Source organism: Homarus americanus, unplaced genomic scaffold (genome assembly GCF_018991925.1).
Source record: "Homarus americanus isolate GMGI-L3 unplaced genomic scaffold, GMGI_Hamer_2.0 scaffold39675, whole genome shotgun sequence".
NCBI classification, from domain to species: domain Eukaryota; kingdom Metazoa; phylum Arthropoda; class Malacostraca; order Decapoda; family Nephropidae; genus Homarus; species Homarus americanus.
Window position 1 is genome coordinate 9,961,388 of NW_024736071.1, and position 135,585 is coordinate 10,096,972.

General features: G+C 43.0%; 2 protein-coding genes across 5 annotated transcripts; one reads left to right on the top strand and one right to left on the bottom strand.

Annotated features, from left to right (window-relative positions):
- Positions 1-1,821: 1,821 nt before the first annotated feature.
- Positions 1,822-112,637, top strand: LOC121871780. Of its 2 annotated transcripts, none has more exons than XM_042374256.1 (9): positions 1,822-1,998; positions 65,697-65,915; positions 66,300-66,443; positions 67,984-68,154; positions 68,363-68,491; positions 76,904-77,046; positions 77,556-77,669; positions 88,168-88,426; positions 111,306-112,637. In XM_042374256.1, the coding sequence occupies exons 1-9, from the start codon at positions 1,981-1,983 to the stop codon at positions 111,411-111,413; spliced, it is 1,305 nt and encodes a 434-aa protein (XP_042230190.1). In that variant the 5' UTR covers positions 1,822-1,980; the 3' UTR covers positions 111,414-112,637. The 2 variants fall into 2 exon arrangements, with proteins under 2 accessions (XP_042230190.1, XP_042230189.1); XM_042374255.1 differs by lacking the exon at positions 1,822-1,998 and adding an exon at positions 55,006-55,895.
- A 106-nt stretch (positions 112,638-112,743) lies between these two features.
- LOC121871781 (C-reactive protein 1.4-like) lies at positions 112,744-115,685 on the bottom strand. Of its 3 annotated transcripts, XM_042374260.1 has the most exons (7): positions 115,572-115,673; positions 115,247-115,256; positions 115,111-115,165; positions 114,571-114,689; positions 114,113-114,248; positions 113,527-113,747; positions 112,744-113,312 (listed from the first exon to the last, which is right to left on the bottom strand). In XM_042374260.1, exons 3-7 carry the CDS (start codon positions 115,124-115,126, stop codon positions 113,013-113,015), a joined length of 792 nt encoding a protein of 263 aa, XP_042230194.1. In that variant the 5' UTR covers positions 115,127-115,165; positions 115,247-115,256; positions 115,572-115,673; the 3' UTR covers positions 112,744-113,012. The 3 variants fall into 3 exon arrangements, with proteins under 3 accessions (XP_042230194.1, XP_042230191.1, XP_042230192.1); XM_042374257.1 differs by lacking the exon at positions 115,247-115,256 and having other exon boundaries at positions 115,111-115,132; positions 115,572-115,685; XM_042374258.1 differs by lacking the exon at positions 115,247-115,256 and having other exon boundaries at positions 115,111-115,158; positions 115,572-115,671.
- Between the last annotated feature and the right edge of the window lie 19,900 nt (positions 115,686-135,585).

Genomic DNA, 135,585 nt, shown 5'->3' on the forward strand with positions numbered 1-135,585 from the left:
CTCTTATTACTATGACTTCTAGATATAAAACCCAATACTCTGTTTGCCTTATTTCGAACATTAACGCACTGTTTTCTAGGCCGTAGGTCCGGGCTTACAAGTACCCCTAGGTCTCTTTCACAAGTCGACTTCTCTAGGTTGATGTTGTTAAGGCTGTGTACATTGACAGTATTTGTTCTTCCAATATTAAGTACGCTGCACTTGCTGGTGTTGAATTTCATTTGCCATTTTTCAGACAACCCCTGCAGTTTATTTAGATCCTCCCGTAATGTATTTGCATTCTGCCCTGAATTAATCTGCCGCCCTATTTTGGTGTCATCCGCAAACTTGCGGTACCTCCCAGTACCTCCACCACCACACCAGTACCTCCACCATCACAGCTGTACCTCCACCAATACAACCTTCACCCCTCACCACCACAATCAACAACCCCCACCCCACCACCACAATCAACAACCCCACCACCACAACCACAACCATCATCCAAGACCACCACAACCATCACCCCCACCACCTTCACCCCTCACCATCACAACCATCAACTCCACCACCACAGTCATCACCCCCACCAACAGCACAACCATTACTCCTCACTATCACCCCCACAACAATCAACACCGCTATATCCACTACCATCACCCCCCACCACCACAACTATCACCCCCACAACCACAACCATCACCCACCCCATCACCACCGTCAGCAATCAACAACCCCAACCTCCATCACCCCCACCACCTCAACTATTACCCCACAACCACAATCATCACCTTCACCACCACAATCAACACCCTACCACCATCAGAATCAACAACCTCCGCCACCACACTCAACTCCCCCACTACCACAAACATCACCCCACTACCACCATATACACCCCATCACCACAATCACTACCCCACCACCACAATCAACACCCCACCACCACAACCATCATCCCTGCAATCAACACCCCCTACCACCGCAACCATCATCCCCACCACCACAATCAACAACCTCAACCTCCACCACCGCTACCATCACCCCCACCACCTCAACTATTACTCCAAGAACCACAATCATCACCCCTACAGCCACAATCAACACCCCGACCACCACAATCAACACCCCCACCAGAACCAACACCCCCTATCATCACAATCAGCAACTCTACCAACACAACCATCATCTCCGCCACAATCAACACCCACACCACCACAAACACCATTACAAGCATCCCCCACACTTACACCCTCCCCTTTACTCCCACCACACAATGTCTCGTGCATAAGACATGTAACCACCCATCCCCCACCCGTCCTCCCCCGCTTGGCTGAATCAAATAGTGGCCGATCAATTTTTCGATCCATGAAGAAAGTGTCGTGGTGCGCAGTTCTGGTGTACGATACAAAGGTTACTCATGAATTTAACAGAGCAAACGCCAGTCCCCTTAGCTCCCCACTCCTTCCACGGTGACCCCCACCAACCCCCGTCTCCCCTTCCCTGGAGTTTGTCCAGCTATGGATTTATACTTCCAGCTGAGTGACGTCACATGGTTTTAACTGCTCAAATGTGATATTTTAGACATCTTGATTCGTGTTTTTTATAGTCTTTGATATGCTGGATATTAGATGGAGTCGTTTAACGCCCGTCTTTTTTCCATTTCGAGCGAGAAACGACTGTTGTATACGAATATATAACGACTCCGCCTTCCATCGTCGTAAAATCAATGTCTTTTGTTGGATCTAATCAGGTAATTACTTATATTAAAGAAATTGAAAACCGCTTGTAAACATCCGATAAAGGTGCAGTAAAGTGAGAACTCCGGGAGGTGGAGGTGAGTAGCGCCGGGGAGGAGGAGGCAGTGGAAGAGCGCCTGCGTGGGCATCCGGGAGGCGGAGGTAGAGGTGGAGTGGCCGTCATCTCGGGGATTGGCTGGTCGACCAGTTGCCTCCGACCGTCTGTGGCCACGCGTACAGTGCACTTACCACGTCACCAACCATGGGGATCGACGCAATGGTGAGTATGTTGCACGCTACCTTCTCTCAGGTTACCCCAACTCACGCTACCCTCTCTTACACTACCCCAGTTAACGCTCTCTCTTTTTCCTCCTGACATGTCACCCCTTCTTCCGGTATAGACTGTAAATGTTACCCCTTTTCTTGTTATTCTATCCCACGCCTTTCCTTTCTTACACCCCTCACAATTTACAATTTTGTGCCCTTCACATTAACTCTACTCCCTGCCCCTAACCTTCTGTCACCTTATATTGCACTACTCACAATCTTATAAAAGAACAAGATTCCAGCAAAACTAACCTATTGTGAAGCAGTATTACGGACTGAAGAAACTAAAGCTGTCCTCATTATTAGTCTTGCGCTGGGATAATGGTTAGTGGGGACATTTGTCTGATTGGAATTTGTCTGTACCTTACATAGACCCTCCAGGGTAGCTGGGCGCAAGACTGGCGTTGAGTTGAGAAAGACTGCGACTGTTACCCATGCAACACGGCAATGAGCAGCGTTTGACGGTCTCTTTCACTCTCTGTATAACTCATAATGCAATAATCGTATACCTACTGCACCTTCGCTTACCTTTTGCCAGTACTAACGTTGTGTGTTGGTACGATCCTGTGCTTTCAGCCTGACAGTGTAACCAGGGCATTGATAAGTTTACTTTTTTTTTTATAAGACGGAACAGGGTTAAGACACACACACACACGGAAGCGGAAAGGAGCTCACACGCGCGTTTATGTTTGTCTGTTTTTTATTCACGTAAGATCGTGTGTGTGTGTGTGTGTGTGTGTGTGTGTGTGTGTGTGTGTGTGTGTGTAGTCGTCTCTGACAGTAAAGTTTTCATTGTTGGTATTTACAGCAAAACAATAAACAAAAAAATAGCAATCCCAGAAAGACCTTATCACCGTCATCAATGAATAATTTTAAGTGAAAATCCCAAACTATTGGGTGTATTTGTTTGTAGTTCATTATAACCTTACTAAGCCCAAAGTACAAGTTACCTGAAAACTTCCTCGTAGACCATAAATACACCTTCAAGGTTAACTGATAACAATTTACTAATATTACGTTAATCTATGTTTTTATCAGTAATTCATCAAAGGGTCATACCAATATTTCTTGATATTATAGAACATGACCGGACACGTTGTAAACCTGCCACCAATTTCTACTTTCATCATAACCTTACTGTATTTACATGTTTTTGGCAGTTTCAAATACTAGTGGCACTATCTTTCTGCCTGTTTTCATTGTATGTCATAATGTATGTACTAACTTTAATTTTCTATATGCTCAATAAGTTTATTTTATTTGTTCAGTGTTACCTACTTTTTGGAGTTCAGCGGCTGAGTGGATATAACACTCGCTTCCTATCGTTCGCGCTCAGCAGGGAATGGGTACCTAATTTTGCACCTGGGAAAATGGAAGCTGCGCCCGTGTACTGAAGCCTGATGGACCAGAAGACCAATGGGACCCACTTTTCATATTTGATTATTTTTTATTTGTGTATTTTCTATTTGTTAAAAAAATAATATATATATATATATATATATATATATATATATATATATATATATATATATATATATATATATATATATATATATATATATATATATATATATATATATGTGTGTGTGTGTGTGTGTGTGTTAATGTACAATCGCGGACAAAATTCCGCTCTCCGTGGTGAAACTGAATCGCGGGAATGAGTCTCCGAACTTTACTTACCATAACTGTTATCCCATGCGGGTGTGCTTTTTTATCTCACTTGGGCTCGATACTGCTTCATTTTGGGAGGGAGAAATTTTTTTACCCCGACTGTACGTAAATCGGCTTACTTATTTCATCAACAAGTATTTGTTCGAGATCAATTCACACAAAAAAACGTAATGTCTGCCACCAATCAGCGTCGTCCTTTAAGAAGCTGTTGACATAATTATCCGCTCTGGTGACTTAATTTTCATTTTTTTGGGTTAAATGTAGAGGTGATTATTGGTTCCTTTTTGTCAGTGCGAGGCTAACGTTGAATCAGTACATTTACTGGTTCTAGAGTCTAGCACGACCCCATCCAGTGTTGTCAACTATCCAGTGCGACCACAAATCATTTCACTGGCAGACCCAAAGGACCCCACCGACCCCATGACCTCTTTGCGACCCTACCTAATGAGCCTTTCGACCCCATTTGGGGTCGCGACCCCAGGTTTGGGAACCCCCGGTTTAGACAAAGGTGTGGTCATACACAACTGAATTACCAAACTTGCGATTCTAATATTTAATTTTGTATTAAATTTTTTTAGATCAATATACTTAAAACTTTCTTAATCTACTTATATATATATATATATATATATATATATATATATATATATATATATATATATATATATATATATATATATATATATATATATATATATATATATATACACACGTGTGTGTGTGTGTGTGTGTCCTCTAATAATAAGATTTAATGAATGATCTTAAATAAATAAAATTGGTGGCATCTTTTCACTGTACAAAATAAATGTTCGCTTGCAAAAAATTTCGTTAAAAATATCGTAAGTTCTCGCGACTATATTTAATGATATTACTGTACTTTATAAAAATGCTTGAAACTATGGTTTCAGACTATGAAGTTGCAACTAAAGTTTAATAAAAATAAATAATTACAAAAGCATGTAAGCAATACCTGAGGCATTAATCATGCCCCACTCGTGGTGACAGCCCAAGGTTGAAGAAGCTACAAGTTCAGAAAATTGTCAGGACAAACTTTCGGAGTGAGGATTGTGAACTCTTAGAATAATCTACCAGAAAGCGTTGTGACGGCGCCGAGTCTGATCTCATTCAAGACCAGACTCCACCAACACTGGCACAAGTACAGAAAACATTCTGGAACAAATACGTGCATGTGCAGTAATGTTCAAATGCTGCCCCCCAAAATGAAGCAGCATAGACCCCAAACGAGATACAACTGTCAGGGTAGGGGGTGCTGGTGGTAGAGTGGTATCGCTCTTGCCTTCGCAAGCGAGATGTCACGGGTTCGATTCCCGGGCCGGTGGAAGTTGTTTGGACATACTTCCTAGCCCCCATTAGTCCCTGTTCACCTAGCAGTAAAGTAGGTACCTGTTGTAAATCGAAAGTTGCGAATTCGTATTCAGGGACAAGTTGTTGGAGCTTCCAATAACTTGATGACATAAACCATTGACTCTTCAGGCTTCTATGCCCTTGACTCTTCAGGCTTCTACGCCCTTAACTCATGAGACATAAAGGCAAGCATGAACTTAGCATGCTTCCCTGTTGGGTACTGTAAACGCTTCTGCGTTTCACCTTACACAAGGATGTAGGGGCGTGCCCAATAAAAAAGAAAAAAAAAACTGTCAGGGTAAGTTAGTTCGGAGATTCATTCCCGCGACTCAGTTTCACCTTGAGGAGTGAACTTATGTCCCCGACTGGACATGCTCAGTACTTGCCAACAATGTCAAACAGAGACGTGACCGACCGCCCAAGCAGCTAACAAGCCGATCAGTGGCGAAGAGGATAAAGTAAAAGAAAGTGAAATATAAAATGATAACATGCACGTTTGAAATTACATCCAATTAGAAAACAATAATATTATCAAACAATTTAAGTTTGGTAAAGGTTGAGGAGACGGTTAGCACCAGAAATAACTTATGGAATTTAAAAACAAAACAAAATCTGAATACTATTTGCATGATACTGAACACGAAAATGGAAGCGAGAAAACACAGAACCTATTAGAACCTGACCTAACCTATCCAACTCACCTAACTTCCTAACCTGTGCAATGTCGTTTCAATTCTTTTACTATCATCCAAACAACATCTCTAGAAATGAACGCTTTCAATCCAATATAAATGATAATAAACACTTCCGATGAGATCGTCATTCATTTCTTCACATGTAAACCAAGGTTTATTAGCAGACGATGTGAACCAAAACATGGTCGCCATAATTGCGGTAAATATTCAATTTTTTCGCTCACTAACAAGTAATTATATGATGGAAGTATACACTAAAAAGAAAAACAAATATTACATTGATGTCGCTTCGATTGTATTACTCAGTATAATCAAAGCAACATCTGCAAATTTGTTGTAATTCCATAAAGGCCTTCTGGTGCTAATGATCTCCCCCCACCGCTACCTTAGATCTCCAAATTGAGCTAAGTAAGTAAGAAATTACATATCATAAAAACAATTTTGAATATCCCGCCGACGATATTATCTTACTGTTTCGCAATCTGGTCAATTTGTAGTTTTGACCAACCACGGCTATCGAGTTGAGTAAAGTGTTTTTCCGATAGTTTAGACAATTTTAAGACACTTTTCATCTATTACGCTTCCCTCGCATATGACTTAAACATAACGTGGACGGTTAGGAGGTTGGCTTAGGTAATTTTAGAACATTTGGGGGGAACTTCATAGAAGAAAATTGTCTTGAAATTGTCTAAACTATCGGAAAAACACATTAATCAACTTGATAGCCGTAGTTGGTAGAAACTACAAACTGACCCGCAATATTGTACAAAATAACAATATTGTTACAATATTATATGGTTTATTAAGATTGCACTTTATATTCATTTCCGCATGTTTAAATGCATAATAAAGAAATTATATTAAAAAAAAAATCTTATTTTTACAAGACAATATTGAACGTCCGTAGAGAAAACCAGAGTTATGGCGTTAAACTACTGCAACAACTTGTATTTACAGTTATACTCACCTGTTTACAACACCTAAATGTGTACAGGAAGTTAATTTGTAAGTCACTAGTCAGTTCCTCTTGTTGAGGTCAACGAGCGTGGGAGAGATGTGCTGAACGAAGCGTTTGTGTGTGCTCAAGACTGGCCAACAGATGGTGTAAAATTCATCCTTGAACAACACCTTCATTTCGTCAATATTGTCTTCGTCGTTATTGTTATTGAGAAAAATAACTCATTTATGGTAGCCATCACACTCACTGCATAATAGTCTAAAGTAATTTGTTTGATAAAATGATCGACTGTGTCTGCCTGCCTCGAAATTAATTTACCACAGGGCCTCACACCCGCCACACAGATTTCTCAAACGAATACTGTATCGCGAACAAAATTCCCCCCCCCCCCATCCCCAGACAATCGTCTTCTGCGGGTGTATTGTTTTAACTCATGTGGGGTCGATACTGTTTCAGTTTGGAAGGCTCAGGTTAAACGTGACAACACTAAGATCAGTATTGTGATTGGTTGAGGCGTTTTGCTCTGAAGGAGAAAAAGAAAATAGACAAACGCACAACAAACAAGTCGATGGTCTCCTCACCCCCTGCTCCTAATCTGCCCTAATGTGGTGATTATATCGACCCACGGCGCATCTTGGAGGAACAATAGGGATTTTCTTGGTAAACTCGAGTGCTTATATCAAGTTGTGAGTCAAACTGTTTGAAAGTAAAGTACACGTTACGACCTGAAGGTCGAAATGAGGACTTAATAATGTGGAGAAATGCGAAAGACTTGTATAGCTTTTCTTTCATTTATATTGCGTTAAGATGAACTGAAATAAAAGTTAAGTATGAGTTTGTGGTAGAGTGAACCGGTGAAAAAGATTAAAGTGAGACTATCAAGGTGTGATGATTTGTCCTCCTATGTTACTTGTTTGGGAACCTTAGTTGTATCTGTGACGACTTCTATAGAAGATCTAACCTATTTACTGCCGCAGTTCATTTACGAAATTCATTACAAGCAGCCATCCTATTCATGCAGATTTCCCATTTAGTAAGTCCTGAATTGTGAACTCAGTGTTAATGAACTCTTTTTGTCCGTCAGTAACAAACCCAAGTTCTGCCTGAACGAAAGACCAATAAATTGAAAATGTTTTCAGGCAAAACCCAAACACTGGCGTGTAAGGTTGTCATGGTGACATAATATGGAGATTAGGCAAACGGTCAGTCATTTAACAAAGCTCTATTGATAAAATATATTATTAAAGTAACCACTCAATCAGAAATAAGTCAATCAGATTTATGATCAGAAAACCACATCATGAGAGTCAGACAAGACGATACAACCACCAATAAAACAAAATATGTCATTGTTAAAAGAGACGAGGAATTTTATGGTGATATATAACAAGATAACAAAGATGTGGTTGAGGAAGAGAGAAGGACTAAGGACGCCTCTAAAGCATACCCTTATGTCCTTATAGGAGATTAAATCCTTCCATCAAACACTTGAAGAATGAAAAAGTACAGACGGAAATTGAGTTTCGATACAACTGTTTTTGTTGTATTTCTGTATCAAGAGAAACAACAAAGACAACTTAAGAAGCAACGGACTAATTATTTATCTATATCTTTTTACGAAAATATTTGCAGTTAAATTTAAAAAAAAAATCGTTTCAAGCAGCCGAGAGAAGAAGCGGAGTTAAGCAGCTTCAGAACAAATATCATGTGCACGCTTTTAAGGAAATATTTTAGAGAAGTAAGAAGATGAATGATACTCTCTTAGTCATATTCCACAATACACAGACAACGAAATATATCAAAGAAAAGAAGGATTATAAATTAACTTGACTAGAGCTTAAAGTAACATTCACCAAATTCACAAATTCCCAGCTTAGAGGGATCAACAATATATAGTTAAAATAGTCATGGCACACAAACATTTAGCACAACTGGTAGTAAGTAATAAAAGTCGGAAAAGTCGGCTGAGCGAAATTAAATAGGGAGTTAAAATGTCGGGAAAGCTACCAATAAGTCATACAGAAATAGAATATTTGACCAAGACATTACGAATTATTGCTTATGGATATCAAACATAGCCAGTGTATGGAAAAATAACATAGAAACTCCAACCTACTCGTGGAAGCACGAAAAACTGTCTGCTAGCTACAACACGAAGATATAGGAAGAGAAATGAATGATAGAGGTTTCTAACCAACGTACGTTATTGCAAGGGCTAAGGTGATGGGCAAATTGTAGTGCAATAAGAATGGACCAGTGAGATCGTGGATTGGGTCCCACGAGCGAAGAAAAAGACTCTTCCCATCTTTCCCCTCTAAAAAAACAAAACAAACTAATATTACCTGGAAAATGAAACTAGATGTTGCGTGTACTATACATTCTCCTAAAGTTAAACAATATAAATAACGATCCAGGACTGTTTCCTAAGTCAACATCTAACCGAACCCACATGGGGTAATAATATACTCGATTTAGTTCTATCAAACAGAGAAAACCTCATTAGCAATGTCGAGGTAGAGAACGAACTTGCAAACAGCGATCACAAAGAAATTCGATTCCAGTTAGATTTTCAGGGCAGATGTAAGGAAAATTCCACTAAAGTACCAGATTTCAGAAGGGCAAACCTTGACAGTTTAAAGAGGCAGCTGAGAGAGGGGGTGTCGCGCTTGGCCGTGAATCTGACAGATGACACGGACCTGATAACGAGATCTGAGATTGCCGAGTTCCACGACAATTTAAATAGTGAGTTACTTAATGCACAAAGGCAGAACATACCATACAAAAAACTCAGATCAGACAACAATGACCCTAAATGGATAAATAATTATTTAAAGAACATCATTGGCCAAAGGAAGGCTATAGGTAGAAGGATAAATCGTGGCGAAATTCACCTCCGGGACTACTATAGGGTATTGGCGCCAGGGGTTAAAACCGAGATAAGGAAAGCAAAGAGGAATAATGAGGTAAGGATAGCAAGGGAGGCGAAGACAAACCCCAAAGGATTCTACCAAATGTATCAAACTAAAACACGAGAAAAGATTGGACCATTACTGTCAGACTCCGGCGAGCTCACTGATAACGACGGAGAAATGAGCAATAATTTGAATAAATATTTTTCAACAGTTTTCACCACCGAAAATTTAAACATGATACCCGAGGCACCAACCCTATTCAGAGATAGTGAAGAAAACAAATTAAGTGAGATAGTAGTGACTAGTAACGATGTTAGTATGCAAATAGGCAAACTAAAGCCTAATAAGTCACCTGGTCCCGATGAGATATTTGCCAGAGTATTAAAGGAATGTAAGGAAGAGCTTATTATGCCCTAAGCAAAGTTGTTTAACATGTCCTTAAAAACAAGTGTAGTACCAGAGTCCTGGAGGATAGCGAATGTAATACGGATTTTCAAGAAGGGGGATAGATCACTATCCTCTAACTACCGCCCAATCAGTCTAACATCAATAGTAGGCAAATTACTGGAAGCAATCATTTCAAAATCTATTCGAAATCACCTGGAGAAGCACGGATTGATCAATGATTCCCAGCATGGCTTCACAAGCGGACGTTATTGCCAATTTAATCTATTAACATTCTTTTCATCAGTTTTCGAATCGGTGGACGAGGGGCACAATTATGATGTGGTATATCTCGACTTTAGCAAAGCCTTCGACAGAGTCCCCCACGAAAGACTAATTAGAAAGGTAGAAGCTCATGGCATCAAAGGTGACATCCTTAAATGGATTAAGGCGTGGTTACAGGAGCAACGTCACAAGTGGAGTTCCCCAAGGCTCAGTACTTGGACCATTATTATTTATTATATACATAAACGACACAGATATCGGCATAGACAGCAACATAAGTAAATTTGCTGATGACACTAAAATAAGACGTGTTATTAAATTTGACGAGGACTCGGCAAAACTACAGGATGATCTAAACAAATTTTTCGAATGGTCTGAAAAATGGCAGATGAAATTCAACGTCGACAAATGTAAAGTACTCAGTATAGGAGATGTAAACAGGGAAACCAGATACCAGATGAACAACGATGCCATAGAGAAATCCGACTGAGAGAGAGATTTAGGAGTAATGATAAGTAGGAACCTTTAGCCAAGTAAACAATGTGTTTTTGCTCGTAACAAGGCTAATAAAGTACTTGGGTTCATACAAAGGAGTGTTAGTTACAAGACTAGCGAGGTCATCCTAAAACTGTATCTTGCTCTTGTGAGACCACACCTGGATTACACAGTTCAGTTCTGGTCACCGTATTACAGAATGGATATAGAATCCTTGGAAAGAATTCAGAGGAGAATGACAAGACTAATCCCGGGCATTAGGAACCTTGAGTATAGAGACAGGTTAAAGCATCTTAATTTGCACTCCCTCGAGAGACGTAGAGCAAGGGGCGACCTGATAGAGGTGTATAAGTGGAAGGCAGGGCTAAACAAAGGGGACATTACAAAGGTACTCAACCTATCCAACCAGGAGCGAACTCGTAACAATGGTTTTTATTAGACAAATTTAGATTTAGGCGTGAAATAGGTAAACACTGGTTTGGAAACAGAGTAGTGGATGAATGGAACAAGTTACCAAATATCATCATTAACTCGAATACGCTGAATAGCTTCAAACATAGGTTGGATGCTTATATGAGCAATAGGGGTTGGGTGTAAACGGGACTGCCCACTATGGGTCAATAGGCCCGCTGCAGTTTCCTCCATTCTTATGTTCTTATGTTCTTATCTTATTCTGAAGTAATCAGGTTCTGCCTCTTATCCAATGTTTTCGGGAAAATAATGACTATGAAACTCAAAGGAAATTTCTCCAACCCTTATCATATTATTCATTGTTACTAAAGATACATTATGGACACAGACTCGGTGTTGCTAGTGATACCATAACAGTCCACGCTCAGTGGGTAAGATGGCTGTGTTGTGCGAGAGTATACGTGGGAGGCCTTCACCCAGTAGTGGACACACACACACACACATTTACTCTGAGATACTGGGATATGTTTTGTTTGAATCATTAGTTTATGAAAGTTAAGGGAGAATGGTAATCAAATTACAGTTATTACGATAAAAAATACAGAACAGATACAAAGAAAATACATACAATTTTGAATAACTAACAAATAAATTATTTGGATAAATATTTTGAACTTATAAAAGAGGAAAATGATTCTTAAATGTCTTGGTACAATTGCAAAGCGATACTGATAAATTGAATATAAACCAAAATATTGAATACACAAAAATCTAGGTTATCAAGTTAAAGTTGGAATATTAGCCAAATATATTAGAATGGCTTATGTTTCTTATGATGCACAGGCTGAGACATGGTGTATACTGTGTACTGTACGCCAGACTCACCTCACCGCCAGGACGCAATAGAGAATATTAGAGAACAAAAGTGTCAATACAAATAACAGTATAATTCATATCAATATTAGGTGTTATAAACTATGTTATTGTTATGTTTATATAAATTTGTCATTCTAATTTTTTATATCTTGTTCTAGTACATTATTGTGATTTAGAGAAAGGAACGGCAACAGGATAAAAGTAATATGGTAATATTTTGCAGAAGAATCCGTTTACGATAAATTTATCAAATAATAAATAAAATATATTGATATATTGTACAGCACATGTGTAATAGAACCATAAAGGCACCGAAAGTAACATTCACATCTTGCATGAACGGTTAACGGGATTAGACATTCTCGCCTTGACACTCTTCACTTCAAGTTCCCACCTTTAAACTGTTTACAAAACCCCAAAATTGGTATGATGTTTACCTGAACAGTGTGTCCTTGAAGCAATAACACTTGGTCTTCGCAATACCGAGGACTAATGCGAAGTTTTGCTGAGAGGTGCGTTTTGTGGTAAGGAGTTCTAGGACAACCGCCCTCTGTACAATTGTGTACAATTGCCCCCCTGGACAATTACTCCCCGACAACTGCCCCCCCCCCCAATGGGACAATTGCCCCCTCCCCCATTGCCCGAGTGAATCTTATGTACAGTTACCAGCTCTGGCATTCATCCCACAAGATGAAGTGGTTAACGTATTTGAGACACTGCATAGAGTACCTCGAAAATTCATGCATTGGCAGACAACGTCGACATAACAGGCGAGCTCCACGTTTCCCTGTCAGCATGTGGAATATTTATGATCGTGTAGCCGAAGATTTACCTCGTACCAACAACTCCTTAGTAGGATGGTATAACCATATGCAAGCTAACATTACTTCAGTCCATCCAAATATCTGGAAGTTTCTTGAAGTGTTGAAGAGGAAGCAGGTACTGACCAGCATCACCATCAACCAGGTGATAGTCGGAGATCCAGCACCACCTAGAGGAAACATTAACAAGATTCAACAGCCACAATAGCAACCGTCGTACAAGACTTTGAGAACCGCCGTGTGTTGGACTGTTTGAGAGGAATAGCCCACAACTTGCAATTTTAATATGTGATATATGACTGATCCACAATTTTTTTTTCACTTAACCACAATTTTGTATCAGTGTTTTTCTAATTACAGATTTGTAGTGTTAAAAAATGTATGAGTTGTGCATTTTGCTCTCTATTCAACTAGTTTCATGTTTTGTGCCAGTTATTCACTGGCAATGGAATAATGTCCCACGGGGCAGTTGTCCAGGTGGCAGTTGTCGGGGGGCAATTGTCCAGGGATACCGACTTGTGTAAACGCTTGACTTAATCTATATAGTGCCGCTATAGTTTATATAAGAAGCGTTTGGAGTTTAAATTTTGTTTTTCTAAATTAAACCAACAAATACAATGATCACTCAACCCTTAGTCAGCTTTGGTTGGCAGGGAATTGTTGTCACAATGGCCGTTATCGGAATTAGATTTTTGGTTTCCTAATCGTTCCATGAGTTTCCATGCATCGATGATCATGGTATAGCGAAGTGATCTTGTTCTTAGGGAGAGAACGCTCCCTATTGGAAATTAGGGACACTGGATCCTGGTTAAGGAGATCTGCTTACCAAAGAGTCCTCCAAGAATCGCCTTTACACTCTATTACTTATTATATTTTATTTTAGATTTTAATACCGAATTTGAGGTTCTTGAAATATCTGCACTTCTTGTCTGCAACTTTTTTCTTTTAGAAGAACATCAAATTATAATTACATATCATGAAAAATAAAAAATCCCCTTCTTTTTACATAATAACAAAAAATATAAGTAGACGAAATTCCAACCCTATTGACAAATTTGGGCTGTAGAGCTGTCATGCCATCTTTTACCAGCTATTTAAGATACTGTCTTTCTGTCACGAAGCATAACATGCATATCAATAGGGAATGTTGCAGAGACGAGTTGTTTCCGATTTTGATTTGGTTGAGTAACTCACATGAGAGAACCCACCATCCAATAGGCTCAATCCAGCCTACATTGAACACAGTCCCGGCCAAGGTTTAACACAGCCAAATTTAAACCAACTGTAGCTCACCTTCAACCTGCTTTAGGTACTCAATAATTCTTAGCCTAATATTGCCCCGATCACATTTGCTCACCTTTGCATCGTAACTGAAGTGAGCCAGTCATAATTCTCAACCTCAGTTCCTTCACCCCACAACCATCCCTCCTCCACCCAAAAATCACCCCTCCTCCACCCCACAACCATCCCTCCTCCACCCCACAACCACCCTCCTCCACCCCACAACCGTCCCTCCTCCACCCCACAAAAACCCCTCTCTATTCCCACAACCACCCCTCCTCCACCCAACAACCACCCCTCCTCCACTACAGTGCTCAATCAAGGGAGATGGTTAATGTGGGGACAAGAATGCCAATGTTACCAACACTGTCCATTAAAATAACGAAAATGGTGACCGTGTTCTTTTAGGAGTATAGAGTAGAACACGCGATTATCAAAGCCTACGATCTCACTACACACACACACACACACACACACACACACACACACACACACACACACACATTCAAAACCTGACCACGAGTCTGGGAACTAAAACTTCAAGTATACAGTAGGTAGGTTAGGTTATATGTAGGGTAAGTGAAGTGAGATTAGGAGAAGTACACACACCAACTGACGGACACACACCAACTGACGGACACACACCAACTGACGGACACACACCAACTGACGGACACACACCAACTGATGGACACACACCAACTGATGGACACACACCAACCGAGACACACACCAACTGATGGACACACAACTGATGGAACACACACCAACTGACGGACACACACACAACGGACGGACACACACCACCGATGGACACACACCAACTGATGGACACACCACGACGGACACACACACACCACGACGGACACACACCAACTGATGGACACACACCAACTGATGGACACCTGACGGACACACACACACCAACTGACGGACACACACCAACTGATGGACACACACCAACTGGACGGACACCAACTGATGGACACACATCAACTGACGGACACACACCAACTGACGGACACACACCAACCAGCGGACACACACCAACTGATGGACACACATCAACCCAGCGGACACACACCAACTGAACGGACACACACACACACACCAACGACGGACACACACCAACTGGACGGACACACCAACTGACGGACACACACCAACTGATGGACACACACCACCAACTGACGGAACACCAACTGACGGACACACACCAACTGACGGACACACACCAACTGGCGGACACACATCAACTGATGGACACACACACCAACTGATGGACACACACACAACTGACGGACACACACCAACTGACGGACACACACCAACTGACGGACACACACCAACTGATGGACACACACCAACTGACGGACACACACACACAACTGTGGACACACACCAACTGACGGACACACACCAACTGATGGACACACACACCAACTGATGGACACACACCAACTGATGGACACACACCAACTGATGGACACACACCAACTGACGGACACACACACCAGCCAGTGGACACACACCAACTGATGGACACACACCAACTGATGGACACACACCAACTGATGGACACACACCAACTGACGACACCAACTGACGGACACACACCAACTGACGGACCACCACGATGGACACACACCAGCGACGGACACACACCAACTGACGGACACACACCAACTGACGGACACACACCAACTGACGGACACACACCAACTGATGGACACACACCAACTGATGGACACACACCAACTGACGGACACACACCAACTGACGGACACACACCAACTGACGGACACACACCAACTGACGGACACACACCAACTGATGGACACACATCAACTGATGGACACACACCAACTGATGGACACACATCAACTGACGGACACACACCAACTGACGGACACACACCAACTGATGGACACACCAACTGACGGACACACACCAACTGACGGACACACACCAAGGACACACACGACGGACACACCAACTGATGGACACACACCAACTGATGGACACACACCAACTGATGGACACACACCAACTGATGGACACACCAACTGACGGACACACACCAACTGATGGACACACACCAACTGATGGACACACACCAACTGATGGACACACACCAACTGATGGACACACACCAACTGACGGACACACACCAACTGACGGACACACACCAACTGATGGACACACACCAACTGATGGACACACACCAACTGATGGACACACCAACTGACGGACACACACCAACTGATGGACACACACCACCACTGATGGACACACACCAACTGATGGACACACACCAACTGATGGACACACACCAACTGGGACACACACACCAACTGAGGACACACACCAACCGATGGACACACCAACTGATGGACACACCAACTGACGGACACACACACAACTGGACGGACACACCAACTGATGGACACACATCAACTGACGGACACACACCAACTGATGGACACACACCAACTGATGGACACACACCAACTGATGGACACACACCAACTGATGGACACACACCAACTGACGGACACACACCAACTGATGGACACACACCAACTGATGGACACACACCAACGACGGACACACACCAACTGATGGACACACACACCAACTGATGGACACACACCAACTGATGGACACACACCAACTGATGGACACACACCAACCTGATGGACACACACCAACTGATGGACACACACCAACTGATGGACACACACACCAACTGATGGACACACACACACACCGACGGACACACACCAACTGATGGACACACACACAACTGACGGACACACACCAACTGATGGACACACACCAACTGATGGACACACACATCAACTGGCGGACACACACCAACTGATGGCAACACACACCAACTGACGGACACACACCAACTGACGGACACACACCAACTGACGGACACACACAACTGATGGACACACACCAACGCGGACACACCAACTGACGGACACACACCAGCAGTGGACACACACCAACTGACGGACACACCAACTGACGGACACACCAACTGAGACACACCAACTGACGGACACACACCAACTGATGGACACACACCAACTGACGGACACACACCAACCCAGCGGACACACACCAACTGACGGACACACACCACTGACGGACACACACCAACTGACGGAACACACACCAACTGACGGACACACATCAACTGACGGACACACACACCAACGCGGACACACCAACTGATGGACACACACCAAGGACACACCAACTGACGGACACACACCAACTGACGGACACACACCAACTGATGGACACACACCAACCGGATGGACACACACCAACTGACGGACACACACCAACTGACGGACACACACCAACTGACGGACACACCAACTGACGGACACACACACCAACTGACGGACACACACCAACTGATGGACACACACCAACTGATGGACACACACCAACTGACGGACACACACCACACTGATGGACACACACACCAACTGATGGACACACACCAACTGACGGACACACACCAACTGATGGACACACAACTGACGGACACACACCAACTGACGGACACACACCAACTGACGGACACACACACAACTGATGGACACACATCAACGACGGACACACACCAACTGACGGACACACACCAACTGACGGACACACACAACTACGGACACACACATCAACTGACGGACACACACCAACTGACGGACACACACCACCACGGACACACACCAACTAATGGACACACACCAACTGACGGACACACATCAACTGATGGACACACACCAACTGGACGGACACACCAACACGGACACCACACATCACATGGACACACATCAACTCCGGACACACACCAACTGACGGACACACACCAACCGACGGACACACATCAACTGATGGACACACACCAACTGACGGACACACACCAACTGACGGACACACACCAACTGACGGACACACACCAACTGACGGACACACATCAACTGATGGACACACACCAACTGACGGACACACACCAACTGACGGACACACACCAACTGACGGACACACACATCAACTGACGGACACACACCAACTGGCGGACACACATCAACTGATGGACACACACACACACACCAGCACGGACACACACACCAACTGACGGACACACACCAACTGATGGACACACACCAACTGACGGACACACACACCAACTGACGGACACACATCAACTGACGGACACACACCAACTGGCGGACACACACCAACTGGCGGACACACCAACGACGGACACACACCAACCCACTGGACACACACACCAACTGACGGACACACACCAACGGATGGACACACCAACTGACGGACACACACCAACTGACGGAACACACACCAACGACGGACACACACCAACTGGACGGACACACACCAGCGCGGACACACACCAACTGACGGACACACACCAACTGATGGACACACACCAACTGATGGACACACACCAACTGACGGACACACACACAACTGACGGACACACCCAACTGATGGACACACATCAACTGACGGACACACACCAACGGATGGACACACACACCAACTGATGGACACACATCAACTGACGGACACACACCAACTGATGGACACACCAACTGATGGACACACACACACAACTGGCGGACACCGAGACACACACCAACTGACGGAACACACACCAACTGATGGACACACACCAACTGACGGACACACACCACACACCACTGACGGAACACACACCAACCCGGACACACACCAACTGAGGACCCACCCACCAGCTGACGGACACACACCAACTGACGGACACACACCAACTGACGGACACACACCAACTGACGGACACACACCAACTGGCCGGAACACACACCAACTGATGGACACACACCAACTGACGGACACACACACCAACTGACGGACACACACCAACTGACGGACACACATCAACTGATGGACCACATCAACTGACGGACACACACCACGCGGACACACACCCCCATGGACACACACCAACTGACGGACACACACCAACTGACGGACACACACCAACTGATGGACACACCAACTGACGGACACACACCAACTGATGGACACACACCAACTGGACGGACACACACCAACTGGACGGACACACACACCACACGGACCACACACACCAACTGACGGACAACACCAACTGAGACACACACCAACTGACGGACACACATCAACTGGCGGACACACACCAACTGACGGACACACACCAACTGATGGACACACTCAACTGATGGACAAAACACACCAACTGCGGACACACACCAACTGACGGACACACACCACCAACTGATGGACACACACCACCTGCGGACACACACACACCAACTGACGGACACACACACCAACTGACGGACACACCAACTGACGGACACACACCAACTGATGGAACACACACCAACTGATGGACACACACCAACTGACGGACACACACCAACTGATGGACACACACACCAACTGATGGACACACACACCAACTGGCGGACACACACCAACTGATGGACACACACCAACTGACGGACACCCCCAACTGGACGGACACACACCAACTGGCGGACACACATCAACTGATGGAACACACCAACTGACGGCACACACACACACCAACTGACGGACACACACCAACTGACGGACACACCAACTGACGGACACACACACAACTGACGGACACACACCAACTGACGGACACACACACACCAACTCGGACACACACCAACTGACGGACACCAACTGGCGGACACACATCAACTGATGGACAACACACACCAACTGACGGACACACACCAACTGACGGACACACATCAACTGACGGACACACATCAACTGACGGACACACACCAACTCGGACACACATCAACTGATGGACACACACCAACTGATGGACACACACCAACGGCGGACACACACACCGACGGACACACACACCAACTGACGGACACACATCAACTCAGGACACACACACCAACTGACGGACACACACCAACTGACGGACACACACCAACTGACGGACACACACATCAACTGTGGACACACACCAACTGACGGACACACATCAACCGATGGACACACACCAACTGACGGACACACACCAACTGACGGACACACACCAACTGACGGACACATCCACTGACGGAACACACACCAACTGGCGGACACACACCAACGACGGACACACACCAACTAGACGGACACACCAACTGCGGACACACACCAACTGACGGACACACACCAGCGACGGACACATCAACTGACGGACACACACCAACTGACGGACACACACACACCAACTGACGGACACACACCAACCCCAGACGGACACACATCAACTGACGGACACACACCAACTGACGGACACACACCAACTGATGGACACACACACCAACTGACGGACACACAACAACTGATGGACACACACCAACTGACGGACACACACACCAACTGACGGACACACACACCAACTGACGGACACACACCAACGGACGGACACACACACCAATGGACGGACACACACCCAACGGACGGACACACCAATGGACGGACACACACAACAACGGACGGACACACACCAACTGATGCACACACACACACCAACTGACGGACACACACCAACGGACGGACACACCAATGGACGGACACACACACCACAACGGACGGACACACCAATGGACGGACACACCAACGGACGGACACACCAATGGACGGACACACACACACCAACGGACGGACACACTAATGGACGGACACACACACCAACGGACGGACACACCAATGGACGGACACACACACCAACGGACGGACACACCAATGGACGGACACACACACCAACGGACGGACATACATTACCAAGTACCCTTCAGCTTCAAAGATAAGCTTCCATGTCTTCTTAGTTTGGTGGTTTTACACAGTCCGTGTTGCTAGGCGAGTACAGCGTCACTCTACACTCAACCAATGATGATGCCAAAGGAGAATAAACATTAATGAAATAATTAAATATTAAAAAAATGAATATGAAAATAACGTTGGATAATTGTACAGTATTTGTCTATAAGTGAATGTCTAAGTAAGTTTTATTAATTATAAGATATAATAATATGAATGGGAGTCAGTAAATGAACATAATGATTAGTGAATGGATAATAAAAAATAAAATAAATAATAATAATAATAATAATAATAATAATAATAATTATAATTAAGGGTTTATTGAAAACGTTCTGCATCCGAAGGCTGAAAATATACATTGGACATAAATGACTTATTACATAAATTGGTGGTTTAACAAAAGCCTTCATTAGAGAGAGGTAAAGGAACATACAGTGAACATACAGATTAATGTTTACAGTGGAGGTCACGTAGATTGTGTACGCTGAAGTGTTGAGCAGCAGACACGTAGTGTAGTAACTCCCTTACAGATGGTGTTATGAGGGGCATCACGTGGTGTAGTAACTCCCTCACAGATGGTGTTATGAGGGGCTTGACTTGGTGAAGTAATTCCCTCACATATGGTGTTATAAGGGACTTGACGTGGTGTAGTAATTCCCTCACACATGGTGTTATGAGGGGCTTGACGTGGTGTAGTAATTCCCTCACAGATGGTGTTATGAGGGGTAATCACGTGGTGTAGTAATTCCCTCACAGATGGTGTTATGAGGGGCATCACGTGGTGTAGTAATTCCCTCGCAGATGGTGTTATGAGGGGCATCACGTGTGTAGTAATTCCCTCGCAGATGGTGTTATGTCACGTGGTGTAGTATTTCCCTCACACATGGTGTTATGCGGGGCTTATTGTGGTGTAGTAATTGCTTCACAGGTGGTGTTATGAGGGGCATCACGTGGTTTAGTAATTCCCTCGCAGATGGTGTTATGAGGGGCATCACGTGGTTTAGTAATTCCCTCGCAAATGGTGTTATGAGGGTATCACGTGGTGTAGTAATTCCTCGCAGATGGCAGATGGTGTTATGAGGGGCATCACGTGGTGTAGTAATTCCATCACAGATGGTGTTATGAGGGGCATCACGTGGTGTAGTATTTCCCTCACAGGTGATGTTATGAGGGACCTGACGTGGTGTAGTAATTCCTCCACTGATGGTGTTATGAGGGGCATCACTTGGTGTAGTAATTCCCTCACAGGTGGTGTTATGAGGAACCTCACATGATGCTGTAGCAAGTCATTCACTACGTGGTGTCGTAGCAGCATGGGGACACCACATGGTCTGGTGTCACAGGACCTCACTCACTCAAGTGAGTGTCGTGTTATGGTGGGTGAGATGTTGTGGTGGTGAGGTGTTGTGGTGGATGAGGTGTTTGTGGTGGGTGAGATGTTGTGGGGGTGAGGTGTTGTGGTGAGTGAGGTATTGTGGTGGGTGAGATGTTGTGGTGGGTGAGGTGTTGTGGTGGGTGAGGTGTTGTGGTGGGTAAGGTGTTGTTGTGAATGAGGTGTAGACATTGTGGCGCCTGGATAGAAAGAGGGAAGGAGATAGGGTCTTAGGATACTCGAGGGGGCCAAGGAGGAATTTAAAGAACAAGACTGGAAAAAAAAAGTTAAAGGAGAATAATTATAGATATACACACAACACACTTGATCTCTTGCCGTCTAAATTGTAAATTACGATATGACTTGTAAAACGCACGAGCTAAATTTTCTTTATATTTTCTAATACACACAATAAATAAATAAAGATTTAATTCGCTGTAGCATTGATTCCACTGACGCTGATACTGACGGCCCCGACATTTTATAACGCCAGCAGAAACACTTAACAGCATCTGGCGTTCACCTTCACTATACAATATCATGAACCTACGCCACAAGAACCTTCAAGAACCTTATACTTGTACTGACACTCTCCCATAGGAGTAGCAATACCATTCAACTTCTTTTCACGATGATACGCTTTTAGAAGTTACGCCAGACGAACGATCTCTCGTCCTCTTTAAGTGGTACTTGTGTAGGGACTCGGTAACCTGGCGCCGCTCCCTGGCTTGCCGTCACCAGATATTGACGTAGCATTAATCGACAAAATGCTTCCACATCCACCGCCTCGCTCACTGGCTTAAAGATGCAGCAGCAAAACCCAGCCCGCCAGGGAGGTCCTGACGCAGTCCCTCACCTCACCTTCAGCCCGCCGCACTTCTGTTGTTGCCATTAATGTATTACAGGACCTGGTGAGCCGTCTTGGCCCGCTGCTACACTTCGTTGTGGGTGAAATATTAACCGAGTTAGTTATTAAGCAGATGCTGACTTGAGCTACTTCCCCCCGTTCAAGAATATTTATATTAAATAAAAATGCATTGATGAACGTTTCTGGATTTTCTTAAAAAAAATGTTACTTAGATCTATTAATACTTTCTCTGTTGTGAAGAAACTTTTGGTTGATATAATTATGAATAGTTGATGCTGAAACGTGTTGATGCGCATGTTGAGAATTTTATAATTTTTAGTGTTAAATCTTCTTTGCCCCTCTCAAGATTTTTGTGATTAAATAATTTTTCATACAGATATTTGTAGTTGTTCTTGGTTAAACATTTATCTTACTAGAGTATATCCTGTTCCTTCACGAAGGACGTATGGGGCCCCACCCGCGGGTCAGTCCACAGTTTTAAGATTTAGCTGAAATATAATAAAGAAGTACGGGTGGCCTATAATGGTTGCCCCTCGTGTAACGAGGATGGCCGGCCCTAGGGCCACCTAGGCGTGAATTTGTTTAAGGTGTAGAAGCTGTCATCAACACAACAAACACACCCAAGTTAACGAGCTGCATGATCCAGTATCAAGGAATAGTTCGAGAAGACCGGACAACTCGCCAACTGCACTGGCTAACCATTACTCCGAACACGATCCGCAAATCGATTAACATCCAAGTTCCCAATTACTGCTGGGTAGACAGAGTCAAATGGCGTAAAGAAACTTGTCTATAGTTTCACGCTGTCCTGGAGATCGAACCCTGGTCCGCTTGTTTGCGAGGCGAGCATATTGACCATTACTATACAACACAGGTTGCCACGGGTGGCCGAGGGGTGTGGTCGTGCACTATCTCTTGTCCTTCAAACCGGGCAAAGCTGGGTAACTCAAGTAGATGATCATACACGAAGAATATAAGGAAACACTTATTTACACAGAGGGTGGTACAGACCTATAAAATAGTCTACCAACTCAAGGTGTGGAATCGAGAACAGTATTGGGCTTGAAAAGAGCCACTGACAAGACTAACAAGAACAATGGAGGGATCCTACAAAGGTCATCGGCCTTCTTCCCTCGGCCTGGCCACCTCTGGTTTGGGTGACTATAAGATATATAAGGTAAAGGTAAGGTAAAAATAATCCATAATACTTATTGTCACATGGCCCCTGTGACAAGAAGTAGCATCTGGCATAAGTTACCTCGAATCATTTATTTTATTTTATCAATATCAGTAAAAACACTTACCATATTTTATTAATAAAAAATAATATAGATAACGGCAATCATGGTATTGGACCATTTATTCACCCAGGCAATAATTAATTATCAACTCTATACTTCCTTATTTCTACAACTGTAACGACTCACTAGAAGTTTCTTGAACGTCAACAAACCCATTTACAATACTTCGGTTTCTTAAAGGAACTCTCAACTTCTAAACAGACTCTATATTATGTATTGTATTTTTGTTTTATTTAAGGCATGCATGCAACGATATTTTCTTAATTTTGTTATTTATGAAATGAAACATTCAACTGAGCTCGTGTGTGTGTGTGTAAGCAAAATTTGACTTAGCAGGGGTGGTTGTGAGTAATTGGTTGAAGAAGGTGGGAATATTTATTGGCTCAGACTGTCTTCCCAGCAACCTCTCGTGTACAGTGCGTCGAGCCAGTTCACGTTGTGGTGTCGGTGACACCACTAATGGAGGCGATGCTATGAGTTACAGTCCCACTGACTTTACATTGGTGATTATCCTCATTATATACCGGAAGCATTTATGTTGCAGTTTCTATTCGGAACAGAAGTCAATTTGCAGTTATTCGTGCATGCAGGCAGTTGTTCTTGCGTTATTTGAGATTGTTATCATAACTATCATGAAGGTATAATAGTAACTCTATTACACAGTCACTAATTCAGTACTTGGTAAGAGCAGGTACAGTATAGCACAAGCCATCAGTCACCACAGGCTAGCAATAAAAGGTATTTTTGAGCTGAAATTATTATGATATTGAATGTCGATACCGACCGTAATGTAACGTGTGTTAGCTTCTGAGTGAGGAATGTGAGCGCAGCCGCCTCACGTGCTCAATGCCTCGATCAGTCCAAATCAGGAATATTGAAAGATATACTTTCTAAAATTTTCATAACATTGCACCATTATAGACGATTTAGCAGTTGGCATGGAGCAGGTCTGGTGCCAGAGTATTAGGCACTCTGGGCGAATCTTCAGCCCCCATTGTGTATTGAGAGGCTCTCGATTAGTCAGTCACTCCCTCCACTCCTGAGCTATTATTTGAACAGTGACGCCAACACTCATAAGTATAGATGTCAGTGATATATATATATATATATATATATATATATATATATATATATATATATATATATATATATATATATATATATATATATATGTATATAAGTAGATCTAGACCTTTCATTTCCAAGTGCTGAGGTTTTGTTTACTTCTGCAGTTCAAAAATATGTCATTCCGTTTCTTACCGCCCTCAGATTATGCCACTTTAGGCGACCACCTAGCTTACTTAATGGCTGCAAAGGCGGGAGCTGGAAGACCCAGACAGCTATGAACATATGTACTTCAATCCATTCGATTTTTGTATTTTATTATGATTATTGTTTGATAGCTCTGTGTCATAAACAAAAATACTACTCCACAGCTGGTTGAAAGAAACAATGGATTATAAAGCTGTCAGTAAAACACTACTTAATATTCTACAGAAGTATCTGAAAATGTATTGAAATCTAATTGGGAGTTCAAAATATTAACAAAACAGTGATCGTTTGAACAGTTATATTACTAAACGATTATATCGAAGTTTGCCTGTATTGAAATTGCGTAAACATAAAGAGGACCCCACCAAGCCAGGCCTGAACGGGGAAAATAATACAGGAATAGTCTCAGTTGTTTATCATATGGTGAAAGAATTACTTTTTAATGAGCGACAGGTCATAGATGACTGGAGAACGCGAGAATTTTCCAAAGTTTAGCAGTAGAAGAGAAGATGCAGCTCACAATACACCTTCAAGTGGCGGATCCATCTACTGCTAAAGCATAGGGGAGGCAGAGTCAGCTAAAACGTAGAAGGTAGGCGGATCCATCTAAAGCACACTATCACACATGACTATACGCTACACTCTAGTGACCAAGGAAAATATATATGGAATAATGCGTATATTTACACGGCGTATAAGTATACTGCATATGCTAAGATTGGATCTGAGACTGTACTACATGTACTGTACTGCCATAGGCACAGCTGCACTGATAATATATTAATACCCACGGTAGGATGGGAGTTAAGTGTTTTTTTTTTTTTTTTCAAATTGAAAACTGTGCAATAATATTAAAAGTGTTCGCATATTGGAAAACCACTGTCTACTCTAGAGGAGTGACAGACTGTGACAAAATTTGTCTCAGGAATATCACATTCAGTTTTGTGGTATCAAACATTGGTGAATTAATTTTCGGTAAATATTCAGTAAAGTACAACCACGGAACTGATTTGCAATTTTGTATATAGGGAGATAGAGCTAAAAATTTTTTTTACTGTATCGCATTTCCGTGGCAAATTTCTATTTTTGTACTAAGAATTCTATTATAATTTTTAAGATTGTTGGACTAGTTTATAACTTACCTTGCTACGCGCTTAAAGACCTTCGTCGTTGAAGTGCAACAAACACCAACAACTATATAATTATTTATACAAAGTTTTATCTCTCATAATTGTTAAATGTTTGCTTTAATTACCTAATGGCCACCCACTAGAGGCGGCCATGCTAAAGGAAGGAGGCCAGTGACCTGTGCAGGATCCCTCCATTGTTCTTAATAATTTTGTCAAGGGCTATTTTGAAGCCCAGTACTGTCCTTAATTCCACAGCTTGGGCTGGTGGACCGTTCCACAAGTCTACCAGCCTCCGTGTGAAAAAGTATTTCCTTATATTCTTTCTGCATGATAAAGCTTGGCGAACTTGTAGTTATGTCCCCTCATTTTGGTGGTGCGTGACGTCGTAAAGAAATGTTCCGGGTTCACGTCTTACATCCCTTTCAGGGTTTTGAATGTTTCAATGAGATCTGTCCTATTGTGCCTTGTCTGAAGGGTTGTTAGTCCTTAGGCCCTCAAATCTATTTGGATTCTTTGATAACCAAGATGACAGTTTGGAATAATCTTAGTCGCTCTGTGTTGCACCTTTTTTAGGGATGTTAGATCTTTCTGGAGGTCGGGTTTCTATGCCTGTTTACAGTAATCAAGACTAGGACGAACTTGAGATTTGTACAGTTGAAGGAGCATTTTCCTATCTTTGTATTCAAAGGTACGCTTAATAACTCCCAAATCTCGATTTGCTTTCCTCACTGCAACCTCTACTTGTTGCTCCGTCTTCAGTGGTGGAACACCGGTAACGCGCGTATCTTCACCAATATGTCAAGGGTTCAAGCCTGGACACACATGAGAAGGGTGTTATCCAGTGTGACGCTGCCAAACATCACAGGTTTCCTGGCCTCCGGTTTCTTCTTATCAACAGTATCCAGGGAAACGTAATGTCACGTATTGAGACAATAACGCCATAGAAAATTCCTGAAGACGTGAACTTACAGGTGAGCAAAACCCTGGCGCCAGCTATGTCGCTGCCGCTCCTACCCCCCCTTCCGCCGGGTGTTACGTGGCGCGAAATTATCAGTCATTCATCAATCAGAATCGAAAAGTGACGTCACCACAGCCATACCCCATTACGAGATGATATAAAGCCAAGCACATGCGTCATCAAATTGAACCTTTCTTCCCTAAATCTACATTATATTCTGGACTTGGCAGAAATACCCCAGACATAGTCATCACATACACATTACATATCAGCCCTTCAATTTGAACACTACATTTCACCAGGCCCCCTGTGAGGCTCAGATCACATATCCATTACACTACAACTCTCCAACAATCCTATCCTGATCCCAACACCTGCACCACAGTATCAATACCAAGACGCAGACTGGGACACTTTCAAATCCACACTAGCCGAACAACACTACACACTCAACTTCAAACACCAACCCACAAGGGAAATAGAGACATGGACACAACTATTTAACACAATAACCAACATAGTAGACGCCAAACCGTTCTCAGAAGAAAATATCCTTCAAACCCTCCATCAGATCACAACGACTGCTACAATGCTACAGACGACTATTCACAAAACCAACACAACCTCGCACCAGTACAAAGAGACAACACCACACTAAGAAGACACGTTATCAAAAGCCTCCTCCACGACCACAATGTGCACTGGACAAGTCTCGTAGCAGCCGTCCAGGAGCACAGGACACATAACCCCCAGGAATTCTGGCAAATAATTGCCAAGCTCAGGGGGACAGCCAGGCCCCCCTTCGATTTTCTGTTATTAAACGGCAGACGGGTCAGAGAGCCAGCTGAAGTAGCACGGACATTAAAACAACACTGGGAACATTTTGTACCACCAAAACCAGTATTTCATAAATTGTCATGGAGATAGATATAAATTACCATTGCAATAATTATATTTGCCGACTAAACATGACACTGACAGCTCTGTCCTTTTATTTCACCCAGACGTCCATAATATCATGTATTAGCTGGAGAGAGGCGTGACTCTGCCTCTGACTTGGGTTCGTAGCTTTTAAGATGTTATCTGTTCTTCTCCCATTATTCTCACTTGGTCAGTGGCTCGTGAGTTTATACTTTAGTTAGCAGTTTCAGAATGGACTCTCTCTCTCTCTCTCTCTCTCTCTCTCTCTCTCTCTCTGTAAATCGAATTTCAGGACGCTTCTAACTTAAGATAAATCAATAGATTAATATGCCTCCCTAACGAGTCGCCCCGTAATTTGTTTCTTTCCCTCTGTGTTTACCCAGGCTCTCTCCTCCCTTCATTATCCTCCCAAATGTTACCTTCTGCAGGATTATGCTAAGTTATGACAGTAAAGTGCGGTCTGATGAAAAAATATATAAGCAAACTTACTTTGTGTTGCACTTAGGTAAATTATTAAAAAAGATCAAAATGCTGCAAGATTTAACACTCAGATTTTAGTTTCTTAAGCTTTGGTCCATAACTAAAACTCTATATAAAATTAATTTGAAGAGTTAAGCTGTTTTTGCGCTAACATATTAAGAGACAAAATAATGAACAGGAATTATGATTGCTTCAGAAAATATCGAGAAAAAGCCCACTATCATATGTTGGGGCCTTTTACGATACTATCTTCAATGAAAAGGTGAAGGGAAGAGTGAGAAAGTGTCACCTGCAAGTCCTTCATCACAACATCACAAATTTAAATGAGATTAAAATAGTTAGGGTTCTAACACAGCCACACACCCACACCCTGAATATTACTGTAAGGGCGGAAACGATCTTCCTGCTGGTTACCGCTGCTAACTCGCTCGTTTGTTTGCTGGTGTGGACGACACTTGGGGCGGTTGGACAGAGGTGAGAACGGCATCGACTATCTGGGTCACCGAGAGATTCAACCCAGCCGCCATACAGTCACTATCTAGCTACCCCGCTGTTCGTCAAATTCTGGCTGTGATCTCATCATAGGTCCTGGACTCGTGGGCTGTGTTCCCAGACCTTCACCTATCGACTGTCAATCCTCTGGTCATCTACCACTACCATACCACGACCGTCAGTTCATCTCATTCCGTCTGTGCCCAGGTGTTTTGCCATTTCAAGAAGTCGCTCGAGTGTGGAGTTGAATGGACGCTTCCCTACCCTGAGTGTGGATCACAGTGTTCCAGAACCTTACCCCAGGGGCAACTGCCGTAGGAAATATCTGTTCATTGTTTGATTCTTTCAGTTGTTGACTCCCATTAATTGTTTGATTCTATTAATTGCTGACTCCCATTAATTGTTTGCTCCCTTTAATTGTTTGCTTCCATTAATTGTTTGACTCCATTAAATGTTGACTGCCTTAATTGTTTGACTCCCGTTGTTATTTGATGTTTGTTGAGTGGTGTCAGAGTTTTGTGTTATATTTTTTATAGTAAAGAGATGTCAATCTCAAACGGTTGTTTGTTATTCCTCAGAAATTCATGGTTCATGACTTTCCTTAATTATGAACCTGATTAGTCTGGTAAGGGATTTCTATCCCTAAGTCCCAGGCCTTTACAATTACACGTCCCTCGCGAGGGGAGGCGGGGGGTGGTGGGGGTGGGGGAGGTAAGAAAAGTCAGAGTTCTCTCGTTCTCACTACTGAAAGAAACTAAAGTCTTGACCAGGTAATTTGTTATATCCACTTTTCAACAGATTTAGTGGGGGCGGGGAGGGGAAAAGAAAGGGTCGGTTCCCCTCCCTCACATACATAAGAGCATAAGAACATAAGAATTGAGGAAACTGCAGCGGGCCTATTGGACCATTCTAGGCAGTCCCGTTTACACCCAACCCCTTCAGCTCATATATCCGTCCAAACTGTATTTGAAGCTACCCAGCGTGTTCGAGTTAATGATGAAGTTCGGCAACTTGTTCCACCCATTCACTTCTCTATTTCAAAACCAGTGTTTTCCTATTTCGCGCCTAAATCTAAATGTGTCTAATTTAAAATCATTACTACGAGTTCGCTCTTGGTTGGATAGTTTCAGTACCTTTGTTTTATCACCTTTGCTTTACCCTGACTACCATTTATGCACCTCGATCACAGTACTCTTCATATTACGTCTCTCGAAGGAGTGCGAATTCAGATGCTTTAACCTGTCTCTGTACTCAGGGTTCCTGATGCCCGGGATTAGTTTTGTCATTCTCCTCTGAATGCTTTCTATGGATTTTATATCCATTCTGTAGTACGGTGACCAGAACTGAACCACGTAATCCAAGCGAGGTCTCACAAGATAATGACGATAGTAATGATAAAAACAAAAAGCTGTTTGGTATATTCAATAGGATACCCATGTCATTAACGTCATACCTGTGTAATTTGCACATGTTAGAATTTTCATTTTTATATCTTTTTTGTTACTGGTGATACTGCTATAATTTAACCTTCCTGTAAACTTGATGGATACTTTCACACAGAATGACATTGCTCTCTTCCTCGAACTCTGTATACCGACACATAAATGGCTTTTTTTAAGCAACAGCCAAATAACATTTCAAAGTGGTGTCGAAAATGTAGTGGCTCTACTTGTCTCATTCCTAGCTAGGAGGAAGACCTTTACCTACTAACCCATGAGAATCCGAGTACAGGTTAGCTGCTTATTATTCACAAAGAAACTTAAGAACTCGAGTTAAAACTCAAGGTATTTTTCCTTATTTACCTAATGGTCACTCAAACTAGAGGTGGCCATACCGAGGGAAAAAGGTCAATGGCTTGTGTCTTTAATAGTCTTGTCAGGGGCTATTTTCAAGACCAGTATAACAAGCCATACTGCTTTTTTAAGTTTTCGCCAAAAAATGAAAACACTTTACATCCTCAAACGACCCCATCATCAGTTAACAACTCGACTTCCGCTTCTGTTGCTTTTTATGGATATTTTAAGATATTACAAATTACCCTCAAATTGTTATGTCATCTAATCTTGTTTATTTTCAAACAAATCAGTGCTTTTATGGGGATCGTTTCCCTGGCAAGTTTCAAGAAAATCTATAAACTTCTTGAAGAATTACCACATTTACACGAAAGATAGGATGCGGACACGAGGTATTCAGTATTAACTATAGTAAACTCCCCAATGAGCTGTACTGAAAGATTAATTACTCCATGACATGAGGCTCGTGTGTCAGGTATACTGGTGTTGCTCCAAGGTGGTGACCGGCTCTACACGCTGATGCTGTATATTGCTATAAGTACATGTTTGTATTGGAACACACACACACACACTACTACTACTACTACTACTATTACTTTGCTGTCACTCAGAATCGAGTATGACGATCATCCAGCTATGAGTCAATGATATGAGTTATTGAGGATGTCACCTTCGCTGATGAGCTCCGATGTGACTAGATAGGCCGATGCGGGACCGGTAGTGTCGTCCACAGATGTTGCACGTGTGGAGGGGTACATCTAGTGTGGAAGGGGCGGCGGCAGCGTCTTTCCGGCGTTGGCTCTTGTCTGCCTCGGTATGCAGTCGGGCTAACTCAAAAATATTGACACCTTCTCGTGTAGTGCTCCTCCAAGCGTTACGGTGTGGAGTTATCATCTCCCAGGTGAGGGGGTCGATTTGGCACTTCTTCAGGTTTGTCTTAAGACTATCCTTATACCCTTTCTGTTGCCCGCCAGCGTTACGTTTACTATTCGCAAGGTGACTGTAAAGTAGTTGCTTTGCCAGTCTACTGTCGTCCATGTGGGTAGCGTGGCCAGTCCAATGCAGTTATTCATGGATAATGGTAGTCTCGATGCTCCTACATTTGGTGCCAGCGAGAATACTGGCATTGTTCTCTTGTCTTCCCAGTGAACTCGGAGTATGGGATGTAGACTACGTTGGTGAAAGTTTTCAAGTGCCTTGAGGTGCCTCCTGTACAGTATGTGACCCATGTCTCGCTGCCATATAGCAGGGTGGGGAGGAGCACTGCTCGATATACGTGCAACTTTGTAGATAATTTCAGCTCCCTACACGGGTACGGAGTCTGCCAAAGGCTCGAGATGCACATCTGATCCGATATTGTCTTTTCATCGATGTCCGCGGTGGTGGACAGCTGGGAGCCGAGATTCTGAAAGTGGGTAACATTAGAGGGGGCAGTACCTTTAAGCTGGATGGATGGTGGAGGTGTGGCTGAACCAGGGGCATGCTGAAAGAGAATTTGAGGCTTGTGTACATTCACCTCAAGGCCAAAGTGTGCATAAGCATCTGCGTAGGCGTTCATGGTCTCCTGTAGGTCGCGTTCATTGTGAGCGACAAGGGCGAGGTTGTCTGCATAATGAAGTTCAGTAATGAAAGCTGCCTACCTTTGTTCCTGCCTAAAGGCGTCTTATGTTGAAAAGACCCTTCATCCGGTATTCGATGTCCACCCAGCTGGCTAAATTGGCATTGGCACGAGTAAGGAAGGCAGCAACGAAAATGGAAAAGAGAGTTGGTGCTAGTACACATGCTTGTTTTACCCCTGTTTGAATGGGGAAAACTCAGACTAGGTGTCATTGTGTAGGACACTGCCGTTCATACCATTATGGTGTTGCCTCACAATGGCAATGAATTTTGGTGGGCAGCCAAAACGGCTGAGGGCCCTCCAGAGGGCTTCACTGCTGACCGAGTCAGAGGCCTTTGTTAGGTTGATGAAGGCCACGTACAGGTCACGATGCTGTTCTCTGCACTTTTCCTGTATCTGGCAGACTGCAAAGATCATGTCAGTGGTGCTATGTGATGGTCTAAAGGCACATTGAGATTCTGGGAGGAAGTTTTCTGTCTCAGGAAGAAGTCTGTTTAGGAGGACTCGGGTGATAATCTTGCCAGCTACGGACAGCAGCGAGATCACGCGGTAGTTGCCACAATCTTACCGGTTTCCCTTGTTCTTATAAATATTAATGATGGAGCGTCTTTAAGAGCTTAAGGAATTCTTCCTTTTCCCATATATTTTCCAGGAGAGAGTGAAGGTCCTCTTGCTTTATACACCTCGGCTGCGATTCCATCAGGCCCTGAGGCTTTATTATTTTTCATCTATTTGATGGCAGTAGCTACCTCATCCAGGGATGGAGGATAACTGAAGTGGATCAGCTCTGGATGCTGAGGGACCTGCTGGGTAGTCAGGACATCCACATCGGTGTTTCGATTGAGCAGCGAATGTTAGTGCTCTTTCCAGCACTGAAGGATGCCTTCTTCGTCTTTAATTAGGGAGTTATCGTCGGATGAGCAGAGGGGGGCTGCGCCATGAGTGATTGGCCCATAAAATGTTTTAGTAGAAATGAAAAATTCGCGCATCTTGTGTTGCTCTGCAAGATTTTGCATTTCACTTGCTATATTTTCAAACCAGTCATTCTTTAAGCTACGCTTACACCTGCGAGAAAATTGTCACAATTTCTCTGTCAGACAGCAAACTCGCCAATGTAAACGCCTCTGCAAGGACTGTCGCGAGTCCTGTAGCAAGTGTTTGGGAAGTGCTCGCAGGTGATCTAGACGTGGTAGATTTTTTTTTTAAAGTTAGTGCGAGCTAAGCTTTCCTACTGCCAGGATGTCTTCCGGCATTGAAGGTAATGAGAACGAAGTTTTCATGGCGAAGAAATGGTCTAACACAGACACTAAAACGTTAATCTCCCTGTGTGAGGAAAATTTATTTTGCATCACTTCATACAGTGCTGAACATATATCTTGGATAAAAATACTCATTGTAGACACTGGTAATCTGAAGAGATGCACGAGAGAGTGATATGAGTCGCCTGGACAAAAAGTGAATATTATTAGAATAACGCAATATTCCTAATACAAGTAGAGTAGCGTGATTAATTATTAACAACCTTAGGTACACTAGTAGAATTTTTTAGGTGCACTTCTCACATTAATTGGTGAATAATCGTGTGTGTATGAAGAAATTGGGCAAAACATCTATTTTAACGACACACACACACACATACATACATATATATGTATTTATTTATATAACTGGCATTGTGTTTTCTGTCAACCCAGTTGGTAAGATAAATATGGTTGTATGTATTCTTGGCCTAACCAGGGACAAAAGTTCTTCGAGATTCATAGCAGATATACGGATAAAATTTCTGAACTATTGAGCATCTTCAATTCTGAGCTTATTGATTAAATTGTTGTAGGCACCCCTTTTCTTCCCTTCTCAAAATCCAGTCTTTAACCCAATATTTCCTGTTTCTTTTTTACCCTTACTGGCACGGTGCAAGACAAGTAGTGCAGCAGCACATCTCACAGCTCTGCACGGTGGCATGCTTACTAGACTGGTGAAAGAAAATTCCCAAACCAGAACTTGCAACACTACTCAGACAATGTAAACAAATCTGCAAAATCTTGCGCGCATCTAGCCGACAGTAACTTGCACGACAGTACTTGCAACATTTTTCGTGATTTTAGTGTAAACAGCCACCGACAGGGCTCGCGCAAGATCTGTCACAAGTCACTTACTTCCAGGTGTAAACGCAGCTTTAGATTGTGAAGTATGTGCTGGGCCGCTTATTTCTTCTTGCGAAAGGTATCAGCTTTGGTTCGAGCACATTTATCATTGATGAGTACATTGATTTCTGGGTCATTTTCATCAAACCAGTCCTGGTGTATTCCTTAGACCTGGTCGAGGATCTCTCTGCAGGTTTTTGTCATGATAGTGTCGAGAATACCCCATTCGGCATTTGGGTTGTTTGTTGTCGTGTTGTTAATTAGCCCATGGTCGAGGTACTCTCTGAAGATGCTTAGAGTTAAAACCTCTTCTGGAGGCTTGTTGCCTTCGCCGTTTTGGGGCGACGTAAAGTGAGACTTGGCTCTGACGAGCCGATGATCAAGATGATCAGTGTCGCAGTGGTCTGAGCCATGCACGCATGGAATGGGTGAAGAGGACATCTCGGCGATCTCTTTCTCTGACAATAATATAGCTAATGAGATGGCAGTGTTTGGATTGTGGGTGTTGCCACGAACCCTTGAATTTGTCGGCCTGCCTAAACAAGGTATTGATGATAGTGAGGTTTTGTGCAGCACACACACACACACACACACACACACACACACACACACACACACACACACATATATTACTTATAATTCGAAACCCATTCCCCAAATATGTAACTGTATATTTTCAGCCTTCTGGCTGCCAAGCTCTTTCAATAAACCGTTAATTATTATTATTATTATTATTATTAAAGTCTGCGAAGCAGTTCTCAATCGATGTTAATGCACAATAACTACCTCCCCACATTATATCCCTCCTCCCCCGCCATCCCTCCTCCTTCCCTTACTTCCATTCCTGCCTACTCCTATCTTCCTCCCTCCCTCCTCCTCCGTTAACCCCAACTCCACCTTCAATCCCCCTTCCTCCCCGTCTCCTCCTCTTCCTTCTTTCACGCTCCCTCATTCCCTAGCTTCACGCCTCCTCCATACATCTTCCTCCCCTTCTTCTGTTCCTTCTCCACTTATTCCTATCTGCTCTCTCTCTCCCGTCCTCCTTACCAAATCTCCTTCTCTTCCCTTACTTCCTTCTTTCCAAGTGGCCATTGTTAGACGAATAAAATCTTAAAAAGTGGTAGTGAAGGGCCTGCTGTTTTACCGTGTTATCTGGTGATGATATGTCTTAATGTGTAGTATGGTTGTTGTGATTGATATGGTAAGGTGAATTAATCCTCCTAGGACGGTGGCTTAACCCTCCAAGACTCAAAGGGTTGGGTTAGGTTAGGTTAGGTTAGGTAAGGTAAGATTAGGGTTGAAGTACTGTCGTTACGTCGAGGCAAGTTGGCGCAACGTACTTTAGGTGTACGGTGGTGACGGTGACAGTGTTTATGTGGTGAAGGTAATAGTGGTAATGGTAATAATATTAGTGGTGGTGGTAGTGGTGGTGGTTGTGGTAGTAATAGTAGTGGTGGTGATGGTAGTAATGATGGTCTTAGTATCAGTGACGGTGATACAGTGGTGATGGTAGTAATAGTGATGGTGGTGGTAGTAATGGTAGTGGTGGTAATGGAAGTGGAGTTAATAGTAGTGATGGTAATAGAAGTGGAGTTAATAGTAGTGATGGTAATAGTAATGGAAGTAATAATAGGGGTGATAATAGTAGTGGTGGTGACAATAGCGGTGATTGTGGTAATACTGGTAGTTATGCTGGCAATAGTTGGGTTGGTGTGGGTAACAGTGGTGGTGGTGGTAACAGTGGTGATGGGAACAGTGGTTGTGGTAACAGTGGTGGTGGTAGTAGTGTTGGTGATAACAGCGGTGGTGGCAACAGTGGTGGTGGCAACAGTGGTGGTGGCAACAGTGGTGGTGGTAAGATTGGCAGTGGTAACAGTGGTGGTGGGAACAGTGGTGGTGGTGAGATTGGCAGTGGTAACAGTGGTGGTGGTGGGAACAGTGGTGGTGGTAGCAGTGGTGGTGGTAAAAGTGGTGGTGGTGGGAACAGTGGTGGTGGTAAAAGTGGTGGTGGTGGGAACAGTGAGGAGGTGGTGTGGCACAGTGGTGGTGGTAGCAGTGTGGTGGTAAGAAGTGGTGGTGGTAAGATTGGCGTGTGGTAACAGTGAGATTGGTTGGGAACAGTGGTGGTGGGAACAGTGGTGGGTGGAACAATGGTGGTGGCAGCTATAGTGGTGGTGACAGTGGTGGTGGTAACTATAGTGGTGGTAACAGTAACAGTGGTGGTGATAACAGTGGTGGTGGTAACAGTGGTGGTGGCAACTATAGTGGTGGTAACAGTGAGGTGAGTAACAGTGGTGGTGGCAACTATAGTGGTGGTGAATTGGTGACAGTGGTGGTGGCAACTATAGCTATAGTGGTGGTAACAGTGGTGTGGCAACTATGGTGGTGGTAAAGTGGTGGTGGTAACAGTGTGGTGGTGTGCAAAATTGGTGGTAGCTGAGGTGGTGGTGGGTAAGTGGTGGTGGTGGTGGTGGTGCAAGACAATGGTGGTGAGCAGGGTGGTGGTTGAACGGTGGTGAACACAGTGGTGGTGGTGGCGGTGGTGGTGAGTAGAATGGTGGTGGTGGGATTTGGCAGTGGTAACAGTGGTGGTGGGGTAGGGTGGTGGGAACAATGGTGTGGTGAAACGGCAACTATAGTGGTGTGACATAGTGGTGGTAACAGTGGTGGGTAACAGTGAGGGTGGGGTGGTGAGGCCAACAGTGATGGTGGTGGCAAATTGGTGGGGTGGCTATGAGTGGTGGTGACAGTGTGGTGGTGGCAACTTAATTGGTAACAGTGGTGGTGGTAACAGTGGTGGTGGTAACGGTGGTGGGTGGCAGCTATAATTAATTGGTAGTGGTGGTGAATTGTTAACAGTGGTGGTGGCAACTATAGTGGTGGTGACAGTGGTGAGGTGGCAGCTATAGTGGTGGTAACAGTGGTGGTGTGGTAACAGTGGTGGTGGCAACTGGTGGTTAATTGGTAACAGTGGTGGTGGCAGGTGGTGGTAGCTATAATTAATGGTAACGGTGGTGTGGTGGGGCAGTGGATAAGGTGGTGGTATATGAGTGGTGGTAACAGTGGTGGTAGCAACTATAATTAATTGGCAACAGTTGTGGTGTGTAGCAGTGGTGGTGGCAACTGTGAAGTGGGTGGCTAACAGTGGTGGTGACAACTATAATTGGTGGAAACAGTGGTGGTGATAAGGTGGTGGTGGCAATTATGAGTGGGGTGGTAACAGTGTTGGTGGCAACTATAGTGGTGGTAACAGTGGTGGTGGTGAAGGGTGGCACAGTGGTGGTGGTAACAGTGGTGGTGGCAGTGGTGAGGGTGGGTGTTGGCAGTGGTAAGGTAACAGTGGTGGTGGTAACAGTGGTGGTAACAGTGGTGGTGTGGTGGTGACAGTATAATTGAGTGGAAACAGTGGTGGTGATAAAGGTGGTGGTGGCAGCTATAGTGGTGTGTAACAGTGTTGGTGGCTTGAAAGCTATAGTGGTGGTAACAGTGGTGGTGGTAACAGTGGTGGTGGCAACTATAGTGAGGTAACAACTATATAGTGGTGGTTACAGTGGTGGTGGGAACAATGGTGGTGGTGGCAACTATAGAGATGGTAACTACAGTGGTGTGGTAACAGTGGTGGTGGCAAGGGTGGCAGCTGGGTGGCTCAAGGTGGTGGTGGGTGGCTTTGAAAGCAGGTGGTGGGCGGCTATGGGTGGGGTGGCGTGGCTATGGTGGTGTAACAGTGGTGGTGGCAGCTATGAGGTGGGTGGTAACTGGTCTTAAGTGTGTGTGGTGGGGTGGTGGCAACTACAGTGAGGTGTGGTGGTGTGGCTGTGACAGTGGTGGTGGTAACAACAGTGGTGGTGGCGCGGCTATTGGGGCAAAGTAAGGTGTGGGGTGCAGTGGTGGTGGAGTATAGCAGTGGGTGGGTGACTGCGGTGGTGGTGCTATAGTGGTAACAGTGGTGGTGGCTTGAGCTGGGGTTGGGTGGTGGTCACGGTGGTGGTGGCAACTATGGTGGGTGTGGCTTGTGGGTAAAATTAATGGTGGTAACAGTGGTGAGTGGCAGCTATAGTGGTGGTGGGGGTGAGTGGCAACTGGAATTAATTGTTGACGGTGGTGAATTGTTAACGGTGTTGGTGGTATGAATTGGTGAACAGTGGTGGAGTGGCAGCTATAGTGTGGTGGTGTGGTGGCGTAGCAATTGGTGGTGGTGGCAACTATAGTGGTGGTAACAGTGGTGGTGTGACTATGAAATTAATTGCAATTGAATTGGTGGCTATAGTGAGTGGTAACAGTGGTGGTGGTAACAGTGGTGGTACAACTATAGTGGTGGTAACAGTGGTGGGTGGTAGCAGTGGTGGTGGCAACTATAATTAATTAGTAACAGTGGTGGTGGTAACAGTGGTGGTGGCAGCTATAGTGGTGGTAACTGTGGTGGTGTAGTAATTGAGTGGCAACTAAGGTGGTGGTGGCAAAATGTAATTGGTGGTAACTATAGTGGTGGTAACAGTGGTGGTGGCAACTATAGTGGTGGGAACAGTGGTGGTGGTAGCAGTGGGAGTAGCAGTGGCAGCTATAGTGGTGGTAACAGTGGTGGTGGCAACTTGGTGGAACAGTAATTGGTGGTAACAGTGGTGGTGGCAACTATAGTGGGTAAAGTAACAGTGGTGGTACAGCAACTATAGTGAGTAGTAACAGTGGTGGTGGTAACAGTGGGAAACAGTGGTGAGTAAGCTCAGTATGAGTGGTGGTAATAGTGGTGAGGTAACAGTGGTGGTGGCAGTGGTGGTATAGTGGTGGGAACAGTGGTGGTGGTAACAGTGGTGAGGGTGGTAACAGTGGTGGTGGCAACTATAATTAATTGATAACAGTGGTGGTGGTAACAGTGATGGTAACAGCTAGTGGTGGTAACGGTAGTGTGGTGGTGACAGTGGTGGTGGTGGCAGTGGTCGTGCAGGAACAGTGGTGGTGGCAGCAGTGGTGGTGGTAACAGTGGTGGTGGGAACAATTAGTGGCATTTGGTAACAGTGGTGAGGTGGTAGCAGTGGTGGTGGGAACAGTGGTGAGGTGGTAACAGTGGTGGTGGGAGACAGTGGTGGTGGCAGCTATAGTGGTGATAACAAGTAATTAATTAGTGTGGCACAGTGGTGGTGGGAAAAGTGGTGGTGGTAAGAGTGGTGGTGGGAACAGTGGTGGCGGCAACATTATTGGTGGTAACAGTGGTGGTTGTTACACGGGAAAGCATTTATAATTTCAGTGACTCAGAGAACGGATGCTAAAGGTTACAGTAGCCTGTGAAAACACATTAAATCAGTCAATCATTACAGATATATTCGTAAATATGGTGGAAAATGGTGTTGTACGTGTGAGGTCCTCTGAGATTCTAAGAAGGGGTAGTATTTTCAACAAATGACGTCATGAAATAAACACTTCACAAAGGTTGCGTGTCTATCATTGAAATTGGTGGGGAGAGGGGGCAGAGAACATTTATATGATTTTGGAAAAAAAAACGTAACACTCACATTGTTAACTCTTACTTACTTCACGTTCTTCATTGTCTCGGACGTTAATACTCTCCTTGCGGTTAATCCAAGTATGAGTTAATGTTATTATACGTCACCCAATAGGTAACATTGACTGTATTCATGCACAGAGTAAACAACATTTAAAAAAAAAGGAATAAATCAACTTTAGAAAAGTTATGTTAAGAAGGGGTACTGTACTCAGAATATTGCGGACATACACTGATACATGCATCTCGCTGGAAACCTATAACTTGGCGCCTGATGCAATATTTACGTTCTAGTGTGCGCAGTGGCCTTTCCTTCCTCAGTCATTGTCTGCAAAAGATAGATGTTCCACGACTTTGGCAACAGTTAAGGACGCCAATGGCGCTATGGTTTTTGAGAACCGCTGCTAAAGAATGTAATAATTGCCAAAATAAAGAATTATATTTAAACGATAACATTTTCACGTGCATACTTCTGGAGTAAAAAAGTCGTTATTTATGATATTTTAAGAAAAAATATCGAACATTTTTTTAGTTATAGCTCCACATTCTTACTACTACTACTACTACTACTACTACTACTTTTTTTTTTAAAACGTGGCCTCCAGCCTCCCCCAATAGCCACACCTTCGCCACCATTTTATTACCTTAATATTAAATATCCTAATACATAAGTAGCTATCCTATCTGTGTTGAATTAGTTGAGCCGCAGATCTATGCGGCATTCAGTGACTGTAGTAGCCTCATAGTCAATATCTGCAGCAGTTGTCGGAATTGGGGCCGCTCTCGTTCCCCTGAGGCAGAGGAAAGCCGACCGAAGGAGAGAGAAAGACAGTACTACTACTACACACATACACACACACACACGCACACACACACACACACACACACACACACACACACGATATGATAGGTCATGTTATGGACAGTCATGTAACTGCAGGTGAAATTAACAATGAAATATTCAAAAGCAGCCACTCGGTATGTAGTGCTCCGCCACCCTTCTGAAGTGATGACGACAGGGCAGCAGTATATAATGGTGGGAGGCACAGGCAGGGTACCATTATGTATGTGGAGTGAACTATCACGGTGGGAGGTACAGGCAGGGTACAAACATGGTTGATGTATAATGTACCCAAACATATACGTCTTCAAAATAAAAGGTCTGATGTGTTACCTAATGCAGTATAGGAATTTTCCCAAATTATTACTTGTGCAATACACGCTAATAAGTCAAACGCCATAGAAAAATATTTCAATTAAAATTAATATCCTAAGTATCTGCTAGTATTCACACACACAGAGAAAATATATTTGATTTTTTTATTCTCAAATCTGCGAATTATAAACAACGCAGACCAGGAAACACGGAAGCGCGGGAGGGGAGTGGTCATAGATGATGTTTTTTCTTAGGATTAACTGAGCCTTACTTGTGAAACTCCAGACATAGTTAAATTTCAAGCTATTTTACACCAAGTTGCTTAGGTTATGTTTGATTTCTTTTAATGACTAAAAGTAATTCCTTTTTAACTTTTCAATTTTATAATATGACATGGGCCAATTGCAAGAACAGTTATGGGGTGTACAACGCCATTCACTGTACGATGACCTTCTTGCCCTGATCTTTTTTCAGCAATATCGCCTTTAACACATGAAACTCTGCACTTTTTAAAGCTTTGGAGGAGTCTCGAAGCAAGTTTCCTGGTGGGAATTATTAGCTAGTAGTGAACTCAAAATGTCGAAACTTCGAGATCTCTCCAGAGCTTTGAAAATGTGGTATTCCTGAAACAAGATCAGGGCAAGAAGGTCATCGTAAATGGCGTCGTACACCCCATGACTGTTCTTGAATAAGGCCTACACCCCAGGGAAAAGTAATGAGGGAGAACCCTGCAGTCGTGGTTGTCCTCCATCGATTGCGTGGTGAGTGTGCCTGCGGAGGCTCGGCCAAGGTCACGCTTCCCACTGGATCTTCAAAAATTCCTACGAGAAGTTTTCCCTCTGATCAATGAGAATAAAACACATCTGTTGCAGTCGAATATTTTCATATCTTTTTGATGTTATCTTTGGGTATTAGCTAAAGCAGGCCACTTAAATCTGTTTTCAAATCTCAAGCAGGTAGGAATTTTAACGTCCTTGACCTCTAAAATTGTGGGGATGCATCCATCATTATAAACTTCCTGACGTATTTACATCATCATTGACTTTAAGTATTGTTTACCTGGATGCTAGACCATTCTCACTAGATGAATCACAGAGCTCTGGAGAAGACGACCAATCAGTAATTCACATAAAAATTATTTTATAGACGTAAATACGGGTTAGAAGAGACGCCTCCAATCTTATAAAAGTAAAGTTTATGTCTTAAACTTCACATAAAGGCCCCACAGCCAGTATTCTAGTAACATGGTGGTTTTATAAACTAGGAAAAATAAATTACAAACAGCGATAAAATTAACGATAAATACATGCAGGTACAAATCATCTTTGAAGAAACATTTAGGGAGGAAATGCCCCCCCCCCCAGAGATCCATAAAGTCTTCAAAATTTCAGGGTGGGAATATTTTGGGCTCAGACAGACGCCGAGCAGGCTGTTGTGCTGAAAAAGTCATCCACGTCTGTTGTTTTATAATTAATTTATACCGAGGGAAAATATTAACGAACTGAATGATGAAACTAACTGGGTGTACAACTTTTGATTTACTTATTACAGTTCGATGTTTGAACAGTTTCTGGCCGCTCTTCGTTGACATAACCTACCTAGGTATTAGAGTAGCTAAAACAACTATCTGTGCATACTTTGTGGGAAACAATACGAGACCATGGACGATAAATTTTGGTATATGAGGGCTGTCACTAGTCACACGTAAAATTTCGGAGCTACTACCTGCTGACACAACCTACCCATGTACCTGCTAACACAACCTATCTATGTACCTGCTGACATGAACCGTCTCTGGTATTGACACAAGTCCGTGACGCTGATGATGCCAGGTGTTGTGTGTTCACGCGTAGGAAAATGTTGCTAAGGCGACCTGGTGAGATGGGGTTGACGATCAATATCTATTATCTGCTGTGTGTCTACTTGGGCCCAGGTGAGTGTGTGTGTGTGTGCCGAGTAGTAGTAGTAGTAGTGTGTGTGTGTGTGTTACATAGGTCAATGCCTTGTCACAATAAGTTTCAGATTTATGTATGAACCATCAAGTGAATCGTTTAAATAGTTTATGAGTGTTTCGGTGAAAATATAAAGTTTTTAGGGTATCTTTTGTATGAAGAAGGTGCAATGCTAGTGTCTGTTAATCACACACACACGCACACACTACCCTTTAGTCTCTCGGATCAAGCATTTTGATGATGGCTTTAATAACCATAACATTACTACATTTGTTTAGCCAAATCTTGCAGTGTCATCTTCTATATACAATATGTGCCTTGTTACACACTTAGACTTTTCCTCAATAACCGAGACAAATTTAGTTTTTCCGACGTGGTTCTGGACGAAGTTCCTGCGTTCGTGCTGTACCAGATTAGTATAGGTTTAGAAAACGTGTTAACGTGTTAGTCTGAATGTTTTGTCGGGGCATTTACTGATATACAGGAACGTGGCTTAATGTATATAATTTTACTTTAACTTCTTTATTGACCACATAATGACACGACCATGCGGACAAAACTGCAGCATTCGAAGAGGCACCCAAAGATTCTTGTTATATCAAAGTTAAACAATATATTACAAAGGATTATCAAGGATCCTGATATCATATTAAGAGAGGCTGGGGAATATTGATTTCAGTTCATAGTGGATGTGAAGATTTACCTGATGCTATAAATTTTATTTTAATTTTTTATAATTTTGCCACTTACAGCCAATAGTTTATTGTGCACCCCATACTCATCCTATGAGCGGTAGCGCAAAAGGATTACAGAGTAGAGTTCACAAAGGGTCTGTATAACTAACCCCCGTGGTCAGGATATTATGGCATTGAATGTTACAGAGTATTTCAAATAAATACATTGTTTAGTTCTATATATAGAAGGTAACTTATTCGCAAGTGCGTGAATACAGGAGTGAGGCAATATGTCTGGCCGCACACTTTGTTATTCACATTTCCGTGACAGGCATTCAAACACATTGTGTGTTCGGTTCTATACATAGTAACTGATATAAATGCTCAGTGCAAAAAAGTAGATACAATCTTAATATGTCAGCTATCTTGCCTTTAGATATACGTGTTGTGCCATTTCACACACAGTGTGCTTGGACCTGACCTTAAAAGGTTCTATCTTCATACAGTCGAGGACGTAGTGTTCAAGTGTGTGGCCATACGTCTGGCCACACACTTAACATTTAGTCTTGTTCACATCTGTTTGAGGGATATACTGCCAGAGGTACTTATATCCTAACCTTAGTCTAGCGGTTACATCTTGTAATCTAGTGATCTTGTTACTTGCTCCATACACATGTTTCACTTGATACATCTCATCATGGTAAACAATGGATTGAAGAGTGCCTGTTTGCACTTGTCTACTTGCGTCAAATTCATCAACAAGTTCCTTCCTAATTGCAGTTTTAAGGGTACTTTATGACAGACCTAGATTGTATTCAACAGTGTCTTTGTTAGACGCTATATGTGGGAGTTATTGACTATAACTTGTTGTCGAGAGGTGTTGACTGCTATGCTGATTGTGAGGGAGGTGGCTCGCTTGTAATTGGTTTCAGCTGTAGCAAAAGGCAGAGCAGATTTTCGTTACTGGCACTGATAAGCCCTTGGAGCGAGTCTGGCCCGCGTGGCCCAGGTGGCCCAGACCCATGGTTAGCCCTGACCAGATGTTGGCCAGGTGAGGTGGCCAACCCTTTGGTGACTGTCAATACAAAGTCAGCAATAGGGCACAGTGCCTCACAGATGTAACCCATATGTTTAGCAGATTCTTAGCCTCAGAGAGCGTGAGCAGACCTCATAGAGAGAGGTTGTGTCACACTACACCCTGAGTCCTCACCAACACTAGTTGCGACACTTGTGGAGTCTAGCGAGAACACCCTTAGAGTTTTTAAGCGGATAGACGGGGAGGTAAGCTTAAGTGCAATTCGTCGTGAAAACTTTGGCTATAACTACCCATGTTCTTGATATAAATGTCAGTTTTACTTTGTTAATAAATGTAAATAGTGATATATGATATTTACATAATACTGTAGAATTACACCACTTGTGAGAAAGAATACCAAGTGACTAACAGCAGAGTGAACATTGAAATTAATTATTTCCCCATACTCACTAACAGTGATTGATAATTAAAAGGATTAAACCTCCCGAGTGGGTTTTGTGAGATTAAATCCTAAATGACTAACAACAACTATAAATATAAACCATAAAACTCAACATAATTATAATGTAACATATAACAGTTCAAGTCTGTGCATAATGACTATATCTTTAAGTACGTCACTGTTAATGTAGTGTTCGCTAAATTTACGGTAGAGGAAACCATCGCACCTGAAATCCCTAAGTTTTCAGAGAATTGGTCAGTGTGAGTCAGGGTAAAGTGGTTGGATGACCACTGAGGCGGTACGTAGAATTCTGCCTTATTCCTAAAGGTGGCGGCACACTGGGCACTTTCCTTCAAACATGTTGCTCGTTTTGCTGGCCGTTGGCCAAAACGCCCAACAAGCAGTAGGATTTCGGCTGTTGTTAGAAATGGATAACGTTTTGTCGGGGATTTTTGCTGGCCGGATTAGTGCTCAAATGAGCTTCATATAATTTCAAATAAAAATTGAAATAAATATTGAAAAAAATATAATTTAAAATATAAGACATAAACGGTGACATATTTCTATTTATTCGTCACTTTAAAACTTCTTTAGTATTTTTAAATCATTATTCGGGGGTCTTCTTTGACCAGCCAGCCGCCGCCACTTTTAAAGAAACTTCACGACGCAGCCATTCGTCTTTTATATAGCTTTTGCAGACGCCTCACTTGCTTTAGCAATTGAAGAACTATATCAAAACCCTGTATGGCTTCAACTGTAGTAACAGGATTCATAGTAAACCTCGTCTAGATGCTTTGTTGTTGTTTTCGTTGCGTTGGACAGATGCGCCAACAAAACATCCCAGTTCGACGCAACACGTCTCTTTGTTTTGCTGGCCAGACCTTGTTTGCCAAACACGTTTGGAGGAAAGTGCCCAGTGTGCCGCCGCCTTCAGACTTACAGGCAGTGACAGCCTATGTGAAGCTGGGCGACGTCGCCTCGTGTCAGAGATTGTCTCCCATACACATGGTTTACATCTCGGAAGATGAAGTGTGGGGTGGAGCCCCTGATGGGACGTTCGGAACTATAATACTGCTGTAAATCAGCTGGAAGAAGCTTCCCGTTGTCGAGGTAAACACCGGGAATTGGCATGCAATGAAAAGATATTTGAAATGACTTCCAGTTGGTTTCCTTGTGAGAAAAAGAGAAATAATTCTGCAATGATAAAGTTTGATTTCGGGAAACTACTGAGAAGAGAGAGGGAGGGTAAGTCCGTGATGATAGACCGTAACGAGTCTATCTGGAGTGAATGTAGGTAATGGCTTGGTAAATGGCTATGAGTTCAGAAGGCAAGATAATGAGCCAGATAGTAAGTCTGGTTATGAAGTTATGTATCAGGGTGCTATCTTGGATAGAAAATGCCGTCTGAGCTATCGGTGAAGGACGTGAGTGATGGGGCGAGGAAGATGGAGAGAAGTTAGTCTTTGGCGTCACCATTAATGCCATTTACTTGATAAGAGGGAAGGTCATCTGCCTTTTTTGTAAGAAGTGTAAAGGCAGTCTATGATACTGTGAGGGCTTCGAGAGGGGAGATGGAGGATAAGGGGTGAAGTTTTCCTTGCGTTGTTTAATTAACTACGGTAGGAGGTAAAGCTTAAAGCTTGGGAGGCTACTTTCATGAAGGAAAGAGGTGGAGGAGAATTAGGGGGGATCAACAATGGCATCAGTTAAATGTTGAGGGAAGTAAGAGAGGAAAAGAATAAAATGACTCGGCTCCTAAGGATATTTCGAGGTTCCCAACTCCAGTGGAGGAAAATTTTGACGATCCCTGTGGATGGTAGAGCCCAGGATGAAATTAAGTGCCTTGTTCTGGGTGACGTCGAGGATGAGAAAACCTTTCTCAGGGAGGAGACTCAGGTGGACCGAATGGTAGTCGCCTTTACACTGGAGATAAGGATCTAGTAGTTGGGACATTGACCCCCAAGTGGCGTGAATGCAGACGACTGGAAAATGTTACTGACGCCGTCCTCTTTTATGATACACTTGTTTCTCTCCAATTGAGAGAGGTTGTCGTGGAGGCAGCGAGCTTATATGAAGTATAAAGACGTTCCTTGAATATCACGATAAATATAGCGCTGTGTAAATACCGAAGGTGACGACCAGGTAGGAGATGACGTCACTGATACATGTTGCGTCTATGTGAACGAGTCGGTGGTGACATCACTGATACATGTTGTGTCTACGTGAACGAGTCAGTGGTGACGTCACTGATATTAAATGTCTTTGTAAGCGACTCGGTGATGACGTCAACGGTAGTTTGCTGTGCTATTGTTGGAGTATCGGTGGTGACGTCATTGACATTGTGCAGGTGTCTCCTGAGTAAACAAGACAAGGGCGGTGAGATTTATCGGGTACAGCACAGGTGTTTGTTACCTGTTATTTTCTTGTATAAACACTTTCTTCTTTTTCCACTTTATTGTCTCAGTGTACTACGTAAACACTTCATCTTATCCCAGATTCTTTCATGGAGTAGCTTTTCCTGTCTCACCTAGCAGTATAGAACATCCTTGCCATCTACGTCACAGCAGTTATCTAGGACCAACTAGGTACTTCGGAGAGAACCAACTACTACAATGAATCGATTAGTCTTTCGCCACTACGATTGATTTGCAATTTTTTTCAGAATCGCTATCCGGAGCTTCTCTTCTGGCTTTATCCTGGCCAAATTTTTCCGCCATTTGTAAGAAGGAAAAAAAGATTCCTTATATTCGCTTTGCAGAAAGACTCATCAAGCTTTAATCTATGATGTCCATCTTTGTATAACTGTTCATTACCCAAAGTAGTGATCTGGGTTCATGTTATCCATCATTTGCACGATTTTAAATGTTTCTGTGAAGCCCGCCTCGTTTTGTCTTGTTTGAAGAGTTGTCAGTCGCGAGGTCCTCAGCCAACTTAGATCCAAACGACTGGGCAAGTATTGTGGAGATCAATCTGCTAGGTGCAACGCGCGTACCTTTCACTAATGTGTCCCTGGTTCAATTCAATGCCTGGGTCAGTGAAAAAAGGGAGATATCCAGCATGAGTCCACCAAACAGGAAAGATTTTTTCTGGGTACACTGGTTTCCTACTGTACTAAGAAGAAATCGAATACCACGAACGGCTGGTGTAAATTATATAAAACAAAGAATACTAAAATAGATCTCTGAATCGCCATTGAAGCATGTACTTTTATTAGATGCACACTTCTTACGGGGGGACTATATTGAAACAAAATTAGCCCATGTATCTCCTTGATGTGCACACCCTTATATAGCAAAGTCACTATATATATATATATGTATCTATATATATATATATATATATATATATATATATATATATATATATATATATATATATATATATATATATATATATATATATATATATATATATATATATATATATATATATAATGTGTGTATGTGCACAAGGTAGTTTAATGCGTCCAGTGTGGCAGCATAATGTTAATGTTAAGGTGAAGTGGCTGCTTGCTTCCTCTCACTTTCAGCTACCGCCGCCGGCTAGCCCTCCCGGTGAACAGAGAAGCAACCTTGCGTACGTCTTCCCCTACCAGTACACAGCCTCGTCTCCATCAAGACTCCTGCTGTGCCTCCTCGTGGCAACACATGGTAATTAGGTGCCTCGAGGAACCAAGCTAGACCAGCAGGGGATATCGGAGCAGTAGTGGACCCCAGAGGGAAGGCGCATAAGCCCGCTGGCATGTGGACACGCCCTGACGCCTACTAACCATTGCCCTGCTGCCTTGTGGATAAACTTTAGTAGGTAAGAGGCTACGAAAGTAGACCTCGAACTAAAAATCTGCGGTGGAACCCCGCATCAGGCACACATGCTTATAAAGCTCCAGTAAGACCACAACATGGGAACTCAATGACTACACTGGTGGATGAAGGCAATACAAGATGGACAGGCTACTAAGGTGAAACCCAACAAGCTGATTTATCGGCAGTCCATTCCACCTCTCCCTCTCCCCAGTCATTGCAGCTACTGGTACACCTGGGTCAAGACAAATGAGAGCAAGATGTTTGATTGCAGCCTGTGTTCCTGCCTCACCACATAATTCAACTCATACGTAGCCATCATCCAGCTCATCATACTTATCATCATTATCGAAACCCCTATACCCCCAAAAGTCATATGGCAATGGACGAGTGACGACGGGGACAGCCAGAGTTGACTGGCGGGAGTCTCTAGTTACATCTCTACACATGGGCGGTATAGATAAGATGGTCGTTTATGCACTGGGATCTAGGCAGCAGTGCAATCCGGTCCTGTCTGTGCGACTAAGCAGCCCTCTCGAGGAGCCACTCTACTCACCCCACAAGGGGAAGGAGCTAGAAAAGGTGCCCTAAACATAGCCTGCCAAAAGAACCAACCTGACTGGGCAACCACACCCAGTAAGCTCATTCTTATGCGGTCTAAATCTATACAACCTTTTATGGTTACTGCATGGAATGTCAAGACCTATCTGGATACTGACACAAATGAATGTTCTGAAAGAAGAACCGCCCTTGTGGCAAAAGAGCTGGCTAGGTATAACATCGTCATAGTAGCCATTACCGAGTCCCGGCTCCCAAACGAAGGTCGACTCACAGAATGGGGGTCCAGCTAAGGTACGGTCGGCCAGTAGAAGGTTTGCCCTCCCAATGAGTGTGTGGCTCTTCCTATGATGGCGATCACGCCATGGTGTGCAAGAAAGGGGGGCTTCATATGCATGAGGCATGACGAGGTAAGGGACCTCACCGCAAATATGTTGAAGGAAATCTGCCGGGATGTCATGGTAGAACTGACCCTCCTTCCATTGGATGGTGAGATCTTCCAACACAGGACTTCAAACACATCTAACAAAGCCCGTGTGGACGTCAGTGCTCGAGGATTCTGGACGCGGGGACAGCAAGCTTTCTTCGACATCAGGATTTTTTATCCCATGGTCGCATGTCACCGTAACCTAGCTCTCGATGCTGCACATAGGAGGAACGAGAACGACAAGAGAAGGGCATATGGGGAGAGAATTCAAAACGTTGATCAAGGCAGCTTCACTCCTCTAGTGTTCACAACCTCTGGTGGGATGGGACCAAGTGTAAGATGATTCTACGCCAGACTCGCGGAGGTGATCTCCGAACAGAAGCAGCAGCCCAGAAGTTACGTTACAGCCTGGATGAGATGTCGACTGTCTTTCTCTCTCCTTCGGTCGGCTTTGCTCTGCCTCAGGGGAACGAGAGCTTTTGCCCCAATCCCGACAACTGCTGCAGATATTGACTATGAGGCTATAGTCACTGAATGCCGCATAAATCTGCGGCTCAACTAATTCAACACAGAGGGATAGGTACTTATGTATTAGGATATTTAATATTAAGGTAATAAAATGGTGGCGAAGGTGTGGCTGTTGGGGGAGGCTGGAGGCCACGTAAAAAAAAAAAAAAAAAAAAAAAAAAAAAATTTAGTAGTAGTGTGTGTGTGTGTGTGTGTCACTAATTGAGCTCTACTGAGCAACTGACGTTCTTGTTAAATAGGGATAACTCTTTGCTATATTGTTACAACTTAATGTATTTTATTTCGTATTTGTTACAATTTTGCTTTGTTTCGTGTGAGATTATGTCAGGTTAGGTAAGGTTATTTGTGAAGCTATTCATTTATAAGTAATATGATCTACATGATCATCTATGGTCAGTTAGAATTTACAAAATACATGGAAGTTTTTGGGGAGGCAGCAGTCAACTGGCTCATTGTAGCAGCAACTTCGGGGAGATCTCAAATGTTAACACTCCAGGGTAGATCGTTACATAAACACAAATCACTGAAGTCTTTCAAATATATCAGTTGGCATTTGACTATTGAGATTTGGTATTACTTGATATTGACTTTGTGTGATTTTGTTGGATCTTCAGTCCTTACGCAGCCACTTCCAAGCATGATTAATGGCACGAAATCGTCATCTGTACCTGTAACAAGTGGGGTACCGCAGGGTAGTGTATTGGGCCCGCTGTTGTTTGTTTGTTTCATAAATGATATGCCTGACGTTGTACACTCCTCCATACAAATGTTTGCCGATGACGCCAAGTTATTTCGGGAAATTAAGAACCAAGCGGACTGTGAAGAGCTGCAGAAGGACCTCTGTGGGCTCCAGGAATGGTCGAAGGAATGGCTGCTGAGATTCAATGTCACGAAGTGTAAGAGGATGCACCTGGGGCGTACCAACGGTAAGGAGGCGTACCATATGTCCCAACGGGATGAAGAAAATGTACTAGTTGAGACTGTGTGTGAGAAGGACCTAGGTGTGTATGTTGACAATGAGCTGAAGTTCTCGGGCCATTGTGAGAAGAAGGTAAATCAGGCAAATAAATTATTGGGTCTTATAAGAAGGTCGTTCAGATATCTAGACGGTCCGTCCCTCGTGACGATCTTCAGGAGTGAAGTGCTTCCCCATCTGGAGTACTGTCACCCCATCTGGTCCCCGAGATATGCTAGGGACTGTCAGTTGGTTGAAAATGTTCAAAGGAGGGCCACCAAGCTGGTGCCTGCACTTCGGCATCTCAGCTACCCTGCGAGATTGGAGCGCCTGAACTTGCCTAGCTTATACTACAGACGGGCAAGGGGGGACCTAGTTGAGGTTTATAAGCATCTCAGGGGGCACTACTCAGTTGAGTGTCCTTACTTGGAGCTGGCGGACGCTCGCCCCACAAGGGGTCACAGCTCAAGATTGAAGAAGCCGCAAGTCCGGAAAACCGTGAGGGCAAACTTTTTCGGAGTGAGGGTTGTAAACTCTTGGAACAATCTACCAGAAAGTGTTGTGACGGCACCGAGTGTGAGCTCTTTCAAGAGAAGACTTGACCAACACTGGAGCGGGTTCAGGTACATTCAGGAGCCGGTGCATGCCCAGTATTTGCCAACAGTGCGTGACAGAGACGTGACCGATCGCCCGGGCGGCTAGCGAGCCGACCTTTTGGTGAAGAATATAAAGGAAAAGAGTCGTGACCGATCGCCCAAGCGGCTAACAAGCCGATCAGTGGCGAAGAGGATAAAAGTAAAAAAAAAAAAAAATGTTGTCGTATTATTATTGTCATATATTTAATTTTATGTACATATGTGGTGGTGAGAATAAGTTATAAAATGTTCATATTTTTATTGATTTGTTTAGGTTTTGACCTGTGAACTTGACCTTAGTTGGGAGAACTTGGAATTAAGAATATAATAATAAATACTGATATATTTGAAAGACTTAGGTAATTTGTGTTTATAAAGATCTACCCGAGGGTCGTAACATAAATAATGGGTAAACTTTACCTAAATGACATTAGTTCCACTATCTTACCTATATACAAACATACTACTATCAATATCACATGAGAGACAACTGTTGCATTAATAAATACACAAAGTGATAAGGTAGTAAAACAAATTTAATACGTAAACGAGGGCTCAGTCAGTGTGGGCTAGTAGTGAGGGAAACTGCTCGAGCCACCCACCCACACACACACACATACACTATCCGAACCAACGTACTTTATCCTCAGAACAGAAACTTATGGCGGACACTCGTAACACTAATGACACCATGAGTACGTACCCCTCCCCCCTCCCCTCCGAGCTGGATAAAATCAAGTGTCGTTACCAAATAAAATATTAAAAACTGGAGTCCCCGCAGTGAAGGGGTTAAAGTGGACATTCAAGATGATGTAAAACAAATAATATTTTTGAATCTTTAAGAATCCGAAAATTGTTGTTACTTAAAGATGTGCAGAACAGTGCGCTCACCCGAGAAAGATTTACTAGTTAAGGAAGACGACTCCATCTGAGCTGGCAGTAGATCACACCATAATATGCAATAACTCTCATTGAAACCAAAAAGACGTATCTCTTTATATCTACCACAGACTCCAGTCAACCAGGTATACCACTAACTTTTTAGATACAGTAACTCATGTACACACTCACACACACACACACACACACACACACACACACACACACACACACACACACACACACACAAAATGAGACTTTAGATGCAGTAATAAATACACACCCAACACACGCAATTATTTATAGAGAGAGACGAACTAGACAGTGGGTCAGTGATCTATGCCCGGGTGTGCTAATACACATAAAAAAAAAAAAAGTAACCATTCTGAAAACCGAAAAATTCCGAAAACCGAAATGCCTCTGGCCCCAAGGATTTCGGATAAAGGATTGTCAACCTGTATATATTTATATTATATATATATATATATATATATATATATATATATATATATATATATATATATATATATATATATATATACACATATATATATATATATATATATATATATATATATATATATATATATATATATATATATATATATATATATATTTATATATATATATATATATATATATATATATATATATATATATATATATATATATATATATATATATATATATATATATATATATATAATCCTTACAAAAGTCTAACACACCTTTCACTGACCTTTCTAAAGACTATAAATATAATTTGAAGTCTATTACTGTTCTTTTTACTTGAAACTGAAACATCCATCCAGAAGGCAATGTGATTGGCCGATTGATGAGTAACGTCACAAGGATGGTTGGTGAATTATTAAGTGATGTGCGGTCACTCGCAGCATTTCGACTTCCCGATTGGCCCTGAGCTCTTGACGTCATAGATCACGTCGAATCTTTTGCTATCTACTCGTCGGACACATCATCTGGATCAGTGGGTCGGTAGCTGCCCTAGATCAAGTGTATCTCTTGAAGATTTTTGGTTCTCGGTATACTGTAGGTAGCAGATTACTTCCCCTTGTTGGGTCATCCTTTCAGTTCAAGTAACACGATACCCCAGGAACGAAAAGGCAACTTAGCGCTGCTCGGCTCCGTGTCCGGTTGAAGAAGTCCTTTTCATAACTGCCTGGTTTATTGATTAGTGTTGACGGTCACCAGAACCGAATGCCGAGGAGTAGATCAAAAGCAAAATCTCGCAAGTCTGTGAAGCGCCTGAGATGGCAGGACAGAGTGAGGGAGAACAGTGTCGTGAGGCAATTTGGTCCTATGAGCAGATCTGCGAACCTTGATCTACCGAGATTCGTGTTTAGTGATGGCACTTTCGGTGATATTAGTCCTAGGGGATGGCCAAACACGAGCAACGTCCAGCAAGACAACGCCATGGTGACCAACCTTATCAACAAGGCCTTAGCTAGGGATGTACGTGACATTGGTCAAATGACGATCCCGATTGAGGAAGGGGAAGGACAGTATTATCTTGGAGTTGCGAGACAGTACCTGGATGAATCACACCCCGGTGACAGGGATGCCCTTAAAGGAGCTGAGAGCCCATTAATTGATGACGTCAGAGAGGAAAACGAGGAGTCACACCTCAGGAACGACGAAAGCGGGTCCAAGACGGCGGACTTGGTCACTCGGTATTTCTTGTACCCTTCTGAAGATTCGGTGGTCACTGAAGACAGCGGGACGCAAACTGAAGTCACAAGTGAGATGAAATCCGTGAGAGACACCCGAGCCAGCAAGGAGACCGGTCTCATGACATGGAATTATGACCATCGGGGTGAACACGACCACCCTTCTCTCCTCTCCCGAGTGGTGAGTTATCAGTTGTCTGTTGCCCCACCTCTTATTAAAATAATCCGTTGTAACTTTTTCCTTGTCTCATTCCGGAGTTACTAATAATACTCGCTCTCTTTTACAGTCCGCATATATAACCTGCTGACTCTGTTATTCAGAGTCACACCCTCGTCCTCTCACCCTTCAAACATAATCTCATACATGAAAATATTTGTTTTTTCGGACGAGAAAAAATGCGAAAATGCCTTGACATTTCATGAAAGTTATACTGCGGAAATGACGAAAATGAGGTCACCGGATGCTTTGATATTTTGAGACGTCGGCACCTGGCACCACTACCTATATAACACACACAAAACCATCACCTGTATAACATACACAACACCATCACCTGTATAGCACACACAACACCATCGCCTGTATAACACACACAACACCATCACCTTTATAACACACACACACAACACCATCACCTTTATAACACACACACAACACCATCACTTTTATAACACACACACACAACACCATCACCTGTATAACACACACAACACCATCACCTGTATAACACACACAACACCATACCTGTATAACACACACAACACCATCACCTGTATAACACACACACACACCATCACCTGTATAACACACACAACACAACACTCACCTGTATAACACACACACATACCATCACCTGTATAACACACACAACACCATCACCATAACCACATCACCTGTATAACACACACAACACCATCACCTGTATAACACACACAACACCATCACCTGTATAACAAACAACACCATATAACACATGCAACACCATCACCTGTATAACACACAACACCACCACCAACACACTGTATAACATGTATAACACACACACACACAACACACACACATCACCTGTATAACACACACACACAACACCATCACCTGTATAACACACACAACACCATCACCTGTATAACAAACACAACACCATCACCTGAATAACACACACAACACCATCACCTGTATACACACACACAACACCATCACCTGTATAACACACACAACACCATCACCTGTATCACACAACACACCACCATAACACACACAACACCACCACCTGTATAACACACACACAACACCATCACATAACACACACACACACACACCATCACCTGTAACACACACACACAACACCATCACCTGTATAACACACACACACAACACCATACACACACACAACACACCATCACCTGTATAACACACACAACACCATCACCTGTATAACACACACAGACAACACACATCACCCATCACACAACACATCACCTGTACACTCACACACAACACCACCACCTGTATAACACACACACAACACCACCACCTGTATAACACACACAACACCACCAGCTGTATAACACACACAACACTATCACCTGTATAACACACACACAACACCATCACCTGTATAACACACACAACACCATCACCTGTATAACACACACAACACTATCACCTGTATAACACACACACAACACCATCACCTGTATAACACACACAACACCATCACCTGTATAACACACACAACACCATCAGCTGTATAACACACACAACACTATCACCTGTATAACACACACACAACACCATCACCTGTATAACACACACAACACCATCACCTGTATAACACACACAACACCATCAGCTGTGTATCGTGCTGGTCATTGCTCTAGCCGGTGATTGTGTGGTAGGACACAGGTTTTAACGCATTCAGCCAGGTTAGTCTCTTTTTCTCTCCCCCTCTCTCTCATTCCTTAATTTTCCAACGACATTTTATATAACTAAGATAAGTAAATGGGACCATGATAGTCAATAAAACTAAGAATGTACTTACTGCGGAAGGTATGTCCGTAGGTGTTGACACAACACTAACAACAAATAAACAAGACAGACAAAGACGCTGTGTTAGTCGGAAGGAAATCGTTGACGAAATGAAAACCTTTTTTTATTTTAAATTACACTGTACGGTATATTGGTGGTATATGCTTGATTACGATTAAGGCCACAATAAATCCAATCACATTTGTCCCTTTTTTTATTTTCCAAAGGAGAGAATAACCTAGAGGGATGAGTAATCAATACATTACGAAGAAAGGCTCTCGTTTTGTTGTTGTCGTTCCACATTCGATAATTAAGGTTGTACTAGGCTGTGACCCTCTGCTAATGTACAATCTAGGGTTTAGGTGGTTTGAATCGACATATTTTTCACAGTGTTTATATATCGATATTACTTATTATCGTGTTGAACCAATGGGATTTTGTATAAAGATTTTACTGAATAAAAATTGGCCTTCATTTAAATTGACGGATTTCATAACCTGCTATACATTGACCTCCAAGTTTAAAAGGTGGACTTAAAACTGAAAGACCAAAAACCTTGTCCCTGATAAAGTGTTGAAAGAAATTATTGAGTATCCTAATAATTTTTAAGTTCATCAAGTTGACGCAGTAAAAAAGACGGATAGAACAACACTCACTTACCACGCAAACATTCCAACACTAAAAAAATATTTATGAGAGTGAAAGTTTTGGTCTTCACGTAAAGCTTTAGGTGTAGTGCAATTTTCTAGTATGCCATTGTGTCCAGCAGTGGCACTTAAAAACATTAACATTCTTGGAAACTGAATAAATTTTGTTTTCCAAATTATATAATAATAATAATATTAATAATAATAATAATAATAATAAGAATAATAATAATAATAATAATAATAATAATAATAATAATAATAATTAACGGTTTATTGAAAGAGCATGGCAGCCGGAAGGCTAAAAATATACATTTACATAATTGGGGAATGGGTCTCTTGATTTACAAATAATATACAATTAACATAAGTGGTACAAATATGATATATAATAACAAGGTGGGGAGAAGCTCAAACTACAGGGCATTTCAACTTAGTGACAGTCCAAAAAGTAAGATTGACTGGGAGTGAATACACTGGTTTATTACAAGTTATTGATAATTTTTACAATGGTTGGGACTGGGCTGTTCTTATAGCGATCAGTTCGTGCTCATATGGGCTGGATGCGGTTGTGGTGTCAAACAGCAATTCTCTGAAGAGGGATCTCGGGTGGTAGTAGGAGCCGGTGTCGAGGATGGTGCAGAAGCTTCTCACCAAATTTGCAGATGAGGTCGTGGTGATGGTCAGTGAGAGCCGAGAGGGTCAGTGTGTTGAGCCCTTCTTGATAAGTGAGGTAGGAAGGGGAGAGAATAATCTTGCATGCCCTCTTTTGCACTTTTTCTAGGTGTTTACGTTGTGTGGCATTTAGGGAGGAAGACCAGGTAGGGGAGGCATAGGTGAGCTTGGGAAGTATGAATGTTGAGTAAACACTGAGGAGCTCGGGGGCAGGAACTTCGACGGGACTTGAGTCGGCGGAGGAGGTGGAGACGGAAACTGAAGGATTTGAAACTTCACTGACGTGTGATTTCCAAATAAGTTTGTTGTCTATGGCGACGCCGAGGAGCTTAGTGGAATCTACAACCTGGGGTGTGTTGGGACCTAAAGTAATGGAAGGGGGTGGGACAACGTCGGAGGGGAGGTTGATGAGCATAACCATGGTCTTGGTATGGTTGATGGTGACGTGGTTGTTGGTGGCCCATTTTGGAGACTGTTCAATAAATCCTGATGGGCGGTATAGTCGGGAGCAGAATTGTTGACACTGATCCCAATGGTGGAGTCGTCGACATATTTCCAGCAAGCAGAGGTTTCTCTTTGGGCATCACTGATAAGCATAAGGAAGCATAGTGGTCCCATCTTGGTGCCTTGTGGGACTCCACAGGTGAGTGACTGAAAGGTGGAGACAGCCCCTCGGAAGCGTACAGCTTGGTGTCGATTACTGAGGAAGTCTGTACGCCATGGTATAAGATTTCTTCGAAACCCGAGGTCGATAATTTTGTTGATGATTAAATTGTGGTCGACTAGGTCGAATGCCTTGGTGAAGTCAATGAAGGCGACAGCTACAGACGTTTTTCGTTTCTCCAGATGGCGGTATATGTAGTCGAGAAAACTGACAAGACAGTGAGTGGTGGAGGAAGTTCTCATATTACCAAATTGCTGAGGATCTACGGCGCCTGCAATATCAGCATAAGCCCAGTCAAACACAAAACTTTCATAGATTAAGGTGGGTATTGGGGTGATTGCAATGGGTCATAGCTGATTTAAGGATTGTGGGTTGGTTGACTTGGGCATTGGTGACACATATGAAGTCTTCCAGTCAGCTGGGCATCTGGCTTGACTGAGGGAAGCATTGATGATGGAGCAGAGGGGTTTAGCAAGCTCCGGGGAGAACTCCTTGGGGGTGGTGGAGCGTTTTAACTTCAGTTTGCCAAGACGTTTTACTACTTCAAATTCTTCTACCAATTCAGTGGGAAGGGGGGCTGGTAGGTAAGCATGAAAATTGGTTGTGTCAAGCCGGGGGAGCGTCTGGCAAAAAGTAGCGACATGGTTATTTGATTGCTCAGCTGCGTCAACATTAGTGAGATGGCTAAGGAAGAGGAGGGGTGTGTCTTATTGTTTAGTCCACAGAGTTCTTTAAGCTTACCATACCACTGACTGATGTTGGTCTGCTTCAGGTGCAGTGCGTATTTCGCGGATGCCTCGGTTGCGAAGGGACCTATAGCGGTTGTGGTCATTGAGATAAAAGGCTCTGTCTCTCTGTTGCATAAGTCTTTTGATCCGAGGTGTGATCCAGGGCAAATCAGCTGGGTGAGATCTGACTGACTTCTCGGGGAAGAAGTGGTGGTGAGCTTCCGTGGTGGTGTTGGTATATGTATGTGTGTATGTGTGTGTGTGTGTGTGTGTGTGTGTGTGTGTGTGTGTGTGTGTGTGTGTGTGTGTGTGTGTGTGTGATTGTATGTGCACACAGGGTGGTGTAATGCGTCTAGTGTAGCAGCATTATATTAGTGTTAAGGTGCAAGCACTGCTTGCTCCCTCTCGTTTTCAGCTGCCACCGCTACCTAGCCCTCGTGGTGAACAGGGAAGCAACTTGCACAGATCTTCCCCTGCCAGTACACAGCCTCTTCACCATCAAGACTCCTGCTGTGTCTCCTCGTGGCAGCACAAGGTAACTGGGTGCCTCGTTGGTCCAAACTAAACCAGTAGGGGATCTCGGAGCAGCAGAGGGTCCCAGAGGTACCGCACATAGGCCCACTGGCTTGTGGATTAACCTTGGTAGATATAAGGCTATGGGAGGAAACCCTGAACGAAAAATCTGCGGTGGAGCTCCACATCAGGCTAATCCCCGTAAAAAAAGAAAAAGAAAAAGAAGACCCCAACGGTGGTAAAGGTGGAAGAGGTGACCAACATGAGAACCCAACGACTACACCGGCGGATGAAGGCAATGCATGATGGACAAGCTACTAAGGGGAAACCCAACTAACTGGGCTATTAGTAGTCCATTCCAACTCTACCTCTCCCCAGTTGCTGCAACACTTGCACCACTGGATCAGGAAAAGGGAGAGCCAAGTTGTGTGGTAACTGCCTGTGCTCCTGCTCCTGACGAGGACAGGCAGAGATGAGTGCCGGACGTCTCTAGTCACAACTCTGAACATGGGCGGCATAGATAAGATGGTCATTTATGCACTTGGATTTATACAGCAGTGCAATCCGGTCCTGTCTATGCGACTGAGCAGCCCTCTCGAGGACCCACTCTGCTCACCCCACATGGGGAGGGGGCTAGGAAAGGTGTCCTAAACACAGTCTGCCTAAAAAACAAATCTGACTAGGCAACCGCACCAAGTAAGGTCATCCTTATGAGGTCGAAAAAAACAATCATAATCACAGATCAAAACAATAACAAACTATACAACCTGTATGGTTACTACATGGAATGTCAAGACCTTTCTGGATATTGGCACAAGTGAGCGTCCTGAAAAAAGGACCGTCCTTGTGGCAAAAGAGCTGGCTATGTATAACATCGACAAAGCAGCCATTAGTGAGTCCCTTCTCCCAAACGAGGGTTGACTCACAGAACGGGGTTCTGGTTATACCTTCTTTTGGAAGGGTATACCTGCTGCAGAAAAAAACGCATTTATGAAGTTGGCTTTGCCATCCGCTAACGCATCCTATATGTGCTAACTGAAATGCCTGTTGGGATCAACGAGTGCCCCATGATGCTCCGAGTCCCATTGAATCACTTATGTCATCAAAGAGGCCTTTTACGGTTGTGCTCCTAGGAGATTTTAATGCAAGAGGTGGCATAGATGCCGACATTTAACAGGGAATCATACCGAGAAATGACCTACGCAAGTCTAATCCCAATGGACTACTCCTCATCAGCATGTGTGCTGCACACAACCTCATTATCACCAATACTTTGTATAAGCAAGCCAAAAATTTCAAGGGTTTGTGGCAACACCCACGATCAAAACACCGGCATCTTATTGACTACATCATTGTCAGAGAAAGAGATCGCCGAGATGTCCTCATCACCTGAGCCATGCGTGGCTCAAACCACTGCGACACTGGTCATCGGATTGTCAGAGCCAAGCTCTCATTTCATGTCGCCCCAAAACGGCGAAGGCAACAAGCCTCCAGAAGAGGTGTTAACATTAAGCGTCTGGAGGATCCAGTGGTATATAACACATGCTTTCAGGAAGCAGCTTGAACATGGGCTGATAAACAACCAGACAACAAACAACCCAAATCTCAGTGACGAATAGGATATTCTCGACACTGTTATGATAAAAATATACAGAGAGACCTTCGGCTAGGTCGAACGAATACACCAGGACTGGTATGATGAAAATGTCCCCGAAACCAATGTACTCGTCAATGATTAACGTGCTGCTTTAACTGACTGGCAGAACAACCCTCAGTCTCTAACCAAAGCTGATACCTTCAGCAAGAAGAAAGAGGAGGCCCAGCACGAACTTTGCAATCTAAAGAAAGACTGGTTTAAAAATAAAGCATGTGAAACGCCAAAATTTGGAGATCAACACAAGATGCATGAATTTTTCAATTCCATTAAATCATTTTATGGGCCAATCACTCATGGCTCAGCCCCTCTCCACTCATTCTATGGTAACTCCCTAATTAAAGACGAAGAAGGCATCCTTCAGGGCTAGAAAGTGCACTCCCGTTTGCTGCTCAACCGAAACACCGATGTGGATGTCCAAACTACCCAGCAGGTCCCTAAGCATCCAGAGCTGACCCACCTCAGCTACCCTCCTTGCATCCATACTTAACAGTCCCGTTTACACCCAACCCCTATCGCTCATATATCCGTCCAACCTATATTTGAAGCTACCCAGCGTGTTCAAGTTAATGATGATATTTGGTAACTTGTTCCACTCATCTGCTACTCTATTTCCAAACCAGCGTTTACCTATCTCGCTCGAAAATTTAAATCTGTCAAATTTAAAAGCATTGCTACGAGCTCGTTTCTGGTTGGATAGTTTGAGTACCTTTGTTATATCACCTTTGTTTAACCCTGACTTCTATTTATACACCTCAATCATATTGCCCTTCACTATACGTCTCTCGAGGGAGTGCAAATTCAGATGCTTTAATAATTATGGTTCTATACTAGAGGTTCCTAATGCCGGGATTAGTCTTGTCATCCTCCTCTGTAGGCTTTCTCGTTATTCGATATCCATTCTTTCGTACGGTGACAAGAACTGAACCGCATAATCCAAGTGAGGTCTAACAAGTGCAAAATTTACTTTTAGGATAACCTTGTAACTAACACTCCTTTTTATGAACCCAAACAAATACGCATTGCTGTCTTGGTTTCTGATTCCTACTTTTCATTACCCCTAAATCTTTCTCCCAGTCGGATTTCTCTATTTCAACGTTGTTCATCTGATATCTGGTTTCTCTGTTTACATCTCCTAGGCTAAGTACTTTATATTTGTCCACATTAAGTTTCACCGGCCATTTTTCAGACCATGCGAAACATTTGTGTCGTCAGCTAATTTACTTACGTTGCTGTCTACGACTATATCTATGTCTTTATGTATATAATAAATAGTAATGGTTTCAATTTCATATTCTTTCCCTATCCCGTTTTGAGATTATCTAAATTTCATTTGATTTTGTCCATAGTTTTCTTTTTAATTTTGAAGTTTTAGCCGCACTAAACTCATTACTGCAGGGTTAATGAATTTCTGAATCTTTCCTAAATTAAAATGTAATCTATTCAATTCCTGCCTATGCTTTTTACATTGTCCTTGGGTGAGACCCATGTAATTACATGTATTTACAATTATCATTATATTTTCCTTACATAAGGCAATTAATATGTCTCCTCTCTCATTTCAATTACCCAAACCCCGTGGTGGTACTTCTGGTGCTACTTTCCCTTTCCCAACTTTTCCGTTAAAATTACCCATTATAATCAGACATTCATTAAACTTTGCGGTGGATTTTCCTTTCTTTAAATATCAATAAAAGTTTTCTAAGACATCATCATCACTATCAATAGTTGGTGAATACGTAGTGATGATTTCTATATACAGTACAGTATACAGTATATTTTTTCTTCATAAAATCAAACCCATCTGTACATAGGGATGATCATGTATATAATCATAATAATAACTATAAACATATGGCATAAGTACTAACCTAACCTAACTTACCCTGAACAAACCGAATCTAAGTATAGAATGGTTATGTTATCATAGTAAACGACGTTTTAAGTTAAACTTACCAAATTTTGCAATATATCAATTAAGCTCCATCAAATTAATTCAAAATAGAAATATCCCTACTTGGAAAATTTATTGATATAATTGTGATTGTAAGACTAAATCGAACGATGTTATCTACAGACATGTGAACATTGTCGTGTTTCCTTTACTACCACACTACCATAATTAAAGTCTACTTAGACTTTTGACATATATTTTTATAGCAGAAGAAATAAAACTTCTAGTTGAGAATCAAAGACATAATACAAAAGAGCACCAGTTTCATAATACATAAAGAAATAATATATGTGATATGAAATTCTCAGTAGTTTAGGTATAACCCCTACATATACTGGTGCCCATTCTCCGCCCGCTTCATAACAATCTTTTACCTATGTTACCCATCTTCGGTCACTAATCCATTCTCCATGGACTTAATTCTCTATGTTTATAATCTGGGATCGTTTGTACTCAGATAACATCATCGGAGTACGTCAGCTTCTTTCTATATCCATGAGTCTTAAAATACATCACCGGATGCCTATGGAGAGATCTCGAGAAGTCTCCCCAGAACAAACTTAGGTGATAATCTTTCTTCCCTTTCTCTTCGTCGCAATGTTACTTTACTCTCTCTCTTTTACAGGTAATTTAACGGGCAATGTTCGGTGGATTTGGCATCCTGTGTACCGCCGGCAAGACCGTGGGCTCGTAACACTCGTCTTGTCCGCGATGCCCACCGTTTCTCTGTGGATGTTGGTCACACGAGAATAACCCGTGAAAGTACATCCTTTTTTTCCTCACACAGCCAAAGTGTGGAATGCTCTGCCTTCTTCTGTGTTTCCATACTCATACAATCTGTCTCACTTCAAAAAGTTGTTTTTTCCGCATCTTCGTGGTGTAGATTAATATAATCTTTTTCTTTTCTATTTATAATTTATTTTTACTCTTATTTTTTCTCCCCTTAGGCCCCATTGTGGGTCGATGACGTGTGCCCGGGTAGGTTATTCCCCGTAAAAAAAAAATCACAAGTGTTAGATGTAAAGTTGTATATTACAGATGAACGCAAAGAAATATGAACTAATCTAACATTTCTTACATCACCCCTCTTGACTAACGATCTAAACTATGTCCCTCAGATGAGAGCGATGACCCCACAGAAATCCCGGGGCATATTCGGAGAGGGGGCTGCTGCAGAGACTGAAGGAGGCCAGGCTGGAGGTGCAAGCGGCCTCAAAGTGGAAGGTGGAGGCCTACCAGAACCTGTGGAGGTGAGCAGCGTTTCCTACCTCTCTGTGCCCGACACTCAGTCCACTCGGAGACCCTCCACGGCAGACTTTGTCATAGAAAAGCTACAGGCAGGTGTCCGTGCGTTTGTTGACTTGTGTATTTTTGTATAGATGAATGTACTTCTGTATTTCGCTCTTACAATACTATAAGATGTCTTTGTACTGTATGTGTAAGAAAAGTTGAGGTATCCCCTTTATTACAAAACATTACTAGCTTGAAGAGTCTTATAGCGTCTATGAATAACAGTATAATTTAAATACGTGATGTAAAAACTCCAATAACTAGGTAACTGCTTAGGTCTAAAGAACTGAATTTCAAGGAGTGCTTGTTGTACAGGTGTAAACAAAGAGAAGATTGTTACTCTTAGAAAGTTTGTTTGTATAATGTACTATTGAGAAGGTGGACGCGAGAGTGAGACTGTAGAGTTTACAAGAAGATCACATTTGATGCAGGTGGAGAAGGTGGAGGGCGGGGGGCTGAGCATCCAGGGGGTGGCCCTCGCCTCCAATTGTCACGTCACCCTGTGTGTGTTCGGGGTGTTCTTCATGGTGGCCGGCATCATCCTCTCCTACGTCAGCTATAGCGTCGCTATGAGGGTAAGTCACTAAGATAAACAGTGTTATTGTTTTACTAAAGTGCACCCAAATAAAAATGTAAACATCCTCATCAGGTCACCAAGTAGCCACAGAAGCGCAATCAAATTCTACTATAATATGCGAACTACCGGGATATTTACATAGATTGTTTGTAGGCAAATAAAATGTTCGCAGTGGGACATTTTGAGATTAAATGAAATAAGATGGACAGGTTAAAATAGCATTAAAGGTGGAGACTCTTACCTCATACCTCATATATTCAGGTGGCGGAAAACATCAACAGAGGTGTTGGTATTCTTGTTAACCAGAAGTTGAGTAGTAATAGTGCAAAGGGATATTGGGCGGTGTCAGATAGAGTTTTGTTAGTCAAGTTTAATAATACAGGTTTATGCACCGACTAATGATAGTGAGGATGAAGTCTTAAAAAAAAATGGATATTTAAAGAAAGGAAAACACACCGTAAAGTATAATGAATGTCTGATGATGATGGGTAATTTTAACGGAAAAGTTGGGAAAGGGAAAGTAGCACCAGAAGTAGGACCATATGGGTTGGGTAATAGAAATGAGAGAGGAGACAAATTAATTTAATTTTGCAAAGAAAATAAAAGGATAATTTCAAATACTATACATAGTTTGAACAACACTCATGCATCTCTATATATGGATCTTACCCCAGGAATATGTGATTTATTTGATTCCTCACTATGTTTTGTGAGGAATCAAATTTTAATTCAGTATATATATATATATATATATATATATATATATATATATATATATATATATATATATATATATATATATATATATATATATATATATATATATATATATATATATATATATATATATATATATATATATATATATATATATATATATATATATATATATATATATATATATATATATATATATATATATATATATATATATATATATATATATATACATGGGGACTACCCATATCACGTAGGTGGTCAGAGCAACGTTTTACCAAATCCGGCTTCGAAACATGAGGGCCGTGGGTTCGAATCCTGGTGGGTTGAGGTGTTGATTGTATGTAGAAGTCCGCATGTTCATTGGGCTAATGAAATATATATGGATCCTCGTGTTTCGAAGCCGGATTTGGTAAAACGTTACTCTGACCACCTACGTGATACGGGTAGTCCCCATTAGAGGCTCACGGCGCCATAAGCTTGTTGAACAGGCTTTATGTGAAATATAACAGAGTCTAGGACTGCTTTTAGTATCCTGGTGGTCCAGCGGTTAGCGTTCCCCGGTCACAGTCATGGGCTCGTGGGCCGTGGGTTCGAATCCTGGCGGGTTGAGGTGTAGAAGTCCGTGTGTTTATTGGGCTAATGATATATATATATATATATATATATATATATATATATATATATATATATATATATATATATATAGAGAGAGAGAGAGAGAGAGAGAGAATTTGCTCGTGTAGTTCATTTATTTGATCAGGGGCACCAAAGCAAAGGGATATTTATCACCTATTGTAGTAGAGCATCCCATATTTCAGACGGGAGGTGACAGCGGGGGCGGAGAAGGGAAAGAGAAAGCAGAGGCGATGAAGGGGCAATCTGACGAAGTGTCGAGTGTCTCCCAGATGAGGATGATCGGCCCCGCCTTCCTAGTGTTGGGTTTCCTCATGCTCTTCTTGGGCATCACTCTCTTCGCTCTGGCCAAGAAGGTACAATTCTTTGACTCTAGAACTATCCTTATCTCTTGCACTAACACTGTCTCTGTAACTAGCTTTATCAGTGACTTTCTTTGACTCTAGAATTATCTATCTCTTTATTAATAATAATAATAATAATAATGATAATAATAATAATATTGTTATTATTATTATTATTATTAAATGCATTATGGCTAAATTGTCATGATCATTTTCCCAGATTAGTCACGATGAGAAGGTCAGACAGAGGGTGTTGGCTGACCAACAGCTGTGGCAACTAGAGAACAGCTTCAGTTACGCCAACGCCTCAACCTCCCCACTCCACACAGCTGCTCCCGCTCCCCACCAGGTGAGTCCTCCTCCACATAGCTGTTCCCGCTCCCCACCAGGTGAGCCCTGCTCCACATAGCTGTTCCAGCTCCCCATCAGGTGAGTCCTCCTCCACATAGCTGTTCCCGCCCCCACCAGGTGAGTCCTCCTCCACATAGCTGTTCCCGCCCCCACCAGGTGAGTCCTCCTCCACATAGCTGTTCCCGCCCCTGTAGGGGCTCACTGCGCCATGTAGGGGTTCTAGGTACTCAGTTCTAACTACAGGGGCGAACACAAACACCTGTAGAGTATTGTAGGTTCTATTGGACGGAAGTATACATGGGTGTGCTTACAAGCGCCGGTAGTCCCTACACTCTTTATGGGTCAACTGACCTCTCCCTGACTTCTCAGGCGACATGTAGCAAGTGGTACATTAGCAGCTTCCAGATGTCGCCAGGCACATTATCTAAGCGTGTGGTGACATGAAACAGGGGTATTGCCATACGCTACTGACTAGATTGGTAATGTATATAAATGGGGTACATACATAGTATACATACAACATACATAATATACATACACCTCTATACGCTCATAGCAAAGTCTTGAGCGGACCTTTTCTTTTGGATCCCTTCTGAGCGTCGAGGGGTTTGATCATTGGGGGGGATATGGGACTCAGCACTGGTGGCAGGGTCAGCGGAAGGTGTTACGGGGTGGAGAAAACGGCGGTTCCTCCATCACACACGACCACTGGGTAACCGCACCTGGTAGTCCCATGACCTACCGAGACCCATGACTACACCCACTTTGTCCCAATGTAGGGAGGTCGGGTCCTGAACACGGACTTGGGTGCAGACACTCAACCTGGGGAGAGAACGGGCGTGGTAGTTGTAGCGAGCGACGACGTATTCAACACGTTCGGCGGCTCGGCGATCACAATCCTCTGTCTTGGCCTGCCACTCCATGGAGAAGGACTGAGGGTGAGCGGGGACACAAGAACGGAGGGGGCGTCCGTACAGGACCTGGGCAAGGGAGTGTCCGGTGTAATTGGGTGTGTTGCGGAGTTCAAGGAGACCCCGGTCGAAGGCCTCGCAGTCAATATTCCCAGAAGGGGCCACTTTGAGGATGAGGTGCTTCAGGGATTTGACAGCAGCCTCAGCGTGGCCATTGGACTGTGGGTAATGGGGCGATGACAACACATGCCGGACTCCCCATCGGTCGAGGAACGCAGCAAAGTCCCGGCTTGTGAACTGGGGCACTCTGTCGGTTCGCAGGCGCACAGGAACGCCCACGTCACGGAAGTACTGGCGGAACTTGCTGATGGTGGGGGTAGACGTCGTATCATTACCGCACTTGATGACAACCGGCCAACCAGAGACACGGTCGACGACAACCAGGAAGGACTTTCCTGACACACAGAAAAAGTCGGCCGACACAGACTCAAAGGGGCGGGTGGGGTTGTCGTCACTCATGAAGGGTTCCTGCTGCTGGCTGGGTTGTAGTATTTGGCAGGGCTTACACGCATGGACAGCATTGGAGATGTCGGAGTCGATGCCAGGCCAGAATGCAGTCTGTCTTGCACGCTTTTTGGCGGCCTCGGCTCCACGGTAACTGTCATGGAGGCGGGCCAAGACGTGGGGACGTGAAGCAGCAGGGACAACTACCGAAGGAGAGGTGTCACTGGCCAGAGGTAGGGGTAGGGCGACAGCAGGGTAGTTGCTGCTTCCTTTGTGCACCCTGTTGGCGTATTTTACCTCGAGAATCGGTTTTGGGAAGTCCTGGGAGATGATGGCCAACTCTTGGCAATGTCTGTAGGACAGCAAAGGAGTCGGGACACCATTATGCACATCAATCCAGGCTTGACACGACCTGTTGCCAAAGGTGACATGTGCATAGAGTGAACCTAGGGCTGGGGCCATCTGTGAACCATCTGCCGTGAAGCGGAGATCCTTGGGAGGCGGTCCTAGATCATTTGGAGAAAGCCCCAAACATTGCAAATGCTGGGGGTCGATGACTGTAGCATCAGCGCCGGTGTCAGGCAGCATCTCGAGACAGGATGACACACTGCCGTAGGTCACGATGACGCTGATGTGCTGGGGAACTTTGGTCCTGGGACGCGAGGGGGAGTACACCTTCCTAATATGGCTTGAGCGTTGCCCAGGGTCGTCATGCCTCTGATTTGACGACTGTGGGCGGCCCTCACCAGTGGAAGGGCGCTGCTGCTTCCGCCGACGCTGTCCCTTGGGTTTAATGGTCGGGCAACACTTGTCGTAGTGGCCCAGACGACCACACACATTGCACTGGACGCGTTTGGCTGGGCACCGTACTGTAAGTGACCAGTGGCCCTTGCGGTCACAACTGTTGCAGGTAGACTCAGCAGCTGGACACACCTGTGTTCCGTGCTGCCAACCACAGCTGTTGCAAAGGGAGCCGGGCGTGGGCGTGGTGGGCGTAGGCGTTGGGGTAGACTTCTTGTATTTGGACATGGCCCGTACAGCTGTAGGGGGAGCTCGTATGGCAGAGGTGGCACACCTGGCAGCCTCATACGAGCGACATATTATCAACACATCTTTAAGGGAAAAGGAAGAGTCGAGGGAGGTGAGGCGTTGGACAAGCTCCTCGTCCTTAACACCCATCAGGATCATCTGCCTCAACTGGGTCTCCTCGCACTGCTGGTGATTACCGGGACATATGTCTACCTCTTCCAAGGCTCTCTTGAGTCGTACATAGAAGTCGTCAAAAGTCTCGCCCTCCATCTGTCTACAGCTAAACAATTCCCTCCTGCGTAGAACTTCATTCCGCTGACCTTTGATGTGCCGTTCTAGAACATCCAGTACTTCCTCTACAGAGAACGAAGAAGTCGGGGGCACCTGCAACATATGTTCCAACACACGCTGTATTTCCAAAGATAGGCACATACACAGCTGAATGAGTTGTTTATGCTGTGGCAAGCTCTGGAGATCCACCATTGTAGCATAATCAATGCACCGTCGCCGTCACTCACGAAAAGTCTGAAAAGTCTCATCAGGCTTCAAGATGGGTGGGGTTTGGGCAGCCGCTCTGGGGGGGGGGGGGGTTGTTGGCGTACAGAAGGCGTTGACGAGGTATCTGAGCCAGTAGATACCGAATCAGTGGGAGAGCCAAGGGCTTGGTTAGCAGTGAGGCTAGATATCAAAGCTGCAAACCGTTTGCTATCTTCCAATCTCCTTTGGTGGTCTCTGTTTGCCTCCTCTTGTCTCCTTTCTTCGTCCTGAACACGTCTTCTCGCTTCGTCCTCACGCCTTTCCTCCCTCATAAACTTCATCAGAGCAATTATCTCTGAAGACAAGGCTGAAGGTCGAGGTGAAGGGCTGCGAGATGTGGTGGGAGAGGGTGGAGCGTCGCTCTCTGACTGGTCATCCATCTCTGTAGAGCTGTCATCCGTCTGAGGCGGGTGTCAACTGCACCACTAAGTAAGGAACGAGGCATAATTACTTTATCTGTATATTGTGTCTCAAATCAGTGTTGACCGGTCAGTCCGTCGTATCAACAAGATCTGAAACAAAAAATTAATTGAATACACAGATAAGTAAATTATATATATATAAAATATATATAAAGGAATGACTGCAGTCGGTGTGTTCGTGCGTGTGTACCCGTGGGTTGGTGTGTGTAGGCGGGCGGTAGGAGCGCGGAGGGAGGCGGGGGGGGTGGTAAGCTGAAGGTCGAGACTCCAGCTAATCAGTTACCCTTGAGACGCAGCTGGAGAAGGTCCACACTGACGCCGCTCTTCACAAATGCCCTTAACCAGCCTTCCACCCCTTGGGGAATCCTTTAGAACAAGGTCACACTTTAGCACTACACACACGAGGGGCACTTATAGCACTTCACAGGACTTGCTGTAACTGAAACACTGCTGAAAACTCGTTGGTAATTCAAAGGAATTTTTGTGGGAGACAATGCGATTAGGAGAGCAAAGGTTGATGGATTATGAAGCGTGGGATCTACCTGTCTTAACTATACAAAACAGCACTTATATTTCCAATCAATCAAATCACTGCGCCACGGAGGGGCTCACTGCCCCATGTAGGGGTTCTGGTTACTCAGTTCTATCTACAGGGGCGAACACAAACACCTGTAGAGTATTGTAGGTTCTATTTGACGGAAGTATACAAGGGTGTGCTTACAAGCGCCGGTAGTCCCTACACTCTTTATGGGTCAACTGACCTCTCCCTGTCCTCTCAGGCGACATGTGGCAAGTGGTACATTAGCAGCTTCCAGATGTCGCCAGGCACATTATCTAAGCGTGTGGTGACATGAAACAGGGGCATTGCCACACGCTACTGACTAGATAGGTAATGTATATAAATGGGGTACATACATAGTATGCATACAACATACAGCCCCCACCAGGTTAGTCCTCCTCCACATAGCTGTTCCCACCCCCACCAGGTGAGTCCTCCTCCACATAGCTGTTCCCGCCCCCACCAGGTGAGTCCTCTCTCCACACAATTGTTCTCACCCCCCACCAAGTGAGTCTTCTTCCTTTATTAATTTTTCCTTTTTGGTTTTAACACGGTTCGGCTCGTGACGTCCTGAGCAGAATAATTCCGCTTCTGTATCATCTTCTCTATTACAATTATCAATTACTCAGATTATTCTCTCTGTTTATTGTATTTTTTCTTGCTTCTGCTACGATGCCCGCATAGACGCCTTTAGATAAGAACTGGTATCGGCCTTAATTGGGTTCCCGGTACTTGAGTCCACAGATTTATGTCTTAATTCAGTTGAACTTACTTTACTTACTTTTATCCTCTTCACCACTGATCGGCTCGTTAGCCGCTTGGGCGATCGGTCACGTCTCTGTTACGCACTGTTGGCAAGTACCGGGCATGCACCGGCTCCTGAATGTACCTGAACCTGCTCCAGTGTTGGTCACCTCTGGTCCTGAAAGAGCTCACACTAGGTGCCGTCACAACACTTTCTGGTAGATTGTTCCAAGAGTTCACAACTCTTAATCCAAAAATGTTTGCCCTCACAGTTTTCTGGACCTGCGGCTACTTCAATCTTGAGCTGTGACCCCTTGTGGGGCGAGCGTCCGCCAGCTCCAAGTAAGGACACTCGACTGAGTAGTGCTCCTTGAGATGCTTATACACCTCAATTAGGTCGCCCCATGCCCGTCTGTAGTATAAGCTAGGCAAGTTCAGGCGCTCCAATCTCTCAGGGTAGTTGAGGTGCCGAAGTGCAGGCACCAGTCTGGTGGCCATCCTTTGAACATTTTCAACCAACTGACAGTCCTTAGCATATCTCGGGGACCGGATGGGGTGAAAGTACGCAGCAGCCATTTCTTCGACCATTCTTGGAGCTCACAGAGATCCTTCTGCAGCTCTTTTTTTTTTTTTTTTAGTTTCTTATCTCTTATTAACTTGTTAAAAACATAATAAAGGAAGATAAAGCATTAATTTTGTTGACTGACCTCTATGGGTCTCTTTAATGAATGAAAATAGTAAAAAAATATGTATTTATAATGAAACATATTTTATACAATTGTTATACACAAAGAAAATAAGGTTTTACAATCCACACATCCTTATAGCCTATGATTGACACAAGGTAAGTTTAAGGCAATAATATAAAGAAACGTCCTTTACAAATGATATTTAGTATATAATCACTTCAAGTAACTACGACAATATATTTTCGAGTCTTGAAGACACACTTGAAGAGTAACTGTACTATATGTACAAAAAAAAGACAGTTCCGGTAACCAGTTCTGTCATACTCAGACCACCTCTATCGAGCTCAGTCACAAACTCTGATGACAAACATTCCTCAGAATCCACTTCTGGCTGTCCATGATTATAAACTAGAAATCCTGCAATGTATACGATTTTTTTTTAACCTATCATCCGCATTTAGAAGGAGCTGAGTGTCATGTAATGTTAGCTCTTCCAGTAGTTGTACATCACTGTCATCTATTGCTGTTGTACGAAATTCACAGCTTACGTCATACAGGTATGTACTCTCAGGAACAATGTCATGTTTAAACAGGTAATGCAACTGCTGTACTTTGGCTGGTACTTGAACATTCCAAATATCAATGTAGAAATTTCCTACACTGTAACAGTCATGAATAAGGAGAGCCTGTGAGACGTGATGTCATGGTGATGTGGCGCCTTGTAGGCCGTCTTTCTTTTCAAACAGAGTCTGGTTAGAATTGGTTCAGTGTAGACGTATGTCTGGTCGGCCAGTTTTCTTTAGTATGGATATATATATATATATATATATATATATATATATATATATATATATATATATATATATATATATATATATATATATATGTATATATATATATGTGTGTGTGTGTGTGTGTGTGTGTGTGTGTGTGTGTGTGTGTGTGTATCAGTGAGTAGCCTACACGTAAGGTTTTATCCATTTCACGAAATGTAGTGTGATTCATGTGACCCCTGTTTAACTAGCTAGGAAAATAGGGTTATTGTTTTGAAGTATAATTGTCGATTTTAACAGAAGGTGTTCAATAAACAAAGAACCGCTAAGAAGTTTTATAAATCCCCCCTCTTGGTGTTGAGTAAAACATTGTCATACAGGGCTTTGGTGTTATGGGGTGATACATTGAGTCCTGAGTGACAACACACGTATCACCTGTTTCCCCTAGTGTCTCAGTTATCGTGTGTTATCCCTGATCCACAGTTATCCCCCTCTCCCTCTCCCTTTATTCTCCCCTCATATCGGTTACCTTCTACTGGGGGGAGTGACCACAGGCAAACCCCCACCTTTTTCACCCACAAATCAGCCGTTACCTCCTCTCCCTTCTCCCCTAGCTTCATCCATCTCACGAGTATACAAAGAAAATAAAGAGGAAAATGAAGAATTAAGAACTAAGAAGAACAAAATAAGGAAAATAAAAGGTACTGTTACACCACTGCGTTGTCTTCCTTGTCCCCCCAAAATTTCAAGGAGATCTTGCGACAAAACAGCAGTCAGGATGTAAGTAAAGCCATGGTTTTCAAAAGGATGTTGTGCTGCTTCTATATTATACCTTGTTGTGGTAACAAAAACATCTGCCATTGATTGTGTTCGTTTTTTTTTGGGGGGGGGGGGACCATGTCCACCAATTCACCGATAGCTGAATAACCTTACACATTTCCTGCAGCTCTCTGAAGTTTTCACAATTTAATGTCCAAGGTTCACGATATTGATCTCGTAACTGAATTTAGCTGTATTTACTTTCAACATTCATCATTTTGAACCAATTTGTTACCAGTGTGATGTATTTCACTGTTCCATCCTGATAATCAACAGTGCCTTTCCGAGCTTTAAATGTAGCATTTGTTTTTTCATTGAACACTTGATAAACTAAGGGCACACGTTGATGCTGCAAAGTTTTAGGAAAGACTGATGAGAGTGTGAATTTTGTGAGACGAGGGGGTGTTTTCTGATCTTTGTTGTAAAGAGCTTTAACACCACTCCAACTCGCCAAATATTCTGTACCATCCTCAGTGAAATGTAATTGTTGGCATTTCTCTGTGACCCAGTTGTTTCCCATTTTTTTTAGGTTGTGAACATAATCAGACACAAGGAACACACCTATACCATCCGGTGCTAGTGTTACCAAGCTGTGTATGTGTACAGCTTGATTCATTGGACAGTTGTCACACACAAACGATACCGGATGCCCACCACTAGCTTTAATTTACAACATAAATAGCTTCATGTAACATTTTCTTCAGCTAAATCGCTTTCAACCCAGATACAGGATGGATTCGTATGATGAATCGTGGCCCTCCATAATGACAAACAACTTCAATAACAAGAGCTGATGTTGCTAGATTTACTGGTTTGTTTAATGCATGGCCAACTATATGATCCCCTGTAAATCCAAGGGCCTGCTGAAGCTTAACGTTCCTCGCGTGGGCGGGAGATGTCGTTTATGGCGATATAGTGGGGTTATGGGTGATTGTGTGGAAAGGTAGGGATATTTGTATGTGAATCTGTCTGTAGGTGTGGGTGTTTGTGTGTAAGTGCGTCTGAGAGACAATTGCTTTCCTGATGATGCATTTAAGCAATGGACCCAAGTTTCAAACCCCGAGAGTGCTCGTTTCCAGTCCTTATTTAAAGGCGACTATGATTGCCTGTCTTTCATCTTAACTACGTTTTCTGTTTGTTGTGTGGGTTTTCTCTCCCGATTGAATTCCCTCCAGAAAACCTTCTTGTTCTTTTTAAAACTTTGTGGCAACCTTTTACCTGATCTTTCATTTGCCCCTTGCATCCTCTCATCACCCTGTGCCTCTCTCTGCTTTCTTACTTCTGGATCTCATTTGTCATTTTCTTCTCCTTAATGATTACTGACAACTTTTGCTGTTCCTTCCTCTTTCCTTTTACCCACAAACTACACTGCGCATTCTAAGGTTGCACTTCTCTTGCAATTTTCCCATTTGTTCCGTTCCAGCAATATCCGATCCTGGCGGTGCGTCGCAGCTCTTGGTGGATGGACCCGGCTGTGATGGAGGGTGGCGGCACTAACGTTTATGGTGAGCCGGCCACTGCCCTCAATGATTGTGACACAGCCGTGCCGTGTCCCTCCCCTCATAGGTAAGTTAAGTCCTATTAATGTTCTTGTCCACTCGTGTAAATCACAAATCATTGCGTATATGTGGACAAGATTTTAGTACTGTAAGTAAGAACTGTGGTTTAGTATAAATTAAATCTTCCCTGTGAATGTATGTCTCTCTCTTATCCTCTGTCACAATTCATAAAAATTACCAAGTGCTGGTTTAAGAAAGATTCTTGTTGTATCGGCAGCTAACACCATCATCGCCAATAAATATGGAAATATGTTTCATAGTAGCATCGCCAACGCCAAACCAAAAACAAATTTCCTTTACAAGAATAATGCAAAATTATGTAAAGAGTAACCACTGAATATTGATTTATGTTAAGTCACAGAACAGGTATCCCTACATACAGTACATATCTACTAAAATTTAAAAAAAATATGTTTTAAGTTAAAAAAAAGAAGTAAGGCCAATGAATATTACAGTACATAAAACATTGTAATTTGCTTAGAATTTTCTTCAAAACTCAACTTGGATTGTACATAGGGAGAGTCAGGGAGGATCGTCCCCTCGTGTGCTGAGTCCAGTACCCCTGGAACTGCTGCCAGACGCCTCAGATTCCTACAAGGACATAGCCTGCTTCCCTCCTCCCCGCTCCACGTTTGTATTATTATTATCATTATTATTATTATTATAAGTAGTAGTAGTAGTAGTAGTAGTAGTAGTAGGGTAAGGGCATATGGGGAGAGAATTCAAAACGTTGATCAAGGCAGCTTCACTCCTCTAGTGTTCACAACCTCTGGTGGGATGGGACCAAGTGCAAGATGTTTCTACGCCAGACTCGCGGAGGTGATCTTTTACTTTTATCCTCTTCGCCACTGATCGGCTTGTTAGCCGCTTGGGCGATCGGTCACGTCTCTTTTCATTTATATTCTTCACCAAAAGATCGGCTCGCTAGCCGCCCGGGCGATCGGTCACGTCTCTGTAACGCACTGTTGGCAAATACTGGGCATGCACCGGCTCCTGAATGTACCTGAACCCGCTCCAGTGTTGGTCAAGTCTTCTCTTGAAAGAGCTCACACTCGGTGCCGTCACAACACTCTCTGGTAGATTGTTCCAAGAGTTTACAACCCTCACTCCGAAAAAGTTTGCCCTCACGGTTTTCTGGACTTGCGGCTTCTTCAATCTTGAGCTGTGACCCCTTGTGGGGCGAGCGTCCGCCAGCTCCAAGTAAGGACACTCAACTGAGTAGTGCCCCCTGAGATGCTTATAAACCTCAACTAGGTCCCCCCTTGCCCGTCTGTAGTATAAGCTAGGCAAGTTCAGGCGCTCCAATCTCTCAGGGTAGCTGAGGTGCCGAAGTGCAGGCACCAGTTTGGTGGCCCTCCTTTGAACATTTTCAACCAACTGACAGTCCCTAGCATATCTCGGGGACCAGATGGGGTGACAGTACTCCAGATGGGGAAGCACTTCACTCCTGAAGATCGTCACGAGGGACGGACCGTCTAGATATCTGAACGACCTTCTTATAAGACCCAATAATTTATTTGCCTGATTTACCTTCTTCTCACAATCTCCGAACAGAAGCAGCAGCCCAGAAGTTATGTTACAGCCTGGATGAGATGTCGACTGTCTTTCTCTCTCCTTCGGTCGGCTTTGCTCTGCCTCAGAGGAACGAGAGCTTCGTCCCCAGTGCCGACAACTGCTGCTGATATTGACTATGAGGCTACAGTCACTGAATGCCGCATAGATCTGCGGCTCAACTAATTCAATACAGATAGGATAGCTTCTTACGTATTAGGATATTTAATATTAAGGTAATAAAATGGCGGCGAAGGTGTGGCTATTGGGGGAGGCTGGAGGCCACGCTGCAAAAAAAAAGTAATAGTAGTAGTAGTAGTAGTAATAGTAGCAGTAGTAGTAGCATGTCGAGGGACGATGCAGTGAAATGGGTCAAAGAAGTGCACTCAGAAGTGGTCAGGTGGTCGCCAGCTAACCTCTTTGAACCACCCAAGTGCGCGGCCTCCAAAGGAATGATCCGGGAGATGACTTGCCTCATATTCAATTACAATCATGACAGCCCCTAGCCCCATTAGCTCTTCACATACTGGCCATAATACCCCATCTATTCTGTCAGAGGACACACACAAGATCTAAGTGCAAAGAAACGTGGCAGCAATTAAAAGGAGATTGACAATGTGGCAGAAAGGGGCCCTTGATGATCTCCTATGAGAAGCAAGAACACTGCAGGAGAATCTAAAATTCATAGGAGACGGAAAGCAATACACCGAGGATGTTACCAGAAAATTTGGTAACAAAATGCGAGAGGGAAAGTGTCCTTGGCGGTAAGATCTCTCACAGAGGAATTTCAGGTGGTGTTCTGCCAATAAACAGAGAGACATTAAAACAACTGAAAGAAAAACATCCCCCTGCAAGTGAACAGGAAGGCATCAGGTTCCAGGGTGCCTATATCCCTCCTAATGCTGTCATGTTCGAGAAAATAACAGGAGGGATGGAGTGGTAAAAAGCACTGAAAACTCAGGGAGGGACAGGCCCTTCAGGCCTGGATGCAAACGATTGGAGAGTCATCCTCAGCACTAACAAGTTTGGTGGCATAGCAAGTGATCTCTGCAATACCATCGCCGTCCTTGCAAGAAAGCTAGCAACCTCGTGCTGCCATCACCTCCATGCTCTGACGGCCTGCCGGCTCATTCCCCTGGATAAAAATCCAGGATGTAGGCCTATAGGAGTGGGGGAAGTGCTGAAGCGGATCATTGGAAAATGCATAATGGAGGTGGTAAATGATGATGTCAGGGCAGCTGCAGGGAACCTGCAAGTATGTGCTGGCCATCAGGCTGGAGGGGAAGCTGCCATTCACGCCATGAGAAAGGTATTTGAGCAGCGTGATTGTGAGGCAGTACTTCTGGTCGACGCTTCCAACGCATTCAACATACTCAACCGCAAGGCTACACTGCACAACATCAAGATCAAGTGTCCAAGCTTTGCAATGTGTGTTGAAAACACCTATAGGAACCCATCAGACCTCTTTATAACAAGCTTCAAGGCCCTAAGAGGAAATACCCTCATATAGTCAACTGAGGGAACAATGCAGGGGGACCCTGTCGCCATGGCAATGTACGCACTAGGCCTGTCTGTGCCCCAACATACAATAAAATATGAAACAACCGTGGTCAAGCAAGTGGCATACGCTGATGACCTAACAGGAGCAGGAAAAGTGGAGGACATCAAAATGTGGTGGGACCTGGTAACATCACGAGGTCCACAAATAGGGTCCCATCCAAACGCCAACAAGTCCTTCCTCATTGTGAAGCCAGAACACTATGAACGGGCAATGGAGGTGTTCGGTGGAAGTGAGGTCAAAATAACAAAGGATGGCCAAAGACATCTAGGTGCGGTAATTGGCACGAAGGACTTCAAGACCGAGTACGTCACGGGAAAGGTGAATGAGTGGGTTAAGGAAATCCAAGCTCTGTCTGATATTGCTAAAATAGAGCCACATGCGGCTTTTGCGGCAGTCACCCATGGAGTCAAGTATCGCTGGAATTACCTGAAGCGCACTATCCTTGATGTCGGACCCCTCCTCCGCCCTCTGGAAGAAGCCATCAATGTCGCTTTTATCCCAACACTAGTGAGAAACGCTCACCTAACCCCAGCAGAAGGGTCACTCCTTGCATTACCACCGAGACTAGGAGAAATGGGATTGACTAATCCAGTGGAGCTTGCCCGTAAAGAGTATCAGAACTCTGTCAAGCTCACGGCAGCTCTCACTGAGCACACAATAGATCAGAAAGCAACGAGTCAAGTGGATACCAACGAATTAAACAAGATTTGATGGTCCATTACGACAGAGCGGAAGCACTCCCAAAGTGATAAACTGCAACAACTGTTGCAACACGTGTCAGAGAATGTGTAAAGAAAGTAGCTATAGCGCAGGAGGTGGGCGCCTCAAACTGATTTACAACGTTACCGATAAGGGCAAAAGGCTTCATCCTTAATAAACAAGAATTCACAGATGCCATTGCTCTAAGGTACGGTAGGCCAGTAGAAGGTTTGCCTTCCAATACGTGTGTCATAAGATGTATGACATCGACCACGCCATGGTGTGCAAGAAAGGGGGCTTCGTATGCATGAGGCATGACGAAGTAAGGGATCTAACAGCAAATCTACCGAGGAAAATCTGCCACGACGTCATGGTGGAACCGTTCCTCCTTCCATTGGACACATCAGTCCAGCTTGTCACCTCTCCGCCCTTCCCTCATAAGAACCAGTATAATCTTGTGCCTGGGACTAAATCAGATGTTCGGAGGCGGACGTAACTGTCGCCCAAGGTGCTGTTCATTATGCCTGGTAACATTCTTTGCTGCGTCTGTGCTAGCCCAAACCAAAACTGCACAAATGGGGTTTGTGCGAGAAACAACCGACCGTGTGTGGATTGCAGGAAGCTAGACCAGTGTCGGAACCCACGTCGCAGGGAGCCGACACAGGTGGCCACAGTGGATATCGCCGGGACCCAACCACCCGATGATATCCGAAATGATAGCAGTGAGTCTACTCAACCTGAAAATGTAGTACTAATAAATGCTGCTTCCTTAGTAGCAGGTGTCCACGAGGAGAATGAGAGACAGCCACCTCAGTGGAATGGTATGTCGATGGAAGTTTAGTTTAACAAATTTATTGGCAGAGCTTGTAGTACAGTTTGCCTATTCTGAGTAATTCAGTCAGGTCTTGACACTGAGGGTGGTATCACTTCTCACTGTCATGCAGGACAGAGGTTCACACACAAAGAAATACATCATATTCATTAACAACTATAAATGTATATAGGTCAGGTTCATATGGATAATGTCACTGTTCACTGCCATGCAGGACAGAGGTTCGTACACAAAGAGTTGCATCATATTCATTGACAGTACATATACATATATGTAAACACACACACACACACACACATATACATACATATCCGTATATACATACACATATACATGTACACGTACATATACATGCACACACGCACACATACATACATATACGTCGGTCAGATTCATGTGGGTAATGTCACTTTTCACTGCCATACAGGACAGAGGTTCGTACACAAAGAATGCATCATATTCATTGACACTATATATAGGTCAGATTCATGTGGGTAATGCCACTGTTCACTGCCACGCAGGACAGAGGTTCGTACACAAAGAAGGAAATACATCACATTCACCAGCAGCATATATAGGTCAGTGGATCACATACATTGGAGTCATATTCTAATTGAAGACTAATCAGTGTGGGCTAGCAAATTTGGGATAAACAGCAATAGTGTCGATGGAAAATGCAGACATATGGGTCAAAGAAACCTACTCAGAAATTGTCAAGTGGTCGCCCGCTAACTTATTTGAGCCACCCAAGTGTGCGGCCACCAAAGAAATGATTCGGGAGATGACTCGCCTCATGACTGATTACACTCAGGACCGCTTCCTCGCCCCTTTAGCTCTTCAAATACTGGCATTAATACCACATCTATTTTGTCAGAGGACAGGTACGATGACAAGCTGGGCCACCATGGAATCCAGTTCCTGCTTGACTGAATCCCTGAAGGCGAGAGGAATCAACCGGGGAGTGCGTATGGCAAACGGCTGTGCATCTTCCCGCAGGTGTATCGTCATAGGCGGACCCGCCATAGCCTTCAGTGGCGCGGTGCGTAGGGCCTCCTTCGTCACCAGCACATCCGAGTACTCCTTCAGGAAGTAGGCCCTTGCAGCTGAAGGAGACGTCTCGCTGTGAATAGGAAGCAGGCGTGACTTGGGTGGAGGCGGGGTAGGAGTGGACGCGGGTTCTGGGCAGCTCTGTGCGGCAGCGCCAGGCGCTTCGTTCGTTGATTCACGCACCCTGCTGGCGGTGTACCGAGCAGCTGTGATCTGCTCAGGAAAGTCTCTGGGCACCACGCCTAACTCCTTGCAGTGCTCCCACGACAACAAGGGTGTAGCGAAATTAGGCTGCACGTCGATCCATCTTGACACGACCTGTCGCCGTAAGTGATCTCCCCACAGCGTCCGGTATCTGGGAACTGTCCGCATTGTAGTACTGCAGCTGCGGCGGTGGTCTCAGGCCGCGTCTGGTGAGGCCCAGTTTCTGGAGGTGCTTCAGGCCTATCACCGTAGTATCAGCGCCGGTGTCTGGTATCACCTCGATGTGACCCGACACAATACCGTGTGTGACGGCGACGCGGATGGTAGGGGAAGGGGTAGCCCTGGGGCGTGTGGTCGAGTCCACTCTTCTGATGTGACTCAGCTGCTGCTTGGGGCTGCGTGGGCCATCTGAAGGGGGCTGCATGCGAACCACCCTGAGGGAAGTGCGCTCCTTTCCTCCTCGTCTCGGGCTTTTGGGCTTGGGTTGGCGGCAGCACTTGTCGTAGTGTCCATAGCGACCGCAGGCCTGACACTTGCGGCCTCGTGCAGGGCACCTGTCTGTGTTAGACCAGTGGCCCTTACGGTCACATCCACGACACAGTGCGACGGCGGCTGGGCATGTCTTGGGGCCATGCTGCTTTCCACAGCTGCCACAGGAAGCACTAGGCGGAGGCGTGGAAGAACGTGCGGCAGCCTTCACGTTGTTGGCCGCCTTCTTACCCTTCTTGTACTGAGAGATTGCTCTCACAGCAGGTGGGGCCCGTAAGGCAAAGGTGGCGGACTTAGTGGCCTCGTATGACCGACATTCAGTCACTACCGCCTGGAGTGTGGAGGAAGCGTCCAGGGGGATGAGTCGCTGCACCAACTCTTCTTGCCTGACACCTGTCAAGATCCCGTGCTTGATCCAGGCTTCCTCACATTCCCGGGTGTGCGCCTTGCAGACGTCGACCTCCTCCGACAAACTCTTCAAGAGTACAAAAAAGTCGTCAAAGGATTCATTCTCCGCCTACTTGCAGCTGGTGAAGGCGCGGCGACGCAAAGCCTCGTTATTCCGACCCTTAACGTGCTCCTGCAAAAGGTCGAGCACATCCGTCACTGAAGAGGTAGAATCGGGAGGCACTTGCAATGTGTGCTCCAAAACTCTCTGGGTCTCCAGCGACAAACACATCCGCAGTTGGATGAGCTGTTTGTTTGGAGGCATGCTGTCAAGGTCCACCATCGTGGAGTAATCTGTCCAACACCACCTCCACTCACGAAAAAGCTGAAACGTGACGTCTGGTGAGAGGGCGGGTGGGGGTTGAACAGATTCCTTGGGAGCTGTTGGAGTAGCAAGAGTACCTGGAGGACGCTGGTGTGGTGGAGGAGGGAGGGCACTGGCGCCTTGGTGCGTGAGTGAGGGAGGGTGGGTTAGCGCCAGGGTCTCCAATATTGCATCAAAGCCCGCCTTTTCCTCCTCTCTTCGTGTCTCCTCCCTCTGAAGTTTCATCTCTCTGCTTCTCTGGTCCCTGTGATCCATCCACCTCAGAATTGTGGCAATGTCAGTCGCTGTAGGTGAAGGATGAGGGGCGGTGGGCGCAGAAGCTCCATCTGTGCCCTGTAGAGGAGAAGGTGGTGGGGAGTCGTGTCTCCCATCTTGACGTTGTCCCTTCTCACCGCCCATCTTAGTATGCTTGAACTGCGCTATTTAGTATATAAAGTGGCGCCTCATCAGCTCGAACCACATATATATGACTAAAAAACAGCGCAGAAATAATGCATAGAGTCCACTGTTCTGTTCGTGAGTGCGTGCGTGCGTGTGTGTGTGTGTGTGTGTGTGTAGCGTGTGTGTGTGTGTGTGTGTGTAGCGTGGTGGCTCGCGGAGGCAAGACCGACAGTGTCTCCCTGGATGTCACACGAGAAGGGTGTATGCCTGCGTGCTCCGTGGGTACCACAAAAAAGAGGCCAATGCTCAACTCTCAGCTCTAGATACACTAATACACTGACACTAACACTGCCACCGTCACTAAACGCACTGTGACGGCGCAACACTGCACATCGCGGCGAAACACAATGCAACACAACACAACACACTAGAGTCGACACGCACATCACCGGCAGACGTAACTGTCGGCATTGTTCACAACACTTGTAAGTCCACAGATCCTACTCACTGCGCCATGAAGGTTCCAAGTGTTCCCCGTCGTGAAGGCAGTGATGGGTAGGGAAACGCAGGGTAACACTGAAGTCCATTTATTAACGGATAGGAGAAATACAAGTGGTGACTAGCGTGTGCCATGCACGGCCCACGGAGTCAGACTGGGACTGCCTTGCCATATGGCAGCCTCTGGGCAATGTTGCCACATAACACGTGCAGTGTTGCCACGTAATTACATATATAAATGCAATTCGGCACAGTAGCTTATTTACAAGGTTGCTACTTGGCACAGTAGCATAGATACATAACCTACAAAGACTAAGCACAAAGAAAATGTGGCAGCAATGAGGAGAAGATTGGCAATGTGGCAGACTGGGGCCCTTGATGATCTCCTATGTGAAGCAACAACACTGCAGGAGAGACTAAAAATTCCGGGTGACGGAAAGCAAAACACCGATGATGTGGCAAGAAAATTTGGAAACAAAATGCGTGTGGGAAAAGTGTCTCTTGCGGTAAGATCTCTCACAGAGGAATCCTCCGGTGGGGTGATGCCAATAAACAGAGAGACATTAAAACTACTGAAAGAGAAACATCCCCCTGCAAGCGAAGAAGAAGGCATCAGGTTCCAGGGTGACTATATCCCACCAAATGCTGTCCTGTTCGAGAAAATAACAGGAGAGATGGTGTGGTAAAAGGCACTGAAGACTCGAGGAGGAGCCGGCCCTTCAGGTCTGGATGCAAACGGTTGGAGAGTCATTCTCAGCACAAACAAGATTGGCCCTGTAGCAAGCGATCTGTGCACTGCCATTGCCGCCCTTGCAAGAAAGCTTGCATCCTCTTGCTGCCATCACCTCCAGGCCCTGACGGCCTGCCGCCTTATTCCTCTGGAAAAGAAACCAGGATGTAGACCTATAGGGGTGGGAGAAGTGCTGAGGCAGATCATCAGCAAATGCACAATGGAGGTGGTAAAGGATGATGTCAGGGCAGCAGCAGGGAACCTACAAGTGTGTGCTGGCCTCCAGGCTGGCCGGGAGGCCGCCATTCACGCCATGAGATTGATATTTGAGCAGCGTGATTGTGAGGCCGTTCTCCTGGTGGATGCTTCAAACGCATTCAACATATTTATCCGCAAGGCTGCACTGCACAACATCAAGATCAAGTGTCCAAGCTTTGCGATGTATGTTGAAAATTCGTATAGGAATCCATCAGACATAGCATCTTACAGTCAACCGAGGGAACAACACAGGGGGACCCTGTTGCAATGGCAATGTATGCAATTGGCCTATCAGTGCTCCAACATGAAATAAAATTTGAAACAACTGGGGTCATACAAGTGGCATATGCTGATGACCTTACAGGAGCAGGAAAAGTGGAGGGCATCAAAAAGTGGTGGGACTTGGTAACATCGCGAGGTCCACAAATAGGGTACCACCCAAACGCCAGCAAGTCCTTCCTCATCATGAAGCCAGAACATTATGAACGGGCAATGGAGATTTTTGACGGAAGTGAGGTCAAAATAACTAAGGACGGTCAAAGACATCTAGGCGCAGTAATTGGCACTACGGACTTCAAGACCGAGTACGTAGCGGGAAAGGTGAATGAGTGGGTTAGTGAAATCCAAGCTCTGTCTGGGATTGCTAACACAGAGCCACATGCTGCCTTTGTTGTATTCACCCATGGAGTCAAGCATGGTTGGAACTACCTGATGCGTACTATTCCTGATATCGGGCCCCTCCACCACCCTCTGGAAGAAGTTATCAGTGTCAATTTCATTCCTAAATTAGTGAAACACCTTGACTTAACCCCAGCAGAAAGAGCACTTCTAGCACTTCCACCAAGACTGGGAGGGATGGGACTAACCAATCCAGAGGAGATTGCTGCCACCGAACATCAAAATTCACTGAAGCCCTCAGGGACCACATAATAGCCTAGAATGCAACAGGGGAGGTGGATACCAGTGAAGTAAACAAGATTCGTAGGTCCATTACGACAGATTGACAGCACTGCCAAAATGATAAGTTGCAGCAACTGTTGCTGCAGGTACCAGAAAATTTGAAAAAAAAAGTAGCTGTAGCGCAGGAGGTGGGCGCCTCAAACTGGTTAACTATGTTACCGATAAGGGCAAATGGTTTCAGTCTTAATAAACAATAATTTACAGATGCCATTGCTCTAAGGTACGGTCGGCCAGTAGAAGGTTTGCCCTCCCAATGCATGTGTGGCTCTTCCTATGATGGCGATCACACCATGGTGTGCAAGAAAGGGGGCTTCATATGCATGAGGCATGAGGAGGTAAGGGACCTCACCGCAAATATGTTGAAGGAAATCTGCCGGGATGTCATGGTAGAACCGACCCTCCTTCCATTGGATGGTGAGATCTTCCAACACAGGACTTCAAACACATCTAACGAAGCCTGTGTGGACGTCAGTGCTCGAGGATTCTGGACTTGGGGACAGCAAGCTTTCTTCGACATCAGGAGTTTTGATCCCATGGCCGCATGTCATCGTAACCTAGCTCTCGATGCTGCACATAGGAGGAACGAGAACGACAAGAGAAGGGCATATGGGGAGAGAATTCAAAACGTTGATCAAGGCAGCTTCACTCCTCTAGTGTTCACAACCTCTGGTGGGGTCGGACCAAGTGCAAGATGTTTCTACGCCAGACACGCGGAGGTGATCTCCGAACAGGAGCAGCAGCCCAGAAGTTACGTTACAGCCTGGATGAGATGTCGACTGTCTTTCTCTCTCCTTCGGTCGGCTTTGCCCCAATCCCGACAACTGCTGCAGATATTGACTATATGGCAACAGTCACTGAATGCCTCATAGATCTGCGGCTCAAGCTCAACTAATTCAACACAGATAGGATAGCTACTTATGTATTAGGATATTTAATATTAAGGTAATAAAATGGTGGCGAAGGTGTGGCTATTGGGGAGGCTGGAGGCCACATGTAAATTAAAAAAAAAAAAGTAGTAGTAGTAGTAGTAGTAATAGTACTAGTATGCAAGATGACCTCAATTGACATGTATTGTATTATGTTGTATTATACTCGTATATTCTTCCTTATCATTTGTGCTTAAATAATCTCATGTTTATTGTACAGCACTACGTCTTCGGCAACACAACAGCAGGTAGGGTCTGTACCTGAGGGTGGTAAAGATGATACTAGCACTGCCACTGACCAGCGTATCACAACTACCAGCCATGCCCCCTCAAGCACCGAAATGCGAAGTACTACGCCTCTTCTCTCAAGTGCTGCCCAAGAATTACGCACTGCGACGCTCTTACCGTCTAGTGCTACACAAGTGCGCTCTCACGGTGCGACTACAACTTACAACGTTACACAGATTCCGTGCATACAGGTGAGGAAGTCGTGTGGTGGGTGATAGAGATGGTTAATGGAGTAAATGGTGGGTGATAGATGTGGTTGGTGGAGTAGATCGTGGGTTATAAATGTAGTTAGTGGAGTGCATTTTATTTATTTACAAATCGAGTTATATAATTGTGGGTATTTTTGCGTTTACACATTCCAACCACTAATTTATTATCATATTCTAATAAGACGTCTAATTATAAGATCATTTTCATCTATTACATTACCGTCGCAAATGTATTATAACGGAGATAGCATATCCAAAATTTTCTCAATTTTCTTTCGTTAATCTTCCACCATTATCGCCTACCTCACCTCTCACACTGCGTGTCTCCTACGTGTCTCCTTCATAAATCATTACGCTCATGCGTTCCCGTACACGTCACGCGACCAATCAAGAGCGTTTGTTTTTTTGCAACCAATTAAAATGATTTGTGGTTTAATTCGCGGTATTTTTGGTGTGTGTTGTGTGTGGTGCTGCATTCATCACGCTGCTTCTACTCTGCCCATACGTGCTGTGGTCCATCGTCACCTCCTGATTGCTGCTGTTTTCGTATGGCGCCTTCATCCTGGCCGATCACTGCTTACAGCTTGGACATGCGACGTCAGGTCATGCCCAAATGAGCTGATTATCTCCAACATCCGGCTGGCCATGGGGCGGTACTGTGTGTGACATTTGACAGAGAAAGACAATCCTACAGGGATGTTGGATTAGTTGGAAGTGCATCTGTAAAAAAAATGTATATTTACTTTATACATTACATCAATATTCGGCAACTATGTCCTCAAAGCTGGTTCGGGGAATGAGCTCTGCTCACTACGCAGAATACTATTCGCCAATACGTGTCACAGAGTACATTATAAATCATACTAGCCTAAAAGTCCACTGAGTGAAGCTCTGCAAGTATGGCAATATCAAATTTCACGAACCATCAATTTCAAAGCATAGCTTATAGGACAAAACAGACTGGGGATTAGTGAGGTCAGACGTGGTGGGACGGGTCGAGGAGGGGTGAGGCGGGTGGGGTGGGGTGAGTGGAGTGGAGATTAGAACAGGGAGGAGGATGTAGGTTATAAGAACATAAGAATGGAGGAAACTGCAGCGGGCCTATTGGCCCATACTGGGCAGATATGTTAGGTTAAAGCAGTTAGTATAGACGCAGCTGCCATCACTAAAACACAATGAGTACATGTAGTATTGACCGACAGTTAAAATGCACTAGTGACACTGAGAACATTACAAATCGTGGGGGATACTGACAAATTATATCAAGCATTGAACATATTCTGGGGAGTTATGCTAGTAGCAATTCGCACATACCACGACGAGAAACGATTACTTGAGTTGTTCAGATGACACACTAGGACACTTTTCACGCTATACTACTTGGGGTTCTTTACAGCACATGGTTAAACAATACTCAAACTGAATTAAATGAAGGGGTAGACGTGGCAGGTGCAATGGCTAAGCAAAGGAGGATGTGGGCCTACGTTAAGTACACTGCCACCAGTGTAATGAGGGAAAGCTCATACAGAAGATATAGGAAGAATTATTAGGAGGAGGATGTAAAGTGATGAAGATTAGTTTATTATATTTGGTTTTATATATTCTAAGGAGTAATTTTCTCTAAACACCAAGTCTACTGTAAGTACAACTATCTATTAGTTAACTGAATGACACAGACAGACACATTTACGTTCCCCTAATGGATCTCTCTGACAATGACTCACCTGTGACCTGAGGGAGGCCCAGCGGCTGGGGAAGCTGCAGGTGCTGCTGGACTATTTCTCCTATGGGAGACTCTGCTAGCTTGAGACTCGGTGCTGGAGAGGGAATTCTTCCTCTGGGAAGGAGCTGTCGGCCCCTTCCCTGTTACAATAATAATCCGAATGCTAATGCTCCGTGGAAGGAGCTCTAGGCTATTATATTGACAGTCACGAGCCGGAAGATGTCGTCACTAATCCGGGTGTGTCTGGGGGGGTTCCCCAGGGGTCAGTACTAGGACCACTCTTGTTCATAATCTACATAACGATCTAGATACTGGGATCAGCAGTGACATAAGCAAGTTTGCGGATGGCACCAAAATAGGGCGGCAGATTAATTCAGGGCAGAATGCAAATGCATTACAGGAGGATCTAAATAAACTGCAGGGGTGGTCTGAAAAATGGCAAATGAAATTCAACACCAGCAAGTGCAGCGTACTTAATATTGGAAGAACAAATACTGACAATGTATACAGACTTAACAACATCAACCTAGAGAAGTCCACTTGTGAAAGAGACCTAGGGGTACTTGTAAGCCCGGACCTACGGCCTAGAAAACAGTGCGTTAATGTTCGAAATATAGCAAACAGAGTATATCTAGAAGTGTAAGTAATAAGAGTGCAGAGGTCTTATTGCAACTATATCTTGCGCTAGTCAGGCCGCACCACGATTATGCGGTTCAGTTCTGGTGCCCTTACTATAGAATGGATATCAATTCACTAGAGTCGGTGCAGCGAAGAATGACGAAAATGATTCCGGGACTTAGAAACCTTCCATATCAAGATAGGTTAAAGAAACTAAACTTGCATTCCCTACAAAGACGAAGAGTGCGGGGAGATATGATAGAAGTATTTAAGTGGGTGAAAGGAATCAATAAAGGGGATATAGATAAAGTTCTTATAATATCAGAGCAGGATAGGCCTCGGAGCAACGGATTTAAGTTGGATAAGTTTAGGTTTAGGAGGGAGATAGGAAGGAACTGGTTCACAAATAGGGTGGTGGACGAGTGGAACAAGCTTAGCAACTTTGTAGTAAGTGCTGGAATGCTGGAAAGTTTCAAAAGGGGGCTAGATAGATTCATGGATGATAGAGAGTGGTAGTAACTCTCGACAGGAGCTGCCAAGCACAGGCCAACCGGCCTATAAGAACATAAGAACATAAGAATGGAGGAAACTGCAGCGGGCCTATTGACCCATACTGGGCAGTCCCGTTTATACCCAACCCCTATTGCTCATATAAGCATCCAACCTATTTTTGAAGCTATCCAGCGTATTCGAGTTAATGATGATATTTGGTAACTTGTTCCATTCATCCACTACTCTGTTTCCAAATCAGTGTTTACCTATTTCACGCCGAAATCTAAATTTGTCTAATTTAAAACCATTGTTAAGAATTCGCTCCTGGTTGGATAGTATGAGTACCTTTATAATGTCCCCTTTGTTTAACCCTGACTTCCATTTATACACCTCTATCATGTCGCCCCTCACTCTACGTCTCTCGAGGGAGTGCAAATTAAGATGCTTTAACCTGTCTCTGTATTCAAGGTTCCTAATGCCCGAGATTAGTCTTGTCATTCTCCTCTGGATTCTTTCCAAGGTTTCTATATCCATTCTGTAATACGGTGACCAGAACTGAACTGCGTAATCCAGGTGAGGTCTCACAAGCGCTAGATATAATTTTAAGATGACCTCGCTAGTCTTGTAACTAACTCTCCTTTGTATGAACCCAAGTACTTTATTAGCCTTGTTACGAGCAAAAACACATTGTTTACTTGGCTTAAGATTCCTACTTATCATTACTCCTAAATCTCTCTCGCAGTCGGATTCCACAATGGCATCGTTGTTCATCTGGTAACTGGTTTCCCTGTTTACATCTCCTATACTGAGTACTTTACATTTGTCAACATCGAATTACATCTGCCAATTTTCCTACCATTCGAAAAATTTGTGTAGATCTTCCTGTAGTTTTACAGAGTCCTCGTCAGATTTAATTACACGTCCTATTTTAGTGTCATCAGCAGATTTACTTATGTTGCTGTCTATGCCGATATCTATGTCGTTTATGTATATAATAAATAATAATGGTCCAAGTACTGAGCCTTGGAGAACTCCACTAGTGACGTTGCTCCAATGCAATTTAGTGCAATTTATGCTCACTCGCTGTTTCCTGTCTCGTAACCACGCCTTAATCCATTTAAGGATATTACCTTTGATGCCATGCGCTTCTACCTTTCTAATTAGTCTTTCGTGGGGGACTCTGTTGAAGGCTTTGCTAAAGTCGAGATATACCACATCATAATTGTGCACCTCGTCCACCGATTCGAAAACTGATGAAAAGAATGTTAATAGATTAGTTAGACATGAACGATCGCTTGTGAAGCCATGTTGGGAATCATTGATGAACTTGTGCTTCTCCAGGTGGTTTCGAATAGAGTTTGAAATGATTGATTCTAGTAAGTTACCTACTATTGATGTTAGACTGATTGGGCAGTAGTTAGAGGATAGTGATCTATCCCCCTTCTTGAAAATCGGTATTACATTCGCTATCCTCCAGGATTCTGGTACTACACCTGTTTTTAATGACTTGTTAAACAACTTTGCTAAGGGCATACTAAGCTCTTCCTTACATTCATTTAATACTCTGGCAAATATCTCATCGGGACCAGGTGACTTATTAGGCTTCAGTTTGTCTATTTGCTTATTAACATCGTTACTAGTCACTACTATCTTGCTTAATTTGTTTTCTTCACTATCTCTGAATAGAGACGGTGCCTCGGATATCATGTTTAAATTTTCAGTGGAAAAACTGTTGAAAAATATTTATTCAGCTTATTGCTCATTTCTCCGTTATTATCAGTTAGCTCGCCAGTATCTGAACGTATTGGTCCAATCTTTTCTCGTGTTTTAGTTTGATACATTTGGTAGAATCCTTTGGGGTTCGTTTTCGCCTTCCCTGCTATCTTCAGTTCATAATTCCTCTTTGCTTTTCTTATCTCGGTCTTAACCCTACCGGCCAATACCTTATTATACTCCCTGAGGTAAATTTCGCCACGATTTATCCTTCTACCTATAGCCTTCCTTTGGCCAATAATGTTTTTTAAATAATTATTTATCTATTTAGGGTCATTGTTGTCTGATCTAACTTTTTTGTATGGTATGTTCTGCATTTGTGCATTAAGTAACTCATTATTTAAATTGTCGTGGAACTCGGCAATCTCAGATCTCGTTATCAGGTCGGTGTCATCTGTCAGGCTCACACCCAAGGGCGACACCCCCTCTCTCAGCTGCCTCTTTAAACTATCAAAGTCTGCCCTTCTGAAATCTGGGACTTTGATGGAATTCCCTTTACTTCTGACCTGAAATCTAACTGGAATCTAATTTCCTTGTGATCGCTGTTTGCAAGTTCGTTCCCTACCTCGACATTGCTAATGAGGTTTTCTCTGTTCGACAGAACTAATTCGAGTATATTATTACCCCGGGTGGGTTCGGTTATATTTTGACTTAGGAAACAGTTCTGGATCATTTCGAGGAAATCCTCTGATACTGAGTTACCCGTAAGGTCAGTCCAATCTATTTGGCCAAGGTTAAAATCGCTTACTATACAGACTTTGTTGTGTATGGAAGCCCTGCGCATTTCATCCCAGATAAGTTGCTCATTAACTCTATCAAGATTGGGAGGTCTATATATTACTCCTATGATTAATTTTTCCCTACCGTCGATTAATTCTATCCAAATTGTTTCTGTATTCCGCTCAGTTTTTAATTCCTTATTTATTTCGCACTTCAGATTATCCCTGACATAGATGGCTACTCCGCCTCCTTTCCTGGACGGCCTATCGGTAAGGAACAATTTGTAATCCCCAATTTGGTATTCGACAGGTAACTCACTTGAGTCTAGGTTGATCCATGTTTCAGTGAATGCTATTATATCGATTTTTTCGGTACATACCAAGGCCCTAATATCATCCATTGTTTTTCTCATACTTCTACTGTTCGCGTAGTAGACATTTAAGTTAGTCGTGTTCTGGGTCCTCCCTTTACCGCGTTTAGGTTTAAACTCCCTGTCTAATTTAGTTTTGTCATCATTCCTAACACTATTTCCCTGTAATCTTTCACTTTGTTTACCCGCCTCCACCCCCGTGCCCATATGTTCCCCTAGCAGTTTAAAGACTTCGATATCTTTTGAACTGCCCCCTCTACAGACCCAGCCAGGGTTGCCACCCCAACCCGAGACAGGTTTACCCCATCCCTAGCATAAAGGTCCCTTCTGCCGTAGAAGTTGTCTCAGTTGTCAATGAATGGGACTGATATTGACTTGCAATATCCGTCAAGACGGCCGTTGACACCAACTGCCCTTGACAACCATTCATTGCTAACTCTCCTTCTAGGCAGGACACCACATATGATAGGGATCCCTCCCTTAGTCCTAATACGATCTATAGCTGTCTTGAACTTATCAAGAAGCTCTTCACTCCTACACCGGCCAACATCATTGCCTCCTGCACTGAAGCAGATAATGGGTTTGTTCCCATTACCAGACAAGATATTGTCTATCCTGTCAACTATATCCCCCACCCCAGCCCCTGGCAAACACACCCTCATCCTATTTTTATTTTTACCACAAAAGGCTCTGTCCAAGTACCTTACCTGTGAGTCACCAACAATTAAAGTTTTTATACCTTCCTTGTCAGCCCTGTCCCTGACTGTACTAACGTCCAATTCGTCTATCAAGGGACTGAACGAGTTGGTACACTAAGCTGTTGTTGTCGTTGTTGTCGTATCCTTGGTGTGTTTCTTCACCACCAGTTTGGTCGTCCCTTTCCTCACAACCTTCCATTCCCCAGGGTGAAAAATAGTGTACTAGCTGTACTAATACACTTTACAAATAGCTGGCCAGTAGATCCTGCAGTGCACAGGTAGTGCAGGTAACAGTGGGTCACTCCACGACAAAGTAGACAAGGAGAACAAGTAGCTGAGGTGGTGGGAGTAGGAGTGACTTTGAGTCCCAGGTTTAGAGTAGACATCACCTGTCATAGATGGCATCCCCAACAACCGTCGATGGTTTTTTCACCAATCAGGAGGTATCTCATGACTTGTGTTCTTACTACAGTAGTGGTTTGAGCAGTGTGAAGTAAGCCGTGCAGTTAAAGGTGACAATGCATTGTATTTACATGGAAGTGTGACCCTTCTGTTACAATACATATCGATATATAAATGTAATATTCAGAAATTTCAGAGTAATTTCAAACGCTGCGCCATTGGCGATACTGAGCTTTCAAGGTCGTCTGAGGGAAGAGAGCGCTCCCCGCACATAGTGAGAGGTTGTGGAACTAGGCCTATATGATATTAAATATAATTTGCCGAATTAATAATGATGCGATTCATGAAGTTAAGGGACTATTATTGAATTTGGAATTATTATAGATCGTTTATCAGTCTGAATAATGTTAAGGGTGTCCCAAGGAGTTATTAGTTAGGCGGAAAATATGTCACGTAGGCCTAAGCTAGCGCCTTGGAGAGACGCGACTCTGGCTAGGTCAGTCACGTGGAGGCATTCGGTCCAGCAAGACGTCCCTGCGCGTCCGTCACAGAAATAGTCACGTGGCCTAGTCACCTGTGTTGCACTATTGCAGTATAACAAGTAAGTCTCATTCGATCTCAGACAGGGTTAGATAGGGCAGTGATAAAGTTAACAAGAGCTAACAGTGAGTTCATTTCAGGGTTTCCGTCAGAACCCACTTGACCGCGAGTTTGACTGCAAGAAATTGACTGAGAGAGATTGACTGCCGTTTGAGACTGCCGTTGATGATTGAGGGTGGCGATTGTCGCCATTGGACCGATCAGTGTAGGCCTGTCACTGTTTAGCGGGGTATCAAAGGATCTCTTGAGTGAATCTAGCCGTCTGGGTGCCCAGCTGATGACGGGACGATCGTTGGGGTCATCAGCTCTCCTCTACCTCGGCTCACAATACCACATGTCTCAAGCAGCTTAGTGAAACCCTCGTGCTAACGGGAAGCTAAAGCTTCTCTCAACTGTACAAGGTCTGATTGGCTCACTCCCTTCCGTTTCATGGATGTACTGGGGGTAAAGCGAATCCAGCTGAGTGATACAGGGCCGCACACTGGGGCCAAGAGTCAGTGGGGTTTAGAGGTACACTTTCCAAGGTGGAGAAAGGCTGATTTGGGCCTTAAACTACGGTGCCTGTTGGTTGTGCCTTAAACGACTACAGAGTGCAGGTGGAATCTGTGTGTGTGTTAGGTTAGGAAGCATGGTTCACGGGTATTGGTGGACTCGGTAACTTCTTAGTAATAGTAATAATATTTTTGTGTGTAGTTAATACTATTTTTCAGTTACTGATGTTGTCTGGCTGTGTGTAGTTAATATTTCTTAAATAATTTTGATAGTATGGTTTTTTAATGTTGTGTCACTAATTGATGCTAGAGAATGAGGGAACTGTTTTTCAGATGAGGTTCCTTCTCTGTTGTAAGTGATACTGTGATTTAGTTCCTTTAATGCATGTAATATTTCTTTATAATTTCAATCTCAGGTATAACCTTTGTTCCTCAGAGTAGTGTTTAAGTTAAGTTAGGAGGTGTGCATCTGTTGTACCACTATTTGATTGTGTTGTAGTGTTGGAGGGAATATAAGTGTCTAAATTTTACAGTGTGTCTCATTCATCCCAGTCACAGACGCTATCCTTCCACAGGTCACGGACAATTCATTTTGTTAGTAAATTTAAGTGCTCTTGTGCTGGTTCGGGATTTCTCACTAAGGGGCGCTTCTACTGCCATTACCATCTAATAATCTTTAATAAACCCCAAGTCAAGTGAGAAAATAAAGTCCAGTAATTCCGACCGGTTATATATATATATATATATATATATATATATATATATATATATATATATATATATATATATATATATATATATATATATATATATATATATATATATATATATATATATATATATATATGGTTTGTTGCTGGAGAAATAAACCCTCAACGTTGACTCGTACCATATAATTCGGTCAAAACCTGTTAAAGAACAATTCACTCATAACAAATGCTGTTATCTCAGGACACATAGTATGAATAATACAATCAATATACAGTGCATCTTAAATATAACTCACATGTTACAACTGTTGATACATCAGGAGACAATTTGTATAATATGATAAAATTACAGTACATAAATATACTTATTAAAGTTATTTAGAGTTTTTATTTAGAGGCTTTGCTAGTTCACGATCACACTCACGTTTTAGGGTCTAGGGTTTGACCAGCTTGTTGTTTCTCCTGCAAGAATCAGTAGAGTACTCTGAGAGCAATCGCAGCCCAAGGCGAGGGCCATCTGTTTCATATTTAAACACGTCAGCAAACACGTCGTCAACACTATGTCTCTCTTCTCACCCTTTCACTCTCTCTCTCTCTCTCTCTCGTCTAGTTTATCTTATTGTGGCTATCCCTCTCTTTCTCTCTCTCTCTCCCAGTTTATCTTACTGTAGCGGTAACACTCCCCCTGTCGGGCTTTGCACGAAATCACCGCATATTATTAGATTCACTCTCTGACCCCTTCCAACAGGCAGAGTCTCGTCACTGGGCATATTAACACTGAGTCCTTTGTCTTCACTTTAACACTTAGCACCAGGCCATCTTTGCTTGGTAGAGCCTCCAGTACTCTCCCTAGCATCCACTGACTCTTGGGGAGTGATTGTCCAGAGATGATCACGATATGCCCAGCGTGGAGATTACGGCGAGTTTTGAAGAACCTTTGTCGCTGACGTAATGTTGGGAGATATTCTTTTACCCACCTTTTCCAAAATTGGTCAGCAATGAATTGGGCATGCTCTCCCTCTTCGTCGGTACCCTTCTGTCATGGACCGATCGCCTCCGGTGGACAGTGTCTCCGGGTTCATCCGTAGAATGTGAAGCGGCGTTAGTGCTTCTAGATCCTTTGGGTCATCAGACACTGGGGTGATGGGCCTTTCGTTGATAATCTCTTCTACGGCGCAGAACACAGTGCTGAGGCGTTCATCGTCTAGTGTCTGGGTGCCCACCACTCCCTGGAGGACATTCCTTACAGTGCGGATTTGTCGCTCCCACACTCCTCCCATGTGAGAGGCTGTCCGGGGGTTGAACTGCCATTCTATCTGTTTCTGTAGAAGGGCATTCCCGACCTTGTCACTGTTGTTCCAGTCGTTCACCGCCTCTCGTAACTCTCGGCTAGCTCCAATCATGTTGGTTCCCCTGTCAGACCGAACATGCTTGGGAGGTCCCCTGTGGCAGGTGAGTCTTGTCAGGGCATTGAGGAAAGAGTCGGTGTCTAGTGAGGTGAAGACTTCTAGGTGTATGGCTCTGGTGGTCATGCAGGTGAATAAGCATCCCCATCTCTTCGCCCGGGTTCGTCCTTGTTTAACAAAAAAAGGAGCTGAAGCAATCAATTCCAGTGTAGATGAACGGCTGGCCTCCTGGGCGCACTCGATCTTCTGGCAGGTCGGCTTTGCCTTCGTGGGTAGGCCTCCAGTTGCTTCTTCGGCAAGTCACACACGTCCGTATTGTGCGGTCGAGTAATTTGCGGCACTTAGGTATCCAGTATGTCTCACGTATTATGGCAAGCGTGTGTTCTCGTCCTGAGTGTCCAGCTCTAGTTGAGTGTACCTCTCTCCCGATGAGCCCCGTGAACCTGTTGTCCCTTGGCAATAGTATGGTATTCTCCTGGTCTGGATGGAGAGCGGCGTGTTTTAGTCGGCCACCTACTCTGATCAGACCGTCCATGTCTAGATGAGGTTCCAGCCGCCTTATGTCTCTATCTCTCACGGGTTGTCCCTGTTGTAACATTCTTAGTTCTCGAGGGAATCCTTTCCTTTGCATCAATCTTAAGACGGCTAATTTCGCCTCTTCCAATTCGCTGACCTGGAACCAATTTTCTCGGTGATGTTTGTCCTTTCGCTTCCCAAGTCGCCATTCTATAAACCTTCTAATCCACGCTACGCTCTTCAGAAGTCGATGCCTCGATGAGTACCTGGCCCATAGCTAATCGAGGGTACCCTTCCCTGGTCAACGTTCGTCGTCAGCACCGTGGTTTCCTTCTTCATCTCTGGTGTCTCCGTCTCTGAGGTCTGGGATCCTCAATGGACTCTTTGGCCGACTGTCTTCTTCTAACAAGAGGAAAGCAGGTCCCCGAATCCACCTGCCCTACTCGTTGAGCTCTGCTCTATGTAATCCACGACTAGCGGCGTCGGCCGGGTTCAGGGCCGACGTCACGTGGCGCCATTGTTCTACCTTGGAGTCCTCGTGTATCGTTGCCACTCGATTGGTCACGAAGGAATGGAAGCGTCTTTCGGTGTTTCGTATGTAATGAAGGACTGCCGTACTGTCTGTCAGGAACACTGATCTGTCTATTTGTAATTCAAATTCTCGTCGTATCGTTTGCCTGCCTTGGCAGCCATTGCTGTCGCGCAGAGCTTGAGTAAAGGTATGGTCTGCTGTTTCAGAGGGGCTAGCTTGGCCTTTCCACACATGAAGGAGATTCGTTATTCAACCCAATACCTCGTCTACACTCATCTTGGAATATATATAATTTTGGCTCTTGTGACGCTCGGAGCGATGAGTCCCAGTGGGTCATATATTGGGCTGACCATACTCAGAAGGCTTCGTTTCGTCTCTGGTTTTTAGGGATCTGGACCCGGACCTCTAGTTCGTCCTTTTCCAGGTCCCACAAGATTCCCAGCGCTCGTTCAGTGGGGAGCCTGTCGTCTTTCAAATGACCGCCTTTACTCCCACGGCTTTGTCTGTGGAATTGCCTTGAGGACTTCCCTGTGATTACAGACCCCCTTCGTAAGTCCGAATCCGCCCTTCTTTCTCAGCTGTCTCAGTCAATGGGTAATTATCGTTGTCTTCCCCGGCGAATCTACTGCGAGAAGCAGATCGTCAATGTAGAAGTTACAATTCGCTTTCTTGATGTCGTCATGGAGACTTTCCCTGCAATCTTGGAATATTCGTTGTAGCGCATACCCGGCGCATGAAGGGCTATACATATCTTCAAGGAGATGTACTGCCATTTGGTAAGTGGCGGGGCCCATGGCAGCTGGTCGTCCGTCCACCATAAGAATCGTAAGGCGTCTCGATGTTCGGTAGTACTCGCACTTAATGAAACATTGCCTCGATATCAGCCATGAGTGCCACCTTTCTTGTCTGAATCTGATGAGGACTCCCATCAAATTTGCTGTTAAGGTCTGGCCCTTGCATCACCTGGCTGTTCAATGACATCAACTCACATTTGGCTGCACAATCAAAACTATTTCCACCTTTTCTGGCTTGTTGGGATTCAACACGGGGTGGTGTGAGAGATACCAGGTCTTCCCGGGTGTAACACTGAGTTTTTGATGTGGGACTCGCTCAGCATGTCCCTCGTCGACTAGACGTCTCATCTCTTCTTGATATCTCTGAGAGAGCCTTGGGTTTTTTAGGAGGCATTTCTCAGACCGGCCAATCGCTGTTCGGCAAGCTTCTTATTGTCTGAGAGTTCCAGTTCTTCCTGGTAAAACAACAATGACCTTGGGGACATTGATGGATCGGCTCTTTCTTTCTCCTACGCTAACCACTTTTACACTGATCTCTTCGGCGTTTACACTACTTCTTTCTTTCATGATTGTGCCAATGGAGAGGGAAAAACTGGCATTCCCTCCGCTTGCAGCCTTGGTACTGTTTGTCAGAAACTCCCGTGAAATGTAGAAGCCTCGACTGTACTCCACAGCAGCCATCTATACCACATACCATCTTCTGGCTGCACTCCGTTATCCGGTGATTACGACCCAGGCTGGCGAAGTAGCGACATTCTTCCCTTACGAGGGAAGTTCGCTTCCCTGTGGACAGGCTGAGGAATGTCCGACACATCTGAAGGTGATCTCCGTGGCATAACGAGCAGTGTTCATCGTCCGTTTCTCTGGTTGTCTTCATTCTTGATGTCACCAGACCCACAAGTTTCTTCCTCGACGAGGATTGGCATGAGGATGCGTCTGCATATATTCAGCTTGGTTCCTCGGGTCCTTGTCCCTTGGGGCCTCCTCCGCCTTGTTGACCATATCCATAGTGAATTCCAACAACCACTCGATCCCACGAGGCTTCCCTTGCTTCCTTTTGTATTTATGCACGTTATTCACATAGTCGTCACTTATGATCCTTCATCAATGTTATTGGTTTCTGTGAGTGAGTTTGATGCTCGGAAGTACTTTTGATGCATTAAACTGTTATTATTTTATTGTCTAATGATCACTACATATAACACCACCTATCATCACTACATATAACATCATCCATCATCACTACATATAACACCATCCATCATCACGACATATAACACCATCTATCATCACTACATATAACACCACCCATCATCACTACATATAACAACATCCATCATCACTACATATAACATCATCCATCATCACTACATATAACACCATCCATCATCAATACATATAACACCATCCAACATCACTACAGATCGGTAAAGTAGTTTCCGAGACTCTCGTGCAGACACAAACACAAACTGACAAACTTCTTTGTTTTATATAGATAGATTGTCTAATCATCACTACATATAACACCACCCATCATCACTACATATAATATCATCCATCATCATCACTCCATATAACACCATCCATCATCACTACATATAACATCCATCATCACTACATATAACATCATCCATCATCACTACATATGTTTGGGCTGGGTTTTGATATCAAACGATCTCACTTGTTAACACTTGCCTGAATGAGTGTAGAGTAGTCGCTGGTACCTTTGATGAAGCTGGGTGAGAATAATAGGTAATCTCACTGCGTGTCACCTTTGATACAATCGTTGAATCGTTGAGTCGTCCCAGCCGCCCTGGGTTACACTTGTAATTTTCTTAGCTTGTAAGTATACACAAGTGTACACAGGTTCTGTTATCTTCATTTGTGGTTCCTTGGTTTAATGTAAACCCACGTGGTGATTTTCTAGTTATATTGGATGCTCTGGTAATTACAGAATTGTTTGTTGACAGACTACTGAGCATTAGCTATTAGCTTGTAATTAGCTTATATAATTAGAGAGAGATACAGCCTTGGTAGCTATGCTCACACACGTCTCTTTGGTACGGTGTCTGGCTGTGAACTAGGCGAACCTCTCTCTGTCTGCTTGTAAGGGGGTATGTAATCTATACGTCAACACAGAGATAAGAGGCCTACTCTCATGGGGGTCTGGGGACATATATTTATGGGTTGTAACCTGAATCTGTGTGAAACTACAAATGTTTATGTGTGGTGTCCACCCTAGGAGGTGTGACAGAACAAATGCTTATATAGCTGTATGCTCAATAGTCTGGGTGATAGAATGTATATAATGAATATATGTCCTTAGCCCATATTTATATAATACTTATTGATAAGGGCTAGAACATCGCTCGGCTACCACCCATCGAGTTCCAAGCAGTGTAAATCCACGCAGATAAGCCCTTTGTGTACCTAACCTTGTTATAATGGTGTGTGTGCTTTAGCTAAGCTGAGATCTTCAACCTTGTGTAAATGGTGGTTGAGATTCAATGAACTTGCCTACAGTGCCTTTCTAAAATGTTTCTACTTGAACAAAATACTCGTACACTGAATAACACAAATGGTAAAGGTTGTTATCACAAGGCTTGATTTCACAAATCTTAAGATATTAAAAATGTATAATATTGCTAAGTATACAAAAATATGTTTCACTTATATAAGAAAATGTTTTTAATATTTTTTATTTTTATTAGAACTTACAATGAGTTTACTGAGCATTGACTATTGGTTTTATGTATTTATAAAATCATAAATTCAAATTCACATAGGAAGGAAAAATGGCAAGTAACTTGTTAATTGTCTGGCCTCATATAGTAACCCTTAACTTGCTCTTATCATGACACAGCAAAATTAATCTGTTCTGTGTAGGAAAAATTAAAATACAAAAATACTGAACATTACGAAGGCGTGCATGGACACAGATCTACAGTAGGTGTGAAGATTTTGATGAATGTGTATGCTGAGCATAAGAGTATATGCTCGTGTCAATATGACGACCTATAGTGTATCAGCATTTCCTGATCATCTGCAGCTATTAAGATTAGTCATTCACTATTAGAAGAAGTTCAGTTTGTTTAACCAATGTTAAAATTGTCAGATTATATTATTAGGATTAGTCCCATATATCATGCATTAAACTTAGAAGTAGAAAACAATAGGATATGCACACAAGAATAACATCATAGATAGGGGTTAATTACAGATCTCTCTTGGCTATCTGCAAAGCGTCAAGGAGATTAATAACAGTTTGTGTTATATAACATTCATATTTCTGAGCTTGTAGTATACAGACGTGCATCTATCTACGCTTAATCTGTACGTGCAGAACGTAGTTTCATGCGATACTCATTGGATACAGCTTGTGTATTTGTGGTGTCTACGGCCTGCGTAGGTACGTCTTGGGCGTTTTGGTTTTCATTTTGTGCAGACGTAGAGTCTACTGTAGGAACGTCGTGTACAATGGTGGGAAGCAAGTCAGGGCTCACCTTTTTTAATCTATCCACGTGTACTACGTCGGTAATTTGAGTATCTGGTTTAAGTATTTTGAATTTGTTACCGTGTTCTTTGGCAATTATCAGGAAGGGTCCTGAAAATGTCGGCGAAAGTTTAGAGATTCTTTCAGGTTCTCTTATCATGACAGCGTCGCCTATTTGAAGCGTGATAGGCTTAGCATGTTTATGTTGTGTGTAAATCATTTGAGGGCGCGATGCTGCTAATTGTTTATGCACTTTTCCATGGATGTCAGAGAAAGTATTGGTTTGCTTCTTTGCATAATCATCCATGTTATATACAGGTTGTTTAGGTCCTGTAAGTATGTCATAGGGTAACCTTTTATCGGTCCCATATATAATATAGTAGGGTGCTTTGCCTGTGATGCTATTTATTGACCCATTTATTGACGCTGTTACTTGAGGCAACCAATTCTCCCATGCTACCTGCATTGGATTCACTTTATGTCTGAGAATCTCTAGGATTTTGCGATTAGTCCGCTCAACTAGGCCATTTGATTGTGGGTGATAAGCTGCTGTGAAGCTTTGTTGAATGCCGTATTGTTGGCATATGGTTGCAAGAAATTGATTCTTAAATTCTGATCCGTTGTCGGATAGAATAACCTTAGGTGTAGTGAACGAACATATGAGATGCGTCAATAAAGCGTGTGCCACAGTCTCCGTGGATTTATCCTCCAAGGGAACTAGAATCACGAATCTGGAGAAGTGATCAACGCACACAAGTATGTAGGTAGAGCCTTGATGGCTTTTTGGCAGTTGCAATAAGTCGATTGCGACTGTGTCGAATGGACGTTCGGGCGTCGGGTATTCGAGAATTGGAGCAGTGTGCATCGTAGTTCCCTTGTGTTGAGCACAAGATAAACAATTGGCAATGTGTCGCCCAATGTCCCTTTTCATTGTACTCCAATAGTAAGATTTTCTTATTCCTGCAAGGTATTTGTCACGCCCTGGATGGCCTGCTTGAGGTGTATTGTGGCACAGACTTAGTACCGTGTCTCGTAGGTTGTCAGGTACAACAATTTGTGTGACAGTATCCTGCACTGTTTTTGTTGTACGGTGCAGTATGTCTTGTTGCAGTTCAAACTGTTTGAACGGAAGAGGTAACTTTGGTAGATTGTCCTCCTCACCTGATTCTAGAGCATAAATTACTTTAGACCACATTGGATCTTGCCTTTGTTCCTCTCTTAATTTTTGTGGGGTGAACAAGGGTATTGGTATGACTGGAGCTATGTGTCTAGACAGTGCGTCGGCAACCACATTCGCGCGTCCCGGTAAGTGTTTAAAGGCGGGTTCGAATTCTTGAATGGTCAAGTACCAACGTACAAGTCTGCCAGAGAGGTTCTTTCCATGGAATAACTCCGTTACTGCTGCATGATCCGTATAGACTGTTATTTGATAACCAAATATCACATCTTTGAACTTCTTTAATGACCAGACCACAGCTAACGCCTGTAGATGAGTTACTGAATAGCGTGTTTCTGCATCATTAAGCTTACAGCTTGCATAAGCAATTACTCTATTTTTCCCTCTAGTGTCTAGCTGCATGAGAACAGCTCCTAGCCCTTGTCCGGAGGCGTCGGTGCACAGGGTGAAAGGTTGAGTGTAATCAGGAAATGCCAATACTGGTGCATTGATCAATGCTTCCTTTAATGCATTAAAGCTGTTTTTCTGTTCATTGTTCCAAACAAATGTTGCATCTTTTTTTAGTAATTTTGTCAGCAGGGCGGCTAACTTAGCATACCCGTGAATGAATGAGCGATAGTAGCCGGAAAGTCCGAGGAAACTACGCACTTTGTCTACATTTGTAGGACAGGGAAATCGTTCAACTGCTTTAACCTTGCAGTCCATAGTATGGATGCCGTTCCCGTCAACTACGTGTCCAAGGAATTGAACTTTAGATTTGAGAAATTCGCATTTAGAGAGCTTAATTTTCAAACCTGCTTTATGAAGTTTTTTAAACACTTCACGTAATTTGACAAGATGACTGTTTACATCTTTGCTTACAATAATCAAATCATCTAGATAGGCATAAACTGTATTGCCAATCATTCCTGCAAACAATGTATTAATCATTCGTTGAAATGTTAATGGCGCATTTCGTAGTCCAAATGGCATTCTTAAAAATGTTGAGTACCTGTTAGGACTGCAGGTATTATGATCCAATCTTTAGTAAGTTTGGGCTCGTGGACAACCTTCCTCGTATCTGTTAAGTTAGTTACCACTTTCACATTGGATGTGAATTTTTCATAGCATGGTGTGTAGTGCTATTAAATGTTATAGTATGTCGACTTGGTTGGACATCTATATTATTTTGTTTTAGTGTTTGAAGACCTAATAATCCATCAGCTGGTAGAGAAAAATCTTTACTATATAAAACTGAGCTAGAAAGATTTCACTGGAATCACAAAAACCTATAGGTAATGTAATGTTGGCCTGATACTCCGGAGAGATCGACATCAGTAGGTCTTATTTGCCATTTATTGTCAGGAGAACGTCGATTCAATTCAGTAAATGACGTTAACGAGATAACATTAGCGCACTCTCCCGTATCTTTGTCTAAAGAGAGCTTGGTGTTACCTGCACTCACTGGTATTGTCAATACCTCTACTTTACTTAGTGCAGCGATCAATGACGCTGTCATGGAAGCATTAATAGTTATATGTGATCTTATCCCTGGTCGTGTTGGACATGGCGCAAATCTTCCCCCGACGGATTTTGAATTTGACGCCGTTGATTGCGCTCTAAATAATCCTGCCTGCATTGCTGCAGAGTTACACAATCCTCTGAACTGTGTGATGTAGAATGATGTAGTAAACACCACTGGTCACTTTTGGGTTCGGAAGCATTGTAGGTCTCGCTTACTGCATTTTGATTTAACTTTTGATTTTGATTTTTGAAGTTGCTTTTCTTGGCTTTGTTAAACTGATCGGTATTACCGTCTCGTGGTGCATAGAAACAGTCTTCAGTCTTGTGATTCTGTTTCTTGCAAATTGTACAAACAGTTTTTTGTTTAGGCTTGATACCTGTTTCTTTTTTAACCTTAATTGGTGCGATTGCCACAGGTGCAATGGTACTAGCACGAGGTGTGTATGGGGGTCTCTGTATTATCTTTTCTGCATAATCTGTGAGTTTCGCTGACTGGGGGTAATTTTCCCTTTTAGCTTGTTTAAACTCTATTTCTTGAATAAGAAATATAAATTGGATATACTCAATAAGACGATACACGTTTTCCTCCTTGGTATGGTTGTTTTCCCACCAATCAGAAGCGGAGAAGTGTGTTTTCGCGTCGTCATAAGCTTGTCCCACCATAGACTGTGCCATGAAGAGATCCTGTGCTTGGATTCGCGTTAATGTTCTGCTTACCATTCTAAAAACCCATGTAAGATGACTGTCGCCTCCTCCCTGATCAAAAACTCGTATCAAATTTCTTTTGAACTCATCATATGTTGATCTGGTAAAGGCTGAAGCATTCATTAGGTTACTTGCCCGACATGCCGGTTTCATGTGACCGCGGACGAATGCTTTACGATCCTCGTCATCTTGGACATTATTATGTCTCATCGCATCCTCACATGCTCGGAGAAATGCGAATACATTATAGTTAGGTTCTTCCCCTGTGAAGTCTCGAATCCGATCATGCCGTGGTAATATTTTCCACACATTAGTTGCTTTCATCACTGGGTTAGTCATGCTTGTGGTTATGGGTTTACTAGTTAATGGCAATGCTGGTAAATTACTCGTGTACTGATCAGCAGATGTCAATACATTGTCCGAGATAGGTTCACTATACAGAGGTGTAGTGTCGTAAGAACGTCCTGACCTAAGTTGTGTAAATAATAATTCGTTATTTGTGTTATCTACGATTGCTTCACTAATTTCTATTGAAGTGTTTACTGTTAGTTCAGGTTCAATGACTTGTAATTCATGCGCACCTTCGAGTTCACATGTGTCAGTGTTAACAGTGTCATGAGGTACAGTGTCACTTGAATTATTATCTAAGTTTTAATTAAATTGATCGTTAACAATATATTAATGATTCATAAATGTTTCTTAGATTTAAATGTTTAATAACTTTGCCAATCCATTCACAATAAGGTAATGTGAAAAGTAATTTTAGTGATAATTAATTGTATAAGTTATTTTCCATTAATTGTTACAAGGCACTTGATAATTAATAATCTACCACGATGTCTACCGTGTGAAGATATGTTTTCGATTATATATATTATGTGTATACAGTATATACTTAATGATTGTTTGTGAAATACCTAATACCGTAGAGTTGATTGTAGTATCTCGGAGAAATCCTCTTGTTTACATCTGGTCAGCTGGGCTGGGTGTATAACATAGTCGTCCAGATGTCGCCGCTCTCGATGACGTCACTGTTGGAGGTTCTCTACCCACAACATCTGATCTGGTCCAGATCGATGAGGGTTAGGTCGATAGGTCAGATGAGGGTGATGAGTCGACAGGTCGATGAGGGTTAGGTCGATACGTGATATCCTGAGAAGGTACCTCTGGTTATCGCCTTCCTGTCAAGGTGACTAATGGCTCTTGTAAACCATACACATCTGCTCTGTCTTGTAAGTATACACAAGTGTACACAGGTTCTGTTATCTTCATTTGTGGTTCCTTGGTTTAATGTAAGCACACGTGGTGATTTTCTAGTTATATTGGATGCTCTCGTAATTACATAATTGTTTGTTGACAGACTACTGAGCATTAGCTATTAGCTTGTAATTAGCTTATATAATTAGAGAGAGATACAGCCTTGGGAGCTATGCTCACACACGTCTCTTTGGTACGGTGTCTGGCTGTGAACTAGGCGAACCTCTCTCTGTCTGCTTGTAAGGGGGTATGTAATCTATACGTCAACACCGAGATAAGAGGCTACACTCCACAGGCCTACTCTCATGGAGGCCTGGGGACATATATTTATGGGTTGTAACCTGAATCTGTGTGAAACTACAAATGTTTATGTGTGCTGTATACCCTAGGAGGTGTGACAGAACAATTGCTTATATAGCTGTATGCTCAATAGTTTGGGTGATAGAATGTATATAATGAATATATGTCCTTAGCCCATATTTATATAATGCTAATTGATAAGGGCTAGAACGCATATAACACCATCCATCATCACTACATATAACACCATCCATCATCACTACATATAACACCACCCATCATCACTACATATAACAACATCCATCATCACTGCATATAACATCATCCATCATCACTACATATAACACCATCCGTCATCAATACATGTAACACCATCCATCATCACTACAGATCGGTAAAGTAGTTTCCGAGATTCTCGTGCCGACACACAGACAAACAGACAGACTTCTTTGTTTTATATATATATATATATATATGTAATATTCAGAAACTTCAGTGTAATTTCAAACGCCGCGCCATTGGCGATGCTGAGTTCAAGGTCGTCTGAGGGAAGACCGCGCTCCCATACGTGCGCTCCCGTACGTGTGAGAGTTTGTGGAACTAGGCCTATATGATATTGAATGTAGTTTACCGAATTAATAATGATGCGATTCATGAATAATGTTACGGGTGTCCCAAGAAAGTTATTAGTTAGGCAGAAAATATGTCACTAGGCCTAAGCTAGCGCCTTGGAAAAACGTGAGGCTGGCTGGTCCTCAGTCACGTGAAAGCGATCGGACCTACAGGACGTCCCTGCGCGTCCGTCCACAGAAATAGTCACGTGGTCTTGTCACCTGTGTTGCGCTATTGCAGTATAACAAGGTTTCCGTCAGAACCCACTTGACTGCGAGAGATTGACTGCCGTTTGAGACTGCCTTTGATGATTGAGGATTGGCGATTGTCGCCGTTGGAACAATCAGTGCAGGCTTGTCACTGGTTAGCGGGGTAGCAAAGGATCTCTTGAGTGAACGAGTGCTCCCGACAACTAAAACGAAACGGGACCAGCATCAGCATTGGGTGATCAGTTCTTACCACGAGGGTGCACAACACCACGTGCCCTCGGTCAGCTAGAAGTATTACCTACTGGCCATGGTCACCTGCGGGCGTTCTCTCTTCCCGACCATGGACGCACAGAGAGTACACTGAGGCTATCTGAGTAAATAAATGGTCACACACTGAGACCAGGAGTCTAGGGGAAACCTAGAGGAACATTTTATCTCCCTTATTCCGGGTGTATGTTGAGTTGGGTGGAGCATAGTTCACGGGTATTGGTGGACCCAGTAACATCTCAATAATAGTGACAATATTTTTGTGTGTAGTTAATACCATTTTTCAGTTACTGATATTATCTTGACGTGTGTAGTAATAGTTCCTAAATGATTTTGATAATATTGTTTTTTGAATGTTTGTGTCACTAAGTGGAACCAGAGTGATACTGTGATTTAATTCCTTTAATGCATCTAATTTTTCTTTATAATTCCGATCTCAGGTATAACCTTTGTTCCCCAGAGTAGTGGTTAAGTTAGGTTAGGAAGTGTGCATCTGTTGGGGGTGATATAATTTTGTTGAGTGGCCTTAAGGCCTATTCATTGTAGAGTTATTAATTTCTTGTTTTTTTAATACCATTTTTTCAGTGCTGGATATTATTTTGAAAGCCCTTAAGGCCTGTTTCATGTGTGCAAGCAATATTTCTTAATACTTTAAACTTATTGTTCTCTCATGAGGCATTGCCTGAGTTTCTAATAATTTCAACATCATGTATAACTTTTATTCCCCAGAGTAGTGTTTTAAGTACAGGTTAAGAGGTGTGCATAGTGGTGTACCATTATTGTTTGTGTTTGTAGTGCTGGAGGGAATATAAGTGTAAATTTTACAGTGTGTCTCATTCATCCCAGTCACAGACGCTATCCTTCCACAGGTCACGGACAACTCATTTTGTTTAGTAGATTTTAGTGTTCTTGTGCTGGTTTGGGATTTTTCTCAAAGGGGCGCTTCCACTGCAATTACCATCTAATAATCTTTAATAAACCCCAAGTCAAGTGTGAAATTAAAGTCCAGTAATTCTGACCGGTTACATATATATATATATATATATATATATATATATATATATATATATATATATATATATATATATATATATATATATACAGTATATACATTATATATATATATATATATATATATCTTGATAAAATCACGTTTTCATTGTGGATTTACATGAAATATATATATATATATATATGTAGGCACCGTTGATCAATAAATGTGATGAAAAGAGTAACTTTTCGGTAAATAAACACATTAACTCTTCAAGGGTTAAATATCCCTTAGGTATTTTATTCTAACTATCACTAAACTATTTTATTCAGCTGAGCGGAGCCTCTGCCCGCTAAAGGGTTAATGTATTTAAGAATTGAACCTGGCTAGTTGCTGTGTTCCATTATGTTTCGAAGAATTGTTCAAATGCCGAATTTTAGATTGTATGTTGTAGATCTTAAAGCGTTGCTATTTTTTGATAAACAATTTTGTTGTTACACAGGTGACAGCAGCAGGGCCACAGACGCCTACACTTCTTGCCCTCCCGCGGCTGTCGAGACACTGCTTCACTCGACACGACAGCCGACCCACCACAGCTGACTCCAGATGAAACTGAAACCAGTCTTTCCTTTCCATGACAGCTATCTCCAAATCAAGCTGAAAGGTCATCTATTTTTCCCACAGCAACTGACTCTATGTGAAGCTGAGCCCCACGACTGCTAACTCCAGATAACACAAACTCTAGATAGTTAGCATTTGAGGATCTAACAATTAACTCCTGATAAAGATAATATCCTCCACATGTAATTTCTCTCGAAGCTAAACCCTGTCAGTCTTACAACCTGAATTTCACTTTCAAGAAACTCGTCTAACTCAGTTAGCAAAAGCCTTGTTACATATATAAATGTCTATACAACCAAAAAGTATGTTTACAGATGGGTCCAATGAATTTAAAAAACCCACTGGGACTTCAGTTGTCAAAGTAGGGGTATCGAAATTCTTCGTCCTTTATATCATAATTGTCTAACATAAAATTGTAAAGATAATTGATTGAGTGTGAGAGACAAGGTATTTACAAAATGCTTGGAAGTTTTATATATTTTTATTTTGGGAAATCCCTTGAGGAAGTCACACATCCTAAACATTGGTATATACATTGGTGAAGAACACGTTAATGTGTACATTGGTGAAGTACATACCGAGGTTTTGAATGAGTAACTTTCTCAAAGAGCTTTGTATAAACAAGAATCAAATAACTTTGTAAAGACTTTATAATTCATACGACAATGTCCTTAGTATAACTGTATACGTACCGGTAATATATTCATGATATTATTCTGGGGAGGAAAGTGTATTGAAGAGAGATATTTTTTGTGGCAAGTGTTTGTATGTCTGTAAATATAGATAAATACATGAATAAAGAAATAAAACTGAATGGAATTTGGGTTCATGTATGAAGTAACACGTATTTTCACTGTGTACTGTAATCTATATTTTAGTGTATTAACTTATTTGTTCCTAATATATATGGATTAAAATATTGTGACATCAGGGTTGTAAAATGAGTTTATTCTAAATGTAAATACAAAACTGTAAATCTGCAAGACGCTCGCGCGCGCACACACACGAAAACTATTAACTGCATACTATGTTACGTTTAGTGTGTGTGTGTGTGTGTGTGTGTGTGTGTGTGTGCATATAAATATATTTTTTTTTGGCATCACTCATCATTACAGGTGCATCACAAATGCTCACACCAACATTACAAAAAAATCTTCTAAATATATGTCTTCATCATCTACATTACTTTGAAAATATAACCAATTAAAAGTAACTGTCCTTTATTTCACCTTTTCTTTATAGAGTACTCGAAAAAAAATGAAATTTTGCACAACAGTTCTTCTAATTGGCTGTTAACACGGAATATCAATAGACGAATGTTTTCATGTCCCTCTTTAATCAGTAACTACAACTATATAACTTTTATTTTCACCATTTTCTTTTTGCTTTAACTGTTATACATTAAAAATACGATGTATTGATGACACGCTAACTCAATTAATTCAACCCAGTGAAGAAGGCGATGTTCTGACGGAGACCTGTGTTGACATGGAAAACCTTCCATGTTTCTGTTATCTTTTATTATTCAAAATCCGTATAAAGATATCCGGTGTTGCGATGTCCTCGAGGACACCTGCCTAACACACTACTAGAAGTGACCACAGATCTCCCGGCCGGGGGTTTCCATGACGCCCCCGTAGCCCCTTCTTGGCGTCCCCCTCCAGCTGATTACGTCACCTCCTAGGTCTATGGAGCAGCCCGAAGCTAGGGAGGTAACGGCGAAGGCGGTGTTGGGGGAGTTTGGGTTAAGGAGAGGCCTTGCCGACAGCTGGAAGAGGGTGAACCAGCCCTCTAAACCTTCCCCCTGATCCATTCCCGCTGCTAGTGCTGTGTTCTGGCGCTGCCCTGACACAGGTACACCTCCTCCAGGAACCACCATTCCCACACTCTGTTATGGCCAAATTCTTTACTGGCGGAGTTTCATGAATATGCTTGTGGTTATGTTGAACTTTTGAATTCATTGGTAATAAGAAATTCTGTGATTTCACATAAACAGTCTTTTTTAGACTTTTGCTTTCATAATGAATGATTCAAATTAGAAAATTTAACTTAGAAATTCTGATAAATGCAGATTCAAGTATAAAGTAAAGAGCTTGACTAACCATTGGATTTAACCCAAAAGATAGGATCTTGCCGTCCATGAAAACGCTCCACTGGCCGGTGGATGAGTCCCAGGAGTGGAGCATGTGGTGCCATTCACCCACTCTGACGAGGGGCGACACCACGCGACTCACCAGATGATCGTTAATCTGCAGCGTCCAGTGTTGGGGGTTCCCTTGCACCAGCTGCACCGTCAGATTGTTGTTGGTGCTCAGCTCATTCACTGTGACCAAAATGAAAGGACGAAAACGTTCTAAAAACGTATCATGCCAGACACATGCATTTGAAAAATCTGCCCTGATATGGAAAATTAAACTAACCAATAATAACCATAAAAAGCTCTATATGTGCATATATTCACCCCCGCAGTATGGAGTAGTAGTATGACCATTAATGTTTTTGTTTCACAAGTCCAATATATTATAAAACTCCTTTAGAACAGTTTGCTGTTCCACCATCTTCTCTGACTAAATCATCCACACTGTTCCCCATCCCTGCAACCTCGCGCTAAGCATTCATTGATCCTTGTTATTCCTTCCACAGCTCCCTTATAACTTTGCCCTCATCCATCCGTCACGGGATACTTACAGCCATAGTTGAAGGTGGTGGCGGTGCGGACGGTGGACAGGAGGTTAAACCAGTAGTGCATAGTGAAGGCTGTGAGGGGCGGCACCTCAGCCACGTACTCAGAGTACTCTACGTACCCCGTCTGGTTCAACAGTAACTGAAAAATAAATAATCTCATTACCAGAGGGTACAAGTACATTGCTAAAGAAAATATTAAGCTTGAAATTATTAATAAATCTCTTATTCACCAAATTCCCGTTAAGAAGCAAGAGAGAAACATGACTTCTAAAAAAAATAAATATAACAAAGCACTTTTTTTTTTTTTTTTAATTTGTAGTAATATTACCTACGCGAACCTTAAGCTAAAATGCTGGTCCACCCACTGCTGGGATAAAACACCAGCGTCTTTTTTGGTTAAATGTACATTACCACTAGTGTGTCTGGGGGGTGCTCGGTAAGATGAGCACGAGGAACAGTACCTTTGGTAGTCTGTTTCGCAGGCAAGGCTGTGTCGAGATACGGCCAAGTTGCTCCTCAGTTTCCCCAGCCGCCACCATCATCACCGCCACCAGCAACAGCCACACACCATCACGCCTCCAAGCCACTGTGTGTGAAATGGCACAACACTTCATCTCTAATGGCAAGATAGCCGACATATTAAGATTGTATCCACTTTTTTGCACTTTGTAACTATATCAGTTCTCATGTACAGAACCAAATACGCAATGTGCTTGAATACCTCCCACGTAAATGTGAATAACAAAGTGTGAGGCCAGACATACTGCCTCACACGCCTGTTCTCACGCATTTGTGAATAAGTTACCCTTTATGTATAGAACTAAACAAATAATGTAAATGAAATACTGTGTAACTTTCAGTGCCATAATATCCTGACAACCGGGGTTAATTATTATGACCCTTTGTAAACCCTACTCTGTAATCCTTTTGCGCTACCGCTCACAGGATGAGTGTGGGGTGCACAATAAAGTAGCCGCTGCAAGCGGCAAAATCAATCATCCGTCTGCTTCCTTCCATTGTGGTCTGCAGTTGTTTTCGTCAGAAGAGTCCTGAACAAAAGCTATATAATGCCTTGTTAACATGATATTTATATAATCACCGACGCCGTGATGTTTACAGTTAATACATCTGTTTACAGTTAATACATCTGTTTACAGTTAATACACCTGATGCTTATAGTAATGCACCTATCCCCTTTCCTCCCCACCCGGGAGAAAGCCGAGTAACTCACCTAGTTAGGTTAGGTTAGGTTAGCTTGGGTTTTCTATAAAAAAAGATTCATTTATAGAGTAGTATGAATATCTACATGATCGTCTTTGGCCAGTCAGAAGTTTCCAAAAGAAAGAAATACGTAGACGTTATCATTGTTAGGCAATTATCCCTATTTAGTATTATCCACGCGCACACATGCAGTTACAGTACATGGGCAGAGAGCTTCATGTACTGGGTTAATTGACAATACCTTGATAAGTAGATGAAGGTGACGTAATGGAGCAGAACCTTCTGTAAACACCAAACAACGTGTGCTGTTGTCCAGGAGCTGACCACAACTGACCGCCATCTGACTGACTGATGTTGGGGATTACTGGCCTCTTCGCCATTAGGCGATTTCGGCCGAAGCTGATGTCTTCTTTCTTCTTCTAATCTTGGTCTTCTTTCTTGCTACAACTAATCTGATGTTCTTGCTTCTTCTTTTCTTGTTATTCTTGTGTTCTTCTTGTTCTTGGTATTTTGGTTACTTCTTTCTTCTTGTTGTTTTATTTGGGATGAATTATGGTATGCATGAGTGATATGATGGTGAGTTACTGACAGACCAGATGAAATGGCTTGTCAGGTGACTAGTTTCTCTGTGATTTTTTATTTTTTTTTATTTTTTATTTTGTCTTTTGTAGCCCGTGTCTTTTTGTTTGAATATGAGTTGGTGGGTGTCAGTTTAACTTGATAAATGTGAGTGTTGTATGTAATGATAAGGTTTGTGATGTGTTTCTCATGTTGTATGTTTTAATTTTTGTTTTATTCATTTTTATTTTTTTTATTTTATTTTTTTTTAGGGCATGGTTACATACATATAATAGATATAAAAAGAGTTCATGCGTGTGTCAATCATAACATGCCGATAAGATGGGTCTCCTTGAGGAAGGTTATTACAGCGTCACTTATGGTGACATCATCTTGCAATAGGTTGGGTACAGTCAGCACGAAGCCTTGCTCGGCAGCTAGGATCACCAGCTGCCGGCGCTCTGGTTCGTACTGGCTGCACTCGGTCAGAATATGTCTGATGGAGAGAATTAGGTTACAAGTGGCACAGATAGGTGGGAAGGAATTGTCAAGATAGGCCCCTAGGTGGGTCAGATAGGTACAGTTCAGCCTTAGTCTGGCGAGAACGACCTCTTCCCTCCTATTCTTTCTATATGCTGAGGGCCAGTTTCCTATATTAGGCTTCCAGGTGTTGTGGAGATTTAACCTAGTCCATTCAAGTTGCCACTTTCCAAATGTATATGTCTTCCCCAAGGAGAGACACGACTGAGTCTCCCAGGGTACATTGGTTGTCTCCCCGAGACCCACAGTCGCTCTTGCTAATCTGTCTGCCCGTTCATTGCCCCAAATGTTACAATGCCCAGGCACCCACACCAGCACAATATTCTTGGCACACTCATGTAATTTATTAATAATGTTGCCCTGTATCTCATTGCTGGTAGTATCACCACCTTGAATTGCTTTAAGAGCTGACATGGAATCTGAAATGACAGCGACATCATTGACATTGCTTGTTATTGCAATGTCAATGGCTCTACTTATTGCGAACATTTCTGCAGAGAATATGGTTGTATGCCGCGGCAGGCGGGAGCTCCACTCCCCGTCTCTGCTCCAGATACCGGCTCCGACGTTGTCGTCAGTCTTGGACCCGTCGGTGTACACGTGAGTATAGGCGCTGTATCCTTCCAGAAATTGATAGAAAAGTTGCCTCAGGAGCTCAGGATGAAAGTCATTCTTCGCTCCCGGAAGCCACGATGTTTCCACATGGAAGTTGGGGTTCTCCCATGGCGGACACAACGGTGGAACGTATCTATCAACGTCTTCGAAATGGATACCAGCACCCTGGCACAAGGTCTGGAGGCGGACAACCGAGGACGGGGACCTACGCAGCTGAAGGAAACGGAATTTAGCAACAGCACACCAACCTGGGTGGCCTGTGCCGCGCTTCCTAGCCGTACTCAACCCGTACCTTAGCGTCAACATGTCCCTCCTTATGTGAAGTGGAGGGACGTGGGCCTCAACCTCTAGTTTACCTACACGTGTACACCTGTAAGCACCCAGACATAGACGAAGGCATCGGTTCTGTATTCTGGTTAGCCTTGCGAGTGTGGTGTCGCATGCCGAAGCATACAACTGGCATCCATAATCAAGTTTTGATCTGATCAGGGTCTTATACACCATTAATAAAGATTTCCTATCGGCTCCCCATGTAGTACCTGATAAAACTTTCAGGATGTTTGTGACTTTAAGACATTTACTTTCAAGCTCGTTAATGTGGTTTTTCCACGTTAATTTCCGGTCAAAATGAACACCAAGAAATTTTACTGAAGTTTGAAATTTAATAGGAGTATCATTTAATTTTAATACTGGATTTCTAATGTTACGTTTCTTAGTGAAGACTACTCCTACTGTCTTCTCAACTGAAAACCTAAATCCCCATTGTATTGCCCACTGTTCCGCGGCTTTTAGGCCGGTTTGCACCCTTTGTGCAGATAGCCTCTCAACTCGAGAGGAGCGCCAGATTGCGCAATCGTCAGCAAACAAGGAGAATTTGAGGTCACTTAAGCTGGGGGCTGGTGATAGGAAATCATTAATCATTATAAGGAATAAAATTGGGCCCAAAACGCTACCTTGTGGAACTCCATTTTCAAAGACAAATGTGTCTGACTTTACGTTACCTTTTAATTTGACGGAAAAAGTCCTGTCTTGCAAAAAATTACTAATAAAAATTGGCAAATTACCTCTCAGACCCAAGGCGTGGAGCTTCATCATGAGGCCAGTCCGCCATGTCATGTCGAAAGCTTTTTCTATGTCTAAGAATACTGCAATTAATGTTTCTTTACTGCAAAGAGCTTTTGAGATGTCAGTTTCAAGACTTATTAAATGATCTAGTGTGCTTCTACCTTGGCGGAAACCACACTGTCGATCATTCAATAAGTTGTTACTTTCCAAAAACTACATTAGTCTACGCTTTATCATACGTTCCATGACCTTACACAGACAGTTTGTGAGCGAAATCGGACGGAATGAGTTGGTGTTGTTCGGGCATTTGTCCCTCTTCGGGATCGGTACGACATGGGCAAAGTGCCATGAGTTTGGAAACGTTCTGGACGTCCAGATCTCATTGTACACTTCTAGCAATTTGTCCAGGTTTCCCTGGTCAAGGTGCTTAATCATCTCGTATCGTATACCGTCAGGTCCAGGAGTAGAGCCCTTGCCCTTATTAATAGCAAAGGAAAGTTCCTCTGGGGAAAATGCTCGATTGTAGCCCTGTTCGTCCCCGTTCTCGAAGTCGAGATGCAAGAGCTCGGCACGATCACGGAACACGCCGAAGCGTGGATCATGATTGGTGGAGCTACTGGCATCTGCAAACTTCTGGCCTAGGGTGTTGGCAATGGCCTGGGGTTCGTCGAGAATCCGCCCTCCACTACTCACCTGTGGGATAAAACTCCTTCCTCCTTTGGATCTGACCCGGTTTATAGCCGACCATACCTCAGAGGAAGGGGTATCCTTGTTAATAGTGGAGACGAACGCCCGCCAAGACTCTCTCTTACACTCCCTGAGAACCCTCCTAGCCTTGGCTCTAGCTTTTTTATATTCAATTAAGTTTACAAGTGATGGAATTCTATTGAATAAACGACATAGCCTATTTCGCTCACAGACCACTCGTCGGCAGTCTGGTGTCCACCATGGAACTCCAGGCCTGTGGGTTTTTGCAGAAGTCTTAGGAATTGTTAAATCTGCTGCGTGTATTATAGCTTGTTGTATGTGTGTAATTTTGGTGTTGATGTCTTGTCCAAAGGTGTCTATACGAACGGCTCCTGAGTAGGCCCTCCAGTCTGCTTTCCTAAGGTTGTAGCGCACCTCGGGAGTAGCCGTTGGGGCGCCACACTCATAAGAAATGCAGATCGGAAAATGGTCGCTACCCAGAGAGTCGTCGTATGTAGAAAATTTACAATCTAATAGCAAGGCAGCATCAACTATAGAAAGATCTATAGCTGACGCTGTGCCAAATCGTTCGTCCACTCGAGTCGCACTACCGTCATTCAGAAGAGACAGGTTGGAGTTGAGGATAGCTGCAGCCACCTGCTCTCCCCTCCCATCACTCCGGACACTGCCCCACCGCAAATGGCGAGCATTGAGGTCGCCGAGGATCATTTTCTTTCCTGGCAGTTGGTTAAATAGCTCCTCAAGCTCACCATCGTCGATGAGCCCGCCCGGAGGACAGTATAGTGAACAGATGGCAACATAGCCAGTCCGAATCTTAACTCTGCACGCCACAGCCTGCAGGTTCACGTTCAGACTGACTCTTTGCTGGGCGAATGAACTCCGAATGTATAGGGCTACCCCCCTTAGGTTGTCTCCCATGTAGGACGTGTAGTTGTCGAATACAGGTGGGTCGTCGTGACCCGCAAGTAGCGTCTCTTGTAGGCAAAAAACGTCCGGCCGGAATAATGACATTAGTAAATGAAATTGAGCGTTTTTATTCCTAGCACCTCTGCAATTCCACTGTATGATACTGAATTTTAAGTCTGAGAGTTGATATGGTCAGCGTTTTGGGCTTTATTTTTCTTTCCTCTTGTATATGGGGGGGAAAGAGGGTCCGGGGAAGGATCCCCCTCATCGGATGAGCAGTCTCCCGGCTCCAAAGAGCCAGTACTCTGCTCGGCAGGGGCTCCCTGCCCCTGGTGTGATTGAAAAACGTGAAAGAGTGGTTGTGGTTTGAGTCTCTTATCATGCATTCTAGCGATTGCGTTCTCCTTACGTTGGGGTAGATAGGGTCGTGAGTCTGTTTGGGTTTTGGGGTCAGGTATAACTTGTTAGTTTGGGTCTCGTTATTGGTCATAGTTGTATTAGTGTTCTCGTCTTTGGCGTCTGTGGTTGAATAACTGGTGATTGTGGAGTCAGTCTGTGTTGCGATGGTCTTGGTCTCAGTCTGCGTTCCAGTGGTGCACATTTTGGGAGGTGAGGTATTTTTGGATACAGCGGATGCAAAGGACATTCCAGGTGTTGGTGTCTGCAAGGACAACTCCACCTGCCTCTTAGCCTCCTTGTAGTCCAAATTGTTCTCTGCTCTCACCTTACTGATCTCATACTCCCTCAGGTAGGAAGGGCACTTCCTGTCTGAGGCAGCATGCTGACCGGAACAGTGGTAGCATTTTTCCTCCGTTTGTGTACAGTCATCGTCCCTGTGTCCAGTCTGAGCACATTTGGAGCATACCTGGGTGTTACGGCAGGCCTTACCAGTGTGTCCAAACCTTTGGCAGTTAAAACAACGCATTGGGAATGGAATGTATGTTTTGGTCTGGACCCTCTCATATCCTACCAAGACATGAGTGGGCCTAACAAGTCCGTCAAAAGTGAGTACTGCTGTAGTTGATCGTTTTCGTTCACCGTCTGTGGTCTTCCTATTAAATACGTAAGCATCGACGACTCCTTGATCTTTCATGTGGTACTTAATTTCGTCATTAGTCATCCCCTGAAATTCGTAGCTGTTAACTACAGCCTTACAGGTGTTGAGAAATGCTGGGATATATGGTTCCACTTTTGTTGTATGAAAAGTTTTAAGATTCAAGGCGTCCCTCATTTGCTGTGCGTCTTTAACAGTCACTTGGAGTTCGCCTTTTCTTGTCTTTCGGACTTTCTCCACGTCCCCTATCTGATCCTTAATGGCCTTCTGTATGATGAATCCATTAATTTTGTCAAACGAGGTAGACGTGTCAATAGTCCGAAAGTGGATTACTCGGGCCTTCTCAGTTGATACTTGTATGTTTCGTCTTTGTTGAGTAGTTTGGTCGGTAGCCATTAAATTGTCTGAGTTTGTCACTGGTCGTGGCAGTCGTGGGTCATGATTGGTCTCCCGCCTCTGCCTGTCCCTGCCTGGACGAGCAGAGGGGGGCTTGGTGCTTCCCCTCCCAGAGGGCATGGTTGGGGTGGCTGGGAACCACCCCTTGGGTACAGCTTTGGTTGTTTAATTTACATATATGATTTTGGTGCACTAAGGTTATGCAAGGCCCTTAGTGCAAAAAAAAAATACTTTTACTGAAGGACGACCCCCTGAACAGTGGTGTGCCTGCACGATCACGGACGTCACTGCTGGATTGGCCCAGGTTTTCCCCGACCCCCACTGGAGACACACAATCCCACTCCGTGAGGTGTGCACCACTGGGGGGGCTCTAGCACGAATACTGAATTAAGAAAATTCAGCAGGTGCCTCGGCCAGGGTAAGTATTAGAAAAAATGAAGTAAGAGAGAAAGCCCTCCTACCACGTCAGGAAGGACAACAGTTAGCGCTTCCCTCGCAGTTGTGTGGGTCACTCACACTAACTGTGGGGAGGGAATGCTAAGGTTGTCAATCCTGAGCGCTCGTGAGGTGTCAAAAATTGTAAGTGACAGAGCCACTTTGAGAATGAATTGATGAATGGATGAATTGTTGCAATGCTTTGAATAGCAAGAGCAAGTGCAAGTGCAATCGCACAAGATGCAGCGGGCTATGGCGAAGAAAAACCGTTACAGAGTACTGTTCCCGCAAGAACGTCAGTCTCCTCCCGTGTCCAATCAGCCTCTGTGACCGCCATCTGTACACGAGCGATTTTAAATAGTGCACCGCCCACAGTTTCTAAGAACGTGTGTAAAGTGTTGTCAGACATTAGGATAATTTTCAGTCATATCTTTTACTCAAGTGTAACGTGACAAGAAGCTTTGCTTCTGACTTCATCTTTAATCAATGATACTGAGAAATATTGTGAATGACTTTTATTTGTATAAGTAATTACAATTAAAAGTTCAAAACAATATTGTTTATATCATTATTACTAAAATGAACTTTTATGCATATCATTTACTTGACTGACATCTAGGTAGGTACAGTAGATATAATTAGAATTAGGGATTATAATTATAATTCTATCGAAATTCTACACTTTTGTTCTAGGGTAATAAAAATTGATTAGCTGGTGGAAGTGAACTCCACTCAAAGGTGTAAAGAAATGGCTAGATGAAATTGGATAAACGTTAATAAGGATTAAATGGGAGTAGAAGGAGAGGAAGAGTTAAAGAATCCATGCCACTGAGGTGTGAGGATTCGTGAAGTAAAAAGATGAGATGGGGGTGTGAACGTCATCTGCAAGTAACGAGTGATGTTGACGGTAAAGAGACGCAAAAAATATTAAAAGAAGAGATGACAAAATTTCTAAGAGAAGGAGAAATTGTATTGGAAGGATGCGAAAAAAGGTGAAAGTCGAGAAATGAAATATAAATAATGTAGAGAACAGAGGAGATAATACTTGGAGAGGCTACTGAATGTAACACGTGAGAGAGAGAGAGGAGTTATCCTGTTTCGTAAATAAGAAAAACTATATTTAAAGTTTAAAGAGGAAGAAACTGATAAGTGAATATGTTAGATGAAAAGTAGCAAATGGACGACAAGAATGTACGGGTCCTGGCTGACAGAGGAAAGTATCAATGAACAGAGATGAATCGGCTGCTTGTGCAATTAACCAGGCCGTTCACATATATTTATTATTTGGGTTTAAGTAACGAAACCCAAACGGTAGTTCCTTGTTTTATTATAAAAGGGTTGTATATATAATTCCTGAGTGTAGATCGACCGTAAGTCCCACTGTATAGGAGTGAATGAGAAAGGGACGGCGTTTATGTATTATAAACGTTAGGTCACGTCCTTACGATATAAGTTGATGTGAGCGACTGAAGAGTGAGGGCCTCGCTGTGCGGGCTTACAGAAATGCTGACTATGGGTCTATCCCTCCTGGGAGAGTTGCCCGCTCACGTGTCCAACTCATGTCTTACTCATAGGCCGTGGAAAGTTACAGGGTGGTGAATCTGAATATAATATCAGATGTATTGACCCATTTATATAATATGTTCTGTAGATGAGACAGGGGCCCATTACATCGCTCGGTCACCTACCAGCCGAGCTCCGTGAGGCCTAAATAACTCACAGAGTACAGTACATCCTAGACAACCCTAACCATGTTATAAACAGATATGTAGACACTAAGCTGGGATTCTACTACTGTAGGGATATTAGCTACTACAGGGGACCTAGACTTTAGTGTCGTACGGGTTAGTATGTTATGAACAATGTTGAATTTGGATGACACTGCCCTGTAATAACAGAACAGGAACATGATTGCCAGAATTAACAAAATAGAGGGAATTGTTAGACATGGTAGTGCAAATTTCCGTGAGAGGTAAAATGGCAAGTTATTTTTCAAATCAGCAAATGTGTCATTGACATCATTAAAATTTGTAATTTGAAACTTTAGTATATATTAACATAAGTAAGCACTTACAACAATGACATTAACCTATTGATGTCCTATCAATGTGATGGCATGTCTTGAAGGTGTAAATGTGTGTATATACTTTATGTATGCCTAGATACTACCTATATCTTGTAGGCTTGATTGAAGAATCCTTTCTAGAATTTCTTGATAATGTGAAATTGTTGCCGCAATCCCGTAGACTTGTGTGTGTGTGTGACTCACAGTAGACACAGCTGATTCCAAGGTCCGGTGACTGGGTCAATGTTCACAAAAATCCTGAGTACAGCAAACCGCCGCTAATGGTCACACTAGGTCATCCACAATACCATACCTCAGAATGCTGAGACCATCTCTCAGACCGGATGTGTCATCATCACTAGGGTGGGTGCTGGGGTGCTGGTAACTGGGGGTTGTTCACGCCATACGAAAGAATTTTGTTGACAGGATGTTGATTGATGAGTAGTCACAACAACTGCAGTCACGTCCTGTCACACCCTGGGCAGTGAACGAATCATTTGCAGAAACTAATGTTCACTTCAGCTCACAGGATTGTTGCGTTGGTGAATTCCTCATTCTGGTAATGGAGAGTACTCTTCAAAATTGCTGGTACTATCTTCCAACTATTGCTGCTGTAATCACGCTGTGAAAGTGTGTAGTTGAGGTCAAGAGGTATCTCTGACGCACGATCCGCCTTCCTCTTAATAGGATTGGAGGACAACACTTTCAATCTAGCGGTGAGCATAGGTTCAGAATGGCTCATAGTGTTGTAGGAAACACCTTTAAACGTAATAGTATTATTACGTGGATGAACATCTATCATGTTCGTTTTAAGGGTTGGGAGACCAAGTAACCCGTCAACTGGCAAATACTGCTGAACTATATAAAGTCCGCGTAGAAGGGAGAACCACGTCTTGAAAATCTGAGTGGTACCGTCACCATTCCTTTGATGCTCAGCTGAGTACCTGAAACTCCTTCGAGCTCAGCGTTACTAGGTCGCCATATGAAGTCTCGGTGCGGGAATTTACGTTGTAACTCTTGATAGGATGTCAAGGCCAATACATTAGCGTAAGCACCTGTGTCTATATCAAGAGCCAATCTGGTATTATCCACTCTCACCGTCACTGACAACACTTCCACTTTGCTAAGTGCCGCTACTAACGAGGCCGCTATAGAAGTGCTGTGATGAGAGGTGGGGATTACCCTAGCTATCCCTCTCCTTGGTGTAGTAAATGTAACACATATAACAATATCTGTGATTGCTACTGCATCTTTACGTTTTATATATGTATATATATATATATATATATATATATATATATATATATATATATATATATATATATATATATATAATATATATATATATATATATATATATATATATATATATATATATATATATATATATTATTCTTCTAAACCAGTATGCCACAGTAATTGGGAGAACATAATTCCTCTACCTTTACCAACTGTGTATAAGGTGTTATGATTGTTAGTTGTAACAATCACTTGAGAAGCTATAGAGTTTCACTGTGTATAAAGTATTTTACTCTTTAAATACCTACAGTATTACAGGAGTTAGGCGTCTGTAAAGAAAACGCCCTCCATCTAGCTGCTATCTGTTGTGGGGTGGGTGTCGGCATGTGGGTGACGTCAATCTTCCCTCCCACAGCTGCCACCTATATGAATCAGCTTGTGCAGTTAACCAGGTAATTCCTTGTTTTATTATAAAAGGGTTGTATATATAATTCCTGAGTGTAGATCGACCGTAAGTCCCACTGTATAGGAGTGAATGAGAAAGGGACGGCGTTTATGTATTATAAACGTTAGGTCACGTCCTTACGATATAAGTTGATGTGAGCGACTGAAGAGTGAGGGCCTCGCTGTGCGGGCTTACAGAAATGCTGACTATGGGTCTATCCCTCCTGGGAGAGTTGCCCGCTCACGTGTCCAACTCATGTCTTACTCATAGACCGTGGAAAGTTACAGGGTGGTGAATCTGAATATAATATCAGATGTATTGACCCATTTATATATTATGTTCTGTTGATGCGACAGGGGCCCATTACAGAGAACCTACATAGCTTCCCTGTATAAAGGAAAAGTTATAAAGAAGAAATGCATACTTGAGGTTTATGGTAGTTACATATAAGAAAATATTTTGGCTCGTATAATGTGTCGCTCTACATTGTGGATTAGGCTCTTTAGTGAGACGCCTGAGTGAAAAATATCTAAAGAAAGGGAAGACTCTGTTTATTGTTTGTGGTGTTTATTGATCTGGGAGAGGCAATTGATGAAGCAGAAAGAAAAATTATGTTTAAGTAAAGAAAGTGATTGGGACAAATGGGATATTACAGATTTCTGCTCAAATTTTCATAGAGAGTGTGAGATACTGTACATGTTGCGAGAAAGAAGATATGCGACAAGGATGTGTACTGTCACCATGATAGTTCAATTATTATAGTTGAAGAAGTGAAAGCAAGAGTAATTAGGCGAGAACCAGGTAGAGTTGATATAGAATACGAATGGAGGGTGAGTCAGTTGCTGTTTACAGAGACATAGGTATAGTCATGAAAATAAGTAAGGAAGGGGAACAGACAATATAATGCAGGCCACATCTCCCCCTCCCTTTATAAGCAATGCAGGCTACACCTACCTCATTCTATCTTACAATACAGGCCACATCTCTCCTTCTCTCTATCAGCAATGTAGGCCACACCTCTCCCTCCTTCTACCAGGCAATACAGGCCACATCTCTCACGCTCTACAAGGTAATGCGGGCCACACCTCTACAGAACATATACAAAATCCTCCATCAGGAGAAACGCCATTTAGTGTCCGGATTTATGTTACTTGTCATGGTGTGGAGGTTAAAATAAATCACTTCCAAATACCCGGGATGGGTATAAAGTTCTCATCTTGTAACCTTACTTCTTCACAGATGATAAGTTGGTTCTTTACCAGAGTGAGGTATGGGCGACCTCTACACCCCAAGGTTCATTCCCAACCTTTTCTTCTCTCTTTAATTAATTTTCTGATGAGGAAAGGTTTGGGGCAACCATTCTCGTTAACTCCATCTCTTGCCTTTGAACAGCTTTGGACATACACAATAAACGATTCTCGGGCTTTCCTGTTGGATCATCATCACTTAAAGGTCCAGCCACATTGCCTCCCATGCTTGAGGCAGTGTGCCACCGAGTGCTACTAAGTACTGTCCGGGCCAAACAAAGCCTTGGACATTTAACCAAACTACGGAAAGTTTAAGAATGAACAAACATAAAATCAAATAGGAACATGGAATGTGAGGACATTATGTGAGGCTGGTATGTATGCAAATGTTTGTAGGGAAATGAAAAGACTGCAGTGGGATATTCTGGGATTAAGTGAAGAAAGCTGGACAGGTTCAAATAGCATTAGTGGTGAAGATTTTTGCTTCATATATTCTGGTGGTGAAAATCATAAGAGGGGTGTTAGTATTGTTGTAAACTAGAATTTGAGCATGTAGTAATGTAAAGGGATATTTGGCAGTGACAGATAGAGTATTGTGAGTCAAGTTTAATGTTAAACCCAAAGACTTGGTAATAATACAAGTTTATGCACCAACAAATTGATAGTGAGGATGGAGTCTTTAAATATAAAGAAATCAAACGACACCGCAAAGTTTAATGAATGTCTGATTATAATGGGTAGCTTTTACGCAAACGTTGGGAAAGGGAAAGTAGCACCAGAAGTACCACCACAGGGGTTGGGCAATAAAAATGAGAGGAGAAATATTAATTGACTTATAAAATGATAATTGCATATACTGTACATGGTTTGAACAACACCCGAGGCATTTCTATAAATGGATCTCACCCCAGGGCAAAATACATAACATTGTCAGTAGTGAAATACATTCTTTTAATTCATAAAAATATATCAGAAATTCAATAACCCGAACCAAGACCTATCCAGGGGCAGATTGTGGGTCAGACCAGGTCCCAGTATGAGTTTAGTGAGGCTAAAATTTCAAATATTAAAAATAAAAACTATGGACAAAATCAAAAGGGATTTAGGTAAGCTGAAAATAGGTGCAGGGTATAATAAATACCTTTTCATTATTACTAGAGATGGACTTTGATTAACAAGAAGCAGGACAACAATTTAATAATTACAAAGAAATGATGTTAGAGACTGGGGAAAAACTTATAGGACATATAGGAGGAACGAGGCTAAAAGTGAATTGATCACAAATTAAATCTGAAATAAATTGTATAAACGAAGAAATATGGTAAAATATAATTAGGCTTACAATAAACCTAAATTAATTAAAAAGACTGCAGACAATCCAGGGGATATTGTCTTAATAGGAAATGCAATGAGATAGCCGATGATGACAAAAGGCATAGCTGTCGGGAAATGAACAGAAAGATTAAACAAATGAATCAAGGAAAGTAAATGGGTTGGGATGATTAAAAGCAACGACAATAAGATTCTGTTTGAGGCACAAGAAGATAAAGAGAGATGGGCAGAGTACGTAGAAGAACTATAGAATGATAAGGATAGAGTAAAGGTAAGAAACGAAAGGGAAATAAAGATCAAACTACCAATTTTGGAAACAGAAGTTGAGACAACTGTGAGCAAAATGAAAAATGGTAAAGCTAGTGGGGTTGATCAGCTTCCAGCAGAATTTTTGAAATAAATGAGCAAGAATGGGATCAAACGTTTGACATAATATGTTATTCTATATACTTTGAAGGGAGACCTTCCCGGTGATTTGAAGAAATCAATACCGTATTTGTATTGTTACCTAAAAAGCCAAGAGCCTTAAGTGCACCCAGTTTAGAACAATAAGCTTAATAAGTCATGCCTGCAAAGCTTTATTAAGCATAATGTTAAGTAGACTAACATCTAGAATAGACAGTGAGTTAACTGAAGAGCAATGTGGATTTAGAAAGGGAAAATGAACTTGAAAAGCTATATTTGGTTTGAGAAATTTTTAGTGAAAGGGTTTTTGAGGCCCCCAAAATATGTACTGTACATTGTTTTCATAAGTTAAAGCACAGTAAACTTATATATCTCTTTGAAAAAAAAGAAGAGATATTAGAATTCTAAAAAAAATCTTTATTAACAACAGGAGGCTGCATTGTTAGTGAACAATGAATTTACTAATCGGTTCAAAGTTGAACAGGGAATAAGATGAGGCTGTGTTCTATCTCCAACATTGTATATATTCAGAATTCTTAATGAGAAAAGTTGTTTTGTATGTAACAATGAAAAAATAAAAGTTAATGGTAAAGTAATATCTTTTGGAATTAACGAACATTAGAAAACCTCAGTGACGAAGTAGGTAATGTTCAAGTGATGTTATGTAAGACTTGTTGTGAATTCACAGCATACGTCGGCCTTTCCCTGCCCATACCTCTTAGGATATACTGTATAGGGAAATCCACCTAGGCGCGCGTGCTCCTAATTGGTCAACCTATACGCGTCACTTCCACAGGAGTAATATGTCATTGTTTCGTTGGCTCGTTTGCATTTCTTTTTTTTTATTAATGCAGGTAACGTACATTCTTAAAATGACTATGGAAAGTATTTCATCTCAGTAACAGAGCGATAAATATAGATACAAGATACACGTAATAGAAGCTAAAAATCAAGAGTTATTAAGTAAGGAGAGACAGACGTAGGTGTAAGCTCTGTGCAGGAGGCTCCAAATAGCTGCTGCTCGAACTAAGATGAAATATAGAGACTCAGTCCGTTCCAATAACCCGGCGTCCAAGGTTAACAAATCTTACCCTCAAGATGCTGAGCTTCCCCATATGCTATTACATAGTCTAGTGACATTAAAATAATTCAGATACGTATAAAAGCAGCTATAATGGTAAACGAGTCAATATAATCCTACGGCAGTACATAGTTTTCCTTGTCTTTTCCATCCAACAAAGCAAGTTTGCAAGGATAAGGACATCCCCATTCCCCCCTATTACGATTATTGTCCAGATTAGGTGAGTATCTTATAGAGACTTTCCTTCCATTTATCTAGTCTCGTGTCAGTCAGTCCATAACTTAAGCGAAAGGTTTTATGGAAATTCATCTCAACAGCGAAAAATTATTAAAGTTTCATTTGATTCAACAACACAATATACTGTAGCCTGATACTAAGAATTAATTTTCGTGGCATTTGTAAAACTATAACTCGAGTTTTGGTCAAATATTTTACTGTTTAAAGTTAATTAATATTCAAAGGTTCCTAACTCAGGGCTGGAGCAAAGGATTAGAATAACAAGTGTAAATATCATCAGGGGTCTGGTCGAGAATATACTGTATCTGCACATTTCGGGCTAGGATCAGAGTAACACTCACGTTCCCTACGCTTTATGCAGTTCACTCCGTGACCTAGGTGAATAGTGAGGTGACATGTAAAGGTTAATGCTAAGTTGAACAGATTCCAGGAACGGACGGACGATCGGACGCTAGAAACGAATCTTTGCTACAATACTGCGCTGGACTAACACGGAGTAAAATGACATCTCGATGCTAACAGAGGGATGATAAAAAACATATAATTATTCTATTGGTAACTTTCTTTGCAGAAAAAAGAGGGATGACTAACACTGGTCAACATAAAAAAAAAATTCTCATGGTTCTGGATCAAAACAGTCTGATTCTAGTGTAATTGTATGTGCTGAACTCAGTTATGACATTCGTATAGCTGTATCAGGCTCAGTTTTCCAGAACCAGCATATCTATATATTTAGTGTACCATGCTATTCATACAGTAATTTATATGCTCATTGGCTCCACTTATGCAATTATTTTGTCCTGATTTGTGCTTTTTTGTTTGTTTCAGTTTGCTGATTCATGATATTGCATATCTACACCTGCATGATTTGTAATTACTCTGAAATTAACAAAACATGGAACGTCGCAAGTGTGTGAACGGTGCTGACAGTTTTTGCTACATATGTGGTGCCTTCACTCCTGGTAGCCTCAAGAAACCAATCACAAAAGCTGTTCGACTGAACTACAAAAGTTACTTCAAATGTCATTTGGGTGACCAAGACAAGAAATGGGCACCTCATGTAGCCTGTAAGTCTTGTGTTAACCACCTGAGCGAGTGGATGTGTGGTAAACGAAGTTCAGGAATGCCGTTTGCTGTACCAATGATATGGCGTGAACCTAAAGACCACAGTAGTGACTGCTACTTCTGTCTCACAAATATTAAGGGAATAAAAATCAAGACACGAGGCAAGGTACAGTACCCCAATATTGCTTCTGCAATCCGACCAGTACCGCACAGTGCTGAACTTCCAGTCCCAAATCCACCGACTGAACAAGAATTGAGTGATTCCGATTCTACCTCTACCTCAATGGAAAACGACTACCAGGATGACTCTGAAAATACCAGGCCTAAACTATTTACTCAAGAAGCGCTTCATGATCTCATCAGGGACCTAAACTTGTCAAAAGAAAAGGCTGAAGTTTTGGGATCCAGACTAAAGCAGCGTAACCTGCTAGAAGATGGAGTGCATATCACTACAGCGCGTTACCGACATAGACAGCTGTCTGCATTTTTCAAGATGGCAAACAACCTTTGTTATTGCAAGGACGCAGTATCTCTCATGCAACAACTCTGCAAGTCTGAAACATACAAGACAGAGGATTGGAGGCTGTTTATAGACTCAGGAAAAGACTCTCTGAAAGCTGTTCTTTTACACAATGGCAATCGGCTTCCATCTGTCCCAATAGCACACGCAACAAAAATGACTGAGAGCTATGAAACAATGAAAATTCTGTTGGCCGCTATAGAGTATGAGAAACACCAGTGGAAGATATGTGGCGATCTCAAAGTCATCAGTTTACTACTGGGCCTTCAGAGTGGCTACACAAAGCACATGTGCTTTTTGTGCTTGTGGAACAGCAGAGCTGATGCAGAGCACTATGTGAGAAAGGATTGGCCGACAAGACCAAGAGATGCGCCTGGAAGGTTTAACTGTGCTCACAATCCGCTTGTAGATCCAGAAAAGATATTTTTGCCTCCACTGCATCTAAAGCTCGGTTTGGCTAAAAATTTCATCAAAGCTATGGATCAATTCGGTGCTGGGACTCTATACTTATCTCAGAAACTAGGTGGTGTGGTTTCCGAAGCCAAGTTGAAAGCAGGTGTCTTGAATGGACCACAAATTCGTATACTAGTTAATGATAGCGAATTCACCAAAACATTGAACCCACTGGAGAAAAAAGCATGGGAATCATTTGTCAATGTGTCAAAGAATTTTCTTGGAAACTATCGTGCTGACAACTACAAAGAAATCGTAACAACCATGCTTCAGAATTATCATGCATTGGGAGCAAGGATGTCCTTGAAATTGCATTTTTTCCACTCTCACATTGAATTTTTCCCAGGTAACCTTGGAGACGTTAGTGATGAACACGGCGAAAGATTTCATCAAGATATCGCCATAATGGAGAGCAGATATCAGGGACAATTCAGTCCTAACATGATGGGCGACTGTTGCTGGACACTGCAACGAGAAGAGAGTAAGCTGTACAAGAGAAAGAGTAAAGTTCAGAAGCACTTTTAGAACTTCATATTTTGTCATTATAAAGGATTTGAACTTATGTTTTTTGGTACAATTTTTTATGAGCTTATCTGTGATAGGTTTAAAATTGTATCTTGCATGACGCGATAATGTTACTATATTTACTATTTTTTTTATTCTTTAAGAAAGTAGGTCTGATGGTAGAATGAGACATCCAATTAATATTCATTAATATGAAATTAGTCATGAAAGCACAGTCACATGAGATAATCTCATCTTTTGCACGACACGTGATGGAATATTAAATATTTGTACCTATTGATTTTTTTATAAAACCTGGTCTGATAGAACAAAACAAATATCAGATTCGAATTAGTTGTGTGAGCATGATCTCATATGTGAACCATTTTGGCTGTTGACCAGTGTAATTTATTGAGGACCAAGAGTACTCGTGTACACGCTTGAGAACGAGCTAGTGTGTCTTTATGGTATACCCACATTTGTAACCAGTCGCAATAAAAATATGACTGACGACTTCTTGGGAATACATTTTCTTCAGGTTGTTTGAGTTCATGAACCAAGTCTTGAAGTCCTGGAGGCCGCTGTTACTCGCCCAATTGGTCCCTATTAGCCAAACCTTTTCTTAAGACAGTTATTTTTTATTTTGTTATTACCGCAGGTATCATGTAACACTTTATTCTACACGCATCGGATCTCCCATACATATACTCCTTTAGGTGGTGGAGATACCGATATACTTTCTGATTCTTGCTCAATTTTCTAGCTGGTTCAAGCAAGTTAGGGATTTTTTTTTACGAGATTAGAACCGATTTCTTGAAGATATGTAATTTCTTAAGTTAGAAGAGAATGTAACTTATTAAAATAGAGCATCAAGGCCGAGATGCTATAGTTTAAGCCAGAAAATAGCACATATTCCCCCACTTCTACTTCGAGGGAAAACCTATCAATCTGATAAAAAAATCCTCGCTCAGTAAGCAAAGAAGTTAGGAATAGGAAGGTTGAACGAAGCCTTTACCTTTCAGATTTTCTGTTTTCAACCAGTAATCTAAGAACTGCATGTAACATTTCATTGCGGGCTAGTGTATGTCCTCAAATTAAAGAGAGACCGGCTTTTGGGCAATACTAATTACAATACTATACACTGCCCCAGAACTTGATATCTTAACTTGTTTTAAAAAGTTCCTTGTGCGGCCGGGGAGAGAGCCCCCCGATGATGTTCTTGCTGGATTGTCTTTGTCATCCACTGCTGTCGGTGTGTAGAGTTGAAATTTTTCCTAAGAAGGAAATATAAATAACTTCATGAAAGTTAAAATTAAACGGAAGATAAAAAAAGAAAAGAAAAGAAAAGCGTGAGAAAAATCAAACATCAGATTAATAGTAATAGTAATAGACGGAGAAATAACTAGTGGATATGGGTACACGTAGTAATTGATAAATAGAGATAGATTAACAACAGCTATAGATCATAATTAATGAAATCCACACTCGCCAACGCTCTTCAAAATCTTGTGCTCAAGTACGGCGGGAGTGAAGTCAGTGATGATTTAATAGTGTGTGTATAATCAGTGAGCAAAGGTAACGCTGGAGACGGGAAGACACTCATCAAACCAGAGATGACGTTAAGTTTGAGTTTCCCGCTCCACCCTGCCCCGCCCTGTACCCACCCCGCCCCCGACACACTACATTCCACTCACACTTCAATTAATAAAACAAAAATTAATACCTCATCCCGACAAAAAGTTATCCGAGGTATAGATTCCACAAAGCCATACATTATACCTCGGTATTATAAACTACTGAACAGAAAACAGGACGAGATACACTGTTAAACAATATGACTTCAGGTGAAATGTGGCTGGACAAAATAACACTAGGTGTAATATGGCTGGACAAAATACCACCAGATTTAATATGGCTGGATGAAATAACACTAGGTGTAATATGGCTGGACATAATACCACCAGATTTAATATGGCTGGATGAAATAACACTAGGTGTAATATGGCTGGACATAATACCACCAGATGTAATATGGATGGATAAAATATTATCATGTGTAATATGGCAGGACAAAATACCACCAGATATAATATGGCTGGATAAAATAGCACTAGGTGTAATATGGCTGGACATAATACCACTAGATATAATATGGCTGGATATAATAACACCAGATATAATATGGGTGGATGAAAGAAATACCCCGCACTATTTCACCGGTCAAAATACTATTTAAGAAAATATTATTAGGCAAAATACCCGCTGGATTTTGTTTCACTGAGTAAAAAAAAAAATTACTGGAAAATACCAACGGACACACTATAGCTAAAAATATCATTAGACAAAATGTCACTGCAATATATCGGACAAAATACCATTGAGAAAATACGACCAGACTAAATTTCATTGTAATAAATATCATCAGAAGAAATTTAACTAGACAAAATACCACGCAAAAATATATCATTCAACAGAATTCCGCAGGACAAAATACGACTGGACAACATTCAACTGGACTAAAATCTGAACAGACTAGCACCGGACGTAATACTGTATCACAGGGCAAACAATAGATGTGTACCAGAGCAATGTACTGGCTCCTAAACTTTCCTTGGTCAAGGAACCCCAGTCACCTCCATCTAATCTTTCCCCTTGTCTACTAAACTTCATCTAAATAAATAAATTATGTTTTTAGTTTTTATGGCAAGCCAAGCTCAAGTTAAGGGCGATTCATTAATGAAAATATAAACCGGATTTGTTTGCATTTGATTTATTATTATTATAATTATTACTATTATAGAATTTTGTGGAAAGCTTGAAAAATGCTCGTGGAACCCTTGTTTAATGGGTAACCTCGATTGGGAACCACGGCATTAGAGCACCAAATTAATACAAATTGGGTCCTCATTCTGGAATTACTTATCACTGAAAAAGCACATCATTAACGCCGGAAAGTAGAATAGCTAATAAAAGAATAGTGACCTTGAAGTTTTCGGAATATATTATTTATTGTATCTACTAGATATACGTTTGATCATCAGAGTTGTAAGATAATGAAGTAAGTTTATTTTAGTACTGTACTCAAGTAACATTTCAGCCCTTTTACGTTTACTTATGTATGGTTTTCTAATACTTTTACTCCAATACAATTGAAAAAACAAAATCGTTACTCGTTAAATATCCCAAACAATAGAGTTTTAAATATACAATCAGAGGACACAGGACAAACTTGGAAGCTAACCAATCACAAGCGTTTCTTCACATCTGCTGCTTGTGAGCGTCTGTTTACTCACCTTGGGCTTATAGTTAGGCCTAAAAGATCCCGATTAGACAGCCATAATTTTCAGAATCAGTTATTGATTAATCTCAATAGAAAGATTTGCAA

Bases quoted from the DNA above. Each gene is read 5' to 3' on its own strand.
- LOC121871781 (XM_042374257.1), bottom strand. From the start codon at position 115,670: ATGGCGGTCAGTTGTGGTCAGCTCCTGGACAACAGCACACGTTGTTTG. The intron at 114,690-115,110 runs GGATGATTGATT...ACACAGTGGCTT, and splicing joins CACAATGGAAGGAAGCAGAC to GGAGGCGTGATGGTGTGTGG. The intron at 114,249-114,570 runs GTACTGTTCCTC...TTTATTTTTCAG, and splicing joins TGCGAAACAGACTACCAAAG to TTACTGTTGAACCAGACGGG.
- LOC121871780 (XM_042374255.1), top strand. From the start codon at position 55,245: ATGCCGAGGAGTAGATCAAAAGCAAAATCTCGCAAGTCTGTGAAGCGC. The intron at 68,155-68,362 runs GTACAATTCTTT...TCATTTTCCCAG, and splicing joins TCTTCGCTCTGGCCAAGAAG to ATTAGTCACGATGAGAAGGT. The intron at 77,670-88,167 runs GTTTGTATTATT...TTTATTGTACAG, and splicing joins TTCCCTCCTCCCCGCTCCAC to CACTACGTCTTCGGCAACAC.